This window comes from Symphalangus syndactylus, chromosome 14 (genome assembly GCF_028878055.3).
Source record: "Symphalangus syndactylus isolate Jambi chromosome 14, NHGRI_mSymSyn1-v2.1_pri, whole genome shotgun sequence".
NCBI classification, from domain to species: Eukaryota; Metazoa; Chordata; class Mammalia; order Primates; family Hylobatidae; genus Symphalangus; species Symphalangus syndactylus.
Genome location: NC_072436.2, coordinates 55,923,540 through 56,060,589, shown reverse-complemented (window position 1 = coordinate 56,060,589; position 137,050 = coordinate 55,923,540). Strand labels below are relative to the sequence as shown.

The 137,050-nt window shown below is 50.1% G+C and overlaps 4 protein-coding genes and 1 pseudogene across 15 annotated transcripts; 3 read left to right on the top strand and 2 right to left on the bottom strand.

Moving 5' to 3' along the window:
* Positions 1-16,298: 16,298 nt before the first annotated feature.
* LOC129461887 (fumarylacetoacetate hydrolase domain-containing protein 2A-like) lies at positions 16,299-27,090 on the top strand. Its single transcript, XM_055241350.2, has 8 exons — positions 16,299-16,467; positions 19,130-19,380; positions 20,516-20,732; positions 24,478-24,537; positions 24,809-24,971; positions 26,391-26,499; positions 26,634-26,721; positions 26,854-27,090. The coding sequence occupies exons 2-8, from the start codon at positions 19,136-19,138 to the stop codon at positions 26,914-26,916; spliced, it is 945 nt and encodes a 314-aa protein (XP_055097325.1). The 5' UTR covers positions 16,299-16,467; positions 19,130-19,135; the 3' UTR covers positions 26,917-27,090.
* LOC129461886 (fumarylacetoacetate hydrolase domain-containing protein 2B) lies at positions 16,362-100,300 on the top strand. Of its 3 annotated transcripts, none has more exons than XM_063617704.1 (8): positions 16,362-16,467; positions 91,804-92,054; positions 93,193-93,409; positions 97,669-97,728; positions 98,006-98,168; positions 99,601-99,709; positions 99,844-99,931; positions 100,064-100,300. In XM_063617704.1, exons 2-8 carry the CDS (start codon positions 91,810-91,812, stop codon positions 100,124-100,126), a joined length of 945 nt encoding a protein of 314 aa, XP_063473774.1. In that variant the 5' UTR covers positions 16,362-16,467; positions 91,804-91,809; the 3' UTR covers positions 100,127-100,300. The 3 variants fall into 3 exon arrangements, with proteins under 3 accessions (XP_063473774.1, XP_055097323.1, XP_055097324.1); XM_055241348.2 differs by lacking the exon at positions 16,362-16,467 and adding an exon at positions 88,234-88,419; XM_055241349.2 differs by lacking the exons at positions 16,362-16,467; positions 97,669-97,728 and adding an exon at positions 88,249-88,419.
* On the bottom strand, positions 27,791-40,123 carry LOC129461884 (glycerol-3-phosphate acyltransferase 2, mitochondrial-like). Its single transcript, XM_055241347.2, has 20 exons — positions 40,019-40,123; positions 38,008-38,071; positions 37,613-37,681; positions 37,350-37,463; positions 36,580-36,653; positions 36,061-36,162; positions 35,723-35,851; positions 33,264-33,363; positions 32,692-32,825; positions 32,280-32,379; positions 31,970-32,182; positions 31,456-31,578; positions 31,201-31,283; positions 30,757-30,875; positions 30,034-30,104; positions 29,689-29,929; positions 29,451-29,599; positions 29,183-29,260; positions 28,219-28,278; positions 27,791-27,980 (listed from the first exon to the last, which is right to left on the bottom strand). The coding sequence occupies exons 2-20, from the start codon at positions 38,026-38,028 to the stop codon at positions 27,966-27,968; spliced, it is 1,995 nt and encodes a 664-aa protein (XP_055097322.1). The 5' UTR covers positions 38,029-38,071; positions 40,019-40,123; the 3' UTR covers positions 27,791-27,965.
* On the top strand, positions 74,662-76,094 carry LOC129462975 (guanine nucleotide exchange factor subunit RIC1-like; annotated as a pseudogene).
* A 111-nt stretch (positions 100,301-100,411) lies between the features above and the next one.
* LOC129461883 (glycerol-3-phosphate acyltransferase 2, mitochondrial) lies at positions 100,412-113,361 on the bottom strand. 10 transcript variants are annotated; one of them, XM_055241339.2, is made up of 23 exons: positions 113,258-113,315; positions 111,193-111,256; positions 110,795-110,863; positions 110,532-110,645; positions 109,762-109,835; positions 109,240-109,377; positions 108,902-109,030; positions 106,461-106,560; positions 105,888-106,021; positions 105,476-105,575; positions 105,166-105,378; positions 104,652-104,774; positions 104,397-104,479; positions 103,953-104,071; positions 103,231-103,301; positions 102,886-103,144; positions 102,648-102,796; positions 102,381-102,458; positions 101,777-101,908; positions 101,574-101,694; positions 101,426-101,491; positions 101,134-101,189; positions 100,412-100,741 (listed from the first exon to the last, which is right to left on the bottom strand). In XM_055241339.2, exons 2-23 carry the CDS (start codon positions 111,211-111,213, stop codon positions 100,625-100,627), a joined length of 2,466 nt encoding a protein of 821 aa, XP_055097314.1. In that variant the 5' UTR covers positions 111,214-111,256; positions 113,258-113,315; the 3' UTR covers positions 100,412-100,624. The 10 variants fall into 10 exon arrangements, with proteins under 10 accessions (XP_055097314.1, XP_055097316.1, XP_063473750.1 ...); XM_055241341.2 differs by having other exon boundaries at positions 109,240-109,344; XM_063617680.1 differs by having other exon boundaries at positions 113,222-113,275.
* Positions 113,362-137,050: the final 23,689 nt, after the last annotated feature.

Here is a 137,050-nt window from a genome sequence, read left to right as displayed (position 1 = left end):
TGACAGTGATGCGGAATGACGGGAATGGCATGTCCAGTTTGCCGAGAGAAAACTACCAACCTGGAATTTTACACCAGGCAAATAAAACATTTTCAATGTGGCATGGTGGCTCACACCTGTAATCCCAGCACTTTGGGAGGCCGAGGTGGGTGGATCACCTGAGGATGGGAGTTCAAGACCAGCCTGGCCAACATGGTGAAACCCCATCTCTACTAAAAATACAAAAAACTAGCTGGGCATGGTGGCGAGTGCCTGTAATCCCAGCTACTAGGGAGGCTGAAGCAGGACAATTGCTTGAACCTGGGAGGCGGAGGTTGCAGTGAGCCAAGATGGTGCCACTGCACTCCAGCCTGGGGTGGAATAGACTCAAAAAATAAATAGTCCCAAAAAATAAATAAATAAATAACTTAAGAGACTTTGCCACCAATAGATAATAGAGAAAAGGGCTTTACTTCATGTGGAAGTAAGGCGATCTCCCAGCTAAAAGGTCCAAGGTGCAAGAAGCATGAAGGGTGTAGAGAGCAGTAAATATTGAGGGAATCTAAAGAAATGCAATGTTACTTACAAAAATAGTAAAAAAAAAAAAAAAAAAAAAAAAATCAGCATAATTTCCAAAAATAGCTAATGCAATATTTCTAGCCTGACTGCTCTCCCAGACCTTATTGCTTCCTCATCAAGAGATGGAGACTAGTTTTCCTGTCCTCAAAACTCAGTAGGACTTCATGTGACTGTCTTGATGAATAGAACATGGCAGAAGTGAGGCTCACTCACTCACATGCATGACAGCTGGTGCTGCTGGCAGTAAGCCTGAACATCAGTTGGGGCTGTTGGCAGGAAACATATATGGGCTCTCCATGTGGCCTGGGCTTCCCTACAATGTGGCAGCTAGGTTCCCAAGGGCAAGTGTCCTAAGAGAGAACCAGGCACGAGCCGTATTACCTTTGATGACCTACCCTCAAAAGTCAAGCTGCATCACTTCTTCCACGTTCTGGTCATCAAGAGTCACATGAAGTCCTACTGAGTTTTGAGCGTAGGAGAACTAGTCTCCATCTCTTGATGAGGAAGTGATAAAGTCTGGGAGAGCAATGGCGCTAGAAATATTGCATTAGCTATTTTAGGAAATTATACTTTTTTTTTTTTTTACTATTTTTGCAAGTAACATTGCATTTCTTTAGATTCCCTCAATATTTACTGCTCTCTATGCCCTTCATGCTTCTTGCATCAGCCTCAAGCACCCAGGACAGACAGAAGCTCCCCACACACCCTTGTGACATAGTCACCCATCTGCCACACCACAAACCCCAGTTCACCGTTCACCAGCTGTGTGACCTTGGGCAAGTCACACAATCTCTCTGTGCCTCGGTTTTCTCATCTGTAAAACAAGCACAAGGAGAGAGTCTGCATTACAGAATCAGGCTTAGATGAGCACAGGATGTTCAGATACCACATCCAGCTCCAGCAATGGGTTGGACCATCTCATGGCCTGGCTTTTGGGAGCAGATCATTCCCTGCCCCAGCACTGCTTCTGCGAAACGCGGCTGCCCTCTGCCTCGATTCTCTGTCATGTGCAGCGTCTTCTCTCTGTTAGGGCACACTCCCACCTCCCCCAGAGGAGTTGACTGGACTGAAGATGGCCCTTTCTGCTGGGCGTGGCTTTCCCCTGCCAAGCCTCTCAATGGCCCATGGATTGGCTGCCCCTGGGACAGGGTCGGGGCTGGTCCAATCCGCTCTGGGAGCCAGCACTGCGCAGCTCCCACCCAGACATCAGCGCAGAAGTCTGGGTGGGAAAGGGGCAAAGGCAGGGGAGTCCTCTTGCTCCCCTCACCCTGCCCTGAGGACAGAGAAGAGCTGTGTCCCCAGTCCACATCCCAGGTGACTGCTTGACACATGCCATGTCTCTGAAGCCTTGTAGCATCTAGGGCGCAGGGCAATGCTTCCATTCTGGAACTTTCTGTGTTGTCTTGAGCATGTCAGTTTACCTTGCTGAGCCTCGGTTTCCCTTATCTGTAAAATAAGCAACGACAACACAAAACTCCTCTGCTAGGGCTGGTGTGATGATTCCGCATGCACATCTACTCGTCTCTTAATAAACACGGGCGTCCCTCCTTCCTAGCCACTGACGTGTGCCTGCATCTGTCCCTTTTTACGAAATGGTGACTCACACCCATAAGCCATCAGAGAGCAGACAGGCATTTCAGGAGTTTCCAGGTCTTGGAAACAAATCCGTGCTGGTCGCCAGTTTTCCTGGTAACCCCAAGGCCCGTGTGAGGACCAGCAGGCTGAGGAGAGGTAGTCCAGGCCATCGGGCCACAACAGGCCACTCTCACTGCGCGGAAATAGGGAGGGAAGAGGGCCCAGAGCCGGCGCTGGCACCTGTGGGCCTGGCCTGTCTCTTTCACTCCAACAAGGGCCCTCTCGAGAGCGTAGGGTGGGAAAGGCGGGTCCAGAGACGGTGGCCAGCGTGCCCACACCCTCCCCGTTGTGCCCTGTAGCACAGCTTTCCAGAGAATTGGCCACTGGGGTTTAGAAGGTCCCAGGCTTCTCCGGCTGCAGGAGAGATTTCGCAGGAGACCGGAGTGAGGCGTTCGAGTGCTGTGTCCCCCACTGACCGCCAGGGGGCGACTGGGCCCCACCGCGGCCTCCAGCTCCTTCAGTCCTTCGGCCCGAGGAAGCTCCTTGGAAGGAGCTTGTCATTTCCTTCACAGCCCCAAAGACACGTTCCTATTTCTGCCTCACTCTCCACATGGTTTGCCCCCAAAACTGAATGTATCAAGTAACGACCGCACCGAGTGCACCAAGTTGGGTGCTGGGGACAGGCACGATGCGTGTCCCCGGCCTAATTCCCTGGGGCGCTCCTAAGAAGCCTGCACGTGACCCGCTAGGCTTTCCGGACCGGACCGAAGACAGCTTGGGAACCCTACTCACATCCTTCACAGGCCCCTGTCGGGTCCGGAAGGCGGGAGACAGTGGCCTTCCAGGAGCCCACGGAAGGAGACCCTTGCAGTTAACTGAGGCCCACAGACCTGGACTTTGACAGGACCACAGCCTGCCCCAGGGAGGTAGAGAAGTTTCTGCATTCTCTAGGGACTCTGCGGTCTCTAACCTGCGCCCCGTGGCCCCGAACCCTCAGGAACACCAACACTGTCCTTCAAGTTCACAGCTACCTCCCAGGCTCCCGAGGCTGCAAAGTGCTTCGCTCTCTCTGAGCCCTAATCATTGCGTCTCTGCTTCGGGCAGGGCTTTAACCTTCACTCCCCATGCTTTCCAAGCGCTGTGTTCCCAGGTCTAGGCAAGGTAAGTGCCATTCTCCATTTATTAAACACCTTCCACACACCGGGCACAGCTGCATCCTGAGTCCACAGGGAAGAGGCCGCAGTTCCTGCTGTCAGGAAATTCAAGTCTTGTGGGGACAGCAGAAGGCAGTGAGAAGAGGCCCTGATGATGATGGGGTGATGCGGGAAGTGACCTCGGGGCACAGGCTGGAGACTGCACTTGTGGGGATGCGATGGAGGGCTCATACATCCCCTAGAACTGTGAATAGAACAGGAGTGAGCAGAACCTTCCTTGGTGTGGGACATGTCTGCCATGTGTTCAGATCACTGTGGAGCCTTTGATCCCCATCACCTGCCCTGACTTCCCTGGCGGACACATTCCAGGCAGAGTTGTCTAGAGTGATTAAGGCTTTGACACCTACTGTGGAGGACCTCTCTGACCCAGTTCTGCCCTCCTCCAAAGGTGGTTCTTTGATCTGTTCATTGCCCTCATCAACCTTCTGTGTCCCAGACAAGCCCCCAAGTCCAGAGGCACTGCTGCCAGCCCAAAGCAGGTACTGGGCCCTCCCCCAGCCCTCTGGTCCTCTCACCTGGGCCCCAGCCCCTTGGGTTAGGGGCCTACCAAAGGCCGGCCATTCCTGGAGAGGAAATCACTGGTCATGTGTGGGCCAGCTGTGGCCCATGTGTGGGACTTTGTCCCAGCCACCTGATTGTCAAGGGAATGTGCAGAGCTCCCTGCAAGGTGAGCTTCACAGGCGTCAGAGATTGGGAAAGACAGTTGGGGGTGGGGGAGAGGTGGGGCCCTGCTTCACAGGGAAGCAGACCTGAGGGCTGGTGACAGAGCCAGCATGGCCAGGAGTAACCTCATGCCTGAGTGAGGCCAAGATGGTACCAGGAAGAAACTCTCCCCACCCCGCCCACACCCCCGCCACTCAAATATCTCACGGATCTAGAAGGGGAACATACGGGTCTTGTTCGCCTTTGGCCAGAGCTGAGAGGTCCTGGCGAAGGGGCTGTGTACTGGGCGGGGACCTGTCAGGAAGGCCCTGTGTGGCCCTGGAAGGGAGTCAGGCTCCTCCTGCACAGTGCCAGAGCGCAGCCATCTTTAAGTGGTGGTGGCAGCACTTGGTGGACCACCATCGCCTCCCCTGCCCGCCCCTACTCAACTGCTGCCTGGCCACCGAGGGCCATCAGTCTTAGCACTGGGCTCCCTGCCAGCCCTGCACACCTTTCTGTTCTCTCTGTTTTTCAAGCAGGAAACCCAGCTTCTCCGGAGCTCACCAGGCCCAGCCGTACCTGCCTTTGCTCCTGCTCTTTGACCCATGCACAGAGCTCCCTCTGTTCAGCTCTTGACCAGCTTTGAACATAATCAAACTCTCCGCGGATAAAGGATCTATGTCTACCCCATCCCTCTGCCTGAGATAAAAGGCCCCCAGGAACTTCTCTCTTGCTTGTGGCCTTGGGCACCATGAGGGCAAGGAGGAAGGTCTCCTGACCGAGCACCAGTCTTCTGCCTCCCCAGCCTCCTCCCTCTTCTACTGCCAGTAGCCCCCAGTCTCACTGGGGGACCCCTCCCCCACTCTCCATCCATGAAGCCTTGGAGTCAGCCCTCACCTCCAAGGGAAAAGAGCAAGGCCAGGCCTAAGCCACTGGGTGCATTGCCCCCCTCGGGTCATAGTGATTGGTGGAGGGGCGGGCGCATGACCTGATTATCGTCATTAAGGCCCAGGGAGACCTTTGCTGGGAAGGTTGGGAAAGATGCTCCCTCCTCCCCCATCTCTGAAGTTGCAAAGGTGTGAGTCCTGGAACTGTTGCTGCCATTTTGTCACTGTGAGGAGCCATGGAAGGAAGCCAGCAGGGGAAGTCCTGACCGAGAGGGGAAACAAAACCTGGGAGGGCATCAGCCCTGCAACTGCACCTGAAGCCACCTCCTTCCAATCGCTGGACTATTCACTTATGCCAGCCAGTGGGGAGGCAAGACTCAGCCAGTGCTGCTGAAGTGAAGGTCACAGGGAGGGAGGCCCTGGCACAGTGCTCAGGAGGCCCTGGCAGGGCTCCCAGGGAGGGGCCAGGCACAGGGCCCTGAGCCTTTGGGGTCGTGAGGCCAGCTGTGGGGTTACACCAGGGTTGAAGGCTCTTAGAGATATCTCTGCCGGCAGGTTGTCTGCACTGGAGGGCCTCAGCCTGGGCACCCACCCCAGCCCAGCCCCTCCTCCATGAACTTTCCTCTCCTGAGCTCTCCTGGCTGTGTCCCAACCCAGGAACACTGCACGTGAAGCCAGGTGGCATTTTTCCCAGTTTTGAAAAATCACCAAATACAGTAAAACATCCAGAAACTAAAAATAAGGCCCCAAGCAGCCAGGCATCCGTTATTTCCTGACAGCCAACCAGGATTTAGAAATCTGCAAGTTTCTTGCTTTGTTGACAAACTTTCCCAGCAGAAAACTTCTCAAGTAGGTAGAAGTGTGTTCTGGGCAGAGCAAATGGGCCCCAGAGGGGAGGAATCGCCGGTCTCCTCCTTTCTCCCCCACCGCGCCCCCACCCCGTTCCCTGCCCACTCCAGGGCCTCGTTCCCACTGCCCCTGCAGATGTGGAAAAATTGACGACACTAGTTGGCAGGGACAACCATCTCTCCCATCTATCCCACCCGATCCCCCGTCTGCCCATTGCTTCATTCACTGAAACAAAAACCAACAAAAAATAAGTTGTGCACCCAGCACTGTGCCAGGGAATGGGATAAAATAGCAGAATACCTGCAAAGCCTTCCCTGGTGGAGCATATACTTTTTCAGAGACAAGACATTAATAAATTAAATCCTATGAAAAGTATAAATTTACACCCGATGTCATGATCAGGAAGATGAGGCCCATGGTTTGATGAGAGCTTTCGGCCAGGCGCCATGACCTGGGGGCTCCACAAGGGAGCAGCCTTTGAGCCCAGCCTGCAGGATGAGGAAGGGGCTGGGGAAAGGGGTGAGGGGTGGAAGGGAGACAGCACTGCCAGGGGCTGTGGCCAGATCCCAGGTGCAAATGCTGGGGAAATGGGAGAGGCCCACAGGGCAGAGCCACCCCGAAGGTGTTGGCCTCAGCCCAAGAGCAGCATGGAGCTACTGAGGAGTATTAAATTGGTGTTTTAAAACCCCACTCTGACTGAAACATGGACACCAGATTGGAGAGGACCTGAGTGGATGCAGAGAAACCAGAGAGGAGGCTATTCTGTTTAGCTATTGCCACACAGCCACTGAGCTTTATCACATGTCACAAGGCCTGGGCTTGACTGGGCCCGCTAGGTGATTCTTGGCACGGTCTCTCATGCCGATTGCAATTAGACAGCGGCTGAGGCAGAAGTCAGTTGATAGTTGGAGTGTTCATGGCCAATAGGCATGAGCTGTGGAGCCTCTGGAAGGCACTAATAGAACCATCACAGCTGGACTGCTAGGATTGTGGAGCCAGTCTAAACCGTCTCCTGGAGACAACCACTCTCCTTTTGAAAAACAGCCTCTTGCTTTGCTGTTGGGTTTTGGTAAAGACTGAAAACCTAACCATGGGCTGTCAGGCGACCACATGGCCTGAGCTTCCTAAAACAATCTGTATTGTCTGACCCACCTAGTCATAAGCTGGACGTGCCATCAAGTGGTAGTGGCAGATAAGAGCTGGAGCTCAGGCAGTGGGGAGGGGATAGCTAAGCTGCAGGAGCAGGTGGCTCAGGTTCTATTTTTTTTTTTTTTTTTTTTTGAGAAGGAGTCTCGCTCTGTCGCCCAGGCTGGAGTGCAGTGGCGCAATCTCGGCTCACTACAAGCTCCGCCTCCCGGGTTCACACCATTCTCCTGCCTCAGCCTCTCCGAGTAGCTGGGACTACAGGCGCCCGCCACCACGCCCAGCTAATTTTTTTGTATTTTTTAGTAGAGACGGGGTTTCACCGTGGTCTCGATCTCCTGACCTCGTGATCCGCCCGCCTCGGCCTCCCAAAGTGCTGGGATTACAAGCGTGAGCCACCGCACCCGGCCGGCTCAGGTTCTTTTGACAGCAAGTCCAGCTGCATTGCTTCCTCTCCCTCCAGCCCTGCCTATGGCTTTCTGTATGTTCTTTAGGATCAGTTTACTGAGGAAGAAGAAACTCAAGCAAGACTTATGAATGGATCTGCACAATTGGCTTATGCCACCCAAAAGTGACAAGCTGCACATGGCAGCCCCACTCAGGGATGACTCTGAAGGGCAGTGGTGAAGGAAGTCCTCCCAGTAGATAGAACTTTGAGCCGTATATTTGGCTGTCTGGAGTAAGGGATGGCGGAAACTATGGTGGCAGGAATGGGGTCTATGCGTGGTCTCAACGACGTGGATTTCCCCTTCTCAAGGTGGAGCTGGCTGACGCCACTGCTCAGACTCAGTCAGCCAACAACAGAGACCAATGTCAAGTCCCTGCTATGGCACCATTCCCCATGGAAACTGGCCAGCCACCTGGTGTCAGGTTGATTACACTGGACCTCCTCCATCGTGGAAGAGGCAGAGGTTTTCCCCGACAGGACACATATTCTAGAGGGTTTCAACTTCCCTGCCCAGCATCGTCTATGGACTATAAGAAGCGGGAGTGCTTCTCTCACGAGTACATCTAATAACTCACTTACAGCAGTTTTGTTTCTTGTCCTGGCCACTTTGAGCTCTGCTGGCTTGGAGATATTAGTACTCAAAGGGAGAGTGCCTCCCGCAGGAGACAGAGAAGTTAAGACTGCTTCCTGGTCATGTTGGGTTCCTTATGCCACTGAATCAACAGGCAAAACAAGAGGGTTGATCCAGTGGCTGCAGCGATGGGTCCTGATGACCAAGGGGAAAATTTGGTTCCAAGGGGAATATGGTTGCTACAATAGACACAAGATTCCAGCGAGTTTCACCAGTGTAAAACTACAGCATCCTCTCTGCCGTCTCCAGCAAGATCTGGCTCTCATGGTCTGTGGGGTGGGAGCTTCTTCCTTGGGTGCTTCCTTGTATCTTTAGGAGTTTGGCTGCTTTTTTTTTTTTTTTTTTTTGAGACAGCGTCTCCCTCTGTCCCCCAGGCAGGAGTGCAATGGCGTGATCACGGCTCACTGCAGCTTCAACCTTCCTGCCTCAAGTAATCCTCCCAGCTCAGCCTTCTGAGTAGCTGGGACCACAGATGCACACCACCATGGCTGGCTAATTTTTTTATTTTTTATTGTAGAGACAGGGTCTCACTATGTCGCCCTGGCTGGTTTCAAACTCCTGGGCCCACGAGATCCTCCTGCCTTGGCCTGCAAAGGGCTGGTATTACAGGCATAAAACACCATGCCCAACTTGGCTGCTCCTTATATCTAGTCCTTCCTTAGTCCTTAGAGTTCTCTTTACTTCTTACCAGCCTATCTCTCATGGCTCCAATCACCTGTCATAGTTGCTACTTCCTTTTATTAAACTCAGTCTGTTCCAATCCCTGTGTGATTCCTCTCTTCTGATCAGACCTAGACTGATGCACTGTCCTGAGAGCCAGGAGGCAGCTGGGTCACTGATTAGAACCTAGTTGTGATGGACTGCATTGTGCCCCCTCCTCATCCACATGTTGAAGTCCTAATCCCAGTACCTCAGAATGTGACTGGATTTGGTGATAGGGCCTTTAAAGAGGTAATGCAACTAAAATGAGGGCTTTAGGGTGGGCACTAATCCAACCTGATTGGCATCCTTATAAGGAGAGGAAATTAGGACACATAAAGAGACACAAGTGCCATGTGTGCACAGAGGGACAACCATGTGCAGAGGCAGCCAGGAGACAGGCACCTGCAAGCCAAGGAGAGAGGCCTTGGAAGAACCCAGCCCACCGATACTATGATCTCAGACTCCTGGCCTCCAGAACTGAGGTGACAAATTGCTGCTGTTTAAGCCCCCTAGGCTATGGTACTTTTTGCAGCAGCCAAGCAGGCTGATAGGCTAGCTGTGGAAGGAATGCAGGGTCCTTCCCCCATACTCTACTTGTCAGAAGTGAATTGCTAAGTTCTGCCCACAATAAAGGCAATGGACATGGAAGACATGTCAAATAATTTGAGGACATGTTTTTAAATCATCACACAGGCCATAGTGGGAGTGCAGCCAGCAGGGTCAAATAGCATCTTGGCCTGGATGGTGGGAAGTCTATTGGTTCAGACGACGTGAGGAGGTAAAGCTGCCAGGATGTGAAGATGCAAATGGGAATGACGTGGGGAAAGGGCAAAGACTGAATTCTGGCTTGGGGGCTGCCCAGGTGGATGGTCAGAGGATGCCATGACATCCTCTGAGATACAGAAGAGGACCACGTTTGATGTGGAAAAATCATGAGTTCATGTTGAGCTTGTGGTGCCTTTGAGACATCGAAATGAAAGTGTCCAATAATCCGTTGAGTTTATGGAGATGTACACATGTGAGTCTTCTTTCTATAGGTGGCAACTAAACCATCAAGCCTGTCGTTGAGGTTGTGAAAATGTGGCCTGAGGGATCCTACTGAGTGAGAAGAGACATAAGTACCGTGCTTTGAGAGGCAGCAACATTTATAGCTTGGATGGAGGAGAGCGAGTCTGAAAAATAACAGAGATAGAGGAGGAAAATTCAAGACAATGTGATATGGCGGAAGACCTATCAATGGAGACTATGTTTGGCTACAAGTAACAGGGATCCAGAATAACGGTGGCTTTTAAAACCATAGACTTTCTTTCTCTCTTGCATAAAAGGCCAACAGAGCATTGTTTGGCATTGGTTTGGCAGCTCAACAATCCTCAGGGATCCAGCTCCTAGCTCCGGTAACCTGTCACCACAAGGCCAGAGATGGCCCTTCATGCTGCAGCCATCACATTCACATTTCAGCCAGCAGAAAGAAAGAAGGGTGGAGAGTAAGGGCCTGCTGATTCTTTTTAAAGAATTCCTTTAACTCCCAAACTTTTCTATTTAGATCTTGCTAACCAGACTAACTCTCATGGTCTCACGTGGCCTCAAAGCATGACTGAGAAATGAATCTCTCTATTCTAGGCAGCCATGTATCTAGCAAATAAATGGGGTTTTACTGCTGAGGAAGAGGGAAAGAAAGAATACTGGAGGCCAACCAGTCACCTTTGCTGGGAAGCCACGGGAAGGCAGTATTTAAAGCACAGGGAAATGGCCCAGAGAGGCCAAGAGTGCCTAGAGGTAATGATAAAAAGCGTCTTTTGAGCCGGGCATGGTGGCGGGTGCCCCTGTAGTCCCAGCTACTTAGGAGGCTGAGGCAGGAGAATCGCTTGAACCCGGAGGTGGAGGTTGCAGTGAGCTGAGATTGCGCCACTGCACTCCAGCCTGGGTGACAGAGCGAGACTCCATCCAACAACAACAACAACAAAAAAAGTGTCTTTTGGTCTTAGCACCATGGAAATCACTGGGGACTTAAGTAAGACTTGTTTCAGTGGAAGGATGGGGACAAAGGTCAGATCAGGATGAATGAGGAATGAATGGGAGACAAGGAAATCAAAGTGAAGATTCTTATGGGAATTAACCTCCTGTGGGAGACTTTCCAAGGAAGGTTGGTGAGCGATGTGGGAGGGGCAGCTGGAGGGAAGTGGGGCCAAAGAAGAGTTTTGCTTGGTTTTGTTTAAGATAGAGAGATCTGAGCATGGGGGAAGGATGTGCTGAAGAGGCAGAGCCCTGCTCAAGAGGAATACGGGGTAATTCTCAGTGTAAGGCAACCAAGGTGCAGGGGCACCTGCACAGGACTTGAAGCCTGGGAAAGGGGACGCTCCTCATCAGTGGGGCTAGCACATGGCAGGTGCAGGTGTGGAGGGTCTGAGGGCATGGGAGTAGGAAATGGAGGGCATTCCCCCCAAGTGAGGGCTTCTGTTTTCTCTGTTAAACTTGCGAGTTACCAATCAGAGTGAGAGAGAGGCAGAGAGAGGAGCAAACCGCCTGTGGGGTTGGGCGTGCATTGAGGCAGTGACAAAGAATTCATTGCAAAACCAACCCACATCATAAGGGTGGCCATGGAGAAAGCAGGGGTCAAAAGCTTTTATTTTCCCTCTGATTATTCAGCCACATTTTCAATGGAAAAAGTCACAAAATGTAGAAATTTAGCCAGGAGAGCTTTATCTCTTAGAAAGGGTTGCCACCTGCAGGCTGGACATCCCACAGGTGGGGAAACGTGGTCTTTAGCAGAAACCAAAAGCAGGCACTTCAGAGGAAAAAGCGGAGAGGCTGAGGTGTATGCCCAAAGACAGGAACTATACATACATATTCAGTAAGTTATATGAGAGCCTTATGAATATTTATGAGGGGATCCTAACACATGCAACTGAATAATCCTGTGTGTTGCATACAACCCATGTTCACTTTGGGGTGGAAACATAACATTAAATGCCTAAAATTAGGCTCTGTAAGTCAAAAGGTAAAAGAACATTAGCCAGGTGCAGTGGTGTGTGCCTGTGGTCCCAGCTACTTGGGAGGCTGAGGTGGGAGGATGGCTTGAGCCCAGGAGGCAGAGGTAGCAGTAAGCCAGCATCATGCCACTGTACGCCAGCCTGGGCAACAGAGCCAGACCTGCCTTAAAAAAAAAGAACACAAAGGTACTCAGTGCACAGCCTCTATAAACTGGCCAGAACCAGCCCACCATCAGTGGTGTCTTATCAGGAGAAAATTACTGAAGTCAGTCTCTTGTTCAATCAAACCTGTAGTTATGCTTTGTGGAATGGAGTCTGGAGTCTGAGGGCATCAGTTAGCATCTGGCAGTTGGTGAGTTAGAACATTTATTATTTTAGTGTAGGGGTATGTGACTTTTGCCTGGCATGGCCTTAGTCTTATTTATAATTTAATAATTTATAAGCCACAAAGACTCCATTCCATCAGTCTTATGATCTCTGTTTCACCACCCTGGATTTGTCCAGCTCTCCACCATCTCTTGTCCTAGGCACAAGCAGTTTCTCCAAGGAGGTGTCTACACCCAAACAACCACTGGCCTGTTTCCTGTCACTACACATTCGTTTGCATTTCTAGTGTACTGTAGTCTCTTTTTTTTTTTTTTTTTTTTGAGATGGAGTCTCGCTCTGTTGCCCAGGCTGGAGTGCAGTGGCGCAATCTCGGCTCACTGCAAGCTCCGCCTCCTGGGTTCATGCCATTCTCCTGCCTCAGCCTCCCGAGTAGCTGGGACCACAGGTGCCTGCCACCATGCTTGGCTACCTTTTGTATATTTAGTAGAGACGGGGTTTCACCATGTTAGCTAGGATGGTCTCCATCTCTTGACCTCGTGATCTGCCCACCTCAGCCTCCCAAAGTGCTGGGATTACAGGCGTGAGCCACCACGCCCGGCCTGTAGTCCCTTCTTATCCATGGTTTTGCTTTCTGAAATTTCAGTTACTCAAGGTCATCCATGGCCCAAAAATATTAACTGGAGAATTGCAGCAATAAGCAATTCATAAGTTTTAAATTATGTGCTGCTCTGTGTAGTGTGATGAAATCCTGCACTGTCCTGCTCCATCCTACCCGGGACAGGAATCATTCCTCTGTTCAGCTTTTCCATGACGTCTGCCCTCCTTGCCCCTTAGTCACCAACGGGCTGGCTCCATGATTAGATCCACTGTCGTGGTACCGCAGTGCTTCTGTGCAAGGCACCATCATCTGACTTCATAATGGCCCCAGAGCAAAAGGGGAGTGGTGCCGGCAGTTCCGATATGCCAAAGAGAAGCCTTCCTTTATGGGAACGCTCCTGACTTAAGGAAATAAAACAAAAATCACATAATGAGGTTGCTAAGATCTACAGAAAGAACGAATCTTCTATCCACGAAATTGTGAAGAAGGAAAAAGAAATTTGTGCCAGTTTTGCTGTCACACCTCAATCTGCAAAAGTTATGGCTACAGTATGTGAGAAATGCTTAGTTAGGATGGAAAAGGCATTAGATTTGTGGGTGGAAGACGTGAACAGAAACATATTCTGATTGACAGCAACGGTGTAGCACCAGATTAACTTCATCTGGATTAAATTTGATCACTGGCATGTATGTATAGTAAAAGACGTGGCAGATGTAGGGTTTGGTACTATCTGCAGTTTCAGGCATCCTCTAGGGGTCTTGGAAAGTACCCCCCTGGGATACTCTATACAAATGAAATAATTCCATATGTACTCATTTTTAATCTATCTTTTTCACTCTGAATAATTATATTGATACATATCCATGTTGCATCAACAATTTGTCCCTTTTCATTGCTGGGTAGTATTCCCTAGTGTGGCTAAACACAGAGTGTTTACACATTCACCTGTTAATGAAAAATTGAGTTGTTTCCAGTTTGGGGATTTTGTAAAAAGGCTGCTGTGAACATTTCTGTATAAGTCATTGCATAAGCATATTTTTTTTTATTTCTCAGGTAATTATTATAAAACAAAAAACAAATCTGGATTATATAAGGAGATAATTTATTCTAAAGGATTGTTGTGGGGGTGTGAGGGTGACCATTGCAATAGGGAAACGTTGCAGTGTGGCCACTCGCAGGCTTCCCATATGATCTGCAAGTGTCTCAGAGGTTAGGCAAAGGGCTGATCTTGTATAGGGAGGCGTAAACGTGGCTAGAAAGAACTGTCATGGGAAAGTGGGCTGAGCAAGAGTGTCACGACCGAGCAGGTCTTACCCTGCAGACAGCCTGTTCTCAGGCGGGACCCTCAGGAGGGCTGTGGGTTGGCACAAGCTGCGGGTGGGCCAAAGCTCAAGGGCCTGGAAAAGGAGAGAATCTGAACCAAGGTTTGGTTACAGGCTTTTGTTCTTATTGATCCGTGGGGACAAGCAGTCCAGCTAATCATTTATGAGGCCAAGAATGGGAATTTAGAGGGTCTGTGTCTGGCCCGGTCACAGATAAACAAGGGAGCATCTGGGAGTCTTATCCAGGTTATATGGAAAGTCACTGGTTCTTTCCAGTAGGGTGTTTTCTGGAACAAAAGAGTGGAGGGATTCCTTAACCTTCACTATTTCTAGAAGCAAAGGGCTAAGGTAAAATTCAATACTGTCAATAGTCAGGATTGAAATGGCTAGATCATATGGTAGGTGTATGTTTAATTCTCTTCATACACTGCCAAATGGTTTTCGATCGTGGTGGTACTATTTTATAATCCCATCAGCAGTGTACAAGAATCCCAGGTCCTCCACATTCTTGCCAATACTTGGTATAATCAGTCTTCTTTGTCCATTCTAGTAGGTGTTAGATGGTGTCACACTGTGCTTGTAATTTGCATATCCTTAATGAGTAATGATGTTGAACATCTTTTCATGTCCTAATTTCTTCTTTTCTTTTCTTTTTTTTTTTTTTTTTTTTTTTTTTTTGAGACAGAGTCTTGCTCTGTCGCCCAGGCTGGAGTGCAGTGGCACGATCTCGGCTCACTGCAAGCTCCACCTCCCGGGTTCCTGCCATCCTCCTGCCTCAGCCTCCTGAGTAGCTAGGACTACAGGTGCCCACCACCACGCTCGGCTAATTTTTTGTATTTTTAGTAGAGATAGGGTTTCACCGTGTTAGCCAGGATGGTCTCGATCTCCTGACCTTGTGATCCGCCTGCCTCGGCCTCCCAAAATGCTGGGATTGCAGGCGTGAGCTACTGCGCCTGGCCTTCATGTCCCAATTTTCTATTTGTATATCTTATTTGGTGAAGTGTCTGTTCAACTATTTTGTCCATTTAAAAAATTGAATTATTTGATTTTATCTATTGACTTTTAAGCATTCTTTCTATATTCTGGATACAAGTCTTTTTATCAAATATAGCCTTTACAGACAGTTTCTTCCAGGCTGTAACTTAGCTTTTCAGAAAGTCTTTGGGAGCTATGGCTTAGTGAAACGCTTGTGCCAGGTTCTCCTCAGCGCACCCCCCTGATCACAGCCACCCCCATAGGTTCCATTTCTGTATCTGTGGTAACCTTCTGCAAGCTAGGCTGAAGTCCCAAGCTCCGGACCCATGTCTCCAACTGCCCACCGTTCAATGCCCTTTGGATGTCCCATGCAAATCGGAGTTCACCATCCTCTCCCCAGACCTGCTGCTCCTCCAGAAGCCCTGTCTCCATGAACGGCCCTGCACCTACCGAGCTAGAGACCCAGGAGTTGGCCTGGTACCTCCCTCCTTCTCACTTCCACCTCCTGTCATCCAGAGCTGTCAGTTCTTCCTCCTGAACATCTATGGACACTCACCTTCTCCGCCACGCACCGCACCACCATTGTTCTCACCCGCACCACCCACCCAGACACCTTTCCTTAGACGGGTGGCCAGACAGAAACTTCTCAAATAGAAGTCTGGCCACAGCACGCCAGTGAGGACCTTCCAGCGGTCTCCTGTGCACGTAAACAAGGTCCAGATTCCTTCGTGGGACAAGTAAAGCTCTTGATGATCTGGTCCTTGGGTAATGTGGGGGCCTCTTGCCCAGAGACCCTCACACTCTTCAAAGCCGGCAGCTGAAGAGCTGAGCAGTAGCTGTCTGTGGAGTTCAGCCGCCGCTCCCTGCAAGCCTGCCCTCTGCAGGGGATGGAGCCCCGTTTCCCCACTTCCCCACCTGCGCCCAGCAGTGCAGGTGAAGGCCTGGCTGCTGAGAGTGGCTGGGAAACGCTGCGCTTTGGGGTCAGGAATGCCAGCTCCACTACTCACCGCCTGTGCCACCCTGGGAAAACAGCTCTGGCCCCAGGTTCTCCATAAGTAAAACAGGGGCAGTCATCCCTCCCCTCCTCAACGACATATGTCAGAATCAGAAGCCACAAATCATTCTCTGCCACCCAGCACGCTGCCTTGGTCTCCTCCACCACTTTCCCCAGCAGTGGGAACGGCGCCAGGCCCAGAACAGGGCCGAGACCGGATGAGGCCAGCGAAGCGCCCAGGGACAAACTTTCAGGCAGCGCCCACTCTCGGGCTCGGGCAATTGCAGGGTCCCTCCGAGAGCGAGCGTCTCCAGAGAACTCGGCCGGCGCCTGGCTGAGCCCTGAGCCTGAAGAGTCCCCGGAGATGCCCGCCCCGCGATGGGCCCGCCTCTCAGGGATTGGCGCCCTGCTAGTGGCCATTGCCCGTGACGTCACAGGGTCGCGCCCGCTTCTCTCTCGGGTGATCCGGCCGAGTGGCCCTGGGTTAGCCGCTGCTGCATTTCCCCGTCTGGCTGCGGTCACTGGCATCAGTGCTCAGGCGCCCGCCGCCCTTGACCTTCGGCCCCGCGAGCCCTAACCCTACAGCGCAGGAGGATCGGCCGCTGCGGCCAGGTAGGACGAGCCTGGCTGGGTCTAGGCCAGAAGAGTGTCCATGGCGCGGGTCTCTCGCGGAGCGCAGAACTAGTAGGGCATCTCCAGCCGCTTCTGACCACACAGACGGGGCGGACCTGTGTGAGCGCTCACTAACTGCCGGGGCCGGAGCTGGGCATATGGGGAAACTAGGGGACCGGCATGGGTTCCACGCGAGTGGACGGTGGGATGGGATCCGACGTGCACACCCACGTTTCAGGCTACTGTTTCCACCTCATGTCGCCGCCCCTTTGATTATGGACTCTTGCAGAGCTGGATTGAGCTCGGGCTGTGTGACATAGTAGTTGTTGCAGAAGCCCCAGGGCCACTTTCTGACTAGTACCTTGGGCACCTGACGTCATCCCTTTGAGTTTCAGTGTCCTCTTCTGTAAGGTGAGGGCGCTCTACCTGAGGGGATTGCTGTAAGGTTGGAATGAACCTGCATGTGTGTGTCATGTGAGAAGGGAACAGTCAGTGGGGCCTGGGTTCTCTTGGAGAGCTGGTAACCATCCTCCTCCCTGAGGCAACAGCCAGAGGGCGCCTGTAGTTTCCCCACGCATGGCTGTTAGCAGTTACGGCCTCTGGAGGATCTCCTGTGGGAGGTCCCTACTTCTCACTACAATCTTGAGGGCCTTTAGAGGATTTCCTATGGAAGGCCCCCACTTGTCACCAAGTGGGGTTAAAATGTCCTTGGTAGGGGGATGGGGGCTGAAGCTAGATTTTCTTGCTTGCATTACAATCTTCTGAACCAAGGACTTCATGTCGCCTGGACTTGGATTCACATCCCAGCTCCTTCCTCTCCTAGCTCTAGGACTGTGTAACCTTGGGCAAATCCCTTAACCTCTTTAAGCCTTAATTGTTTCATCTGTAAAATGAGGCTAACAGTACCTACCTTCCACAAGTATCAAGAATTAAATCAGACATTGTCGGTAGAGCACTTAATAGTTGGCATTCAGTGGCAGCAGTTACTGTTATGTTAGTGTGTGGAGTGTCTGAGTGTGTGCACTTTGGCTCGAACAGCCTTTTGACAGTGGCACAGTTGGTGCTTGTGTAAGATAGCAGGGCAGAGAAGTCAAAGCCCTCGGTTTTCTAGTCAAACTGGCGGGCCACAACAGTGGTGACCTAAGTCTAATGAGTCTTTAACTGAACAAGGCAGATTGAATCATCCAGGTGAGGACCAGGAGTCTGGGGATCAGCTGCCTCCACATTTTTAAGCATAGAAGGCTGTACAATACAAACAGCCTTTGCCGTAAGAGCAAAGAACCATTCAGGGAAGGCACCGTGTGGTAAGGAATAGAGGCCAGACTTGGATTAAGAACAAAACAAAAGAATAGTGTTTGTCTTTAAGTGGAGCCTTGGACTCAAAACAGGATCTGAGCCCTGAGGATTTTTTTTTTTTTTTTAATTGAGATGGAGTCTTGCTCTGTCACCCAGGCTGGAGTGCAGTGGTGTGATCTCAGCTCACTGCAACCTCTGTTCCTTGGGTTCAAGAGATTCTCGTGTGTCACCCTCCCTAGTAGCTGGGATTACAGGTGCCCGCCACCACACTTGACGAATTTTTTGTATTTTTAGTGGAGACGGGGTTTCACCACATTGGCCATGCTGGTCTTGAACTCCTGACCTCAAGTGATCCACCCACCTCGGCCTCCCAAATTGTTAGGGATAGCATGCGTGAGCCACTACAACTGGCCCTTGTGAAAAGGCACAGCTATGTCTCCTAAAGTTAAGAAGCACTAAGCTTTCCCAAGTAGTGAAATGTCAAGCCCCTGCTTCTGTCATTTATTTGTTCATTCAGCAGAAAGTCACTGAGAGCCTTCTGCGCACCAGGCACAGGGCTGGGCAGTGAAAGAGACAGACATGTGCCCTGGACCCAGGGAGGAGATGACCAAGTGATGGCTGTCAGGCCCAGACCTTCTGCAGCCTCTTCCCTCAGGCAACTTGTTCTCTATCAGGAGAAATGAAATAATTATTATCTGGAGAGGCAGGTGGGGGCCGCGCTCCTAGAAGACAGGGACAGCCTGGTAGAGGTTCTAGCTTGATCATGTGAGCAGTGGAAACCATTTTAAATAGGAGGTTAACAGGACCAAAATAGCATTTAAAAAATTGCTTATGGCCGCTGTGAAGCCAGTTTCACCAGCATCACTTGCCCATGCTGGGCTGCCACCCAGCTAATTCCTGGTCCTGCTCATTTAGCCCAGCTCAGCTCACATCACTTCCTCAAGAAACTAGACAAGGGTAGGGCCCCTAACCATCTTCACAGCACTAGTCCTGATAGCTGAATCTTACGTCACTTGTTAACATCTGTGACCTGTGCAGGGAGAATGGCAGGGCTGAGCTTGACCTACATTGTTTCCCCAATACCTACAGCAGAGCCAAGCACAGTGGGAACTTTCAGAAAGCACTGGTCGAAAGAACCCTGGAATCCCTGGGACTTACTGTGTAGCGTGTAGTAGTTGCTCCTCTAGAAAAGTTTCACCTTATGAAGTATAGCAGGGTAAAATACAAGCCTGGACCACTTCCCATGTGGTATGCAGGGAACGGTTGATGGGGCAAAGGGCCTTGGGCTATAGCCCTAGGAATTTCAGGGATCCTGATGATGGCTCTGGGATCCTCTGTCTCCTGGATCCTGCGTTTTTCTCTGCAGGCTCTGATGCTGGTGTCTTGTAGAAGAAGTTTGCTCACAGCTCTGCTGCAGGCTCAGAAGCGGCCCTTTCAACCCTCCAGAGACATGAGACTAGTGCAGTTCCAGGCACCTCACCTGCTGGGGCCTCACTTGGGCCTGGAGACAGGGAATGGTGGAGGGGTTATCAACCTCAATGCCTTTGACCCCACACTCCCGAAGATGATGACGCAGTTCCTAGAGCAGGGAGAGGCCACCCTCTCAGTGGCAAGAAGGTAAGTAAGTGGGCAGCATCGCCCTGACGCAGCTGCCCTGGTCCCCCTGCACCCTCCCCGCTCTGGGAAACAGCACCAGCAGGTAGCTCTTTTGCAAGGGAGCAGAGTAACCCCACCTTTCCTCTTCTCCCATTCTCTTAAAAGATCCTTAGAAATCTTATATAACATCATCTTCAGTTTTCAGAGGAGAAAACTGAGACCTAGGGGAGGTGATTAACAATTTCAAGGCCATACATTTGGTGCTGGAACCAGGACTCTATACTTCATCACACTGCCTCCTCTGGGAATGAAGTCCTGGACTGACTGACGGGTCTGGGCCCAGGGTTCCTAAAAGGCATCTTATGCAGCTGGGGGAGTGATATAGACTCCCAGCTCCTGCAGGGAGAGAGGACTGCAAGGAGGTTTTCTATAAGACTGTTGCTTCTGGGTTTGGACTAGATTAGGTGAGAGTGTCCCTGAAGCCTGGACCCCTATAGAATCTGGTCTATGGAGTTGATGAACAATAAATTAAAAACACGTTAAGATGTCATTTTCATCTGTTAAATTGGCAAAAATACAAATGTTTCACAGCTCACGGTATTAACAGTATGTTCCCATGTTGCCATATTCTGCAAAGATTGGAAACCTCCGTGCCCCTCATTAGGGACTTGGGTATATCTCTATAGAGCAGTAATATGCAGCCACAAGAAATAAAGAGGACACTCTATGTATTGTTACATATTGCTAAGGAGAGATCTCCGAAATCAATTGTCTTTTTAAAAGGTGTAACTAGTGTGCTATCATTTGCATACAAAAGGGTGGGAGAAGAATATCCATAGAGTAGCTGCGAAGAGCCAGGGGAACGGGGTAACCAGAAGGGGAAAGGGAGACCTTTCCATGTGTTCCAGTTTGTATCTTTTACATGGACATGCGTTACCTAAGGGGGAGAGGAAATCAACACTGGATAAATAAAAGCCCTCTCTGATAGCAAAGGACAATAGCTGGGCCTGATTTTCACACTGACTCTGATGGTTGATAGAGCTAGGAAATAGATTTCAAAAAGCAAAACCTGTAGCTGCTGCAGCATCTGGCCAGCCTGCCCGGGATTGCCGACCTGTTCCCAGCCAGACCCTCTCACCCGCGCTGGTCTCTACAGAGCCTTGGCTGCCCAGTTGCCAGTCCTACCACGGTCGGAGGTAACCTTCCTGGCTCCAGTCACACGGCCAGATAAGGTGGTGTGTGTGGGCATGAATTATGTGGACCACTGCAAAGAACAGAACGTGCCCGTGCCCAAGGAGCCCATCATCTTCAGCAAGTTTGCCAGCTCCATCGTGGGGCCCTATGATGAGGTGGTCCTCCCACCACAGAGCCAGGTCAGTGTCTCCCCACTGCCCTCCCTAGTCACTGGGCCCATCACAAGGGCATTCTGAGCTCAGTATTCAGCCTACTGGAGCCACCTCTCGCTCAATAGCGCATTCAACAGAAACTCTACAGGATTATACACACAGTAGTAACACTGGCCTTGGAAAAAAAAGTTAATGTACATGTTTTCCTGATGACAAAAGCAATACACCTTCACTGTAGATAAAATAGAGATAAACGTTTAAAAATGACGTCACCCATAATCCCACTGCCCAGGGCTTGCAATATTAATGTTTTGCTGTCTACCTTCCCAGTGTTTCTCCACTCCTGTATATGTTTATACTGTACATGTACCTTTTGCTTAAGATTCCATCAGGAGCAGTTTTTTTTTTTTTTTTTTTTTTTTTTGAGACAGAGTCTCGCACTGTCGCCCAGGCTGGAGTGCAGTCGCGCGATCTCGGCTCCAAGTTCCACCTCCCAGGTTCACGCCATTCTCCTGCCTCAGCCTCCCAAGTAGCTGGGACTACAGGCGCCTGCCACAACGCCCGGCTAACTTTTTGTGTTTTTAGTAGAGATGCGGTTTCACCGTGTTAGCCAGGATGGTCTCAATCTCCTGACCTCGTGATCCGCCCGCCTCGGCCTTCCAAAGTGCTAGGATTACAGGCGTGAGCCACCGCACCCGGCCAGGAGCATTTTTTCATGTCATTAAATATTCTCCCTGACATATTTTAGGTTACCACGGAGTTTGTTATGTAGATTAGTTTATTCCTGAGTACCTTACTGCTGGACACTGTTTCTAGTTTTTGGCTTCTATAAATAAATGTTGCAATAAACATCCTTATGTAGAAAAGGCTTTGCATGTCCATTAATACGTTATTATTTCCTTTGAATAAACCCTTAGAATTTAAATATGTGAGAGTATAGGCAGTATTTCAAAACTTTTGAAAAATTCTGTCAACTGGCCTTTTAAAAAATTGTAAAAGCAACTTACACATCCACCAGTAGTGTATATACCCTTACTAACACTAGTTACTTTTTCTCTCAGATTTTTATTTTAGAAATGTCTTGGAAATTATAGAAAAGCTGGGAAAATAATACAGTGAACACTCAGATAACTTTTCCACCTGGTTTCATTGTAAACATTTGGTCATATATCCTTTTTCTCCCTTGCCTTCTCCCTGCCCTCCACATGGCAAACATACACTTTTTTTTTTTTTTTTTTTTGCAGGGTATGGGGTGGAGGGGACCTTTTAAAACACATTGGAAATATTAAGACAATTTAGTCATAAAAACTTAAATAGGCACCTTCTAAGAATAAGGACAATGGCTTGCATGACCATCCCACCGTTATCACAGCCAAGAAAATTAACTTGAATAATATTTAATATGAAATCCAATTGCCCCAATTCCCAATCGGAAGTACTGCTGACTTCCCCAAAGATAACTTCTAATTTGGTTACTTTGTTTGTTGCTCCATGATCAACCAAGGCCACACACTGTATTCAGTTATATCTCTTTAGTAGTTTTAACCTAAAACAGGGTTCCATAGACTTTTTCTTAAAGGGCTGTATTAGTCTGTTTTCATGCTGCTGATAAAGACATACCTGAGACTGGGCAATTTACAAAAAAAAAGAGGTTTAATTGGATTTACAGTTCCACATGGCTAGGGAAGCCTCACAATCATGGCAGAAGGCAAGGAGGAGCAAGTCACATCTTATGTGGATAGCAGCAGGCAAAAAAGAGCTTGTGCAGAGAAACTCCCATTTTTAAAACCATCAGATCTCGTGAGACCCATTCACTATCATGAGAACAGCACGGGAAAGACCTGCCCCCATGATTCAGTCATCTCCCACCGGGTCCCTCCCATAGCATGTTAGAATTATGGGAGCTACAAGTTGAGATTTGGGTGGGGACACAGAGCTAAACCATACCAACGGCCAATTAGTAAATATTAGGCTTTGAGTGTCATATGGTGTGTTTTGCAACAATTCAACTCTGCTGTTATAGTGTGAAAACCACCAGGGATGATACAGAAATGAATGATGGGTTTCCAGTCAAACTTGATTATAGCAGACGGTGAGCTGGCCATAGTTTGCCAACTCCTGATCTCAAACAATCCCCCCTGCCCTTTCCTTGAAGAATCCAGTTGTCTCATAGCATATTTCACATCCTGGTTTGTCTGGTTGTTTCTTCATGATTAGTGTCAGGGTAAGCATTTTTATCAAGAGATCTACAAAGATGTTATACATTTTCCATTGCATCCGACTGGGAGGCTCATGTCAGTGGTCCCAAAATTTGACCACTTGGTTTAGCTGACGTTCACTAGGTCCCTCCATTGTGAAGATGCATTTCCATTTTTGTAATTAATAAGCAATCTGTGGGTGGTGGTTTGAGATCATGTAACTATCTTATTGCCCCACAGCATCTCATCCAGTGATCCTGTGGTCATCCTGACTGAATCCATTATTGCACTGGGGGTTAGAGAACAATGACCTTTTTTTTTTTTTTTTTTTTTTTTTTGAGACAGAGTCTCACTCTATTGTGCAGGTTGGAGTGCAGTGGCATCATTTCAGCACACTGCAACCTCTGCCTCCTGGGTTCAAGTGATTCTCCTGCCTCAGCCTCCCGAGTAGCTGGTATTATAGTCATGCACCACCACACCTGGCTAATTTTTGTATGTTTAGTAGAGACGGGGTTTCATCATGTTGGCCAGGCTGGTCTTGAACTCCTCACCTCAGGTGATCCACCTGCCTTGGCCTCCCACAGTGCTGGGATTACAGGCGTGACCCACCACTCCCAGACAAGATCAATGACTTCCCAATCATGCCTTCTGTTTTTATTGGCTGACATTCTTCTGTGAAGAAAAGCTCCCTCCCTCCTTTTTATTCCTGTGTCTTCAATATCACTGTGAATTCATGATTTTTGTTTTTACTCAATTGTTTGTATTTCATCATTTACATTCTTTAGGTGACCTCGGTTTGGCCAGTGAGGGGCCTTCAAGTTGTCTCCATTTCCATCACTTTTCGTATATCCTAGCTTTCTGGCCAAGATATTCTAGGCTTATCATGTACTGTCTGTCTTGGAATTGGAATTAGCCGTTTTCCCAAGGAACCTGGTGCTCCTTAGTGGGGAGTGGTATTAGAGACCAACATCTGGATGTCAGGTGTACTTATACCAACTCTGGTTATTATTAGAAAGAGCTGCCAATTTTAAAGGCCAAATTATATCTATTTTATAGTGTATTTTATGGATTATGGGAGAGGCTGAGCATTTTTTCATGTTTTGTGGCCATGTCTGTTACCTTTTTGTGAATTGCTTACTCAAGTCCTTTGTGGGATGTCAATCTTTATCTTACTAAAGTGAGTTAATAGATTAAAACACTTAGAATAGTGCCTGACACACAGTAAGGTTACATATTGCTAGGGGATATTACTTCATATTTATCCTGTTAAAAGTATCCAGAGTGACTTTTAAACTCAGTGTCCTGGACAGGTGTTGTTCTTCTGCAGTCACAGTGGCGTGAGGACCTGTGCCTGCATCCCATGATGCTGTCTGCCACTGCCCAAAATGTATGGGTCTACAAGTCACACCTTCCTCGTCATTCATTGGGCTCTGTTTCATGGTGATGGCAAACATGGGATGGCAGCCAAGCCATACTGACAAAGATTGAGGCCTTTCAGCACGGTGTACAGCCTCTCAGCGTGGACAATGGGCTCCGAAGCCACTGCAGCTCACTGTTCCTCTCCCACCCTACAGGAGGTAGATTGGGAAGTGGAACTGGCCGTGGTCATTGGAAAGAAAGGCAAGCACATCAAGGTGAGGTGGAAAGGGCGGGCTCCCAGGCTAGAGTGCAGCAGAGGCCCCAGCTCCTGCCTCTCCTAGTTCTGACCTCGCTCACCAACACACGGTACCAGCTGTCCCTAACCCTGGGGAGCAGTCAGCCTCCTTGCTCCCTGACACTGCCTTGCCTTTCACCCACCTTTGGCTGGCTCTGGCTAACATAGGATAACAGCTTAGAAATCCCTTGCCATGGGTGTTGGTGTCACCCGTGATCTAACCTGTATGGCCAAATCCCCTACCCCCATAGGCCACAGATGCCATGGCCCACGTGGCCGGCTTCACTGTGGCTCATGACGTGAGTGCTCGTGACTGGCAAATGAGACGTAATGGGAAACAATGGCTGCTGGGAAAAACCTTCGACACCTTCTGCCCTCTGGGCCCTGCCTTGGTGACCAAGGACAGTGTAGCAGGTAGGTCCCTGGTCCCTGACCCCTTGTACTTACCATTGCACAGATGAACAGCACTCCCGGGAGAAGCGTGGGTTCAGGTGCAGGCAGCACCTGCCCTCCCTGGCCGCCCTTTCACTGCTGACTCCATGCAGGGCAAGTCTTTTATCCTCAGCCACCAGTTCTCCCATGGGCTTCCTTCCCAAGCCCCCTAGAGGGAACGCAACTGCAGAGGATGTGAAACTGCATGCATGAAGTAAATTACAAAGAGCACTGAGCTAATGGGTGGATCAGGCTTCCTGTGGCTGCCACCATCTGAAACAATCTTTAAGTTGAGCATCATTGAGCATAGCTATCCCAAGGCCCAGGCATTTTCCACACTACAGGAGATGAAAGCCAGTGTGACTCACCCAGCCACTGTGGAAATAGAACAGCATTGACCACACACAGTGAGGAGACAGCGCCGGGATGGAGGCAGTGCGCCAAAGGGCAGAGCGCAGCCTCTTAACACACAGCTGGCTGCCCACAGCCGTGGTGGAGGTGGGGGGTGTCCATGTGGGCCAGCTATGCTTGGACGCCGAAAACACCAGTGCCTCACAGTACCCCGTGCAGAGTCCTCGGCAAAGTTAAATTGTGTTTCAGCTGCTCTACTTAAGGGAGGTAGAACACTAAGACCACCACCAACAGTTAAAAGTGCTGGTTATCTAGGATGTTCTTACAGTAATCCATCCCCTGCCAGCATCCGGTACACGAGGTGTCACTGTCCTGGCTGGAACCATTGCCTCACTGCTTTATAGATGCTGAGTATTTTTTTTTTTTTTTGGCATGGTCTTACTGTGTCACCCAGGCTGGAGTGCAGTGGCCCAATCCCAACTCACTGAAGCCTCAACCTCCTGGGTTCAAGCAGTCCTCCCGCCTCAGCCTCCTGAGTAACTGGGACTACAGGCATGCACCACCACGCCTGGCTAATGTTTTTATTATTTTTTGTAGAGACAAGCATTCACTACGTTCCCCAGGCTGGTTTTGAACGCCTAAGCTTAATCAGTTCTTGCCTGCCTTGGCCTCCCAAAGTGCTGTGATTACAGGCGTGAGCCACCACACTTGGCCCTGCCAAGTCGATCTGCAGGTGTCATCCTATGTTGTAGACAGATGCCCTTATTTTTTTCAAGGCAAAAACCCTAGCCATTTTTCTCTTCCCCTTCAGAGTCATCCTCTCAACTCATCCAAGCGACTACTGCCTGGTGCTCTTGGTGGTGATGCAGGGAGGCCTGAGAAGGCCAATTTCTATACAGAAAGTTCTAACACAGAGCACTGAGTCAATGTGGGCACAAAGCCCTTTCACCTGCCAAGTCATGAAGCCCCCGCTACAGTTGTGTTTGTAAAATATTGGGGGGTTGGAGGGGGAAAAAGGGATAACTCCAAGGTACCATCTTTGCATTTCAGATCCACACAACTTAAAGATCTGCTGCCGAGTGAACGGGGAAGTGGTCCAGAGCAGCAATACCAACCAGATGGTATTCAAGACAGAGGACCTGATAGCCTGGGTCTCCCAGTGAGTGACAGGGGCTGTGCTGCCAGCCCCGGTCCACCTGCCACATATGTGGAGGCCGACCTGAGCCCTCCACTTTTGGCTGTGGCCACCTCAGCCAGCCCCTGGTCTCACTGGGTCCTTTTGCTTTGCTCCAGGTTTGTCACCTTTTACCCAGGGGATGTCATCCTGACTGGGACCCCCCCAGGTGTTGGTGTATTCAGGAAACCTCCTGTCTTTCTCAAGGTAGGTTAGCAAAAAGCAAAGAGAGCAAGGGCCCCAAAGGCCTGGCAGGCTTGGCTCAGACTTGAGAAGTACAGGCTTGTGTACGTGTGTCTGATGGAAGGACTGACACACTCATGGCCTGCTCTGTTGCAGAAGGGGGATGAAGTCCAGTGTGAGATTGAAGAACTAGGTGTCATCATCAACAAGGTGGTGTGATGGCTCCTGCACAGGCCCTGCACGTAGGATGGGGGCATCTGCTCCCACTCAGCCTTGCCCAGGGAAAGGCCCAGTGACAGGTGTGGGCAGGCGCCAGCCCTGCAAGCCGCCTCTTCTCAGTAGAAGGGAGAAGGACAGAGCTATCTTCAATAAATTCATCGGGTCAAAGCAGCAGCTTGGCTTCTGCTGTTTGTTTTCTTTTGGGCTTTGTTTCATGGGACAAGTTGGGGCATTTTGTGGGACTCGGGAAGAAGAGAGTAAATACACACACATACGCCAAAAAGATGCTGCTGGGCTTGGGAAAAGACAACTCATCTAGTCCCCTTGTTTATCACATCAAAGGAGGGAGAAAGCAAGAGATGGCAAGGGACACTCAAGCCTCAATGATTATATTTATAGACCAGCTAAGGGTTTGCAGCCTCCTTTCTGTCTTCTGGCTCTAGGACACAGCTATGTTCTGGGGCTGAGAAGTCTCGGCACAGGCTCCTCCTCACAGTTCTAGCTACAAATGAACTGCCGGATGAACTGTTCTAGTTTTTCCTGATTGTCCCGGCTGGCGAAAGTAGGGAACAGGTGGAGCCTGGGGCCTGCAGGGCTCGGCGTCTGCTGCAGAACCTGGGCCATGGAAGATGGGCTGTGAGTGTGCTCACCACAGGGACTGTGTCCACATGGCCCAGGGGCCAGGCCTGTCCCCCAGAAACCTGCCTTGAGACCTCTGGCCCCTTAGACTTCAGTGTTTCAGTGCAAATGCTGCCTCAAAGCAGCCCCAATACCCCACCTAGAAGGATGAGCCAGTGATTTGGGAGACCAAGAGGCAGGAAACCATCCCACCTTCTCAAACCCGTCACCACATCTGTTGCTGGAAGACACCAAGTAAATCCCAGGGTTTTAATGAGGCACCATCAGGCCAGCCCTGTGGGGTGATGGGGACATAGCTGGGTTTCCCTGAGCCACTCTATTGGGGTGGGAGCAGGAAGACAGGAAGATGGTGACACTGGTTCCTCTCACCCCTAAGTCTCTGAAGGTCCAGATAGCACTGCTGGCGAGGTTTACGTCCGCCCACTCTGGAGAGAAGAGAGAAGTGAAGGCTGTAGGTGGTGAGGACAGGGAGCCACTGGGCACAGGCTTCTCTCCTCTTGTTTAAAGAAGCCCAGGGAGGGATAGAGCTCAGACTGGACAGAAGACCCTCTGTACTCTGCAGCCCGCCTTCCTAGAGTTGGGTTGTCACTGTCCAGCAGGGGGCAGCAGCCACCAGCAAACACCACTGCCTCCAGGAGCCTGGGCTGACTGGTTGGGACTCACGGAGGATCCCTTCTTCCTGGGCGGTGGCCTGCAGGAACTGGAACAGCTGCTCTGTGTAGCCTGACTTTCCGCAACAGAGAAGACCTAGACCTGTCACCCAGCACAGACAGAGCCTGCCTCAAGGACTGCAAGGGAACAAGGGCCTCACCAGTATCGGGCGGCTGGCCCTGGCGGAGGAAGGCGGCAGCCTGTGCAAAGGCCTTGAGCAGCGGGCTGAGCAGGCGGCAGAGGAAGAGAAAGAAATCTGGGCAGTGTGACTGCTGGCTGAACTGGAGGGGACAGGCCAGGGTGAGTGCAGCTCCCCACCGCCTCCCTACCACCTCCCTCCAGGGGCAGCTTTTTGAAACACACCCTGAAGTACCAGCCCTCGGCCTCTTCGAAGTCATCACTGTCATTATCAGTAAAGTCCCCACTAGGTTTCCACAGCAGCTTTCTGTTCACTGTCACCCTGTGTCACAAGCTGGCCAGGAGCCTGGGGTCTAGTGGCCATGGAGCCGTTGTTCTCTGACAGGCTGGCCTGGGATCAATCCTACATTCCCAGACCAGGTACATGCAGGTGAAACCAGTAAAAGCACACCTAGAGACCCAAGAGGATGGCCAGAGCCATGCCCCAGCACCTGCTGGGCCAACTTGCAGAGTGAGAGGAAGTGAATTCCCACCCTCAAGGGCAGTAGCCCTGTGGCCAAGAAATGTGGGGAGCAGGAGGTATGCAGAGAACCTCAGAGGCACACATGTCCAGTGCTATCCAGAGAGAACACACACAGAACCGGGGCATAGGTGGACATATCCCAAGGTACGGGGAGCAGAGGTGTGAGCTAGGCTTCCCCAATGCAAGGCCAGGGGCTGCCCACCCCCACAGCACACACAGGGCAGAGGAGGAGCCTTGGGCAGCTGGCACTCAGGGTGGGAGGCTGTAGAAGGCCAGGCTCCAGGCAAGGGTCTTGACTCCAACTGCCCTGCTTACCTCCGCAGCAACGAGGAGCCCGCACTGGATGAGCCGGTCCAGCACCTCCTGACAGTAGCAGTAGGAAGACTGGCAGGGCTGGGGAGAAAAAGGCACACCTATGGCCTCAGGAGAGCCAGGCACATGGGCAGGGGCCTAGCCAAAGGCAGGACAAGGCCAGACCTACCACCCAGGAGGTTTCAGAGGTAGGGCTTGGGCAGGGATGGGCCATTCCTACCACCAAGAAGGGAAGGCCTAGGAACCAAGTGGGCGGTAGGGGAGGCCTGACCTTTAGCAGCAGCAGATCTTGCGGCAGCAGGTGCATCAGCAGCAGGATCTGGCGGTACAGCTCATTCTGGCTCAGCAGCAATATACCCTGCAGCTCCCAGGGCCCCTGGGGTGGCATTCTGCCTGCCAGCAGCACCCGCACTGCACAGGCTGGGGGAGGAGGGTCCATTAAGAGGAAGGAGCTGCACCCTTCACCCCTGCACACACGTCCCACCTACCCCGTGCACCTCAAGACTCACCACCCACAGCCTCGTTCAGGAAGACGGGCAGCAGCTCAGCACTCAGCTGTGCCAGGTGTGTGAGGCCTGGGCCAGGCCGCGGCATCACCAGCAAGTCGCCCTGGTGGATGCGCAGCAGGGCCACATGCGCCCGCAGCAGGCTCAGTGAGTGCTGCAGCAGGCTCCGCAGCTGCCCAGAGAAGCCTACATCAAAGCCACGCAACAGTATCTCCTCTGTCAGCCAGGAGAACTCCCCCAGGAGCTGCGACAGGAACACGCCCTGGGTAGGCAGAGCAGGGCTGAGCAGCAGGGCCACACATCCCCACCCTCCCACCGCCCAGGTCCCCACCACATTGCACCCCCTACCTTCTGGTGCTTGAAGAGCAGCAGCGTCGCCATGATGGCCGTGCTCATCACCGCAGAGCTCCCCACACTGGCTGGAGTGGGGCAGGGCAGGGGATGGAGATGCTGGTTGAGTTGAGGCCCAGCAGCCTGGTCCCTCCATTATCTGGCAAGTCTTCCTAGCCACACATCCCAACTCCACCTCAGGGATGAGGAACATACACCTGGAGCATTGGTGTTTATCACACACAGGCTGAGAGCCAGGCCAGGAGCTGGGGGCCTTTCCTTGGATCTCATCCTGGGGCCCACACACCAACCCACAGCATCTACTAGAGGGGCACTGAAGAAGATACAGATGGATCTCCCTATAAGGGCCCTCTGCCGAGGCGCTGTGCTAAGCCCCTTACACAAATCATTCCACTCGGTTAACACCATCCCCATGCAAAGCTAAGGAGACTCTGCTCAGAAGGCAGGGCTGGGTGTGGCCTTGGGGAAGCAGCTGCAGCCTCCTGGCCTCAGGCCACCATCTTTGTGCATGCACTTAGCTGCTCCCTCATGACGGCCCTGGCTGCCTGCTCCTCCTGTAGGAGGAGGGTTCCATTCTTCTTCAGATGTCCCCGAGGTACCACAGAAGGCCTCAGGTGCAGACACTCACTTGGAATGGAGAACCCTGGTGACTGGCTGACCCCGAGAGAGGGGACGGTTCAGTGACCCACCCGCAAAGGCCCAGATCTGGTTTACCCTCACCACTCAGGACATGACAGCTCAGTCTCCTGACCAGGAGCTGGTCCTCTTCCTTGAGGGCCAGGAGAGGCCCAGTTATGGGGGTCCACTCCTGCTCCTTCTCAGTGTCTGGGACAGCAGTACTGAGATAGAGACACAGATGACAGGATAAAGGGTCCAAACACAAAAACAGCTTGTGGGAACGCCTAGAGCTTTCTAAAAGGTGAGGGTGTTTCCCCCTCCCAGCCCCAGGACAGAGATGGCTTCTATAACCCCCAGTCCCATCCAGGCCTCTGTGCCATATCCCACACTCAGAGTGTTGGCAAGGTAAGTGCCTGGAACTATTCTAGATGACCCCAGGATATTTGATGAGGGAGGGCTGTTAGTGTGTGTATATGGGGGATACATAAGCTGGTGCTGAAGGGCTGCTTGCCTTGCCCCTGAGACCGCACCCTCCCATGCCCCTACCATTGGCCCAGCACGATGGGCTGCAGTAGCTGCTCCAGGGTCTGCCTGCTGCCCCAGCAGCTTCTGGCACTGGCGATGTATTCCTGCCCAGGAGAAGGCTCTTAGGTGGCCTGCTCGGGCTGACCAGGAAACTTGGACACAGCCCACTGGAAGTAGGCAAAGCTATCCCTGCAGTGGCTTTGAGGGCCAGGCTCCCAAGAGGCCCAGGACACACCTCCCCTAGGTACTCCCAGCCTTCCCCAGCTGGCTCCATACCTGCAGGGAAAAGGGCTGAGCTAGGTGCACCCGGGAGCAGATCCGGCGGCTGCAGCCCCAGCGGCTCCACAGGCTTCGTATGACAGCCAGAGCTCCTGTCCACAGCCCCAGGGGGGCTGAGGCCTGCAAAGAGGGAGAGGATAACTATACTCGCCAAGGACACTGCTCTTGGGCGGACATCAGGGCTGCCCACCCATCCTGGTCTCCAGAAGTATCCTCTGGTCCTACCCTGCTCAGTTTTATCTCAGGCCCAAACTGGTGTGTGACTTTGTCCCAAACTCCTCTTTTCTTATCCATGACACAGGAAAAATCCCTCCCTATCAAGGTCTTCAGAGGATGAAATGAGATGACGGTAATGGCCTTGACAGGTGCTGCCAGATGATTGTGAGGACGATTCCTTTGTAGCCCCCGCAGCCCTAAGAGGGGCTCAGCCACAGGACACAATATTGTGCCTCATGTCTGGAGCTGGTGTCCACCTAGGGGCCCAAGGGGCTGGAGGGTCTCACATTCTCACATGGTCTATGTCACATGGTGCATCCGGAACCAGGTCATAGGTGAGGGCCACTGGTACCAGCAGAGCATCTGGGACGATGCCCATCTGGACTGTCTGCACCACAAACCCCACCCAAGCCTGGCCCAGGGCTGACAGCCGTGGCCCCAGAGCCCCAGGAGGTTCCTCCAGGAAGATGAGTAGGGGCTGCCCACTAAAGAGCAGCTGCTCTATGACCTGGAATAGGAGGGGTCAGAGGGGGTGTTAAGGTCAGAGCAGAAACAGACCCCTGTCCCCTTAGCCTGGCCCATATGTAACCACTGGGGGCACTCACCGCCTGGACCACAGCCCTTGCAAGGAGCCCCTCAGAGCTGTCCAGGGAGAGGTTGGCCTCTGGGGGCAGGAAAAGCCCCCCAAGCTTCCTCAGCAGAGCTCTGTGGGACATAGGGCAGAGCCTGATAAGGAAAGGGGCTCTGGAGATGTAAATGAATAAAGGGCTAGTGAGAGTCTCAGCTCCCCCACGGCCAGCCTGTGTCCTACTTGAATACCCTGAGGCGAAGCCATGGCCCTAGGCCCTGTGGCTGACACCTCCATCTAAGCCCCACAGGCTAGACTGCTGTATGGCTCGGAGCAGAGAGGCCAGGAAGAGGGCCTTTAGCAGGGAGCTGCTGCCAACACACCCCAATACACATCCCGCCCCAGCCTGAGACTACTCCCACGTATGTCTAGAGGAAAAAGGTTTTTACCTGAGGGCAGGGGAGCAGGCGCGGGAGTCCCAGGCCACATGGAGCACACCCAGGCCCTGGGAGAGCAGCACAAAGGGCAGCAGGATCCCGTCCAGGAGGGTTTTGTGAGTAGAGAGGAGGACAAGCGGCAAGCCCTGCTCCGGGGAGAGCCAGAGGGAAGTGCCAACCTGCCCTACCCTGAGGACACAGGCAGCCAAAGACCCAGGGCAGCCCCAGAGGGAGGGACAGTTCAGCTGCAGTGTTCTTCCTCTGAGCACATTTCCCAAAAGCAAAGGAGCCTTTGACAACTTTTAAGGTAACTGCGCTGATGCCCTGACGTAATGGTTGTTAAGACCATGATGGAAAGACGTTAGAGGAAATCCCGTGGGAACAGGGCCGTGAGACATAAAGGGAAGGTTGGCAAAGAGCAGGGGATTTTTCCCACCAGCTGACGGGGACTGGACTGCTGTATGGCTGGGAGCAGAGAGGCCAGGAAGCAGGACCAGATGGGGACTGCTCCTGACTTAAGGGCTTGGCCCAGCCTCTGCCCTTCTGCTCCTACCATCCCCATCCCAATGGAGGGCGGGCCTTACTGCCTGGGCGGCCTTCTGGACCATCTTCATCTGACCCTTGTGGAGCTGCACATTCAGGAAGAGGCAGTTAAGGAACCGCAGCAGCGCCCAGCTGAACAGCCTGGGGAGGGACACCAGGCCTGAGGTGCGGCAAGGAGTGACGCTCGGCCCGTGGCACTTGGAAGGCCGCCCAGTGCTCCTTAGGGCAGGCCCCACCACTATCCTCACTTTACAGAAGAGGAAAGTGAGACTCAGGGAAGCTACAGAACTGCTTCCTGGTAGTGAACGCTAAGAAGTAGCAGTGCTGGGACTGGAAGTTCTGACACCACAGTTCATGCCCACCAGACGCTGCTACTCTCCCACGACCTCATGGTACAGCTGCCTCACATCAGAATCAGAGCATCCGCCTCAATTTACCCTAAAGGAGACTAGAGGACCAAGCCTCTCTCCAGGCAGAACCCAGCCTGGTCTTTGCAAACTACCAGAAAAGGTGAAATAAAAAGGAAGGATTAGTGATAGAAGAAGGAAAGGGGATAACTGCAGGGGCAAAATCCGTGGTGGGCAGGTGGGTAGGGTTGTCCCCCCAGCCCAACAGGAGGACAAGCTCTATTTAATTTTTAAGACAGGGTCTTGCTCTGTTGCTCAGGCTGGAGTGCAATAACACAAACTAGGCTCACTACAACCTCTGCCTCCTGGGCTCAAGCGATCCTCCCACCTCAGTCTCTCAAGTAGGTGGGACCTCATAGGCATGCACCACTGTACCTAATTTTTTTGGGGAGACGAGATGGCCCAGGCTGGTCTGAGTTGTCCAGGCTGGTGACGAGCTCCCGAGCTCAAGCGATCCACCTGCTTCAGCCTCCCAAAATGCTGGGATTACAGGCATGACCCACCACACTGGCCTGGGACCAGCTTTAATTTAGGACAGACACATAGCTGTAGTAGCAGGGAAATGTGGAGGATAAGCAGCCAGTCCCCATGTGATGGCTTTTATCTTTCTGTAAAGCATGAGATGGGGAATCAGTTGACAGTGGATAAGTCTAAAAGGAGCAGGCTAGGTAGGAGCTCTGGAGAGTGCCATGTGTGCCTGTGACATTTGCACTTAGCAAAGAAACCTGTCCACTGGTGTGTGTTTCTCTGGCAACGCTGGGCTGCTCAGATGCAAAAAGAAGGTAGCGGGGGGTCATGCCCACGACTCCCTCACAAGAGCATTATTAGAACCCTGAGCCTGCAATCTCAGCTAGGCTCGGAGGGAAGGAAACACAGAAAGGGGGGCTGACGGCTGATCTCAAGGTAGGCAGATCAAGGGACTAGAAATCTTAACGAAGTCAAGGAATTGTCACAGCAGAGGGCTGGTCAAGGTCACCAACAACCTCTACTTTCTGTCTTTGCTCAGTTAGCCACTCAGCACTTTCAAGACAGCTGAGCTTGACGCATGCCGCCCCAAGCCCACCTGCACTCAGGGACTCATTCATCTCCTTGGCTTTAAACATCATCTGTATGCTAAAGCTTTGCAGTGTCTCTGGCTCCAACCTCTCTTCTGAGCTCCAGGCTCCTATATGCAACTGCCTCCTCAGTGTCTCCACAAGCATGTCAGGTACCAAAACTCTCTCTGTCCAAACTACCTTTTTGGGCCAACTCACTTCTCCCAAAGCCTGTTCTCTATCCATACCACCGGAAAGTAGGCTAGAAATAGGGCTGTTCTGTAACTTCTTCCCTTTCCCCTCACTGCCCCTGTTCCCACCATCCAATCCATCAGAGTCCTGTTAATATTACCTCAATCTCTCAATCCACTTTTCAACCTCTACTGTTCACCATCATCTCTCACCTGGATTAACAAAAAACAGCCTTCCAGATGCCCTTCTGGTCTCCACTCTTGACCCTAATTCACCATGTCGTCACTTCCCGCTTAAAACCTTGCAACTGGTTTTCACTGCACTTGGAGATCTGGTGCAAGTTTGCACAGCCTTACATGATTTGATCCCTTCTGCCTCTCGATTTCACCTCCCACAGCTCTCGACCCCCCACTTGCTGGCTTCCAACCATGTCAGCTTCTTGAGCAAACCTAGTTCTTTCCTGCTCAAGGCCAAAGCTCAGGCTATTCCCTCTAGCAAGACTGTTCCCCTCATTCTTGTACCCCCAAGGGTGGCTCGTTTTCCTCCTCTTGGCCCCAGCTTACAGTCTCTTCGTCCCCTTCCTGGTATTCTGTCTCAGCCCTGTTCCTTCCTTCTTGCAGCCACGCGTATCTCTGTTTACACCTCCATTTCCCTGGAACAGTGCGCTGCATCTAACATAAGCTCAGACCTGTGCTGGGAAAATGTGGGGATGGGAGGCGGTGGTGAAGGCAGGCTGCAGCCCACTCTGGAAAACACTATCCAGCAACCCAGGAGGAGAGTCCAGCACTTTCCCAAGCCCGGCCAACACCCACTCTCCAGAAGGACAGAGTCCCCAGCCCAAGGGTGAGTGCCCCTCAGCACAGTTACCTGACCAGGAAGGGATGGGGTAGGGCCTGGATGTGACCCAGGATGCGCTGTACCTCCTTCTTCACAAGATCAGGCACCTGGCCTTCCCCAGCACCTCCTGGGACCCTCCCTGAGAGGAGGTTCTGCACCCTGTGAGGGGGTTGGAAGGAGTGGTATGAGGCTGCAGCAGGGCACGGCCTCCAGTCTTCACTCTCCTCCTTAAGGAAGGGTCCCAGGCAAAGCTCATGCTCTAGAAGCCTTGCCCCAGCCAGGCCTCTCAACCACCCCTACCTAGTGTCATTGCCATCCCATTCAGGATCCCAGAAATGCCAGCCAGACCTCACTCCCTGCCTCCTCACCCGGTGCTTTCCATGATCTTCTGTGGGGCATCCTGGCAGGGGGGGATGTGCTGCTCCAGGGACCACAGGAAATACAGCCTTTGAACCAGCCAGCCCCGAAACCTGGGCACAGCTCCCAGAGCAGGAGGGAAGATCCTTCAGAGAGGGTCCACCTCCACTAGGACTCACAGAAGGCTATTCAGTCAGAAAGGGACCACACCCCCAGACCCATGTACTAGGAACACCTGAGCAGGAAGGGGAACTGCCTGTCCATCTGTGCCCCTTTCCAATCCCTCACCCTGCTGAGTCGGGTACAGGTTCACAGCCTGAAACACGGTGGGCAATCCATACATGCTCACAGAAGGAACTGCAGGAGAGCTCCAAGTCTGCCCCTCCCTGCAGGCTTGTGTATGGAACAGAGGACGGGGCCCTTCTTTCTCTATCAGAGGAAGAAAATGGCACCAAAAAAGCAGGGCCCCAGCAGCCCTGCACCCAAGGGGCCCTGTCCCCAAGCCTGCTCCAGTCCTTAGCTCTGACTACCTCGTGTTCTCCTCCTTCACCAGGATCACATTGCAGAAGCCTAGGTCCGTTATGCTTCTGTGGAAGAGGGACTCCTGCAAGAGAAGGGGAGAGACAGCATGTCCTGGGGGGCCTTTGCAAACTGGCAAAGAAACGCCCCTGTACTGCCCCTCTGGCTCTGCCTGGTGGCCTGCTAAGTCTTCCAGGAGAAAAGATTACAGCACAGTATTTCGCAAAAGGTGTTTGACCCCAGATCCTAGGCTGGCTCAGGAAAAAGGGGCCCATGCTCAAAACTGAAGTGCTGTACCCTGTACAGAATCACCCTCTTTCAGAATGGCATATGAAAGTCTCCAGGAAGTTATCTTAATAGCAGAGGACACACAGTCCGGGTCCCTATGAGAAATCTGTGCCCCCTCACCACCATCACATGACATGAACCAAAAAAGAGGTCTTCAAGCATGCGCTGAGTGCTGGGCAAGTCTGAGTGGGTGATGTCCGCAAAACTGAACAACAAAACTGACACAGGCCTGATGAGAACCCAGCCCTCTGGGCACACCCTACCACCACTTAGGCCCCTCTGTACTTCTCCCACCCAACTCTCCCAGGCCTGGGAACAAGCTACCGCCCAACCATACAACCAATACTAGTGCATCCATTCCCCTGAAAGATAGAAGCAGAGGCGTGGGGCAGGGAAGAGCCAAGCTTGCAGGGACATAAAGGAAGCAGCTTCCCAGAGCTTCAGCTCCCAGAACCAAGCTTCCTGGCTGGGGCCTGGCCCTACCATCACTCACCCAGCTCTTCGGGGTGCAGGTCTGGCAACAGCGACCCACAAAGGGGCGATATTTCCCCAGGAATGGGGTGACAGATGCCAGCTTCATCCCAAAGCTTGAGGACCACAGGCTAGTCTGGAAAAGGTGATGAGGAGGGATGAGAGGACTCAAAGTCCTTGGCAGGAGAGAGGGAAAGATGTAGCAACTGAGGCCCTAGGAGTGAGCGGCACAGCAGAAGGGTGGCAGAGCAGAGAGGATTTGAGTAATGGGAGGAGCCACACTACCTCTCGGTCACTGGGGCTGCTCCTTGGCTGAGTTTGGCATCTGCCTTCCAACATGGTGGCCATGAGAGCCTAGAAGAACCATGAACCAGTCACCTCTGGCACTCTCCTCCCCACAGAAACCTGAGCCAGGGAAAGGTGCAAGGATGGGGCCATAAGAATCTGAACTATAATCTAGGGCCTCCTGCGGTAACTGCAACCCCCTATCACAGGACAGACAGATATCACTTCGGCCATCAGGAGTGAGAACCTAGGCTGGAAACTAGGGGCTGACTCACATCAAGGCCCTGCCCCAAACCCAACTGGTCCCACAAAGGAGCCAGCTGTCCTCGAAAGGTCTCACAGTATCCAGGTCAGGGCCCTCCTCAGGCCAACATGAGGGGGATCCGTTGTCTTACCATCCACACCAACCCGGCCATCTCCTAGCACAGCTGGGGGCTGTACCGGAGATGCTGATCCTTTCTGTGCAGAGGGAAAGAATGAGGGCTGGATTGGAAGGAAGGAGGCACGAGACTGCCAAGGAGGAAGAAGACTATCGCCATGAGGCCACCAGGTCCTACTCAGGTGCCCTTCCCCTCCCCACCAGGAGACAGCTCTGTAACCACCCAAACATTACGGGAATGTGGGCTGGCTAATAGAAGAGGGACAACTCAGGGTCAGAACACAGTGGCCTACTCGCAAGGAATGAGCATCTAGTTGGGGACAAGATAGATTTTTCCACAATCACTCCCCTCGCACATTAACGTTCTCCACAGAAGACACCACTTGTATCTCCTCAGCCCCTCCTTCCCACCACAATATTTCCCTGAACTAATAAATATCTATGTTCCTTCAAACAGCACTGAACGCCTCCTGGCTCAAAAATTGGGACCTAAAAGCCCCTCTTCCCTATTTCTCAGCACGACCCTGATGAGTGGGCTGGTTTAATCATATTTCCCCATCCCCAACACACTGTGATCAGGCCCATCTAGGAGCCTCTCCCTTCCCAGCCACCCACCCAATTCTGCCCAGGGTTCTAAGTCCATGATGCTTCTGGAACACACTCTAGGCCCTACTTCTCTTCCTTGGGTTCCCCAGCCCAAGCCTGCCGGGCAAAGAGCCATTCGAAGCCCTCCTCCAGGGCTATGGTTTCATCTCCCTACGTGGTCAGAGTGTCCTGAGAGCACGGGCTCATCTCTGTATGTCCAGCCATCCGCCCTGCATGCAAGAGGGAACCAGGAAGAGCCAGCTGACCCACGGTAACTTCCTCCCAAGAATTCTCCAGGTGTGTTCCTCCTTTCCCCAGTCAGCTCAGTTTCCAGCCATGAAGCTAAGCAGTAATGGCATCAGGATCCCTGAAGTGCCCAGGGTCTGGGGTGCCATGGAGGGCTCATCCCAAAGGCACTCTGGTATCTTGAAAATGTTTGCATAGCCCTGTTCACAGACACATGGTACAGGAAGCCTACAAACCCAGGCCTGCTTTGCAAGGAGGGTGTCTGTCCCCTAACTGCAGACCATCCCCAATCCCAAAATCTACCCCACTAGATCTGTGCTAGCTGTACGGAAGCAGAGTCAAAGCCAGGGTGAGGGGTAACCTCCCTCTGCCAATTAATGACTCAGCTCAGGACTCCTACAGCAGAGGATGCAAACTGGCAACCAAAGGCAAATTCAACTCACAGATACATATATATACTTCTTTGGCTATACAATGTGCTAAAACCTTATGAAGTAAAACCAACATTGAACAGCAGCGGGCTTGTTATATATACGTTTTTTTTTTAAATCAAATTTTCTAGTCGCGGTTATAGTGGAAAAAGCTGAGCTCTGGCATCTCTGAGCACACACCCCACAGGGCCCAGCTGGCTGCCACTGTCCCTTTAGCCCGACAGCAGGAGCCCTCCCGTTTGCCTCCACCTTATCACTGACACCTGAGCCTGTGCACATCTGAGCGTTCAGCCCTTGATCAAGGGTAAATCTCTAAACCTGCCCCCGTTTGGAATGCTTGTGCCCTACAGAGAGCCGCAAGAGAACTTCACCTTCCGGCTCTGCTCAAACATGGCCTCAGCACCCCACAGCCCCCGCCCAGGGCCCCTCAGGCCTCAGCTCCCTCGTCAGACCCGTGGCAGGCGCTCCCCGAGCTACCCCAATATATGCGAAGGGCACCTGCCCCACGTCAGGTCCTGGATGCCCCCTCTGGATATAGGGGAACGGAATGCCGAGGAAGAGGCAAAGCGGGGCTCTCGCAACACCACGCCCCACAAGGACTCATTCCCGCCACAGGCTCCGCATGGCCGGTGCTCCCTCCCTTTGGACTTCCGCCCAGTCCCCAACAGGCCGCTCAGACCAGGCTCTTGAAGCAGGAAAGCCCCTGGATGATCCCGGTCCGCTTCTGACCTGGCCTCACCGGGGAGCGACCACCGCGCCTCTGACCTCACACCAGCCGCCAACTCCCGCCAAAGCAGCAGCTCCGCAAAGCCGCCAGAAGGCGTTGACTTCCCAACGGAAGGAGCGGATTGCCCACCTCAGCGCGTCCGGGCTCAAAGACAGCCACGAGAACCAACTGGGACGCTTGCTGGGCCCGAACCCCTGCCCCACGCTGCGTGCTACTGTATGTGGCCACGTGGTCTGTGCTTTGGGTGGGGTTTGCCCCACTTCCCAGTCAGCCTTGGCCCGCGGTGCGAGGTGAGTAGTCCAGGCGGCCGCGAGGCCCCAGGTGCTCGAGCTTCGAGCAGGGACTCAGGCCAGATTCTGATTAAAGAGGTTATCCCAGGGCTCACGCTCCTCCAAGCTGGGTCTTGGGGCTACTTCTTGTTCAAGGTCTAGCAAAATTCTGAATTGAGGACAATTAGGAAGGAGAGAAGATAATCCAGAGACAGTTGCAGTCATGAAAAACAAGTCAGGCCTCCCAGGGTCATTTCCTTTGTTAATGTGAAGCCTAGACCACAGTCGGGGACCTCCCGCAGCCGCGAGGTGCTGAGATATCCGCTGGGCCTGCGGCCAGTGTGTTCACTCGTGTGGTTGTTTGATTAAGACCTGTCTCAGCCCTAAGCTCCGCGTGCACAAAGACCTTATGGGTTCATTCATGTTGTAACTGTGTTCCCAGCACCCAGCAGGAGACCAGCCAGTGGGAGGCAAGCAGTATAGAACAGATGAACGTGCGAATGACTGTGCTCTCTGTTCCTGCCCCCATGGAATGAGCCAGCCTGACATGCTAGAGGATTCCACAGTTCCAGAGCATGTGACACACGTGTGCCGGAGCAGAGCCACACATGAGCCTGGCGGGGCCCAAGAGAGCACAGAACGTGTTCACATCCTCCCTCGTCTCTGACTCACCAGCCCTGATGTGACTCCCACACCCTGCCCCTCCGGGATGTAGCCTTTCTCTCCCTTTGTGCCGTTTCTTGTCTATCCAGGCTGTGTGTGCATCCACTCACCTTCACTGGGATTTGCAACGTCCTCCCGGTACCTGCAGAATCCATTTTGTACCCCATCTTACCTTTCTTTTGTATCAGGGTGCCTGTCCACATCGAGATCCTGAGACTCTGATGCTGAAAAATGAAAAATACAGACTTTCATTTCGAAGTTGTAAGTTACCTCCTAAGAGTGCAGACTTGAATTTACCGAGGGCTGACGCCCCTTAGTTCTGGGAACACCATCTGTACAGGCAGTTGAGTGTTGTGATTGTGAACAGGCCCCCACCTCTTAAGGAGTTCTCCTGCTGAGAAGTAGCCCCAAGGCAGAGAATTTAGACTAGAAGATTGCATGGACTGACTGTAGAGACGAGGCCTGGCATCTCAGAGTTCAGCTGTCAGATGTGCTGCTTCTTTGGAAGAAATGTATTTTGTTGTAGTGGTGGTGGTTGTTTGCTGCAATTTGGATATTTGAAAAGAATCATCCCTCTCAGACCCAGATTGGGCCACCGAGGACTCAGTGTGCTCTTACTCCTTCAAGCAGTTTGCAGGAGAGGCAGAGCTGCGATGCAGCAAGACCTGTAGGCCAGCTGCCATACACACTGATTGTGACTGACCCGACCCTGAGAGAAACAGAAACTGATTTGAGCTGGGCTCTGCCCAACCTGGAGTGGACTTGGTGAGCCCCATCCTGGACTCATGCCAGAACGCACTACCCAGAATATCCTGACGCACATAACTGACTGCCTGTGCCCAGAGGGACAAAGGTCCTCCCTGTGGCTGGGGGCAGGTGTTCCCTGAAGGCACTGACAGTCCTTTCTCCTGTATATCACCTGGAGAAAAGGACTTGGGCTGGCATTAGAATGGGTAGAGGGGCTCTCGCCCGTCTGTCCAGGGACCACTGGGGGGCTGAGAAGAGGAGATGTGATGTTTAATTTTAGGTGTCAGCTTGACTGGGATACCCAGATACCCAGAAAACTGGTAAGGCATTATTTCTGGGTATATCTGTGAGGGTGTTTCTGGAAGAGATTGGCATTTGAATCAGTGGACTGAGTAAGGAATATTCACCTTCACCCAGTGAGGGCAGACACCATTCAGTCGGTTGAGGGCCTTGATAGAAAAAAGGCAGAGGAAAATGAATTTGCGTGCAGGCGCTCTCTCTTTCTCTCTCTCACCTCTGCAGCTGGGACAGCCATCTTCTCCTATCCTTGGACATAAGATCCAGGCTTTGGGTTCTATAACTTGGACCAGCAGCACCCCCACCCACAGGTGCTCAGGCCTTCAAACTTGGGCTGAGCTACGCCACCAGCTTCTCTGGTTCTCTAGCTTGCAGAAGGCGTATGGTGGGGCTTTTCAACTTCCATAATCACGGGAGCCAATTCCCATCCCCCTACCTATGCTCTTGGTTCTGTTTCTCCATTCTATGCTGTGGTCTGCTGCAATGTTGAACAAGACATTATGGAAGATTCTGGAATAATAGGGATCTACAACATAGACACCACCAATGGTTACCCCTGAAGGTGGCTGTGCTCAGAACACCTGGGCCTGGGAGGGAAAGGGGTGCCTCAGAGGGAGGCATGTCTCCTCCATTAGTTAGGGTTATGAGGAAATTCACTTTTCCGTTGCCTTTTGTTCTATCAAGGCCCTCAGCCGATTGGATGGTGTCTACCCCCATGGGGTGAAGGTGAATATTCCTTACTCGATCCAGTGATTCAAATGCCAATCTCTGAGGAACCCTGATTAATGGAGGAGATATGTCTCTTTCTGAGACACCCCTTTCCCTCCCAGGCCCAGGTGCTCTGAGCACAGCCACCTCCAGAGGTAACCATTGGTGGTACTCTATGTTGTACATCCCTTCTGTTATACCAGAACCTTCCATAACGTCTTGCTAAGCATTGCAGCAAATGGCAGCCTAGAATGGAGAAGTCGAATATGGGTGCTAGTGGCAGGAGAATGGGAACATTGATGCTGGGAAGCTGCCAACAGACACTCACCACACAGGCCACTTTCCTCTGGCCAAGGTTGGCACCACCTCTGTAGATGAAAACTCGAGCCAAGAGGCTGGGATGGAGTGAGTGGGGAACCCAAGATCCTTTCTAATACTGGGGATCTGAGATTCTGTGAAGACCAGGGACAGCGTGAGAGATTCAAGGGCTGACAACCTGAGGGAGGAGGGTGCTGCATGCTACAGTGCTCTGTCCTCCAACTTGGGGGATGACACAGAAGGCAGGCTTGGCCTTCTAGCAGATGTCATAAACCAATAAGGAATAAAGGGTACTTACTGACAGAATCTGGATTCAAAGACAATTTGAGAAAAGGGGAATTATGATCAAAATAAGCCCCAACTTGAAAGAGTCTGGTGGAACCTGAGGGGAAAGTTCAGTAGAGGGGGCAGAGAGTTGGATTTCTTGGTAGAGGCTCTGTCCAGTGGGACTCTTTGTTTCCACTTATTCCAACTCAAATGCATGTAAGCTACAAGATCGTGGGTTGGCTCACATAACGAGAAAGTATGAATGTGTCAACTCTAGGCATGGCTGGACCTAAGTGCTAAAGCAACGTTGTAAGGCCTCTCGTTCTCATGTGTCCATACTGCTTGTCTCTGCTTGGTTTTGTTCTTCCTGTAGCCTCTTTTCTATAAAAACGTGACTGCCAGCCACCCAAGACTTATATCCACCCTCCTCATCAACCTTAGTAGAAAGAAACTTCTGTCCCCCAAAATACACATGAAACCCCAGGGAAGACTCTGTTCCTGCAAGGATTGTCCTCCTACCCTCTCGACCAATCCCTGTGGCTAGAGGGTGTGGCATGTCCTGATGTGGTGGCTGGACCCACACCATTGCCCCCTTTCCTGTCTTTGGTGAGGGGGCGCCATGATTGACCAGCTTAGGAGAAATGGAGTGCACGGGGTTGGTTTTCTCAGGGAATGGTGCTGGCTGACAAGAACAACATGTCCACCATGGTGTCTAATGCTGACTGGATCCATTTGACCATTTGTCTGGTCTCTGCCACATGCCAGGGCCAGGAAGCTGCTGCACTGTGAGCTCTGGATAAATGTTTTTCAGGTGGTGAGTGAATTTCCTTCTCCGTGGACCTTAGCAGGAGATGACTTCTCCCCTTCTCTTGAATGGGGATGATAATCTGTCTACTTACTTCACAATGTTGAGGTGTAGCTCAGTCAAGTCATGAGGTAGACAGGCTGAATGAAGCACATCAATCCTCCCAACCCCCAGGACGAGGGGAAGCAGCCAGTGCCGCATCGCGATGCTGGCCAGGAGGGTTGGCCCATGCTAGGGAAAGCCAGAAGTTCTGTTGCTCTGTGTCCCCTTGCCCCTTGCCCCAACTTCCCAGCATACCTGCTTCCTCCAGGACACCTGGTTTCGTCCACCCAGAAAACACAGGTTCTGTGACAGGATGTTTCCTCCCTCTTGCCAGGCGTGGCTGGGAATGGAAGCAGTTGTGCTGAAGAATATTCCAGGCCCACTCTGTCTTCCTCCCTGGAGATCTGCTCCCTAGCATCGATTGAGCAACTCCATCCATTGCCGACTAATTGGTGGGTGGGAGTAGAACGGGGGTGTAGACACTCCCCAAGTAAAGTCATCTCCTGCTCCTGGGATGGGTGGCCTGCTATATGGAGATGTCAGTTCTCCCTCAATTCATCCATCACTTCACTGTAGTCCCATTAAAGATTCCAGTTTTAGAAACTCACTCTGAATCATGTGAGGAGGAATAAAGGTCCACAGATGCCTAAGCCAAAGGAGGGTAGGCAGGAAGCTCTTCCAGATACTCAGGTACACTCTAAAGGTGCTGTTGTTGTCTTAAGCAGTATGGTGACAGTGAACCAATAGACAACTCAGCATGGAGAGGGAAGATCCCTGGTTAGAGGGAAATTTCATCTATGATAAAAGGTGCATCACAAGTCAGTGGGAAAGAGTTGCTGTTCTTGTTGGAAAAACTCTTACTATATGGAGAAAAACAACGTGATCCCTTGTAAGATGGATGCTCAGATGATGGATTAAATCATTAAAATCAATGATTCTTTAATTGATCATCTGAGCATCTACCTTTTATGGGATTTTTTTTTCACATTGACCACCGTGAATGACCAGATTATAACACGCTAGAAAACAAAACACATAGGGGAACATCTCTGAGACTCAAAGGATGTAAAAGTTTTCTTAGACAAAATTTCAAAGCAGAAACCATATGGCAGAAAAAGGGGAGGGGATTTCATGATGTTACAATCAAATAGATCTGTTCCAAGTGACACATGGCAAAATGAGAAAAGTTACATGCAGTCTAAAACTGACAAGAGATTAGTAGCCTCAATATACAAGGAACTCCTGAAAATTAACAAGAAAAATAAATGGACAAAGGACATGAGCAGGCAGTTTTGGGGAGAAAAGAAAGCCAGGATGCATATGAGGAAGTGGCCAAGATCATTAGTACAGAAATACACATTATAACAATAAGATATATGAGGAAATAGTTCTCCAAAAAAGATATACAGATGGTCAATGAGCACACAAAAAGGTGCTGAGCATCACCCAGAATAAGGGAAATGCAGATGAAAACTACAGTGAGATAGCACTTCATACCCACTAGAATAGCTACTGTCAAGAAAACCCGAAAATGCCAAGTGTTGGTGAGGAGTGAGACATTAGACCCTTTGTGCACTGCTGGTGGGTATGTAAAATGGTGCCACCACTGTGGACAACGACATGGCCACTCCTAAAAATAAATTCAAATAGAATTACCATATGACCAAGAATTTCCACTTCTGGATGTATTCCCAAAAGGATTGAAAGCACGACGTCAGAGAGATATTGTATATCCAAGTTCCTAGCAGCAGCATTCACAGGAACCAAAAGGTGGAAGCAAGTGTCCATTGGTGGACGAATGCATGAACAAAATGTGGTCTATATATGCAATAAAATATGATTCGGCCTTAGAAAGGGAGAGAATCCTGTGACAGGCTACACCGTGGATGAACCTTGAGGGCATTATGCTAAGTGGAATAAGCCAGTCACAAAAAGACAGGATTCCACTTACATGTGATACCTAGAATAATCAAATTCATAGAAACAGAAAATAGAATGATTGCCAAGGGCTGGGGCAAAAACGGAATGAGAAGTTAGTATCTAATTGGACACAGTGTTTCAGTTTCACAAAAGTAGAGTCTTGAGATGGATGGTGGTAATGGTTGCACAACAATGTGGATGTATTTGATACCACTAAAGTGTACAATTAACAATGGTTAAGATGGGAAACTTTACGTTATGTGTGTTTTACTACAATTTGAACCAGATACAACCTTATACATACATGGTAGGCAAAATTCTCAGCTGAACCCCAATAGGCAAGCCCTTCTGTAATCCTCTCCCGTTAAGTGTGGGCAGAACCTGTAACTTCCTTCTAATCAACAGATTCTAACAAAGATGATCATGTGCCATATGGAAAAGGGGAAAGGAATTTGCCAATGTAATTCAAGTCCCTGATCAGTTGACTTTATGTTAATCAAAAAGGATATCATCCAGGGTGCATCTAACCAGGTGAGCCCTTTAAAAAAGTATGTAAATGTATAAGATTCTCTCTCCTGCCGACCTTGAAGAAGCAAGTCTCCTTGAGTTCTACAACCACTGGGAGATGAATTCTGCCAGCGCCTGAGGCAGCCTGGAATCAGATCTTCCTCCAGTGGAGCCTCTGATGAGAATGCAGGTTGGCCAACACCTGATTACAGCCTGAGCAGAGGACCCAGCTAAGCTGAGCCCAGGATCCTCGCCCACAGAAAATGGGAGATGAAAAATATATGGTGTTTTAAGCCACACAATTTGTGTTAACTAGTTCTGCAGCTGTAGAAAACTAATGCAATATTTTAAGCAAAACTAATCTGGGAATAGACAAGTATTGGAGCTGGGCACAGTGGCACATGCCTGTCATCCCAGCTACTCAGGAGGCTGACGTGAGAGGATCCCGTGAGCCCAGGAGTTTGGGGCTGCAGTGAGCTATGATCGCACCTGTAAGTAGCCAGGGCAACAAGTGAGACCCTGCCTAAAACAAACAAACAAACAAACAAACAACAACATAAAAAGGGTTTGTGTTGGGTGGGGAAGTGGGGAAGTTGATGAGGGCACTGCTTGTGGAGTGTAGACCAGAGCCACCATTGTGGAGGGATTTGGGTCAATAGTATGCATCCCTTACACCCCTGCTATTCCATTTCCAGGTAGAGATGTAAAAGAAATTGACACAGATTTATCGAACACCAAGACATTCACTGCAGAGTTCTTTGTGGTCGTGTCGGGATGGGGGCTGTGGGAGGCACCCTAGGGGTCTACCCTGGGGAGAATGGAGAAGCAAAATGGGAATGGTCCACACCATGGAGAATTATGCACCCACCAGGAGAGATGAAAGGCACACATAGCCACATGGATGGGTCTGAACACAGGGCTGAGTTTAAAAGGAAGAAGCAACATGGGGACCCAAACATTACCATTTGCAGAAATTAAAAAACACATAAAGACAGTATCTCTTTTGAAAGAGGATTTTTAAAGCAGCGCAGGAGGTGGGGGAATCTACAGGGAGTGTGTTGCCCATGCAGGGGAAGGGAATGGGAGGGAGGGTGGAGAGAAAAGAATAAATAAAACGAGTGGTTTTATCGGACCACTGATGATAATTCACTGAGGAGTTTAGCTCAACTTGAAAGTAAAATTAATGGCACCTGAATCTGGGGTGGCTGTAGAGGCAGCGATGTCCAGGCCTTTGTGCAGCGGTGGGTGAGGTCACCCGTGCAGGTGGGGAAAGAAACAGTAAATGCCACTGAAGCGGGTGTGTGTGTTATAGAGACAGCAAGAAAGGAGAGATTAATTTGGCCTAAGAGGGATATCTGCATTTATATTACTAATGAGTTTCCACTGTAAGCCACAGAAAGCCCAGCTCAAATCGATTTTTTTTTTAACGAAGAGAATTTATTGACTCAAGGGACTAAAAAGCTTGGGCTGACTCCCTTGGGTGAAAAACAGGGTACCCAGCAGGGCCAGGCATATTCTCTCCAGCTAGGAAACCAGAATTGTGGACCTCCCTTTCTCAGAGGTTTCCACAAAAGCCCCAAGGCTGGTACCTTTTGGCCAGAAAGAGTGACATGCCTGAACTAATCCCCAGGGCCAGGCCCAGGTCACATCACCACCTGCAGACAGCAAGGGCTTCCAGCATAGGCATGGCACGAGCACAAGCTCGTGGAGAGATGTCTTTGCGAACAAATCTGGAAAAGCAGGAGGTGAGGTTCCATGGCTGCCCAGCTCAGGCGTCACCTTCGCTGCCACTCACTCAGCTTGAAGGCTATCAGTGGATGGAGGAGAGCCCTGGAGCATTTCCTCCTTCTAGGAAATGCCTCCAGAAGTGCCTCCCTCTAGGCCCTTAGGCATCTCTCTGGAAAGTCCCTTTCCCAGAGACAAAGGAGGCTCAAGGGCTCAGAGCATTCTCAACACAAATGACTGTGGGGAGAGCCCTCGTGGGGGCCTGGATCATTGCAAGAGGGAGCTCATGTGGACACAAATCTATATAATCAGTTGCCAAGAAAGTACTGAGCCGGCCTGTTTTCATCCTGTACCAGGCGGCCTGCAGAGGACAGAATGTCCACGCTGTCTCTAGCCCCAGGACCTGCGGGGTTCTCCAGCACTTAACTGCCAACCTTCCTGCCCTGCCCGGCACAGGAGCAGCCAGTGGGTGGCTGCCATCACTGTCTCAAAGGGCACTGGGGGCGATGCTGGGCTGGGTAGGGCTGTGTGGGGCTGAGGGCACTGTGGGTTCTGAGGGTCAGGAAATGACCTTCCTTTATGCACACAACACCTCCCCCAAACTACTCCTCCCACTGCCTGGGGTTTTGAACACAGTCCTGGCCTCTTTTCTTTCTTTTTTTTAAAATTTTATTATTATTATACCTTAAGTTTTAGGGTACAAGTGCACAACGTGCAGGTTTGTTACATATGTATCCATGTGCCATGTTGGTGTGCTGCACCCATTAACTCGTCATTTAGCATTAGGTATATCTCCTAATGCTATCCCTCCCTCCTCCACCCACCCCACAACAGTCCCCGGTATGTGATGTTTCCCTTCCTGTGTCCATGTGTTCTCATTGTTCAATTCCCACCTATGAGTGAGAACATGTGGTGTTTGGTTTTTTGTCCTTGCGATAGTTTGCTCAGAATGATGGTTTCTAGTTTCATCCATGTCCCTATAAAGGACAAGAACTCATCATTTTTTATGGCTGCATAGTATTCCATGGTGTATATGTGCCACATTTTCTTAATCCAGTCTATCATCATTGGACATTTAGGTTGGTTCCAAGTCTTTGCTATTGTGAATAGTGCCACTATAAACATACGTGTGCATGTGTCTTTATAGCAGCATGATTTATAATCCTTTGGGTATATACCCAGTAATGGGATGTCTGGGTCAAATGGTATTTCTAGTTCTAGATCCCTGAGGAATCACCACACTGACTTCCACAATGGTTGAACTAGTTTACAGTCCCACCAACAGTGTAAAAATGTTCCTATTTCTCCATATCCTCTCCAGCACCTGTTGTTCCCTGACTTTTTATTGATTGCCATTCTAACTGGTGTGAGATGGTATCTCATTGTGGTTTTGATTTGCATTTCTCTGATGGCCAGTGATGATAAGCATTTTTTTCATGTGTTTTTTGGCTGCATAAATGTCTTCTTTTGAGAAGTGTCTGTTCATATCCTTTGCCCACTTGTTGATGGAGTTGTTTGGTTTTTTCTTGTAAATTTGTTTGAGTTCATTGTAGATTCTGGATATTAGCCCTTTGTCAGATGAGTAGGTTGCAAAAATTTTCTCCCATTCTGTAGGTTGCCTGTTCACTCTGATGGTAGTTTCTTTTGCTGTGCAGAAGCTCTTTAGTTTAATTAGATCCGATTTGTCAATTTTGGCTTTTGTTGCCATTGCTTTTGGTGTTTTAGACATGAAGTCCTTGCCCATGCCTATGTCCTGAATGGTATTGCCTAGGTTGGCCTCTTTATGGCGGTGGCAGGCAGTGTGGTTTTGGAATGACCAGCCTGCCACGGGAGGCAGAGCTCCCACTGTGCCGGCCAACAATAAGCACTGTTGATTTTCCCCCAGAGTGGGGCTGCCCGGTACTGGTCTGTGCCTGTCGCTCTGGAGCAGGAAATCGAGCAGAGGGAAATGTGTGGATTGGTTAGAGTGCTATCAGCTGCAAGGAATAGAAAACCCAACTCAAAAGGGCTTAAACAATTAAGATGTGTCTCCTGTGCCAAGCAGTGCAGAGGTAGGACAGCTCAGGGCTGGTTAGATCAGTGCTGCAGGGAGCCAACAGGGACCCAGGTTTATTCCACCTTTCCATGCTGCCCTCTTGAATGGGACAGTCTGTTTTCAGGCCAGCTTCCCTCATAATCACAAGACAGCTGCCACAGTTCCAGGCATCACCTCCAGATATGACAACACCCAGCAAAGGAGACTCTCTTCTCCTGGATCCATCTTTTAAAGAGTAAGGGAACTTTTCCCAGAATTTCACCCAGCAGCTCTTCCATCATGTCTCACTGGCCAGAATTGCATCACAAACCTATCCTTAGCCAGTATTTGACAGAGGAAACAGGAAAGTCATGACTGGCTTGAAGGGCGTGGACTACCCCAATAGCACAGGGTTTGGATACTCCTGCAGATGCTCCAACAGCCTTCACCACACCAGGAGACAGAGGTTCTTCCCAGTTGGCGATCAGCTTTATTCACCATTGAGGATGTGATGTTTGGAGCTGTAGGAGCCATCTTGCAGCAATGGGGGAAAATCAAGAACATCTCGGACTTGTCAACCCCATGCTTTGCCTTTACTGGGCTGTGAGACAATCCTGGGACCATATAGGTTTGTTACGTGAGTAAAATGAGCTCCTGTTCAATGAGGCCTCCATTAGTTGAGTTTTCTTTACTTGCAGCCCAACTGACACAGAGCTCAGTTGTTGTGAGCAGTGGAGGGAGAGGAAAGGCACCTATGGCGGCCATTCTCCTTTGGGTTCCCATCCTCTGTGATAAGAAATCCTTGTAAACATCACCCACCAGGACACTGAGATGGCCAAGTTTCTGCTGACCTTCCATGTGTCCTTGCAAACTTGAGAGGAAACTGGACCCTAGGCAAAATGATGAAATTAGAGAGTCCCTGAGCCCTTCTCCTTCTCACCAGAAAACTCCACCCATGACCCAAATTCCCAGAGGACATAGGAAATGATCAGTTATAATTGCAAATAATAAAGACTCAGAAACCTGACAAGAGGGTCTTAAGCAAACATGGTTTGGGGTTTTTCTTTTCCTTGAGTAATGAGAAGCCCAAAGGTCAGGATCCATGATGGTCCCACTGCTGGGGCTGTGGTGAGGCTATAGGGGACCAGGGTCCTTCCAGCTCCCTATGTTGACATCCTCATCAGGTGCCTTCATACTCAGGGTCACAAATACCTGCTGCTACGCCTACAGGCAGAACTTCGTGCCCCAGGGAGGAATATAGGGAAGGGGAAAGGTACAGTGAAGAGCCACCAGGCCCAACAGGAAGGCAGCAGCTGTGCTGGAAGCCCCACTCTGAAGATGCCTGTCATGGGCTGTACTGTGTTGTGTAACCACTTTTGGCTTTGAGGGAGAGGAAGGGGAGAATGGCTGCGGACTAGGTAGCTAGCTGCATGGGCCACCAGGTATGGAGCCAGGAGACCTGTCTCTTTGCCAGTCACTCCAGCCATAGAGTTAGAACAGTTCCCAGAAAAGAGGGGCTGGATGAGGCTGACCAGCACACCACAAAATTGACTCCAGGGGAGGAAGAGAAGCAGAGGCAGGAGGGTCCTCTTGGAGATCTGGGGGAAGGAGAGACAGGGCATTCCTTTAGGACCTGTGCCTCAAAGACCGGTGGGAAGAGACAGCTAGGTGAGGACAGGCTTTAGGTACTCTCATGTGTCCAGATCAAGGATGGATTTAACCCCTCTCTAAGTCATCACAAATCTTTATTTTGCTAATAGCAGAAAATCCAATTCAAATGGCTTGGCCAAAAAAGAGAATATGTGGATTAACCTCACTGAAAAGTCAGAGCCAGAAGGGACTTAGGCGTGGTTCGATCAGAGGTTCAACATTTACTTGCAATATTTTCTCTGCAAGTTTCATATTGTTTCTGTTTCCAGTTCTCTACAAGTCATTCATCTCTGTTTCTTTGTGAGACAGTTTCGTTTGAGGCTGGCTTTCCCCCTGTGGCACAAATGGCAGCTTTATGTCAGCATTTCAGTGAAGTCCTTAGATGGGCTCTGAGTGGCCCAGTTTTTGTCACATGCCCCCTCCTGAACAAATCAACTCCTGTTGGGAGGGAAGGTTGTTTGCTGATTGACTTGGTCAAGTCACATTCTCCCTTCTTCTCACCCCCTTCAAGAAGGAAATCGGCTTCTTTGGGGTCACACCATCCCCCAGCAGATCTCTGGACTATAATCAAGAAAAGGGAGAAAATGAAGCAAGTGTCCCCACACCAGTCATTTCTAGGACCTGGCCAGTTTGCACAGAACAAGAAAACACATGCACAGGGCACTGGCATGTGGGCAGCTGAAGAGGGGCCCTGAAGATGTACAAGTCCTGATTTCTGGAGCCCATGAATATGTTAGGTTACATGGCAAGGAGAAGTTAAGGGCTCAAATGGGGTTAAGGTTACTAATCGGCTGACCTCAATGTCAGGAGATTATCCTGAATTATTCAGGTGGGATGTGCTAGAGGGAGGTAGGCGAATCCGCGTGAGGGTGCGCAGTGTGAGAAAACCTCACAATAATTGCTGGCTTTGGAAATGGAAGGGGGCTGTGAGCCAGGGCATGTGGGCAGCTCAGAGAAGCATAGAAAGAGATTCCTCTCCACAGTCTCCAGAAAGGAACGCAGCCCTGATGACACCTTGGCTGTAGCCCAGTGACACCCAGGTCAGAGTCTGACCTCCAGAACTGCAAAATAATAAATGTGTGTTGTTCTGAGCCACTGAGCTGAGGACAATTTGTTACAGCAGCAGTAAGAAAAAAATACAGCATTCCAAGGGCAGGACTCCACATGGCAGGAGTGACAGAGCGGTGCCCAGTGCAACGGTGTATGACAGAAATACAACGTGCCCTGCAATGGGGATCTTAAGTTTTCTAGTGGCCACATTAAGAAAGAAACAGAACCAGTAAAATTAATTTCAATAATATATTTTAACCCGATATATTCAAAATACTATCATTTCAATGTGTCATTAATATACAAAATAATATACAATATTGATGTGGTATTTCACATTCTTTTTTATCCCCAGTCTTTAGAATTCAGTGTGTATTTTACACTCACAGCACATCTCAACTTTTCAGAGCTCCTTTCCAGTGCTCATCAGCCACACGTGGCCAGTGGCTGTTGCCCTGGACAGCACAGGCCAAGTGACTGTACCCTTGGTTGTAAAGGTGTCAGTGGTTGGCATGAGCCAAAACAGGGGTTGGTTTGTGGCAGCAACAAGGAAACAGCTAACTCCTGATCTGTGTGTCCAGTTTTCTTTCTCTCTTTTTTCAAATTTTTTATTTCCATACATACCCTGCTTATGTATCAAGTTATTTTCTAATCAGAGATCATCAAACAACTGGTGACCTCTGACTGTATTTGTGCATTTCAAAGTCCAGAGCTATGACCTCAGCCACAGTGGGCAGGATGGGCACTGGAGAAGGGAATTAAGGCTGCCAGGTTTGTGGGGAAAATGGCATTTTCTTTGGTTACTTGGGGAAGATTCCAAATGAAATATGCACAAGAAAGAAAGGACATTTTTAAAGCCTGTGCTTGGAACATTCTTCCTCCCAAGAATCAGGTGAGTGGCTCACAGCAGGGAGCCAACTGCTGAGCCAGGGTGAGATGGCTTCGTATTTGGAGAGTGAAAAGAATACGCTCGACCCAGAGCATTAGAAACTCCAGGAGAAATGAGATCAGCTGAAAAAGAAATGGGTTTGATGTTGTAGACCAAACATGAACAGTGGGGAACAGGCTGAAAAAGGAGGGGAGAAGAATAGTCAGCAGCTTCCACTGCTTCTCCCAAATGGAGGGAAGTAGGGCCACCTCAGGGGACAAGCTGGAGGCTTATGATGGAAAGGTGGTGGAGTACACGTGTAGCAAGACAGGAGACAAAGCTGGGTGCTGCTACGGGAGAGGGGGGCAGAGGGAAAGTTGTGCTGCTGATGGGGTCACAAGACTCACTTATGGCCTGGGGCCTTCAAGAACCAAGGGAAGCCCTCCCAGAGCGCAGCAACACCACAAGCAATGCTCAAAACTCCAGCCAGCAAGAGTTAGGGTAGCAGCCCCTTGCCTCTCTCCCCATACTGGGGACAAAAGAGAACTGGAGAAGCCAGAGAGAGGGAGCTGGTCAAGCCTTTCCAGAGGGCACAGCCCAGGCCTCCACCACCCCGTAGATCAGGCCCCTCCCCATATGTGTTCAACCCTTAAACACTTTGATAAGCACTACAGGAGTTCCTTCTGCTAAAAGTGGCCAATCAATTGTCCCTGGCCTTGGCTCTTGGTCCATGACAACATTTCTTGCTTTTGGAGACGGTGTGGGGTCCAGGAGATAAGTGTACCCTTCAGCCAAGTCATATATGCCTCACTCAACCTCACAATAATCATTCCAGGTGGTATCATTCTTACCCATTTTACAAAGGTGAAGTTGACCCTGTGTAATCATCAGGGTAGGCTTGGTTATGCTGCTATAACACACAGCTCTAAACATCTCATAACTTAACACAGTACTTTACCTCTCACTCCTGCTCAGGGGGACTGGTGAAGGAATCTGCTCCATGCAGGTCACTCAGGGATTCAGGCTGACTGAGGCTCTGCTGTCTGGAACAGTGGCCTCTGCCAACTCCCTGGCAGGGGAAGACACAGATGGAGGTACTGGCTTCTTCAGAATTTGACGTGATCCTCCCAACTAGAAAGGTGCTGAGAAGTCTGAGGACCATCTGGGCTGTCTGATGACCCCACAGCCCCCTAGATTGGGAAGTGGGAGTGAGGCTTAACTGAAGCATGTCTAATGTCAAAGTCCTTGCTGTCAGCCCCGCCTTATGCAGCTTCCCCCCAAACCACTGTGAAAACGTGTGAGCTGTGTGGTAATGTGCCAATTCCAGGGGTGTCAACACCATGACCCACAGATATTCTCATACACTGCCTCCTTAGCCCATCCCAGGCAAAGAGGGCTCTGCAAACCAGGGGCCCTGTGAGGCCAGGGGACAGTGGGATTATACTGCCCCATCCCCTCTGGCCTGCCTCCCGCCCTTCCAGCCTGCTCACTGTGTCCCTGCTGAGTCCCATGACTCTCAGCTGCCCTCAGGATCCTGCCTCCAAAGAATCCTTTGCTTCCTGTGGAATCTGGAGCCTGATCCTCCTTCTCCAAGGCAGCACCTGGTGACTGGCAGGAAGCAGCCTTGCTAATGGCCTTGCTAACAGCCTTGCTAATCCATTTATTACGTGCTTCTAGCAGAAGAGCTGTTAATTGAAAACTCCACCCCCTCCTTTAATTGCCTGCCTGCCTCTGTCTGTCTAGGCTTCCCTGGGTTCTCTCCAGGCCCACAGCCCTTGCTTCTCTGCCTTTGGGCTCCTGACTTCTTCCTTGTCTATGAGGATGTCTGCAGCTGCCTCTGCAGTGTTCATTACTGGGGTTGCCAGGTGAGAATCTGGGGCTACACTCCCTACCCTGCAGCTAACAGGCTCTCTCCTGCCTGGCCCACTGTGGGAGGAAGGAAGGCATTTAAGGCAATTTTGAGAGGTGAAGCCAGCTGGACTTCCTGGGTCGACTGGGGACTTCGAGAACTTTTCTGTCTATCTAGAGGATTGTAAACTCACCAATCAGTGCTCTGTCTCTAGATAAAGGATTGTAAACGCACCAATCAGCACTCCGTAAAAACGTGCCAATCAGCGCTCTGTGTCTAGCTAAAGGATTGTAAATGCACCAATCAGCACTCTGTAAAACTGCAACAATCAGCGATCTGTGTCTAGCTAAAGGATTGTAAATGCACCAATCAGCACTCTGTAAAAACGCACCAAATCAGCGCTCTGTGTCTAGCTAAAGGATTCTAAACGCACCAATCAGTGCTCTGTAAAATGGACCAATTCAGCAGGATGTGGGTGAGTCCAAATAAGAGAATAAAAGCTGGTCACCCGAGCCAGCAGTGGCAACCTGCTCCGGTCCTCTTCCATGCTGTGGAAGCTTTGTTCTTTTGCTCTTCACAGTAAATCTTGCTGCTGCTCACTCTCTGGGTCCCCACTAACTTTATGAGCTGTAACACTCACCACGAGGGTCTGCGGCTTCACTCCTGAAGTCAGCGAGACCACGAACCCACCAGAAGGAAGAAACTCCGGGCACACCATCTTTAAGAGTTATAACACTCACCACAAGGGTCCGCAGCTTCATTCTTGAAGTCAACGAGACCAAGAACCCACCGGAAGGAATAAATTCCACACACAATTTGTCCCAGGAATTAAAGGGGAGGTAACCGGGCCAGTGGGAGGATTCCACAGGGGAGCAGATTTCACTGAAACCAAAGGCTGAACTCCTCCAGATCAGAGCTAGCCAGAGGGGCCGGCCACCTGGAGGGACTGCACCATTTCCTGGAAGGTTCCACCCTGACTCTAAGTCTCAGCCCTGCCCGGAGGATTGTCTGACCTCAGTCTTTTGAATCTGCACACACAAGGGCCCAAGGTGGCCCCGACCTTAATCACCACTTCCCTCCCAGACACATCACCAGATTCGCCAGGCACAGATAGAATCTGGCAACACCAACAGTCTGGAGTGAAAAAAGTGAATTTCAGAAAAATGAGGTCAATATCCCATTTTCCAGTAAAAATTCATGAGTGTTGTATGCATATATGTTTATAAATACCTTTTTTAAAAGGTCTGATACGCTACCCACCAAAATGTTAAGAGTGGCTACTTCTAGAGAGTGGGATAGGAGAGGGAGAGGGAGGACTCACAATGGATCTTTACTGTTTGGATTATTTTACTAGAAAGGGAGCAGGTGAGCCTTAGTCCTCAATAGCCCTACGATCCTGGACAAGGCGCTTGGTCACTCTGAGCCAGTGCCTCATCTCTAAGATGGAGGCTTCTCACACGTCCCCTTTTACTCTGTATTAGGATGCGAGGTTGAATGCAACCTAAACCAACCCAAGCTTGTATAAGAAAAGGGGAAGAGTTTCCTGGGACATGGTGATTTTTATGTATCCAGATCTTAGGCAGCAGAGAGAATCCTGGGGAGGGCTCTGCACCTGTCCTTACTGTGTGCCTGCTTCCTTCTCTGTCGTTGAAAAATGATCTCTCTGCTTCCACAATCCCACAGTACAAAACATAGCAGCCAGGTTTACACCTTATGGGCCCAGCCCTCTAGAGAGTTGTAGGTCCTGTTTCTAAAGTCCTGGGCAGGGATCTTACTGGCTAGCTTGGTGACTGCATTGAGGCTGATAGGCTGGGTTATATAGGTAACAAGTAGCCCACTGTTTCAATGGATGAAAATAGCAAAGTTTATTTCTGACATATGCAGTATGTCCACTGAGTCAGCAGGAGGGCTCTGGGCATCACAGTCACTGGGTGACCCAGTCTGACAGAGGTTTCATCTCAACAGGTGTGTCCAGGATCTCAGAGACAGGGAAAGAGAACATGCTGGCCCACACACGGGCTCCTAAGGCTTCTGCCTGAAAGTGACATTCCACCCGCTTCCACCCACATTTTGTTGGTAAGAGCAACTCACATGGCCATGCTTGAATTGAAGTGGATGGAGAAGTCACCTACCACGGGCCTGGCGTAAAGGAGACTTGAACATCTGTGAACAGCCCGGATGACTACCGTACTGACAACTCACCAAGAGCCCCTGCCCACTCCATTTCACCTGGGCCATCGCTGCAGGACTTCCCACTGTGCAGGTGAATGCTGCCAGGGAAGGAGGGAGAGAGTCCATGGAGGGTTCAGTTTCTAGCTGTCGCTATCTGGCTCCTTTTCAGAGGCAATAAATAGATAAAAATTATCATGGCAGAGACGTAGAAGTCCCTCAGGAGGCTCCCTGTGAATCCCAGAGAGTTGCCGAGCCCAGCCACTGGGCCTCAGAGTCACAGGCGGGAAGATGTCTTCCCAGCTCAACCCCTCCCCTCCTCTAGCAGGAAAGATGCACTTTTGAGGGTGAAGGCTGGGTGGGGGTGAGGTGGGAGTGTGGCACCTTTGGCATTTTCTGCCTGAACAAAACTGCGGCCCCTGTCTGCCTTGGTGGCTCTCCCTGGCTTTGCTTTCAGAGACATCACCTCCCTGTGGTCATTTCGGAGGAAGATGTGCACTCGGGATCCGGGGACCTGGGTTCGAGCTCTGGCTCTATCGCTAACGGGCTGGCTCTGTGACCTAGACAGGTCAATGAACCCCTCCAGAGCCTCCATTTCCTCATCTGTAAACTGGGTTATCATAATGTCTGCCTCCCTAGCAAGCTCTCTGGATTCTTGTGAGGACCGGCTGTTATGGGGAGCATCACGGCTCTTTGTCCAGGTGACACGTGGGAAACATGAGGGATTATCTTTGTGCTGCTGTGGCCTTCTTGGGATTCTCCCTGAGGACTGGCCCTGCCCTGTGTTGCTCTTGCCCCTGGGAACAGCCCACCCTGTCTCCTGCCTCCCCACCCAGATGGGAAGCAGTCACTCTGCCAGCTCTCAAGGACTCATCTCTGAGATCTTAGACAGAATAATTTCCTCTCCCTCGCAGGCCTGCCTGTCCGGGAAAATCACACAACCCACGCAGGCCCCCCCTACATGCACCCACACGCCCCACAGCCATTGTCTCCTGCACCAGCCAGCAGAAAAGCAGAATGGGGCATGGGAGGAGGATGCGGAGGCTGCAGGAAGTGGGGTGACACCCCCAACCCTGAGGGTCTCCTAGTGTCAGGCCAAGGGCTGACATGGACATGGGGAGACAGGAGCCAGATTCCTTCCAGATCCTCCCACAACCTGGGTTTCAGCCACCCTGCCAAGGCCGCAGGCGCTGCACAAGGCCACAGGTGAGTGTCCAGCTGGGGACTGAGGTAAGGGCTGGATCCCACAGCCCATTGGTAACAGAGACTGGATGAGAACGCCCAAGTCCAGTGCTCTTTCTGCACTGCTTCCCAGAACTTCCTGCCACTAGAGGCCTCCAAGCCAGGAGGTACAGAGAAAGCCTGCTCCAAGTGAGGGCCTAGGGACACATGGAGCCCCATTCCTGTCTCCCAGCATGGACCCTGCCCATGCTGCCCCTGCCCAAGCCACAGGGCACTGCCTAGCCCTGCTTGGGCCGGGGCTCACCAGCCCTAAGGGACAGCAGGCCCCGCCTCCAAGACACTACCCCATGGCAGGGGAAAGCCTTGGGGTCCCCATGAAATGCAGGCATCCCCAGACAGAGAATAAGTCTCCCCAGGATGGGAAGATTTGCCTAGTGAGTGGCCACCCTGGACACCCTGCCCTCCCATAGAAGCCAGGTTCTGGAAGATCCCCCGAGAGCCTATGTGGACCCCTCTGCTTAGACCATCCAAGCCCACAGGTCTGGGGCTAATGGTGGGGAAAGGGGGCTCCAGGAGCTGAGGAGGGGCAGAGACAGGGGATGGAGGCAGAAGTCGGGCAGATCTCAGGCGCATTTTCTGCAGTGATAAAGACCTTTTGCTCAGCAGCTAGCTTCCACAGGCACTTCTCCCCCACATGACACCACATCGGGGCCCACAGGAGAAAGTCCGGAGTAGGCTGAGGCACTGGGTCCCCTCGCTTCTCCTAAACACACCTGCCTACAGGGGGCACTGCCCCCTCTCAGAGACTGGGGGGTGGAGACTTAGCTGCAGGGGACGGGATGGCTCCAGGACAGGAGAGCCATCCAGGAGAAGGCCAGGGCTCTGGGAGAAGAAGGGTTCCTACTGCCCTCCCAGAACAGGGCTCCTGGCTCAGTGAAGCCATCTCCACAACTCCCACAGCTGCCTCCTCCTGCCCCTCCTCAAACTCCCACAGCCACCTCCAGCTCCCGCGCCATGAGGTCTGCTCCACGACCGCAGGAGCCAGACAGAGGCCGGGGTAGCCTCAGGCAGACAGACACTTTTGTGGGTGTTCACCCAGAGCTAGACCTCAGGGAAAACAGGGGTGGCCTGGGGGCTGAGAATTCGGGAGTCCCAGCACATCCAGGACCATAAATACGCCATGCCCTTTGACCCGCTAACCCCACTGTTTGGAATTCCTCCCAAAAACATAATTGCAATGGGAAAAATAGCAAAATGTGCACAGCTGTTTATAGCAACATTATTTACCATAGTAAACAAGTCAAGTCAGCCAAAATACTTTGCAAGTTGTGGGAGGGGGAACTGTGGGTCAATAAGGCAGGCTATTCATTATACTGTAATACCTAACCTTGTTTTTACTAACCTTGTTTTTAGACTCTCCCTTTCTCCCTTAATCGCCTAGCCTTGTTTCCACATGAATAAGCTCTCCCCTAGCTGAGAAAGCCAGATGAACTCCATTTGGCTCCTTCATTTACAAGACATCAAGGACTCCTTACCCACCCCCTTTCCTCAAGGAGTTGACTTGTGTAAGCTGACTCTCAACGTATCAGAGTCCAATTAACTGATAAGGTACTAAAGCAAGCAATGTACGAAGTTCCCAGGATTTTGCTCAAGAGATAACACCATAAAGCCTTGAGTTTGTGTCCAGCAGAGCCCCCATACCTGACATCTTATGATAGATTTAGAGCCCCTGCACCTGGAACTGTTTGTTTCTCTGAAACCATTTGTCTTTTTCACTTTTTGCATGTTTTTACTTCTGTAGAATTGTTGCAGTCGAGCTCCCCTCCCCTTCCTAAACCAAAGTATAAAGGAAAATCAAGCCCCTTCCTCGGGGCCGAGAGAATTCTGAGGGTTAGCCGCCTCTCAGCCGCCGGCTAAATAAAGGACTCTTAAATTCGTCTCAAAGTGTGGCGTTCCTCTAACTCGCTTGGGTACAACATTTGGAGGCCCCAGAGAGATTATATTCGCCACTAGGCGAGAGCCAGGCTTACTCCGGGCTCCCCCGGATGGATGGCCAGCTTATAGGGGAGGTGCCACCTGAAAAAAAATTTTCCAGGTCCCCGAAAGGTGACCGTCTTCCGGAGGAGAGTGGGTTGACTACCATGTGTGTACCCACAAAATTCAACCTCTGAGTCCTCAACTTCTGACCCTGGGGTCAGATAAGTCAGATTTGACTTTGGTTTGGTGAGAGGGAGGCAGCCCTGATGAGGGCGTCCCTCTCTTTGACTCTGTCCATACTCCAAGATGCTGGAGGATAGAGTCCTGGTTTCTGGCAGGCTGGCCTCTCCATTAAGACTAGTCTCTCACTCCCTTCTCTTCTCTTTCTTTCTTTCTCTCTCTCTCCCTTTCCCTATCCCTCCTGCTCCTCTCGTTCAGGTCTCCCAGGACCTCTTGTTTAAAACAGAAAATAAGAAAAATGGTTATAAACTCTGAGTGAATGTGTGCATGATTGAGGAGCCAGGGGCCTGCTTCTGGATCTCCAGTTTGTAGCTCCATGGTGAAAGCTACGGAATTCGAGTGGGCCCTCACCTGCGGTTCCATGGTGAACTCACAAGGCTTAAGGCAGCATCAGGCATAGCTCGATCTGAGCTGGGGGTTTATACCAGTCTGCCAATGCTAAGAGGAGCCCAAGTCCCCGCAGGGGGAGCAGCCAGGCGGGCATCTGACTGATCCCATCACGGGACCCCCTCCTCTTGTCTGTCTAATAAAAACTGTCATAATTGTTTCTATACCCTAGGGACTATTGTTTGTTTTATGTTTATTGTCCTGCTCCGTGCCTCTTGTCCTGTTTGGTGGTTGTCAAAGTTTCGTATGTCAGATCATCGATATAGCCCAAGACGTCTGGGTAAGAACTTCTTCAAGGTCCTTAGTGCTGATTTTTCATCACAGGAGGTTAAATTTCTCATCAATCATTTAGGCTGGCCATCCCAGTCCTGCCTTTTCTGTCAGAAACAAATCAGGTGTTGTTACAGGAAGGAGTGCGGAGTATATTCACCTGATTGGGATTTCTGGCACCACGAAGGTTGCTGGCATTTAGATTGTCATACCCCACGTCCAAGTGACTGGGCTGCCTCTAGACTAAACCGGTGGTGGGTTCAAAATAGCCACCCTGCAGACCTCCTTGCTCACCTCTTTTGTCATCCTGTAACTTTTCCTGTGCCCTTAAATAGGGCACTGTGCAGAGAAACCTATGCCCGTACCGCTTTACTTCATTTAGACTCTTATTCTATTGCTCTGTAGCTACTCTCCTACCTTAGAAAGATCCAAGTGGCCCTTTTTCCTCTTCATCCCTACCCCTTACCCTGTACATCTTGTTTTCCCGTGTCACAGCAAGTTCAGCGTCTCCAGGACTTGGCTGTGCTCTCACTCTTCAAACCTTTAAAAGAAAAGGCCAAGTTTGAGCTATTTGCCTTTGAGTCATGGAGACACCAAAAGTATTTAGGCTACAGATCCAGAGAAAGATGGAGGACGCCCAGGTCCATCCGGCCAAGGAGACTTCGGGTCGGCCTCTCGTCTTCCTCCCGCAATCTTAAAGCTAAAGTTAACCATCACGTGGCAAGTAGTGTGAGCTTTTGTTGTCTTTCTGCTCCTTTTGGTTATGTTCATTCTGTTATTCTGATACTCCAGCCCCCTAGGGAGTGAGTTTTTCTGTCCATGCTGGGTTTGATATCCCTGCTCAAACCTTGTCAAACTGCCTCCAAAAATGGGAAACTCCTCTTCCCAGCCCTGTAAGGATTGGAGCCCCCTCCAATGTATGTTGCAGAATTTTTCTCCAGGCTTCTCAGAGAATTATGGGGTCCGCCTTTAAAAAGGCAAACTCTGGACACTCTGCGAAGTAGAATGGTCAAAGTTTGGAGTTGGGTGGCCCCCAGTAGGGTCACTGAACCTCGCAATTGTTCAGGCTGTGTGGCGGGTTGTTGCTGGAACTCCTGGCCACCCCGATCAGTTTCCCTACATTGATCAATGGCTGAGTTTGGTCAGAAGCCCCCCTCCATGGCTCCGCTCATAATTCTGCCTCCAAGGTCCTTTGGAGCCAGACCGCACTTTCGCCTCAACCCTCAGCCGGTCCGGCTCCCCCTGTACTGCCTCCCTCTGAAGAAGAGGAGTCTCCCCACCCAGTTCCACTGCCTTCTAACCGTCTTGCTCCCTTAGAATCCTTGACTACGTCCCCTGTAGGCTCACCGCCTATTGCCTCTCGATTGCAGCCACGGCAGGAGGAAGTAGCCCCCCTTCTACCACTGAAAGAAGCACAAGTCCCTCTGGGTGAGGAGCACTCAGCCCCATTCTTGGTTTATGTCCTTTTTTCTACTTCTGACCTGTATAACTGGAAGGCTCATAATCCTCCCTTCTCTGAAAAGCCCCAGGTCTTGACCTCACTGATGGAGTCCGTGCTCCAGACCCATCGGGCCACCTGGGATGACTGTCAAGCAGCTCCTTTTGACCCTTCTTACCTCTGAAGAGAGGGAATATATCCGAAGAGAGGCCAGAAAGTATTTCCTCACATCAGCCAATAGGCCGGAGGAGGAAGACAGAGACCTTCTTGAGGAGGTCTTTCCCTCTACCCGGCCTAACTGGAACCCGAATTCCTCAGGTAGGAAAAGAGCTTTGGACGATTTACACCAGTATCTCCTTGCAGGTTTCAAAGGAGCCGCTCAGAAACCCATAAACTTGTCTAAGACGACTGAAGTCGTACAGGAGCCTGATGAGTCACCGGGAGCATTTTTAGAATGCCTCCAGGAGGCCTATCGGACTTACACCGCTTTTGATCCGGCAGCTCCCGAAAATAGCCATGCTCTTAATTTGGCATTTGTGGCTCAGGCAGCCCTTAATATTAAAAGAAAACTCCAAAAACTGGAGGGATTTGCTGGGATGAATATCAGTCAGCTTTTAGAGATAGCCCAAAAAGTTTTTGACAATTGAGAGTTTGAAAAACAAAAACAAGCAGCACAGGCAGCCGAAAAAGCCACTGATAAAGCATCCAAAAGACAAGCAAAAATCTTAGCGGCAGCTATCCAAGAGGTCAAGAAGGGAAGGCCCCCATCACAGAGGAATAGCCAGGGAACCTCAGGTCCCCACCAGACGGGCAAAAGAGGTAATCAGGCTCCCCTAGAAATGGACCAATGTGCTTATTGCAAGCAGACTGGGCACTGGAAAAAGAAATGGCCACTACAGCCAGAGGAAAAATCAGAAAAGAAAAAGGTCCTCACCTACCCCACGATGGAAGAGTCTGATGACTGACAGGGCCAGGGCTCCCTTGCTCTTGGCCCCCAGGAGCCCACGGTGACTGCTACAGTTGGGGGGCCAGCCTGTACACTTCCTAGTAGATACCGGGGTGGAGCACTCAGTACTGCAGACCCCCTTGGGCAATGTCTCTAATAAAAGAGTGACTGTACAAGGGGCTACTGGAGCTATTCAAGAATATCCTGTCACACACTCACGAGAAGTGAGCTTGGGACAGAAAAGAGTGACACACTCATTTCTTGTGGTTCCAGAGTGTCCTTTTCCTCTCCTCAGATGAGACCTGCTCCATAAGTTACAGGCGTCTATTTCCTTCTCAGCTCAGCAGGCTCACCTCACACTAGGAAATACAGCATCCCTACTGCCCAACTCCTGCTAACTACCCCTCTGTCAGAGGAATACCTTTTAGTTTCACCATCACAACCACTGGAAGAGAATACTAATCCTCTCCTGTTGGACTTACAGACGCTCTTTCCCCGAGTTTGGGCCGAGTCAAACACCCCAGGACTGGCTAAACACCATCCACCAGTGGTTGTAGAACTCCTGGGCACTGCTGTGCCAGTGGGCTAGACAGGGGATTAATCCCCATATTCAACGACTGTTACAAGCTGGCATACTTACACCATGTCAGTCTGCCTAGAATACTCCATTTTTGCCAGTCCAGAAACCCAGAACAAATGATTACCGGCTGGTACAAGACTTAAGGGAAGTTAACAAATGGACTGTTACTGTCCATCCAGCCATCCCTAATCCTTATACTCTACTTAGCCTGCTTCCACCAGAACATACAGTATACACTGTCTTAGACCTAAAGGATGCTTTTTTGCTATTCCTCTGGCCCCCAAGAGCCAGACGATCTTTGCATTCGAATGGACAGATCCTAGCTCGGAAGACACTACCCAACTGACTTGGACTCAGTTATCTCAGGGTTTCAAAAACTCCCCCACCCTTTTGGAGGCTCTCCAGCAAGATCTTATACTATTCTGAGCTAGTCACCCTAACTGTACTCTTCTTCAGTATGTAGACGATCTTTTATTAGCTACTGAAACTATGGACAGTTGCCTGCAACATACTAGAGACCTGCTTTACCTCCTTCAGGAGCTCGGGTATCAACTCTCCACCAAAAAGGCCCAGCTTTGTCTTCCCAGAGTGTCCTACCTGGGATACGAGATAAACCAAGGAAAACAGGCACTCACCAGTGCCTGGAAAGAAGCCATCCTATGAATCCCCACTCCTACCACCAAGAGACAGGTATGTGAATTCCTGGGGGCCGTGGGGTACTGTCACCTCTGGATATTGGGGTTTGTGGAAATTGCCAAGCCCCTGTACACTGCTACAGGAGGAAATGGCCTGCTAGTTTGGACAGACACAGAAGAACAGGCTTTTCAAAATCTGAAAAAGGCATTAACTGAAGCCCCTGCTCTAGCCCTCCCAAATATCTCAAAGCCGTTTCACCTGTTTGTCCACGAAAGCCAGGGAGTTGCTAAGGGGGTGCTTACTCAGACTTTAGGACCCTGGAGATGCCCAGTGGCCTATTTGTCTAAGAGGCTGGAGCCTGTGGCCTCTGGATGGCCAAGTTGTCTGCGAGCTATAGCGGCTACAGCAAGCCTAGTCCAAGAGGCTGATAAGTTACCTCTGGGCTAAAATTTAACCCTTATGGCTCCTCATGCCATAGAGTCTTTACCACGAAGTGCTTCTGGCAAATGGATTCAAATGCTCACATCCTGCAGTATCGGAGTTTACTGTTAGATCAGCCTCGTTTGACTTTCTCTCCCACACGGTGTTTAAATCCAGCTACTCTACTCCCTGATCCAGACTTCACTACTCCTGTCCAGGACTGTCAGGAACTGTTAGAAACCACCGAAACTGGCCGACCTGATCTCCAAGATGTCCCCCTAAAGAAGGCAGATGCCACTGTGTTTACAGACAGTAGCAGCTTCCTCGAGCAGGGAGTATGAAAGGCTGGTGCAGCAGTTACCATGGAGACAGATGTGCTATGGTCCCAGGCTTTACCAGCGAACACCTCAGCACAAAAAGCTGAATTGATTGCCCTCACTTAGGCTCTTCGATGGGGTAAGAATAAATGTATTAACATTTACACTGACAGCAGGTACGCTTTCGCTACTGTACGTGTACATGCAGTCATCTATCAGGAGCACGGGCTACTCACCTCAGTAGGAAAGACTATCAAAAACAAAGAAAAAATTCTAGCTCTGCTTGAAGCAGTATGGCTCCCTCAGCAGATGGCTGTAATCCACTGCAAAGGATATCAAAGAGAAAACACAGCCATTGCCTGTGGTAACCAGAAAGCTGACTCAGTGGCCCTGGGACACAGCGCGACTTCCAGTCACGCCTCTAAATTTACTACCCACAGTCTCCTTTCCACAGCCAGATCTGCCTGACAATCCCACGTACTCAACAGAAGAAGAAAAACTGGCTTCAGATCTCAGAGCCAATAAAAATCAGGAAGGTTGGTGGATTCTTCCTGACTCTAGAATCTTTATACCCCGAGCTCTTGGGGAAAATTTAATCAGTCATCTATATTCTAACACCCACTTAGTAGGGGCAAAACTAGCCCAGCTCCTCTGGAGCTGTTTTAAGATCCCCCGTCTTCAAAGCTTAACAGATCAAGCAGCTCTCCAGTGCACAACTTGTGCCCAGGTAAATGCCAAGCAAGGTCCTAAACCCAGCCCAGGCCACTGTCTCTGAGGAAACTCGCCAGGAGTAAAGTGGGAAATTGACTTTACAGAAGTAAAACCACACCAGGCTGGGTACAAATACCTTCTAGTACTGGTAGACACCTTCTCCGGATGGACTGAGGCATTTGCTACCAAAAATGAGACTGCCACCTCGGTCGTTAGGTTTTTACTCAATGAAATCATCCCTTGACATGGGGTGCCTGCTGCCATAGGATCTGATGATGGACCACCCTTCACCTCGTCCATAGCTCAGTCAGTCAGTAAGGCATTAAACATCCAATGAAAGCTCCATGACGCCTATCGACCCCAGAGCTCTGGGCAGGTAAAACGCATGAATCACAACCTGAAAAGCACTCTTACAAAATTAATCTTATAGACCGGTGAAAATTGGGTAAGTCTCCTTCCTTTAGCTCTTCTTAGAATAAGGTGCACCCCTGACTGGGCTGGGTTCTCACCTCTTGAAATCATTCATGGGAGAGCGCTGCCTATCTTGCCTAAGCTAAGGGATGCCCATCTGGCAAAAATATCACAAGCTAATTTATTACAGTACCTACAGTCTCTCCAACAGGTACAAGATACCATCCAGCCACTTGCTCGAGGAGCCCATACCAATCTGGTTCCTGACCAGACGGGGCCCTGCCATTCATTCCAGCCAGGTGACCTGGTGTTTGTTAAAAAGTTCCAGAGAGAAGGACTCACTCCTGCTTGGAAGGGACCTCACACTGTCATCCTCACCACACCAACGGCTCTGAAGGTGGACGGCATTCCTGCTTGGATTCATCACTCCCACATCAAAAAGCCCAGCTAGAAACATGGGTCGCTAAGCCTGAGTCAGGCCCCTTAAAACTGCACTTAAGTCGGGTGAAGCCATTAGATTAATTCTTCTTATTTACCTGTCTTGTTTGTTTTTGCCTGCCCTGTCCTCTGCGCCTTCCTATTCCTTTCTCCTCACCTCTTTCACGACAGGACGTGTATTTGCAAACACTACTTGGAGGGCAGGTACCTCCAACGCAGTCTCCCTTACAGTTGATTTATGTGTGCTGTTCCCAGAACCAGCCCATACCCACAAAGAGCAACACAATCTGCCGGTCATGGGGGCAGGAAGTGTAGACCTTGTGGCAGGATTTGGACACTCTGGGAGCCAGACTGGATGTAAAAGCTCCGAAGGCGCAGAAAAAAGACTTCAAAGTGTTGACTTTTACTTCTGTCCTGGAAATCACCCTGACTCTAGCTGTCAAGATACTTACCAGTTTTTCTACCTGGACTGAACATGTGTAACTTTAGCCACTTACTCTGGGGGATCAACCCGAACTTCAACTCTTTCCATAAGTCATGCTTCTCGTCCTAGATTGTGTACGAGAAAAAATTGTAATCTTCTTACTATAACTGTCCGTGACCCTAATTCAGCTCAATGGTATTATGGCATGTCATGGGATTAAGACTTTATATCCCAGGATTTGATGTTGGGACTATGTTCACCATCCAAAAAAAAACCCTGGTCTCACGGAGCCCCCCAAGCCAATGGGGCCTTTGACTGGTCTAGGTGACCCTATGTTCCAGAAACTCCCTGACAAAGTCGATTTAACTGTTCCAGCGCCATTCTTAGTCCCTAAACCCCAGCTACAATGGCAACATCTTCAACCCAGCCTGATGTCTATACTAGGTGGAGTACATCACCTCCTTAACCTCACCCAGCCTAAACTAGCCCAAGATTGTTGGCTATGTTTAAAAGCAAAACCCCCTTATTATGTAGGATTAGGAATAAAAGCCACACTTAGACGTGGCCCTCTATCTTGTCGTGCATGACCCCGTGCCCTCACACTAGAAGATGTGTCTGGAAATGCTTTCTGTCTAATTAGTACTGGGTATAACTTATCTGCTTCTCCTTTTCAGGCTACTTGTAATCAGTCCCTGCTTACTTCCATAAGCACCTCAGTCTCATACCAAGTGCCTAACAATACCTGGTTGTCTTGCACCTCAGGTCTCACTCGCTGAATTAACGGGACTGAACCAGGACCTCTCCTGTGCGTGTTAGTTCACGTACTTCCCCAGGTATACGTGTACAGTGGACCAGAAGGACAACTTCTCATTGCTCCCCCTGAGTTACATCCCAGGTTTTGCCAAGCCACCCCACTCCTAGTTCCCCTCTTGACTGGCCTTAGCATAGCCGGATCAGCAGCCATTGGTACGGCTGCCCTGGTTCAAGGAGAAACTGGACTAATGTCCCTGTCTCAACAAGTAGATGCTGATTTAAGTAACCTCCAGTCTGCCATAGATGTGCTGCGTTCCCAGGTAGAGTCTCTGGCTGAAGTAGTTCTTCAAAATCGCTGAGGTTTAGATCTACTCTTCCTCTCTCGAGAAGGTTTATGCGCAGCTCTAGGAGAAAGTTATTGCTACTATGACAATCAGTCTGGAGTCATAAAAGATACTCTCCAAAAGGTTCGAGAAAATCTAGATAGACGTCAACAAGAATGAGAAAATAACATCCCCCGGTATCGAAGCATGTTCAACTAGAACCCCTGGCTAACGACTTTAATCACTGGATTAGCTGGACCCCTCCTCATCCTACTATTAAGCTTAATTTTTCGGCCTCGTATATTAAATTGGTTTCTTAACTTTGTAAAGCAACACATAGCTTCTGTCAAACTTATGTACCTTAAAACTCAATATGACCTCCTTGTTATAACTGAGGACTCAATGATTTGATTCCCCAAAAACACAAGTGGGGAATGTAATTCCTAACCTTGTTTTTAGACTCTCCCTTTCTCCCTTAATCGCCTAGCCTTGTTTCCACATGAGTAAGCTCTCCCCTAGCTGAGAAAGCCAGACGAACTCCATTTGGCTCCTTCATTTACAAGACAGCAAGGACTCCTTACCCACCCCCTTTCCTCAAGGAGTTGACTTGTGTAAGCTGACTCTCAACATATCAAAGAGTCCAATTAACTGATAAGGTACTGAACAAGCAATGTATGAAGTTCCCAGGATTTTGCTCAAGAGATAACACCATAAAGCCTTGAGTTTGTGTCCAGCAGAGCCCCCATACCTGACATCTTATAATAGATTTAGAGCCCCTGCACCTGAAACTGTTTGTTTCTCTGTAACCATTTGTCTTTTTAATTTTTTGCATGTTTTTACTTCTGTAGAATTGTTGCAACCGAGCTCCCCTCCCCTTCCTAAACCAAAGTATAAAGGAAAATCAAGCCCCTTCCTCGGGGCCGAGAGAATTCCAAGCGTTAGCTGCCTCTCAGCCGCTGGCTAAATAAAGGACTCTTAAATTCATCTCAAAGTGTGGCGTTCCTCTAACTTGCTCAGGTACAACAATACATCCACGAAAAATGGTAAACTTGGAAATTCCTCATAAAATAATGTTAAGGGAAGTGATAAGACAAACTTGCACATATTTGTTCAGGCAGCAGACGATGACTGAGCACCCTGTCTGGGCTACGCAGCTGCTCCAGGTGCTAGAGAGATCCCCGTCAACAGGACCAAGTCCCCGCCCTTGTGGAAGGAACGTTCCAGAAGTGCGCCATAGGGTCAAAGGTGAATTAAAACCACAGGCAAGTACTTCGCCAAGGCAGGGAGATGGACAGAACCGAGTGTTGTCCTCTGCAGGGTCCATCCTGCCTGGGCTGGGTGGGTCACCAGGGTGTGGCCCCACAGAGGTCTGCAGGCTCCTAAGGAAGGGGACAGACCCAGGATCAAAGTGAGGTGTGCCTAGCCAAGGGCAGTGGGTCCTGCCAGACCACAGGGGCTTCTCCCCACAGGAGGGAAATTTGTCAGGCTGCTTTTAGGAATCCCATGAACCTTTGGGGTTTGTGGATGAACCAGGTGAGGAGCAGTACCCGAGAGTGTGAGCTGAGTTTTCTACTAACCTAACAAGTTAGGAAGTGAAAGGGTGACTCTGTAGGCTCAGACTAAGACCACGCCACACCGGTTGCAGTCAAGATATCTTTATTGGAGGAGTCTGAAGGAGAGCTGAAGTGGAAGGAAAGAGAGCGAGAGCTTTGCAGCCTCCGTCTTTTATATCTAGGGACGTTACGTGGGGGTTGCTGGTTGGCTGAGGGGCTGGGTCTAGGCTGAGGCGGGAAGGCGTGACCTCTGATTGGCTCCTTTTGGCGGGCCTGTGTTGGGAAGGAAGAAGAACCCGGAACCAGCGCCATTAGGGTGCTCTTGTTACCTAACAGGAAGGGTCACAACTGAGGGGCTGGGGGTCCATCCTGCCCCAAGCATGGCCAGATCTGCAAGCAGGAGACATCATATGGTGGCCTGGGAGGCAAAGGGGTCTGAGTCAGAGGTAAAGGTGTAATCTGAAGGTGGACTGGCCCCCATCCTGCTGGCTCCCTGTGGCCCAGAGAGTTGGAGAAAGCCCCTTGGACCAGAGCCTTCCCACACTTGGTCCTGTGTCGGGTAGGAGATTTGCCGTTTCTGCTGTTCCAGAGCCCAGACAGACTTCACTGGGGTGGTGGGAGCCAAGGCATGGAATTTCAGTCACCTCACAGGTGCAGGGCCCTGGGTGGAGCTGCCGGCTGCAGCCAGGGCCAGGGAGCAGAGATGCCCCTCTGCCACCCTGCCCCACCCCAGGCAATGAAGAAACTCCAAGCTCTGGGTCTGTGGGAGGCACCAGGCAAACAGAGGAGTCGGCAAGCTAAACATGCTATTAGCAGCGATGGAGAAGTGACGATTATCTGCACAGCTGTCAGAAGCAGCTCCCTGCTGCCTGGCACCAGCACCTGGGGAGGGGCCGCCACTCGTCGGCCTTCACAGAGATGCCCCAAGCTGGGAAAGAAAGACCAGCAGGCTGGACATTCTGTGCCACCACTCCTTCATCCTTAGCCATGTGGATCTTGCCCTTCATCCAGAGGCTGAGACCTGGATGCCGAGACCAGCTCAGTCAGGGAGACCCTAACCCAGCAGCGCTAGAGGAACTAAAGACACACACACAGAAATATAGAGGTGTGAAGTGGGAAATCAGGGGTCTCACAGCCTTCAGAGCTGAGACCCCCGAACAGAGATTTACCCATGTATTTATTAACAGCAAGCCAGTCATCCGCATTGTTTCTATAGATATTAAATTAAGTATCCCTTATGGGAAACAAAGGGATGGGCCAAATTAAAGGAATAGGTTGGGCTAGTTAACTGCAGCAGGAGTATGTCCTTAAGGCACAGATGGCTCATGCTATTCTTTGTGGCTTAAGAATGCCTTTAAGCGGTTTTCCGCCCTGGGCGGGCCAGGTGTTCCTTGCCCTTATTCCCGTAAATCTACAATCTTCCAGCATGGGTGTTAGGGCCATTATGAAAATGTTACAATGCTGCAGTTATTTTGTTTATGGCCAGTTTTGGGGCCAGTTTATGGCCAGATTTTGGGTGGCCTGCTCCCAACACCTGGAAGCCAGGCCCACCTCTGCACCTGCCCCCATTGCTGGGCTTCATTCCTCAAACTGTAAGCTGGAGATGAAAGTAACACCACCTTTGGTGGTGGAATTGTTGGGAGGGACTAGTGGGATATTTTGTCTGAAAGCACCTTGCAAATGGTAAAGGGCTATGGGGTCACTGCTGTTACAATTCTTCTATCAAAAACCTAATCTTCAGGGCTTTCACTATCTGTTTCATTCACACAGAATGAAATTGAGGCTCAAGAGGTTACACAATTTGACCAAGTCACACAACTGCAAACAGAAGTAGGTGTCGGTTTCCAGGATCGAAGCCAGGAGGAGGCTCAAAGAGCATCCAGCCCCCCATGCTGTAAAAGGGATTTAAGGCCCAGAAACAGAAGGTGATTAGCCTCACAGCAGGACAGAGGGCAGACAGCACCGAAGCCCAGCTCTGTTCGCAATGCTGGGAGCACTTCCCAGGCCACTGTGGATCTGGGCGTTGTTCTCGGCTGGGGGTGGCTGCAGGAGCAGCCTGAGGAATAAATCCATGCCAGAGCACTGAAGATGCCCCCACCCCGCATGCTCCCCACCCAGATCTCTTAATCTCAAAGGGGCTCTAACAGAGACCCAGAGTGCCTGGAGGAATGCACTCTAATGGTGGAAAGGTGGGTTCCAGAGTCTGCTCAAGATGGGGTCCTAGAGTAGGGAAGGAGCCTGCCCAGGCACAAGGCACGGGCACCTCTCAAAGCTTTATGTGCTGCCTGGGGCCCTTGACAACCCAAGGCCTTCCAAGATGCTTTGAACTCAGTCTTCTCAGCCCTACCGCTGCCCCACTTGACAGAAGAGAGATGAACTGGGAGGTGAGAGGCACTGCCTTTTGACAGCACTTATGTGGGCAGAGAGGTGGGAATGCTGATTGCACCATGTGGGAGGGACGTGGAGCGTGGGGTGGTGACTCACAGGACAGTGGGGGATAGGAAGCAGCTCCAGAGCCTCGCTGACAGTGAAAGGGAAGGGTGCTTATGACTCAGGGACAGCTGGGGAGGGGCGCATGGGAAGGGAGCTCATTCCTCGAACCACGGTTGTCTGTACCCAGCAATGTACCCTGGGTGCTTGGGCCCCACTCTTGCCCCCATGGGGCAGTCTTTGCCCTCAGCTTGCTTCCCAGCAGTAGCCAGGCACCGAGTAGCTGCATGGTGAGTGAATTCCAATCTTGCCCGCTGCCACCCAGCTGTGCAGACCTTCGGCAGGCTGAGTGCTCCTCTGCCCTCACATCTAGGCCTATAGATGAAAGCAGAGCTGATTGCCCATCCTGCAGCTGTGAATGTTGCAGCTCCCAGCAGGTTCTTGCTGCAGACTTGCTGAGAGGACTGAATGCTGTAGCAGGCCACCCCAGCCCCTGGGCACCCGCTCTGAGATAGCCCCAACAAATAGCGAATAAATGCCCTATTCCCAGGCCCGTTTGATTCCGGTGCTCCTTTCACCCTTGCCCTGCACTGAGCCCCCTGACTATGGCTCCCTGATTCATTCTCACCAACACCCGATGTCCCCAGAATGCTACACACTGGGCCCTGTCGGGGCACAGGGGAAACAGCACATCTCAGACTGGGGGTTTTCAAACCCAAAGAGAGTCTCCCACCTGGATGGAGGCAGAAGAGAGGCAGGATCACATGGTTGAACTGTGTCCCCTGTGCCCATAACACTCAGCCCATCCCCTACGACCTTCTCCCAGGCCACCTTCTCTGACATGCAGCCCATCACCAAAGTCTCCCCAGAGCCCAACTACAGTCATCCCCAGCCCTGCCTCAGCCAAGCCACTGCATTTCTATCTAGGAGACCCATCACTTTCTATCTGGGAGACCAAACCAGTCAGCTCTGTCCTGAGATGGAAATGCAGCCACAGGGAGGAGAGTAGGGGCTCAGGCTTCTTCCCCTCCTCACCTACCCATCCATCCATTGGTTCATCTGTCTGTCCATCTATCCACCTATCTATCTATCCATCCATCCATCCATCCATTCATTCATCTGTCCATCCATCTATCCATCTCCTTCCATCCTTTCATCCATTCACTCGTCTGTCTATCCATCTATCCATCCATCCATTTATCCACCAATCCATCCATTCATCTGTCCATCTATCTGTTCATCTACCATCCATCTATTCATTCATCCATTCACTCATCTGTCTTTCCATCTATCCATCAATCCATCTATCCACCCATCCATCTATCCACCCATCAATCCATTCATCTGTCTATCCATCTATGCATCCATCCACCATCTATCCATTCCTCCATCCATTCATTCATCTGTCCATCCATCTGTCTATCCATCCATCCATTGATCCATTCATTCACTCATTTGTCTGTCCATCTATCCATCCATTCATCCATCTATCCATCTACCATCCATCCATTCATTTATATATCTATTCATCTATGCCTCCATCCACCTAGCTATCTATCCATTCCTTCAACCATTTATTCATCGGTCCATCCATCTATCTGTCTATCATCCATCCATCCATCCATCCATTCATCTGTCTATCCATCTAGGCATCCACCCACCTATCTATCCATTCCTTCATCCATCCATTCATTCATCTGTCCATCCATCTATCCATCTACCATCCACCCATTCATCCATCCATTCATTCATCTGACTGTCCCTCTATCCATCCATCCACCCATCTATCCATGCATCCATCCACCCATTTATCCATCCATCCATTGATCCATGCATCTGTCTGTCCATCTAGCCATCCATCCACCCATCTATCCATCCATCCATCCACTCTTCTATCCATCCATCCATCCACCCATCTATCCATCCATCCGTCCACCCATCTATCCATCCATTCATCCATCCATCCATCCATCCATCCATCTATCCATTCATCTGTTCATCCATCCACACATCCATCCATCTAATCTCAGAATGCTTAATGATGTCACCCTGTGCACATGGGTCTTCTGGAACATCAGCTCTAAAGCAGGAAGGATTACTGCTAGGTTTGTTCCCTGTGGTATCCTAGTGCCTAGAAGTTGTCACAAAGTCAGTGTTGAATACATATTTGTTGAATGCCAAATGGCTGAATGAATGAATAAATTCTTCACCTGGAGAAGGGGAGTAGAGCCCACCAGCCCTCATCTTCAACTCTGGATGATCCAGGCCAAATCCCAGGCCATCCAGAGGTACAGCCCCAAGTCCAGGGAGGGACATGACTTGTCCAAGTCCACGTGGCAAGGTAAGAGCAGGGCCAGGTGTCCGACCCAGGAATTCTTCGCCCAGATTAGTGTTTTCCCCACTAACTACTAAGAGCCTTCTGTGCTGGCAGTCCCTGGGAGCAGCAGCAGAAGCCTAGAGCCCAGGGGCAGAGCCAGTGGACAGAGTAGGAGCCAAGACTGGGAGGCACAGAGGAGCAGGAAACTTCCTGAGTGGGGTTTGGATATTCCCAGTAGCAGGAAGAGTGTTTGCTGGGTGGCAAAGCTGTCCCAGCTGCCCAAAGGAGCAGCAAGTGCTCTGCTGGCCTTGCAATCCCTGCCCCAGGGCAGGATGAACAGGCTCTGGCCTGTAACACACCAATTAAGCAGCCCTCCAAGCTCAGCCACCGCCCCTAGGCCTTTATGCCCCATCCACCTCTAGGTCTGGGGGCCCCAGGAGCCAATGCCCGCTTCAACCCCAGCCAACATGGCCTGGGATCCAGTCTGATCTAGGCTCTGACCTCAACTCTTCCCCTGGCTGGCTGCATGGCCTTGGAAAGCTCACTTCTCCTCTCTGCCTCAGGCAAGCTCTGCTCTTCAGCCTCACTCAGGACTGTGGAAAAATGCATGTACTTGGGCCTGTCACTAGAGTCACTAGAGATTCTGCTTCAACAGGTCTGCAGAGAACTCAGAAATAAGCAGTCACTCAAGCAAGTATCTGGGGAAGCAGGCTGAAGGGAGGCAGAGAGCCCCATGGCTGAACCACCCCATGGCATCTGGCTCTGGGAAGGCCACCTGAACACTGCCCCGCTTCGGTCCTCTTACTTGCTCAATGAGGATGCCCAGGGAATCCTGTGGGTGTTGGCAGGTCCTGTGGGAGATGGTGTGGTGACAGTACTTCGCCATACCTTACAGGACTCCAAAGGGTAAGGGGCTCAGGTCTGTTGGGATCCATTTCTGCTGTGAGTAATGGAACCTGAATACCATGGAAGTTGATTTCTGTCTCCTATCTGTCTGTGGGAAGCCCAGAGCACTTACTGGCTATGCCCTGCAAGGGAAGGGGTCTTGGAGGTGGAGGGAGCCCCCACCCCACAGCCCCAGCCTCCCAGGCAGCATAGGGTGGGGGCAGGCACGTACAGAAGTCCTGCCTTTCATCCCTCTGCTTGCAATTTCAGCCGTGTGTGGAGCCTCGCTGGGCCTCAGTTGCCTCGTCTGTGAAGTGGGTGTAGTGATAGCGTCCACTCTAGGAGGTGGTCACTTTGAGGATTTGATGAGGTCATCTGTGCAGCACACCTGCTCAGGGCCTGCATGTGGCACTCCACAGAGCACAAGGCCAGCTCTACTCCTCCAGGCTGCTGCAAAGTGCTGACAGTGCAGGGGCCTCTTCCTGGGGACTCGGGAAAGGCCAGAATCCATGAGGCTGTTGCTCTGGCACTGCTGCCTGCATCGCTGATCCATCCTCAGCCTGAACCTCAGGGGCTGCAGCTCAGACACAGCTCTGCTGCTGCTTCCTAGGAGCAGAGTGAGGACTCAAAGGGAGGTGCTGGGAGCAACCAAGGACACCAGTGCCTCCTTCTCAACCAGACACCTGGACTCTGAGTCCTAATGGTTCTCCCTCCCACTGTGGCCTAAGTATCTTGGCATTCAAGGCTCTGGCAGTCATGAGGATTACATCTCAACATGAGATTTGGAGGGACCATCCAAACTATATCACATGGTAAGACATGATGCGTGTTTATACACTTTATTGGACAATTTGTTTACTGACAGCCAAAAGCACCCTCACAAATACAAAGGCTCAACACTATCTGGGGAGTCTTTCCAGCCTCATTTTCTACCACTGCCCTTTGATGCCTCTCTGGGTGAAACATGTGTTGCTTTCTCTTTGCTTTGGCTGCTAACTGCCAGGCCCCTCTAGTCTCCTCGAATTGGTGAACTCCTAGTCATCCTTCAAAGCCCAACTCAAATGCCCCCACATTTGCAAAGGCGTCTGAGCTCCCCTAGGCAGAACCCAAAGCCCTGTCTTGCTGCCTTCAAATGTCTTCACTGTGGAATTTCTCACATCATTCTCCAGCCACTTTTCTGCTGGCCACTCCACTGCACTGTGAGCTCTTGAGTGCTGCAGCCCTTTCTCTGTGATCTGTTATCCCCTAGCATTGCACCTGGTGTGCTGCAGGTGCTGGTCAATGCTGCATATTGCATTACTGAAAACACTGCTTCCTCCAGGCCTCCTGTAACCCTTGGCTCTCCTGATGTTCTTGCCCAGCTGGGCAGGAAGGTGGTGCATCTCTCATGTCCCAGGGGAAACAAGCTCTCAGCGAGCGCACAGTATGGGAATAGGCTCCTGCTGCACCACACTGTCCCTGCTTTCTTCAACCCAGGTGGGATCCCTGGCCCAGACAGGATAAAGGACACCCAAGGTCACCAGGCTGCTTGGAGCAGAGTGGGGCCTCCAGAATTGGGTAGGGAACACTGGGTGTGTTTCAGAGCTGGCATGACAGCTGTGCAAATTGACACAACAGTTCAGGAGGCAGGAGCTGTGGGAGTGGAGAGAGCTGTCAGGTGCTGAACAATGCCACCTGCCAGCCACTGAGGAGCAGAGGGGATGAGGGAATTGGCGGAGAGGGAACGGAGCTTGGCAACGGGAACGGGCCTGGGATGCCTCCCCCAAGAACACTACCCCAACAAGCCCATGTCCCTCAGCCTCAGGAACCAGAAGGGCCATGGGTGAGGGGGAAGGAGCAAGAAAGCTGAGTCAGAGCTCACCCTGGGCAAAGATGTGGACTGCTGGCACAGGGTCCAGCAGGGCTCCTTTGGGAAGCAAACAACAACCTGGGCTTAAAGGACTTTGGAGACTAGGATGGTGCTTTGTCTGTCTGGGAGGCTGGGACCAGTGCCAGGAGTGTCATGCATTGCTGGGGAGCTGGGCCATGCTCCTGGGCTCCCACTGTGCTCCTCTGACAGCCCACAGCAGGATTGAGTAAGCGCTGTGCCCTCTGAGCCTTCCTGGAGCCCCATGGGGCTGGGATCCAGGAGCTGATCTGCCCTGGCCGCAGCACACAGCATCTCTCAGACATCTGCGAGGCCTTTTAGGAAGGCAAGCTGCAGGCAGGGGCTTGCCTTCCTAAGACCTGAGCTCCCAGGCAGAGTAAGCAGGGGAAAAAAGGCCACAGGCTGCAGCCAGGAATTGCTTTGTTTTTGTTTATTTATTAGAGTTTAAAGATGTTTTTAATTGTCCAAGAATTATATCATTTTGTTAGAAAAAAAACTTGAAGTATTACAGGCAGTGCTAACATGTCTCTTAACCGTCTAACCCTCCCACAAAACAAATTTCTGTTTCTAGAGGTAACCACTTCAGCTAGTACTGTTTAATAAAAATAATACATGTCACCCTCCAAAAAAAAAAATACACTTCAAGCCATACCAAATGTCTAAGATAAAATTATTCCCCCAGTAATCATGAACAATTTCTCAGGTACTCCTCCAGATCTTTTAAAATTCATAATCATATTCAGACACCAGATATTTGTTGTTTTCTCACAAAGAAGAATCAATACTTAATGATAGGAATAATAGGTCCTGCTCTGCATCCCCCCCACCTCCTGGGTTCCTGTGACGCTCTGGCTTCTCCTTGCACACCCAGAGAGACCCTGCCAGGGTCCCGCACTTTCTTCACCCCTTTCCCTGGGGGTGGACCCCCGTGGTCTTTCCTGTTATTTCCCAGGCAGCACAGGAGAAGCGCGCATACCCTCAGTCCTGGGTGCATGTAGGGTGTCTGCCCCCGAGGTCGTTGCTCAGCGGGTCCTGGGCAGCTTCCGCAGGGACTTGGCCTCTGCTTCCTCCACTGCAGCTGGGGGGTTGGACTGGATCTAGTCCATTCGAACCTCCCCAAGGATGGGCAGGGGGCACACCCCTCCCACTGTGCCTGTCCTAGCAGATGACCCGGACCCGGAATGTGGGAGCACCAGCTGGGTTTGCTCTGGGCCAAACACCCCTGGACACCCCTGCTCCTCTGCCCCCACCCCCTCTTTACTTCTTCTTTCCCTCCCAATACCACAAGTCCCCACGCCATGGCAGAGACAGGAGCCTGCGTGGCCAGCAAGCCCAGCGAAGGGGGCTCAGGTGTCATCTCCACCCCCAGCAGAGGACGGAGAACACCCCCAGCCAGCTTTGCGGCTCCCCCATTTCTCCCTCTCCCGCTGCTGCTACTGATTCAAAAGATAAAATAAAAACCCTCTACAACAACAAATAAAATAAAATCACAATAAAAAATTTAATATTCCCGGGATGTAGGTCTTTCCAAACAGGAGCAGCTGCTGCCAGAGCTGAGTTTGGCAGAAGCAGGGCCGGGCTTTTTTTCTTACTAGGAGTTTCTTTTTTTTCTTCTGTTTCTAAGGAGGCACGTCTAGTTAAAACACATTCCTGATGGGAGCTCCATGTGCTTTCCTGGTCATCAAAGCCACCGTTTGTTAGTGTGTCCTTTGCCTGTTGTCTTGTTTGTTTGTGAGGATTGTTGGAGTTTCTTATTTATTTATTTATATATTTTTTTCACACTGTTGCCCAGGCCGGAGTGCAGTGGCGTGATCTGGCCTCACTGCAACCTCCACCTTCAAGGTTCAGACAATTCTGCAGACTCAGCCTCCCAAGTAGCTGGGATTATAGGTGCCTGCCACCACACCCAGTTAATTTTTTGTTTTCAGTAGAGATGGGGTTGGATCGCTGGAGTTCCTGAGTGACAGGATGTTGCAGCAGAGATGGTGGGTCAGGGTGAGGGGAGTATCCACAAAGTCAGGGGAGCTGCCTAGCAACTGGAAGCCAAAGGGGTCAACCCGCCAGCCCTGCTGGAGACAGCTATCTGCAGCTCAGACCTCATTGAATATGGCAGCCACTCATTTGGCTAAACGTGGGGATGCATTAAAGACATTTGCAGACATCTTTTCTTCTATTGCACATTTTCTCAGGAAACTTTTAGAAGCATTCCGTCAAAACTACAGACTAGAACATGAGTCACCCCCTGCACGATGCCTAGTCCTGTCACTGGGCAGTTTCCTGAAAGCTGCTACCATCCCCCACCTGAGTTCCAGATGCAGTGCCAAGGCTGGGCTGGGGGCACAGGGAGGAGCTGGCCCAGTGAACGGAGCACAAACCAAGACAACCCAGTGAGGGGTCCCCAGCGAGAGACAGAGAAAGGGGTGCATTCAACACTCAGATTCCCAAGACCCCTACAACACAGGCTGTACCCAGTGTTGGCATGTGGTAAGGGGCCTGTTGTGCAGGTTGGCCACTGCTCAACTAAAAAAAAAGTGGCAGCTGCCAGAGGCTGGCCTTGAACCAGGAAGCTACTCACTCTTCAGCCAGCACTCTGCACTCTATTATGTGGCCATTATGGAATGAAAGCGTAGCCCGGATATTGCCCCAGATCTCAACCCTGAGAGCTCAGTGCCACTGGCTGCCCAGAGCCCCTCTCTGTCTGTCTCTCCTTGGCCTGTAGGAAAGTGTGGCCACAGGTAGTTTCCAAAGCCTTTCCTTAGGGCCTTCTCCTGACCGATCCTGCTTCCAGGGCTCAGGGGACATCTCCCGGAGTTCCAACCACACGACTGAAGATCCACAGAGCCTCATGGAAGGGGCTGTGTGTTGTGTTTCCCACATGCCTTTCTTCTCTCTGTCCCTCTGCCCCTCCCCGTGCCTGTGAGAGCTCCAGTCACCTTCCTCCATCACAGAGCAATTGGCCTCCAGGCCAACAACCCTAAGGTGGGCAAACCCAGCCCATCTTTGGCTCAGCCAAGTCCTCCAGCTCCCAGACACCCACCCACTTGCAAACACACTTACGTCTTCACCCCACAGGTGACCTGTGCCATACTCCTAGGGGTGTTCAAATTCCTGCTCCTGTGCAACTCTAGGCAGAGGGGCCGGCTTCCATCCATGGGACTAAAATGGATGAATCCTTATGCTTTCGAGGCACAGATCAACCAGGAGAGACACAGCTGGGACAGGAATTAAGTGGCGTACGGTGCTCTGGCTTTCTTGCATCATGAGCCGGGAGCTCCAGCTGGCAGTGGCATGGGCTTACATGGACTTTTGGGGGAATGACGAAGCAATTCAAACTCCTCTCCTGAGCGAGAGGAAACAGGGCTCAGGAGGAAGATCCTGAGTGTCTGTCCAAGTCCCTCAGCCAGGCCTGAATCACTGCTTTCTCCCCATGGACAAGTGAGCTGTGGAAACAGACCCAACCACTCCAGGGTGCGAGGGCACCGGGATCTGGCAGTGGCTGCTCCTCAGGTCACACCCCTTTCTGGGTCCCAGGGTGCCATCCATCCAGGGATGAGGTGAAATGGACTCTATGGGGAATGTAGAGCCAGTCACCACTCCCTGGCCACCCTAGTCTGGCCGTCTGGAGGGCTATTTGAAGAATTCTGATATGGCCCTGGCTCAGTAGGAACAAACGCAGCATGACAGGCACAGACATGGTCAGACGTGGCCAAGGATTTGTCAGACCAGCCCACATGCCTGTGAGATCTCGGCCTGGCATATGTTCATTGCTTCTCTGATCAGACAGCAAGTGCCACAAATGCGGCCACACACCATCCGAGGCCACTCTGAGAGACCAGACTGGCTCTGGTGGCTCCAGAGGTCTGCTCTTGGGCCTTTTTTCCTGTGAGCCCCATTCCCGGAGGAGCAGCTGCAGCTCCGGGGAAGGGGTGATGCTCCCTCAGGGAACAGCACCATGACTCTACGACAGTCAGTACTGGCAGCTGTCAGAGCTGTCATTCCCTGAGCGCACCTCTTAATGAGGGCCTATTAAGCCTCCTCTTATGACTGCATAATTGTTACCACAAGGAGGCTTTGTTCTCTTTATTTTGGAAATGAAACAGTTTTATATCCCTAAAGCAAGAGAGATGCACACCAGCTGGGGGCTCGCACTGGAGAACACAGAACAGCAGGGCAGGGGCTCCACTGGGTTGGGGCTCTGGTGTCCCCAGGCTACTGCAGACACAGCCCAGAGCCCAGGGAGCAGCAGCTGTTGTTTCTGCAGCACAGTGGAGCAGCCGAGTCAGCTCCAGCCCTCCTGTGAGCCGTGGGAAGTTGCCACAGGGCCCACTGGCCCTCCTCACTCTTTCTGTAGCTCCCAGCAACTGTCTTCATGAACCACCTGCACCCTCACCACCCCTTAGGGGCTGGGCAGTGCTGGGGCTCTTATTCACCTTGAACTTGAGAAAACAGAGGACACTGGGTGGCCTGGCCAGGGTGTCAGAGGAGGATTAACAGGGAGAAGAGGTTGAGCGTGTCCTATGTCCCAGGCACATCTGCTCTAAGTCTTCACATAGACGACCTCACCTGTTCACTACCACAGGCTGCAGAGGAGGAGCTGAGCTCCCATGTTTAGGTGAGGCTGGGAGGCATTAGGTGAAGTGTCCAGTTCACCAGCTTCTATGTGACCAGCTGGGCGTTCAGCCCAGATATTTCTATCTCTCCAGCTTCCCATCCTCAAGAATGTGGCTGGGCCAGACCTGGACTCCGAGGGCATTCAGGGACACTGTGCCTCGCCAGCCCTCTGAAGTGCTCAGAACGCGTGTCCTGACCCCACTGTGTGCCAGGAACTGTGCACTGGGAAGTGGGTGGACAGGAGAGACAAGACATGCTCCTTCCCCCAGAGGAGGCTGCAGGCAGCAAGGGAAACTCTTAGGCAAGCTCAGAACAGCTGTCCATCACTGGGAGCATGAGCTGCATCCTGCCTTGGGGAGCTGCTTTGGTGGGAGTGTGCTGGGCAGAGAAGAAGGGAAGGACGTCCAGGCAGAGGGGGCGCCTGGGCAAAGGCTCGAAGATGCAGAGTTGAGAGGCATTTGGAAGCTGGTGAAGGCATTCGGGGTGGCCTCCTGTTGGGGAGGAATGAGAGGGAAGGGCCCCTCTGGCAGGGGCCCTGTACTTTCCCCTGGGGACTTGAGTGGGGCTGGCTCTGCACCCCCACCCCTGCTCAGGGAGGGCTCCACTGTCCTGGGCTGACCAGAGAAGCAGTGGGTTCTGTCAGGAAGCGGAGGCTCCTTTAGCCCCGTTCATGAGGCAGCCGGGGATGGGGGAGGTATGCAGCAGCATCCCACAGAGTGGCCCCAGGCCACTGACCTGCCCTCTCTGCCCCATTTCCTCACCTGTGACATGGAGACCCACACACCCAAGCCTCTAATCTGCTTCTAAGAATGTGGTGAGAGCCAGTGATGATCAGAAGACTGCTTATTGTAAAGCAAAGGCTTCAGAAGACTGTAAGTGAATGGGCCTGGGACACCAGAGCTGAAGGGCCCTGGGCTATCTGAGTATCCAGCCTTCATTTAACAGCAGAAGAAACAGACCCAAGGAGGTCAGAGAATGAGGCCAAGATGAGCCGATGAGTTCGAGCAAAGACAGAGCCCTGCCTTCTCTCCTGCACCATGCTAGCTCCAGACTAGCAACCCTTTTCTCAACTCTGCCCGCTTCATGCCCATTTCTCCTCAGCCTGGGTGCTGAATGGGATCACACCATTAGAATGGTTTCTTGGGGGTGGTTATTACGCATGCCCTTCTTGGGGAGACTTTAACGGGGAAGCAGTCACTCACACTTCAGTATGAATTAGTTTTATCAGCAGTTATTTAGCATTGGTGGCATGAGGATTTTAAAGAAAAGAGTAGAGAGAGGAATACTTGTGGACCTAGGAAGGACAAGCTTGAATGGGCCCAAGACAGCTGCTACAGTATAAAGAGGAGATCTGGTTTCCAGTCCAGTTTCTGGAATGTATTCACTCTGAGCCCCAGAGCCCTTCTCTATAAAATGGCAGCCATCAAGTACTTGAATCAGAAGTCCCTTCCAGGCTGACATTCTGGTTTTCTCCACCATAGGAGAGGGTCCCCAGAAGTGGGACCAGGCTCAGGACAGGAAGGCCAGGCCTCTGGGCTCTTCATCTCATGGGCCAAGCCCTGTGGCAGATCTCCGCAAAGCCAAGAGATCCAGCAGGGGTCAGTCACAGAGGAAAACGCTGCCTCCTTGGCAATGCAGGAGGTGGGCTAAGCCCCAGCCAACCCCATCTTCAGCTCCCAGCAGCCTCTGCCAAGCAGGAGGCACTGACTCTCCCGTGACAAACATAAATATCTGGTCCATCTGTCCTGCAGAGCTCCGTCGTATCCATTCTCTTCTCTTTGGTAACAGTACTTTACTAAAGTGCAGGCTAATTAACATATAGTGGAGTACACAAATCCTAAGCTATGGCTTGATACATCTCTACAAATGCATACACCTGTAACCATCACTCGCATCCAGATAATAAAAGGAACTTGCAACGGTGTAATTGTATTGATCCCTCTCTGCCTGTTTCACTACTGTTATTATATATTTTACTTCCACATGCTTATTATTTTGCTTTATATGACCAAAAGTGTTTTTTAAAGTACAACACAAGAGATAATCTCATATTTTCCATGTATTTACAATTCCTGGCCCTTTCTATTTCTTTTGTGTAGTCTGGGCTTCCATCTGAGATTCTCTCCCTTTGGCCTCAGAAATTCCTTTAGTATTACTTATGGCATGGCAATGAATTCCTTAAGCTTTCATTTGTCTGAAAATGCCTTAATTTGGCCTTTATTTTTGAAGGACATTTTTATTGGATATAGGCTTCTAAACTCACAGAATTTTTTCCTTGAGACCCTTTAAAGTGGTTCTTCAATTGTCTTCTAGCTGCCTTTGTTTCTAGTGAGAAATCAGCTACAATTCTTATTGTGTTTCCCCTAAATATAACCTGATTGTATTTTCTGGATGATTTTAGGGTCTTCTTTTTACTTTTGTCTTCTAGCTTGACAATGATATCTCTAGGTATAGCCTTTCTTGTACTTACACAGCTTAGGGTTATTTTTATTCTTGAATCTGTGCGTTGACATCTTTCATGAGTTTTGTGAAGATGTGTTCAGTCATTCTCTCTTCAAATATTTAGTCAAGCCCCATTCTCATTCTCCTCTCCTTCTGGGACTCCAGTTATACATATAACATGCCATTTAATATATTGTTTCATAGATGGTGATTCTCTATTACAAGGGTTGGCAAACTTTTCTAAAGGGCAAGACTTAATATTTTAGGCTTTGCAGGCCATATGGTCTCTGTCACAACTACTCAGCTATTCTATAAACAATGTCTGGTATGTCTGGGTTCCCATAAAACTTTATTTACAGTAGCAGGCAGCAGGTCAGATTTGGTCCATGGTCCCACAGTTTGCTGACCCTTCCTCTGCTCTGTTGTTGGTTTCTGTCTGTGCTTCCACTTGGAGAACTTAGTTTGACCTGCCTTTGAGTTACTGATCCTTTCTTCTGCTTGTATCCAATCTGTTGTTAAGCCTATTAAGTGAATACTTCATTTTAGATTCTGTATTTTTCAGATCTAGAGCTTACATTTGCTCATTTGTTAATAAATGTTATTTATTTTTTAGTGTATTTCTTTGTTAATAGATTTTATTTTTTTAGAGCTGTCTTAGGTTCACAACAAAATTGAGCAGGAAGTGTGGAGAGTTCCCATTCACCCCTTGTCCTGCACATACACAACGTCCCCTGCTATCAACATGGCCCACCTGAGTGGTACTTTTCTTACAATTAAGTCCCATTCATATCATTATGAACCAAAGTCAATATTTAACATTAAGGTTCACTCTTGGGGTTGTGCTTTCTATGGGTTTTGACAGAGGTATAATAACATGTAGCCACCGTTAGAGTGTCACACAGAGTAGTTTCACTGCTCTAAAAATCTGGGATGCTGCATCTGTTCATCTCTCCCTCATTCCTAACCTCTGTCAACCCCTGAACTCTTTACTGTCTCCACAGTTTTGTCTTTTCCAGAAGATTGTATGGTTGGAATCATACAGTATGTAGCGTTTTCAGATTGAGTGCTTTCATTGAATAATATGCATTTAAGGTTCCTTCTTTTCTTTTCATGACTTAAAAGCTCATTTGTTTTTAGTGCTGAATAATATTCCATTGTCTGGATGTACCACAGTTTGTTCACTCACTTACTGAAAGACACCTTAATAGCTTACAAGTTTTGGAAATTCAGAATAAAGCTGCTAAAAACATCCATGTGCAGTATTTTGTGTGTATGTACATTTTCAACCCATTTAGATAAATAGAATGGACTTGCAGTTGCTGGATTATATGGTAAGAGCATACTTAGTTTTCCAGTTTCTTCTAAAGTGTCTGCATCATTTTGCATTCCCACCAACAATGAATGAGAGTTCCTGTTGCTCCACATCATCACCAGCATTTGGGGTTGTAAGGGTTTGGATCTGGGCCATTTTAATAGGTGTGTAGTGCTATTTCATTGTTTTAACTTGCAGTTCCCTAATAGCATATGATGTTGAGCATCTTTTCATATGCTTCTTTGCCATCTGTATGGCAAAAGACCACAATAGTGGTCTTTTGCCCATTTTTAAATTGGGTTATTCATTTTCTTATTGTTGAGTTTAAAGAGTTCTTTATACATTTTAGATAACAGTCCTTTTTCCAATAGTTCTTCTGCAAATATTTTTTCCAGTCTGTGGCTTGTCTTCTTTTCTCTTTTTAAGAATTCATTGTTGGCCAGGCGTGGTGGCTCAAGCCTGTAATTTCAACACTTTGGGAGGCTGAGGCGGGTAGATCACCTGAGATCAGGAGTTCGAGAACAGCCTGGCCAACATGGCAAAACCCTGTCTCTACTAAAAATACAAAGAAAAAAAAATTAGCCAGGTGTGCTGGTGCGGGCCTGTAGTCCCAACTACTTGGGAGGCTGAGGCAGGAGAATCGCTTAAACTTGGGAGGCAGAGGTTGCAGTGAGCTGAGATTGTGCCACTGTACTCCAGCCTGGGTGACAGAGCAAGACTCCATCTCAATTTAAAAAAACAAATTATTATTTAGTGCATGTATTTATTTCTTTTTAAAAAGGTTTATTGACACTTAATGTCTTCTTATTCTCTTGGCAGTGTGTTTCATAGAGCAGAAGTCTTCAATTTTAGTGAAGTCCAGCTTATCAAATATTTTCATTCATGAATTGCACCATTCACTCTTCAAAGTCGGCAGCTGAAGAGCTGAGCAGTAGCTGTCTGTGGAGTTCAGCCGCCGCTCCCTGCAAGCCTGCCCTCTGCAGGGGATGGAGCCCCGTTTCCCCACTTCCCCACCTGCGACCAGCAGTGCAGGTGAAGGCCTGGCTGCTGAGAGTGGCTGGGAAACGCTGCGCTTTGGGGTCAGGAATGCCAGCTCCACTACTCACCGCCTGTGCCACCCTGGGAAAACAGCTCTGGCCCCAGGTTCTCCATAAGTAAAACAGGGGCAGTCATCCCTCCCCTCCTCAACTATATAAGTCAGAATCAGAAGCCACAAATCATTCTCTGCCACCCAGCACGCTGCCTTGGTCTCCTCCACCACTTTCCCCAGCAGTGGGAACGGCGCCAGGCCCAGAACAGGGCCGAGACCGGATGAGGCCAGCGAAGTGCCCAGGGACAAACTTTCAGGCAGCGCCCACTCTCGGGCTCGGGCAATTGCAGGGTCCCTCCGAGAACGAGCGTCTCCAGAGAACGCGGCCGGCGCCTGGCTATGCCCTGAGCCTGAAGAGTCCCCGGAGCCGCCCGCCCCGCAATGGGCCCGCCCCTCTGGGATTGGTGGCCTGCTAGGGGCGGTTGCCTGTGACGTCACCGGACGCGCCCGCTTCTCGCTGGAGTGCTCACCGAGCGGCCGTGGGTTCGCCGCTGCTGCATTTCCCCGGTTGGCTGCGGTCACTGGTGCCAGTGCTCAGGTGCCCGCTGCCCTTGACCTCCCGCCCCGCGAGCCCTAACTCAGCGCAGGAGGACCGGCTGCCGCCGCCGCAGGTAGACCAAGCCTGGCTGGGTTAGGCGAGAAGGGTGTCCCTGGCGCAGGTCTCCCGCGGAGGGCAGAACTAGAACAAGGTCCCCGGCCGTTTCTGACCACACGGATGGGGCAGACCCATCTAAGCCCTCACTGATTGCAGGGAACGAAGCTGGGCATATGGGGAAACTGGGGGTTTCCAGGCGAGTGGACGGTGGGATGGGATCCGACGTGCACACCCACGTTTCAGGCTGTTTCCACCTCATGTCGCCGCCCCTTTGATTATGGACTCTTGCAGAGCTGGATTGAGCTCGGGCTGTGTGACAGTGGTTGTTGCAGACGCCCCAGGGCCACTTTCTGACTAGTACCTTGGGCACCTGACGTCATCCCTTTGAGTCTCAGTGTCCTCTTCTGTAAGGTGAGGGCGCTCTACCTGAGGGGATTGCTGTAAGGTTGGAATGAACCTGCATGTGTGTCATGTGGGAAGGGAACAGTCAGTGGTGCCTGGGGTTCTCTTGGAGAGCTGGTAACCAGCCTCCTCCCTGAGGCAACAGCCAGAGGGCGCCTGTAGTTTCCCCACGCATGGCTGTTAGCAGTTACGGCCTCTGGAGGATCTCCTGTGGGAGGTCCCTACTTCTCACTACAATCTTGAGGGCCTTTAGAGGATTTCCTATGGAAGGCCCCCACTTCTTGGGGGGTTAAAATGTCCTTGGTGCCTCCCCATTCAGGGAAGGCACCATGTGGTAAGGAATAGAGGCCAGAGTTGGATTAAGAACAAAACAAAAGAATAGTGTTTGTTTTTAAGTGGAGGCTTGGACTCAAAACAGGACCTGAGCTCTGTAGATAATTTTTTTTTTTTTTTTTTTTTCTGTTGCCTGGGCTGGAGTGCCGTGGCATGTTCTTGGCTCACTGCAACCTCCACCTCCTGTGTTCAAGTGATTCTCGTGTCTCAGCTTCCCTAGTAACTGGGATTACAGGCACCCGCCACCAGTCCTGGCTAATTTTTTTTGCATTTTTAGGGGAGACAGGGTTTCACCATGTTGGCCAGGCTGGTCTTGAACTCCTGACCTCAAGTGATCCACCCACCTCGACCTCCCAAGGACATTCTGGGTTAAAATGTCCTTGGTAGGAAGATGGGGCTGAAGCTAGATTTTCTTGCTTGCATTACAAGCTTCTGAACCAAGGACTTCAATGTTACCTGGACTTGGATTCACATCCCAGCTCCTTCCCCTCCTAGCTCTAGGACTGTGTAACCTTGGGCAAATCCCTTAACCGCTTTAAGCCTTAACTGTTTCATCTGTAAAATGGGACTAACAAACCTACCTTCCACAAGTGTCAAGAATTAAATCAGGCCGGGCGCGGTGGCTCACGCTTATAATACCAACACTTTGGGAGGCCGAGGCGGGTGGATAACAAGGTCAGGAGATTGAGACCATCCTGGCTAACACAGTGAAACACCGTCTCTACTAAAATACAAAAATTAGCCGGGCATGGCGGCGTGCGCCTGTGGTCTCAGCTGCTGGGGAGGCTGAGGCAGGAGAATGGCGTGAACCCGAGAGGCAGAGCTTGCAGTGAGCCAAGATCGCGCCACTGCCCTCCAGCCTGGGTAACAGAGCGAGACTCCATCTCAAAAAAAAAAAAAAAAAAAGAATTAAATCAGACATTGTCGGTAGAGCACTTAATAGTTGGCATTCAGTGGCAGCAGTTACTGTTATGTTAGCATGTGGAGTGTCTGAGTGTGTGCACTTTGGCTCAAACAGCCTTTTGACAGTGGCACAGTTGGTGCTTGTGTAAGATAGCAGGGCAGAGAAGTCAAAGCCCTCGGTTTTCTAGTCAAACTGGCGGGCCACAACAGTGGTGACCTAAGTCTAATGAGTCTTTAACTGAACAAGGCAGATTGAATCTCCAGGTGAGGACCAAGAGTCTGGGGATCAGCTGCCTCCACATTTTTAAGCATAGAAGGCTGTACAATACAAACAGCCTTTGCCGTAAGAGCAAGGAACCATTCAGGGAAGGCACCATGTGGTAAGGAATAGAGGCCAGAGTTGGATTAAGAACAAAACAAAAGAATAGTGTTTGTCTTTAAGTGGAGGCTTGGACTCAAAACAGGACCTGAGCTCTGTAGATAATTTTTTTTTTTTTTTTTTTTTCTGTTGCCTGGGCTGGAGTGCCGTGGCATGTTCTTGGCTCACTGCAACCTCCACCTCCTGTGTTCAAGTGATTCTCCTGTCTCAGCTTCCCTAGTAACTGGGATTACAGGCACCCGCCACCAGTCCTGGCTAATTTTTTTTGCATTTTTAGGGGAGACAGGGTTTCACCATGTTGGCCAGGCTGGTCTTGAACTCCTGACCTCAAGTGATCCACCCACCTCGACCTCCCAAAGTGCTAGGGATTTCAGGTGTGAGCCACTGCGCCTGGCCCTTGTGGATACTTTCTAGGTGATTTGAGGAGGAAACGCACAGCCATGTCTTCTGAAGTTAACAAGCACTAAGCTTTCCCAAGTAGTGAAATGTCAAGCCCCTGCTTCTGTCACTTATTTGTTCATTCAGCAGAAAATCACTGAGAGCCTTCTGTGCACCAGGCACAGTGCTGGGCAGTGAAAGAGACAGACATGTGCCCTGGATCCAGGGAGGAGATGACCAAGTGGTGGCTGTCAGGCCCAGACCTTGCTGTTTGTCTGCAGCCTCTTCCCTCAGGCAACTTGTTCTCTATCAGGAGAAATGAAATAATTATTATCTGGAGAGGCAGGTGGGGGCGCTGCTCCTAGAAGACAGGGACAGCCTGGTAGAGGTTCTAGCTTGATCATGTGAGCAGTGGAAACCATTTTAAATAGGAGGTTAACAGGACCAAAATAGCATTTAAAAAATTGCTTATGGCCGCTGTGAAGCCAGTTTCACCAGCATCACTTGCCCATGCTGGGCTGCCACCCAGCTAATTCCTGGTCCTGCTCATTTAGCCCAGCTCAGCTCACATCACTTCCTCAAGAAACTAGACAAGGGTAGGGCCCCTAACCATCTTCACAGCACTAGTCCTGATAGCTGAATCTTACGTCACTTGTTAACATCTGTGACCTGTGCAGGGAGAATGGCAGGGCTGAGCTTGACCTACATTGTTTCCCCAATACCTACAGCAGAGCCAAGCACAGTGGGAACTTTCAGAAAGCACTGGTTGAAGGAACCCTGGAATCCCTGGGACTTACTGCGTAGCATGTAGTAGTTGCTCCTCTAGAAAAGTTTCACCTTATGAAGTATAGCAGGGTAAAATACAAGCCTGGACCACTTCCCATGTGGTACGCAGGGAACGGTTGATGGGGCAAAGGGCCTTGGGCTGTAGCCCTAGGAATTTCAGGGATCCTGATGATGGCTCTGGGATCCTCTGTCTCCTGGATCCTGGGTTTTTCTCTGCAGGCTCTGATGCTGGTGTCTTGTAGAAGAAGGTTGCTCACAGCTCTGCTGCAGGCTCAGAAGTGGCCCTTTCAACCCTCCAGAGACATGAGACTAGTGCAGTTCCAGGCACCTCACCTGCTGGGGCCTCACTTGGGCCTGGAGACAGGGAATGGTGGAGGGGTTATCAACCTCAATGCCTTTGACCCCACACTCCCGAAGACGATGACGCAGTTCCTAGAGCAGGGAGAGGCCACCCTCTCAGTGGCAAGAAGGTAAGTAAGTGGGCAGCATCGCCCTGACGCAGCTGCCCTGGTCCCCCTGCACCCTCCCCGCTTTGGGAAACGGCACCAGCAGGTAGCTCTTTTGCAAGGGAGCAGAGTAACCCCACCTTTCCTCTTCTCCCATTCTCTTAAAAGATCCTTAGAAATCTTATATAATAACATCTTCAGTTTTCAGAGGAGAAAACTGAGACCTAGGGGAGGTGATTAACAATTTCAAGGCCATACATTTGGTGCTGGAACCAGGGCTCTATACTTCATCACACTGCCTCCTCTGTGAATGAAATTCTGGACTGACTGATGGGTCTGGGCCCGGTGGTCCTAAAAGGCATCTTATGCAGCTGGGGGAGTGATATAGACTCCCAGCTCCTGCAGGGAGAGAGGACTGCAAGGAGGTTTTCTATAAGACTGTTGCTTCCTGGGTTTGGACTAAATTAGGTGAGAGTGTCCCTGAAGCCTGGACCCCTATAGAATCTGGTCTAAGGAGCTGATGAACAATAAATTAAAAATACTTTAAGATGTCATTTTCATCTATTAAAATGGGAAAAAAATACAAATGTTTCACAGCTCACAGTATTAACAGTATGTTCCCATGTTGCCATATTCTGCAAAGATTGGAAACCTCCGTGCCCCTCATTAGGGACTTGGGTATATCTCTATAGAGCAGTAATATGCAGCCACAAGAAATAAAGAGGACACTCTATGTATTGTTACATATTGCTAAGGAGAGATCTCCGAAATCAATTGTCTTTTTAAAAGGTGTAACTAGTGTGCTATCATTTGCATACAAAAGGGTGGGAGAAGAATATCCATAGAGTAGCTGCGAAGAGCCAGGGGAACGGGGTAACCAGAAGGGGAAAGGGAGACCTTTCCATGTGTTCCAGTTTGTATCTTTTACATGGACATGCGTTACCTAAGGGGGAGAGGAAATCAACACTGGATAAATAAAAGCCCTCTCTGATAGCAAAGGACAATAGCTGGGCCTGATTTTCACACTGACTCTGATGGTTGATAGAGCTAGGAAATAGATTTCAAAAAGCAAAACCTGTAGCTGCTGCAGCATCTGGCCAGCCTGCCCGGGATTGCCGACCTGTTCCCAGCCAGACCCTCTCACCCGCGCTGGTCTCTACAGAGCCTTGGCTGCCCAGTTGCCAGTCCTACCACGGTCGGAGGTAACCTTCCTGGCTCCAGTCACACGGCCAGATAAGGTGGTGTGTGTGGGCATGAATTATGTGGACCACTGCAAAGAACAGAACGTGCCCGTGCCCAAGGAGCCCATCATCTTCAGCAAGTTTGCCAGCTCCATCGTGGGGCCCTATGATGAGGTGGTCCTCCCACCACAGAGCCAGGTCAGTGTCTCCCCACTGCCCTCCCTAGTCACTGGGCCCATCACAAGGGCATTCTGAGCTCAGTATTCAGCCTACTGGAGCCACCTCTCGCTCAATAGCGCATTCAACAGAAACTCTACAGGATTATACACACAGTAGTAACACTGGCCTTGGAAAAAAAAGTTAATGTACATGTTTTCCTGATGACAAAAGCAATACACCTTCACTGTAGATAAAATAGAGATAAACGTTTAAAAATGACGTCACCCATAATCCCACTGCCCAGGGCTTGCAATATTAATGTTTTGCTGTCTACCTTCCCAGTGTTTCTCCACTCCTGTATACGTTTATACTGTACATATACTTACCTTTTACTTAAGACTCCATCAGGAGCATTTTTTCATGCCATTAAATATTCTCCGTGACATATTTAGGTTACCATGGAGTTTTGTGTTGTACAGGGTAGTTTATATTCCTGAGTTCCTTACTGCTGGATAGTTGTTTCCAGTTTCTGGTTTCTATAAATAAATGTCACAATGAACATCCTTATGTAGAACAGACTTTGCAGGTCCATTAATATATTATTATTTCCTTCTTTTTTTTTTTTTTTTTTTTTTTTTTTTTTTTTTTTTTTTTTTTTTTTTTAGACAGAGTCTTTCTCTGTTGCCAGGCTAGAGTGCAGTGGTACAATCTTGGTTCACTGCAACCTCCGCCTCCTGGGTTCAAGTGATTCTCCTGCCTCAGCCTCCCAAGTAGCTGGGACTACAGGTGCATGCCACCACGCCCAGCTAATTTTTGTATTTTTAGTGGAGATGGGGTTTTACCATGTTGGCCAGGATAGTCTCGATCTCTTGGCCTTGTGATCTGCCCGCCTCAGCCTCCCAAAGTGCTGGGATTACAGGTGTGAGTCACCACATCCGGCCTTATTATTTCCTTTGAATAAACTCTTAGGATTTGAATATTATCAGACTGTAGGCAGTATTTCAAAACTCTTGAGAAAATCTGCCAATTGTCCTTTAAGCAAATTGTAAAAGCAACTTACACATCCATTGTTAACGTATATACCCTTACTAACACTGGTTACTTCTCTCAAATTTTTATTTTAGAAATGTCTTGGGAATTATAGAAAAGCTGAAAACATAATACAGTGAATACTCATATACTTTTCACCTGGTTTCACTGTAGACATTTTGCTGTATTTGCTTTCTCTCCCTTGCCCTCTCCCTGCCCTTCACATGGCAAACACACATTTTTTTTTTTTTTTTGGCAAGGGGTGGGGTGGAGACATTTTAAAACACATTGCAAATATTGTCATAAAAACTTAAATAGACATCTTATAAGGACAGCGGCTTGCATGACCATACCATTATCACAACCAAGAAAATTAACTTGAATGATATTTAATATGAAATCTAATTGCCCCAAAGATGACTTTTAATATGGTTACTTTGTTGCTCTGTGATCAACCAAGGCCACACACTGTATTCAGTTATATCTCTTTAGTAGTTTTAACCTAAAACAGGGTTCCATAGACTTTTTCTTAAAGGGCTGTATTAGTCTGTTTTCATGCTGCTGATAAAGACATATCCGAGACTGGGCAATTTACAAAAGAAAGAGGTTTAATTGGACTTACAGTTCCACATGGCTAGGGAAGCCTCACAATCATGGCAGAAGGCAAGGAGGAGCAAGTCACATCTTATGTGGATAGCAGCAGGCAAAAAAGAGCTTGTGCAGAGAAACTCCCGTTTTTAAAACTATCAGATCTCGTGAGACCCATTCACTATCATGAGAACAGCACGGGAAAGACCTGCCCCCATGATTCAGTCATCTCCCACCAGGTCCCTCCCACAACACGTTCGAATGAGAGGAGCTACAAGTTTGAGATTTGGGTAGGGAAACAGCTAAACCATATTGAGGGCCAATTAGTAAATATTATGCTTTGAGTGTCATATGGTGTGTTTTGCAACAATTCAACTCTGCTGTTATAGTGTGAAAACCACCAGGGATGAAATGAATGATGGGTTTCCAATCAAACTTGATTATAGCAGACGGTGAGCTGGCCATAGTTTGCCAACTCCTGATCTCAAACAATCCCCCCTGCCCTTTCCTTGAAGAATCCAGTTGTCTCACAGCATATTTCACATCCTGGGTTTGTCTGGTTGTTTCTTCATGATTGGTGTCAGGGTAAGCACTTTTATCAAGAGCTCTACAAAGATGTTATACATTTCCCATTGCATCTGACTGGGAGGCTCATGTCAGTGGTCCCAGAATTTGACCACTTGGTTTAGCTGGCGTTCACTAGGTCCCTCCATTGTGAAGATGCATTTCCATTTTTGTAATTAATAAGCAATCTGTGGGTGGTAGTTTGAGATCACGTAACTATCTTATTGCCCCATAGATTCTCATCCAGGGATCCTGCAGTCATCCTTACTGAATCCATTATTGCACTGGGGGATGAAGAACAATGACTTTTCTATTCTTTTCTTTTTTGTGTGTGTGATGGAGTCTTACTCTATCACCCAGGCTGGAATGTAGTGGCACCATCTTAGCTCACTGCAACCACTGCCTCCCAGGTTCAAGCAATTCTCCTGCCTCAGCCTCCCTAGTAGCTGGGATTACAGTAGCACCACCACACCCGGCTAATTTTTTGTATTTCTAGTAGAGATGGGGTTTCACCATGTTGGCCAGGCTGGTCTTGAACTCCTCACCTCAGGTGATCCACCTGCCTCAGCCTCCCAAAGTGCTGGGATTACGGGCATGAGCCACCGTGCCCGGCCAAGAACAATGATTTTTCTAAATCATGCCGTTTTTATTAGCTGGCATTCTTCTACGAAAAAGTCTGGCCGGGCACGTTGGCTCATGCCTGAAATCCCAGCACTTTGGGAGGCTGAGGCGGGTGGATCATGAGGTCAGGAGATCGAGACCATCCTGGCTAACATGGTGAAACCCCGTCTCTACTAAAAATACAAAAAATTAGGGCCGGGCGCGGTGGCTCACGCTTGTAATCCCAGCACTTTGGGAGGCCGAGGCGGGCGGATCACGAGGTCAGGAGATCGAGACCACGGTGAAACCCCGTCTCTACTAAAAATACAAAAAATTAGCCGGGCGTGGTGGCGGGCGCCTGTAGTCCCAGCTACTCGGAGAGGCTGAGGCAGGAGAATGGCGTGAACCCGGGAGGCGGAGCTTGCAGTGAGCCGAGATCGCGCCACTGCACTCCAGCCTGGGCGACAGAGCGAGACTCCGTCTCAAAAAAAAAAAAAAAAAAAAAATACAAAAAATTAGCCAGGCATGGTGGCAGGTGCCTGTAGTCCCAGCTACTCGGGAGGCTGAGGCAAGAGAATGGCGTGAACCTGGGAGGCGGAGCTTGCAGTGAGCCGAGATCGCACCACTGCACTCCAGCCTGGGCAACAGAGCGAGACTCCGTCTCAAAAGAAAAAAAGCTGCCTCCCTCTTTATTCCTGTGTCTTCAATATCACTGTGAATTCCTTTTTGTTTTTATTCAATTCGTTGTAATCCATCATTTACATTCTTTAGGTGACCTCAGTTTGGCCAATGAGGGACCTTCGAGTTTGCTCCATCCCCAAGCTTTCTGGCCAAGACATTCCAGGCTCATCGTGTACTGTCTGTCTTGGACCAAGGAACCCGGTGCTCCTTAGTGGGGAGTGGTATTAGAGACCAACATCTGGATGTCAGGTGTACTTATACCAACTCTGGTTATTATTAGAAAGAGCCACCAATTTTAAAGGCCAAATTAGATCTATTTATTTTATAGTGTATTTTATGGATTATGGGAGAGGCTGAGCATTTTTTCATGTTTTGTGGCCATGTCTGTTACCTTTTTGTGAATTGCTTACTCAAGTCCTTTGTGGGATGTCAATCTTTCTCTTACTAAAGTGAGTTAATAGATTAAAACACTTAGAATAGTGCCTGACACACAGTAAGGTTACATATTGCTAGGGGATATTACTTCGTATTTATCCTTTGTTAAAAGTATCCAGAGTGACTTTTAAACTCAGTGCCCTGGACACGTGTTGCTCTTCTGCAGTCACAGTGGTGTGAGGACCTGTGCCTGCATCCCATGATGCTGTCTGCCACTGCCCAAAATGTATGGGTCTACAAGTCACACATCCCTTGTCATTCACTTGGCTCTGGTTCGTGGTGATGGCAAACATGGGATGGCAGCCAAGCCATACTGACAGAGATCCACGGCGTACAGCCTCTGAGCATAGATAATAGGCCCCGAAGCCACTGCGGCTCACTGTTCCTCTCCCACCCTACAGGAGGTAGATTGGGAAGTGGAGCTGGCCGTGGTCATTGGAAAGAAAAGCAAGCACATCAAGGTGAGGTGGAAAGGGTGGGCTCCCAGACCAGAGCGCAGCAGAGGCCCCAGCTCCTGCCTCTCCTAGTTCTGACCTCGCTCACCAACACACGTTGCCAGGTGTCCCTGACACTAGGAAGCAGTCAGCCTCCTTGCTCCCTGACACTGCCTTGCCTTTCACCCACCTTTGGCTGGCTCTGGCTACTAACATAGGATAACAGCTTTGAGATCCCTTGCCAAAGGTGTTGGTGTCACCCGTGATCTAACCTCCTGTATGGCCAAATCCTCTACCCCCATAGGCCACAGATGCCATGGCCCACGTGGCCGGCTTCACTGTGGCTCATGACGTGAGTGCTCGTGACTGGCTAACGAGACGCAATGGGAAACAGTGGCTGCTGGGAAAAACCTTCGACACCTTCTGCCCTCTGGGCCCTGCCTTGGTGACCAAGGACAGTGTAGCAGGTATGTCCCTGGTCCCTGCCCCCTTGTACCTACCATTGCACAGATGAACAGCCCTCCAGGGAGGAGCATAGGTTCAGGTACATGTGGCACCTGCCCTCCCTGGCTGCCCTTTCACTGCTGACTCCATGCAGGGCAAGTCTCTTATCCTCAGCCACCAGTTCTCCCAGGGGCTTCCTTCCCAAGCCCCCTAGAGGGAACACAACTGCAGAGGATGTGAAACTGCATGCATGAAGTAAATTACAAAGAGCACTGAGCTCATGGGTGGATCAGGCTTCCTGTGGCTGCCACCATTTGAAACAATCTAAGTTGAGTGTCATGGAGCATAGCTATCCCAAGGCCCAGGCATTTTCCACACTATAAGAGATGAAAGCCAGTGTGACTCACCCAGCCACTGTGGAAACACAACAGCATTGACCACACACAGTGAGGAGACAGCGCCAGGATGGAGGCAGTGTGCCAGAGGGCAGAGCGCACCCTCTTAACACACAGCCACCCACAACTGTGGTGGAGGTGGGGGGTGTCCACGTGGGCCAGCCATGCCAAGATACCAAAGACCCCAGTGCCTCACAGCACCCCGTGCAGAGTCCTCGGCAAAGTTAAATTGTGTTTCAGCTGCTCTACTTAAGGGGGGTAGAACACTAAGACCACCACTAACAGTTAAAAGTGCTGGTTAGCTAGGATGTTCTTACAGTAATCCATCCCCTGCCAGCATCCGGTACACAAGGCTTCTCTGTCCCGGCTGGAACCATTGCCTCACTGCTTTATAGATGCTGAGTCTTTTTTTTTTTTTTTTTGGTATGGTCTTACTGTGTCACCTAGGCTGGAGTACAGTGGCCCAATCCCAGCTCACTGAACCCTCAACCTCCTGGGTTCAAGCAGTCCTCCCGCCTCAGCTTCCTGAGTAGCTGGGACTATAAGCACGAACCACCACACCTGACTAATGTTTTTATTATTTTTCATAGAGACAAGCACTCACTATGTTACCCAGGCTGGTTTTGAACTCCTAAGCTTAATCAGTTCTCACCTGCTTTGCCCTCCCAAAGTGCTATGATTACAGGTGTGAGCCACCACACTTGGTGCTGCCCAGGAGTCATTTTTGTATCTACAGGTGTCATCCTATGCTGTACACAGATGCCCCTTTCTTTTTTCCAAGGCAAAAACCCTAGCCATTTTTCTCTTCCCCTTCAGAGTCGGGAACATCCTCTCAACTCATCCAAGTGACTACTGCTTGGTACTCTTCATGGGGATGCGGGGAGGCCTGAGAAGGCCAATGTCCATACAGAAAGTTCTAACACAGAGCACTGAGTCAATGTCGGCACAAAGCCCTTTCACCTGCCAAGTCATGAAGCCCCCACTACAGTTGTGTTTGTAAAATATTGGGGAGTTTGAGGGGGAAAAGGGATAACTCCAAGGTACCATCTTTGCATTTCAGATCCACACAACTTAAAGATCTGCTGCCGAGTGAACGGGGAAGTGGTCCAGAGCAGCAACACCAACCAGATGGTATTCAAGACAGAGGACCTGATAGCCTGGGTCTCCCAGTGAGTGACAGGGGCTGTCCTGCCAGTCCCACTCCACCTGCCACATATGTGGAGGCCGACCTGAGCCCTCCACCTTTGGCTGTGGCCACCTCAGCCAGCCCCTGGTCTCACTGGGTCCTTTTGCTTTACTCCAGGTTTGTCACCTTTTACCCAGGGGATGTCATCCTGACTGGGACCCCCCCAGGTGTTGGTGTATTCAGGAAACCTCCTGTCTTTCTCAAGGTAGGTTAGCAAAAAGCAAAGAGAGCAAGGGCTCCAAAGGCCTGGCAGGCTTGGCTCAGACTTGAGAAGTACAGGCTTGTGTACGTGTGTCTGACGGAAGGACTGACACACTCATGGCCTGCTCTGTTGCAGAAGGGGGATGAAGTCCAGTGTGAGATTGAAGAACTAGGTGTCATCATCAACAAGGTGGTGTGATGGCTCCTGCACAGGCCCTGCACGTAGGATGGGGGCATCTGCTCCCACTCAGCCTAGTCCAGGGAAAGGCCCAGTGACAGGTGTGGGCAGGCACCAGCCCTGCAAGCCGCCTCTTCTCAGTAGAAGGGAGAAGGACAGAGCTATCTTCAATAAATTCGTCAGGTCAAAGCAGCAGCTTGGCTTCTGCTGTTTGTTTTCTTTTGGGCTTTGTTTCATGGGACAAGTTGGGGCATTTTGTGGGACTCGGGAAGAAGAGAGTAAATACACACACATACGCCAAAAAGATGCTGCTGGGCTTGGGAAAAGACAACTCGTCTGGTCCCCTTGTTTATCACATCAAAGGAGGGAGAAAGCAAGAGATGGCAAGGGACACTCAAGCCTCAATGATTATATTTATAGACCAGCTAAGGGTTTGCAGCCTCCTTTCTGTCTTCTGGCTCTAGGACACAGCTGTGTTCTGGGGCTGAGAAGTCTCGGCACAGGCTCCTCCTCACAGTTCTAGCTACAAATGAACTGCCGGATGAACTGTTCTAGTTTTTCCTGATTGTCCCAGCTGGCGAAAGTAGGGGACAGGTGGAGCCTGGGGCCTGCAGGGCTCGGCGTCTGCTGCAGAACCTGGGCCATGGAAGATGGGCTGTGAGTGTGCTCACCACAGGGACTGTGTCCACATGGCCCAGGGGCCAGGCCTGTCCCCCAGAAACCTGCCTTGAGACCTCTGGCCCCTTAGACTTCAGTGTTTCAGTGAAAATGCTGCCTCAAAGCAGCCCCAATACCCCACCTAGAAGGATGAGCCAGTGATTTGGGAGACCAAGAGGCAGGAAACCATCCCACCTTCTCCAACCCGTCACCACATCTGTTGCTGGAAGACACCAAGTAAATCCCAGGGTTTTAATGAGGCACCATCAGGCCAGCCCTGTGGGGTGATGGGGACATAGCTGGGTTTCCCTGAGCCACTCTATTGGGGTGGGAGCAGGGGGACAGAAGATGGTGACACTGACTCCTCTCACCCCTAGGTCTCTGAAGGTCCAGATAGCACTGATGGCGAGCTTTGGGTCCGCACACTCTGGAGAGGAGAGAAGTGAAGGCTCTAGGTAGGGAGGACAGGGAGCCACTGGGCACAGGCTTCTCTCCTCTTGTTTAAAGAAGCCCAGGGAGGGATAGAGCTCAGACTGGACAGAAGACCCTCTGTACTCTGCAGCCCGCCTTCTTAGAGTTGGGTTGTTACTGTCCAGCAGGGGGCAGCAGCCACCAGCAAACACCCCTGCCTCTAGGAGCCTGGGCTGACTGATTGGGACTCACCGAAGCTCCCTTCTTCCTGGGCGGTGGCCTGCAGGAACTGGAACAGCTGCTCTGTGTAGCCTGACTCTGCAGAAGAGAGAAGACCTAGACCTGGCGCCCAGCACAGACAGAGCCTGCCTCAAGGACTGCAAGGGAACAAGGGCCTCACCAGTATCAGGCAGCTGGCCCTGGCGGAGGAAGGTGGCAGCCTGTGCAAAGGCCTTGAGCAGCGGGCTGAGTAGGCGGCAGAGGAAGAGAAAGAAATCTGGGCAGTGTGACTGCTGGCTGAGCTGGAGGGGAAAGGCCGGGGTGAGTGCAGCTCCCCACCGCCTCCCTACCACCTCCCTCCAGGGGCAGCTTTTTGAAACACACCCTGAAGTACCGGCCCTCGGCCTCTTCGAAGTCATCACTGTCACTATCAGTAAAGTCCCCACTCAGTTTCCACAGCAGCTTTCTGCTCAATCGCTGTCGCCCTGTGTCACAAGCTGGCCAGGAGCCTGGGGTCTAGGGGCCATGGAGACACTGTTCTCTGACAAGCTGGCCAGGGATCAACCCTACACCCCCGGACCAGGTACATGCAGGTGAAACCAGTAAAAGCACACCTAGAGACCCAAGAGGATGGCCAGAGCCATGCCCCAGCACCTGCTGGGCCAACTTGCAGAGTGAGAGGAAGTGAATTCCCACCCTCAAGGGCAGTAGCCCTGTGGCCAAGAAATGTGGGGAGCAGGAGGTATGCAGAGAACCTCAGAGGCACACATGTCCAGTGCTATCCAGAGAGAACACACAGAACCGGGGCATAGGTGGCCATATCCCAAGGTACAGGGGGCAGAGGTGCGAACTAGGCTTCCCCACTGCAAAGCCAGGGGCTGCCCACCCCCACAGCACACACAGGGCAGAGGAGGAGCCTGGGGCAGCTGGCACTCAGGGTGGGAAGCCGTCTCCAGGCAGGGATCTTGTCTCCAACTGCCCTGCCTACCTCCTCAGCAACCAGGAGCCCGCACTGGATGAGCCGGTCCAGCACCTCCTGACAGTAGCAGTAGGAAGACTGGCAGGGCTGGGGAGAAAAAGGCACCCATATAGCCTCAGGAGAGCCAGGCACATGGGCAGGGGCCTAGCCAAAGGCAGGACAAGGTCAGACCTACCACCCAAGAGGTTTCAGAGGTAGGGCTTGGGCAGGGATGGGCCATTCCTACCACCAAGAAGGGAAGGCCTAGGACTAAGTGGGCGGTAGGGGAGGCCTGACCTTTAGCAGCAGCAGGTCTTGCGGCAGCAGGTGCATCAGCAGCAGGATCTGGCGGTACAGCTCATTCTGGCTCAGCAGCAATATACCCTGCAGCTCCCAGGGCCCCTGGGGTGGCATTCTGCCTGCCAGCAGCGCCCGCACTGCACAAGCTGGGGGAGGAGGGTCCATTAAGAGGAAGGAGCTGCACCCTTCACCCCTGCACACACGTCCCACCTACCCCGTGCACCTCAAGACTCACCGCCCACAGCCTCGCTCAGGAAGACGGGCAGCAGCTCAGCACTCAGCTGTGCCAGGTGCGTGAGGCCTGGGCCAGGCCGCGGCATCACCAGCAAGTCGCCCTGGCGGATGCGCAGCAGGGCCACATGCGCCCGCAGCAGGCTCAGTGAGTGCTGCAGCAGGCTCCGCAGCTGCCCAGAGAAGCCTACATCAAAGCCACGCAACAGTATCTCCTCTGTCAGCCAGGAGAACTCCCCCAGGAGCTGCGACAGGAACACGCCCTGGGTAGGCAGAGCAGGGCTGAGCAGCAGGGCCACACATCCCCACCCTCCCACCGCCCAGGTCCCCACCACATTGCACCCCCTACCTTCTGGTGCTTGAAGAGCAGCAGCGTCGCCATGATGGCCGTGCTCATCACCGCAGAGCTCCCCACACTGGCTGGAGTGGGGCAGGGCAGGGGATGGAGATGCTGGTCGGGTTGAGGCCCAGCAGCCTGGTCCCTCCATTATCTGGCAAGTCTTCCTAGCCACACATCCCAACTCCACCCCAGGGATGAGGAATGTACACCTGGGGCAGTGGTGTTTATCAGACACAGGCTGAGAGCCAGGCCAGGAGCTCGGGGCTTTCCCTGGATCTCATCGTGGGGCCCACATACCAACCCACAGCGTCTACTAGAGGGGCACTGAAGAAGATACAGATGGATCTCCCTATAAGGGCCCTCTGCCGAGGCGCTGTGCTAAGCCCCTTACACATATCATTCCACTCAGTTAACACCATCCCCATGCAAAGCTAAGGAGACTCTGCTCAGAAGGCAGGGCTGGGTGTGGCCTTGGGGAAGCAGCTGCAGCCTCCTGGCCTCAGGCCACCATCTTTGTGCATGCACTTGGCTGCTCCCTCATGACGGCCCTGGCTGCCTTCTCCTCCTGTAGGAGGAGGGTTCCATTCTTCTTCAGATGTCCCCGAGGTACCACAGAAGGCTTCAGGTGCAGACACTCACTTGGAATGGAGAACCCTGGTGACTGGCTGACCCCGAGAGAGGGGACGGTTCAGTGACCCACCCGCAAAGGCCCAGATCTGATTTACCCTCACCACTCAGGACATGACAGCTCAGTCTCCTGACCAGGAGCTGGTCCTCTTCCTTGAGGGCCAGGAGAGGCCCAGTTATGGGGGTCCACTCCTGCTCCTTCTCAGTGTCTGGGACAGCAGTACTGAGATAGAGACAGAGATGACAGGATGAAGGGTCCAAACACAAAAACAGCTTGTGAGAACGCCTAGAGCTTTCTAAAAGGTCAGGGTGTTTCCCCCTCCCAGCCCCAGGACAGAGATGGCTTCTATAACCCCCAGTCCCATCCAGGCCTCTGTGCCATATCCCACACTCAGAGTGTTGGCAAGGTAAGTGCCTGGAACTATTCTAGATGACCCCAGGATATTTGATGAGGGAGGGCTGTTAGTGTGTGTATATGGGGGATACATAAGCTGGTGCTGAAGGGCTGCTTGCCTTGCCCCTGAGACCGCACCCTCCCATGCCCCTACCATTGGCCCAGCACGATGGGCTGCAGTAGCTGCTCCAGGGTCTGCCTGCTGCCCCAGCAGCTTCTGGCACTGGCGATGTATTCCTGCCCAGGAGAAGGCTCTTAGGTGGCCTGCTCAGGCCCACCAGGAAACCTGCACACAGCCCATTGGAAGTAGGCAAAGCTATCCCTGCAGTGGCTTTGAGGGCCAGGCTCCCAAGAGGCCCAGGACACACCTCCCCTAGGTACTCCCAGCCTTTCCCACCTGGCTCCCTACCTGCAGGGAAAAGGGCTGAGCTAGGTGCACCCGGGAGCAGATCCGGCGGCTGCAGCCCCAGCGGCTCCACAGGCTACGTAGGACAGCCAGAGCTCCTGTCCACAGCCCCAGGGGTGCTGAGGCCTGCATGGAGGGAGAGGATAACTATACTCACCAAGGACACTGCTCTCGGGCGGACATCAGGGCTGCCCACCCATCCTGGTCTCCAGAGGTATCCTCTGGTCCCACTCTGCTCAGTTTTATCTCAGGCCCAAACTGGTGTGTGACCTTGTCCCAAGCTCCTCTTTTCTTATCCATGACACAGGAAAAATCCCTCCCTATCAAGGTCTTCAGAGGATGAAATGAGATGATGGTAATGGCCTTGACAGGTGCTGCCAGATGATTGTAAGGACGATTACTTTGTGCCCCCCGCAGCCCTAAGAGGGGCTCAGCCACAGGACACAATATTGTGCCTCATGTCTGGAGCTGGTGTCCACCTAGGGGCCCAAGGGGCTGGAGGGTCTCACATTCTCACATGGTCTATGTCACATGGTGCATCCAGAACCAGGTCATAGGTGACGGCCACTGGTACCAGCAGAGCATCTGGGACGATGCCCATCTGGACTGTCTGCACCACAAACCCCACCCAAGCCTGGCCCAGGGCTGACAGCCGTGGCCCCAGAGCCCCAGGAGGTTCCTCCAGGAAGATGAGTAGGGGCTGCCCACTAACCAGCAGCTGCTCTATGACCTGGAATAGGAGGGGTCAGAGCGGGTGTTAAGGTCAGAGCAGAAACAGACCCCTGTCCCCTTAGCCTGGCCCATATGTAACCACTGGGGGCACTCACCGCCTGGACCACAGCCCTTGCAAGGAGCCCCTCAGAGCTGTCCAGGGAGAGGTTGGCCTCTGGGGGCAGGAAAAGCCCCCCAAGCTTCCTCAGCAGAGCTCTGTGGGACATAGGGCAGAGCCTGATAAGGAAAGGGGCTCTGGAGATGTAAATGAATAAGGGGCTAGTGAGAGTCTCAGCTCCCCCACGGCCAGCCTGTGTCCTACTTGAATACCCTGAGGCGAAGCCATGGCCCTAGGCCCTGTGGCTGACACCTCCATCTAAGCCCCACAGGCTAGACTGCTGTATGGCTCGGAGCAGAGAGGCCAGGAAGAGGGCCTTTAGCAGGGAGCTGCTGCCAACACACCCCAATACACATCCCGCCCCAGCCTGAGACTACTCCCACGTATGTCTAGAGGAAAAAGGTTTTTACCTGAGGGCAGGGGAGCAGGCGCGGGAGTCCCAGGCCACATGGAGCACACCCAGGCCCTGGGAGAGCAGCACAAAGGGCAGCAGGATCCCGTCCAGGAGGGTTTTGTGAGTAGAGAGGAGGACAAGCGGCAAGCCCTGCTCCGGGGAGAGCCAGAGGGAAGTGCCAACCTGCCCTACCCTGAGGACACAGGCAGCCAAAGACCCAGGGCAGCCCCAGAGGGAGGGACAGTTCAGCTGCAGTGTTCTTCCTCTGAGCACATTTCCCAAAAGCAAAGGAGCCTTTAGACAACTTTTAAGGTAACTGCGCTGATGCCCTGACGTAATGGTTGTTAAGACCATGATGGAAAGACGTTAGAGGAAATCCCGTGGGAACAGGGCCGTGAGACATAAAGGGAAGGTCGGCAAAGAGCAGGGGATTTTTCCCACCAGCTGACGGGGACTGGACTGCTGTATGGCTGGGAGCAGAGAGGCCAGGAAGCAGGACCAGATGGGGACTGCTCCTGACTTAAGGGCTTGGCCCAGCCTCTGCCCTTCTGCTCCCACCATCCCCATCCCAATGAAGGGCGGGCCTTACTGCCTGGGCGGCCTTCTGGACCATCTTCATCTGACCCTTGTGGAGCTGCACATTCAGGAAGAGGCAGTTCAGGAACCGCAGCAGCGCCCAGCTGAACAGCCTGGGGAGGGACACCAGGCCTGAGGTGCGGCAAGGAGTGACGCTCGGCCCGTGGCACTTGGAGGGCCGCCCAGTGCTCCTTAGGGCAGGCCCCACCACTATCCTCACTACAGAAGAGGAAAGTGAGACTCAGGGAAGCTACAGAACTGCTTCCTGGTAGTGAACGCTAAGAAGTAGCAGTGCTGGGACTGGAAGTTCTGACACCACAGTTCATGCCCACCAGACGCTGCTACTCTCCCACGACCTCATGGTGCAGCTGCCTCACATCAGAATCAGAGCATCTGCCTCAATTTACCCTAAAGGAGACTAGAGGACCAAGCCTCTCTCCAGGCAGAACCCAGCCTGGTCTTCACAATCTACCAGAAAAGGTGAAATAAAAAGGAAGGATTAGTGATAGAAGAAGGAAAGGGGATAACTGCAGGGGCAAAATCCCTGGTGGGCAGGTGGGTGGGGTTGTCCCCCCAGCCCAACAGGAGGACCAGCTCTATTTATTTTTTAGGACAGGGTCTTGCTCTGTTGCCCAGGCTGAAGTGCAATGGGCTCACTACAACCTCTGCCTCCTGGGCTCAAGCGATCCTCCCACCTCAGCCTCTCAAGTATCTAGGACCACAGGCATGCAACACTGTACTCGGCTAATTTTTTGGAGAGACAAGTTTGCCCAGGCTGGTCTATGTCGCCCAGGCTGGTCTTGAGCTCTTGGGTGATCCACCCCGCTCAGCCTCCCACAGTGCTGGTATTACAGGTGTGAGCCGCTGCACCGGCATAGGACCAGCTTTAATTTAGGACAGACACATAGCTGTAGTAGCAGGGAAATGTGGAGGATAAGCAGCCAGTCCCCATGTGATGGCTTTTATCTTTCTGTAAAGCCTGAGATGGGGAATCAGTTGACAGTGGATAAGTCTAAAAAGGAGCAGGCTAGGTGGGAGCTCTGGAGGGTGCCATGTGTGCCTGTGACATTTGCACTTAGCAAAGAAACCAGTCCACTGGTGTGTGTTTCTCTGGCAACACTGGGCTGTTCAGGTGCAAAGAGAAGGTAGCAGGGGGTCATGCTCGTGACTCCCTCACAAGAGCATTATTAGAACCCTGAGCCTGCAATCTCAGCTAGGCTCAGAGGGAAGGAAACACAGAAAGGGAGGCTGATGGCTGATCTCAAGGTAGGCAGATCAAGGGACTAGAAATCTTAACAAAGTCAAGGAATTGTCACAGCAGAGGGCTGGTCAAGGTCACCAACAACCTCTACTTTCTGTCTTTGCTCAGTTAGCCACTCAGCACATTCAAGACAGCTGAGCTTGACGCATGCTGCCACAAAGCCCACCTGCACTCAGGGACTCATTCATCTCCTTGGCTTTAAACACCATCTGTATGCTAAAGCTTTGCAGTGTCTCTGGCTCCAACCTCTCTTCTGAGCTCCAGGCTCCTATATGCAACTGCCTCCTCAGTGTCTCCACAAGCATGTCAGGTACCAAAACTCTCTCTGTCCAAACTACCTTTTTGGGCCAACTCACTTGTCCCAAAGCCTGTTCTCTGTCCATACCACCGGAAAGTAGGCTAGAAATGGGGCTGTCCTGTAACTTCTCCTACTTCCCTCGCTGCCCGTTCCCACCGTCCAATCCCTCAGTGAGTCCTGTTAATATCACCTCGACCTCTCAACCCACTTTTCAACCTCTACTGTCCACCATCATCTCTCACCTGGATTAACAAAAGAGCCTTCCAGGTGCCCTTCTGGTCTCCACTCTTGACCCCAATTCATGATGTCGTCACTTCCCACTTAAAACCTTGCAACTGGTTTTCACTGCACTTGGAGATCTGGTGCAAGTTTGCACAGCCTTACATGATTTGATCCCTTCTGCCTCTCGACTTCACCTCCCAAAGCTCTCGACCCCCCACTTGCTGGCTTCCAACCATGTCAGCTTCTTGAGCAAACCTAGTCCTTTCCTGCCCAGGGCCAAAGCTCAGGCTATTCCCTCTAGCAAGACTATTCCCCTCATTCTTGTACCCACAAGCCTGGCTCCTTTTATTCCTCTTGGCTCTGGCTTACAGCCTCTTCGTCCCCTTCCTGGTATTCTGTCTCAGACCTGTTCCTTCCTTCTTGCAGCCACGCGTATCTCTGTTTACCCCTCCATTTCCCTGGAACAGTGCGCTGCATCTAACATAAGCTCAGACCCGTGCTGGGAAAATGTGGGGATGGGAGGCGGTGGTGAAGGCAGGCTGCAGCCCACTCTGGTAAACACTATCCAGCAACCCAGGAGGAGAGTCCAGCACTTCCCCAAGCCCGGCCAACACCCACTCTCCAGAAGGACAGAGTCCCCAGCCCAAGGGTGAGTGCCCCTCAGCACAGTTACCTGACCAGGAAGGGACAGGGTGGGGCCTGGATGTGACCCAGGATGCGCTGTACCTCCTTCTTCACAAGATCGGGCACCTGGCCTTCCCCAGCACCTCCTGGGACCCTCCCTGAGAGGAGGTTCTGCACCCTGTGAGGGGGTTGGAAGGAGTGGTATGAGGCTGCAGCAGGGCACGGCCCCCAGTCTTCACTCTCCTCCTTAAGGAAGGGTCCCAGGCAAAGCTCATGCTCTAGAAGCCTTGCCCCAGCCAGGCCTCTCAACCACCCCTACCTAGTGTCATTGCCATCCCATTCAGGATCCCAGAAATGCCAGCCAGACCTCACTCTCTGCCTCCTCACCCGGTGCTTTCCATGATCTTCTGTGGGGCATCCCGGCAGGGGGGGATGTGCTGCTCCAGGGACCACAGGAAAGAGCAGAGCCTCCGAACCAGCCAGCCCCGAAACCTGGGCACAGCTCCCAGAGCAGGAGGGAAGATCCTTCAGAGAGGGTCCACCTCCACTAGGACTCACAGAAGGCTATTCAGTCAGAAAGGGACCACACCCCCAGACCCATGTACTAGGAACACCTGAGCAGGAAGGGGAACTGCCTGTCCATCTGTGCCCCTTTCCAACCCCTCACCCTGCTGAGTTGGGTACAGGTTCACAGCCTGAAACACGGTTGGCAATCCATACATGCTCACAGAAGGAACTGCAGGAGAGCTCCAAGTCTGCCCCTCCCTGCAGGCTTGTGTATGGAACAGAGGACGGGGCCCTTCTTTCTCTATCAGAGGAAGAAAATGGCACCAAAAAAGCAGGGCCCCAGCAGCCCTGCACCCAAGGGGCCCTGTCCCCAAGCCTGCTCCAGTCCTTAGCTCTGACTACCTCGTGTTCTCCTCCTTCACCAGGATCACATTGCAGAAGCCTAGGTCCGTTATGCTTCTGTGGAAGAGGGACTCCTGCAAGAGAAGGGGAGAGACAGCATGTCCTGGGGGGCCTTTGCAAACTGGCAAAGAAACGCCCCTGTACTGCCCCTCTGGCTCTGCCTGGTGGCCTGCTAAGTCTTCCAGGAGAAAAGATTACAGCACAGTATTTCGCAAAAGGTGTTTGACCCCAGATCCTAGGCTGGCTCAGGAAAAAGGGGCCCATGCTCAAAACTGAAGTGCTGTACCCTGTACAGAATCACCCTCTTTCAGAATGGCATATGAAAGTCTCCAGGAAGTTATCTTAATAGCAGAGGACACACAGTCCGGGTCCCTATGAGAAATCTGTGCCCCCTCACCACCATCACATGACATGAACCAAAAAAGAGGTCTTCAAGCATGCGCTGAGTGCTGGGCAAGTCTGAGTGGGTGATGTCCGCAAAACTGAACAACAAAACTGACACAGGCCTGATGAGAACCCAGCCCTCTGGGCACACCCTACCACCACTTAGGCCCCTCTGTACTTCTCCCACCCAACTCTCCCAGGCCTGGGAACAAGCTACCGCCCAACCATACAACCAATACTAGTGCATCCATTCCCCTGAAAGATAGAAGCAGAGGCGTGGGGCAGGGAAGAGCCAAGCTTGCAGGGACATAAAGGAAGCAGCTTCCCAGAGCTTCAGCTCCCAGAACCAAGCTTCCTGGTTGGGGCCTGGCCCTACCATCACTCACCCAGCTCTTCGGGGTGCAGGTCTGGCAACAGCGACCCACAAAGGGGCGATATTTCCCCAGGAATGGGGTGACAGATGCCAGCTTCATCCCAAAGCTTGAGGACCACAGGCTAGTCTGGAAAGGGTGATGAGGAGAGATGAGAGGACTCAAAGTCCTTGGCAGGAGAGAGGGAAAGATGTAGCAACTGAGGCCCTAGGAGTGAGCGGCACAGCAGAAGGGTGGCAGAGCAGAGGGGATTTGAGGAACGGGAGGAGCCACACTACCTCTCGGTCACTGGGGCTGCTCCTTGGCTGAGTTTGGCATCTGCCTTCCAACATGGTGGCCATGAGAGCCTAGAAGAACCATGAACCAGTCACCTCTGGCACTCACCTCCCCACAGAAACCTGAGCCAGGGAAAGGTGCACGGATGGGGCCATAAGAATCTGAACCATAATCCATCGCCTCCTGCGGTAACTGCAACCCCCTATCACAGGACAGACAGATATCACTTCGGCCATTAGTGATGAGGAGAACCTAGGCTGGAAACTAGGGGCTGGCTCAGATTAAGGCCCTGCCCCAAACCCAACTGGTCCCACAAAGGAGCCAGCTGTCCTCGAAAGGTCTCACAGTATCCAGGTCAGGGCCCTCCTCAGGCCAACATGAGGGGGATCCGTTGTCTTACCATCCACACCCACCCGGCCATCTCCTAGCACAGATGGGGGCTGTACCGGAGATGCTGATCCTTCCTGTGCAGAGGGAAAGAATGAGGGCTGGATTGGAAGGAAAGAGGCACGAGACTGCCAAGGAGGAAGAAGACTATCGCCATGAGGCCACCAGGTCCTACTCAGCTGCCCTTCCCCTCCCCACCAGGAGACAGCTCTGTAACCACCCAAACGTTACGGGAATGTGGGCTGGCTAATAGAAGAGGGACAACTCAGGGTCAGAACACAGTGGCCTACTCGCAAGGAATGAGCATCTAGTTGGGGACAAGATAGGTTTTTCCACAATCACTCCCCTTGCACATTAACGTTCTCCACAGAAGGCACCACTTGTATCTCCTCAGCCCCTCCTTCCCACCACAATATTTCCCTGAACTAATAAATATCTATGTTCCTTCAAACAGCACTGAATGCCTCCTGGCTCAAAAATTGGGGCCTAAAAGCCCCTCTTCCCTATTTCTCAGCATGACCCTGATGAGTGGGCTGGTCTAATCATGTTTCCTCATCCCCACCACACTCTGATCAGGCCCATCTAGGAGCCTCTCCCTTCCCAGCCACCCACCCAATTCTGCCCAGGGTTCTAAGTCCATGATGCTTCTGGAACACACTCTAAGCCCTTCCTCTCCTCTTTGGGTTCCCCAGCCCAAGCCTGCCGGGCAAAGAGCCATTCGAAGCCCTCCTCCAGGGCTATGGTTTCATCTCCCTACGTGGTCAGAGTGTCCTGAGGGCACGGGCTCATCTCTGTATGTCCAGCTGTCTGCCCTGCATGCAAGAGGGAACCAGGAAGAGCCAGCTGACCCACGGTAACTTCCTCCCAAGAATTCTCCAGGCGTGTTCCTCCTTTCCCCCAGTCAGCTCAGTTTCCAGCCATGAAGCCAAGCAGTATGGCATCAGGATCCCTGCAGTGCCCAGGGTCTGGGGGGCCACGGGAGGCTCATCCCAAAGGCACTCCGGTATCTTGAAAATGTTCACATAGCCCTGTTCACAGACACATGGTACAGGAAGCCTACAAACCCAGGCCCGCTTTGCAAGGAGGGTGTCTGTCCCCTAACTGCAGACCATCCCCAACCCCCAAATCCAACCCCATTATATCTGTGCTAGCTCTACGGAAGCAGAGTCAAAGCCATGGCAAGGGGTTATTCCCATCTGCCAATTAACGACACAGCTCAGGACTCCTACAGCAGAGGATGCAAACTGGCACTCCGAGGGCAAATTCAACTCATAGATACATATATATACACACACACACACACACACACATACATATATGTATATACACACATATACTTCTTTGACTATACAACGTGCTAAAACCTTATGATGTAAAACCAACGTTCAACAGCAGAGGGCTTGTTATATATACGTTTTTTTTTTTTAAAAATCAAGGTTTCTAGTCGCGGTTGTAATGAAAAAGCTGAGCTCTGGCATCTCTGAGCACACACCTCACAGGGCCCAGCTGGCCGCCACTGTCCCTTTAGCCCGACAGCAGGAGCCCTCCCGTTTGCCTCCACCTTACCACTGACACCTGAGCCTGTGCACATCTGAGCGTTCAGCCCTTGATCAAGGGTAAATCTCTAAACCTGCCCCCGTTTGGAATGCTTGTGCCCTACAGAGAGCCGCAAGAGAACTTCACCTTCCGGCTCTGCTCAAACATGGCCTCAGCACCCCACAGCCCCCGCCCAGGGCCCCTCAGGCCTCAGCTCCCTCGTCAGACCCGTGGCAGGCGCTCCCCGAGCTACCCCAATATATGCGAAGGGCACCTGCCCCACGTCAGGTCCTGGATGCCCCCTCTGGATGTAGGGGAACGGAATGCCGAGGAAGAGGCAAAGCGGGGCTCTCCGCAACACCACGCCCCACAAGGACTCATTCCCGCCACAGGCTCCGCATGGCCGGTGCTCCCTCCCTTTGGACTTCCGCCCAGTCCCCAACAGGCCGCTCAGACCAGGCTCTTGAAGCAGGAAAGCCCCTGGATGATCCCGGTCCGCTTCTGACCTGGCCTCACCGGGGAGCGACCACCGCGCCTCTCACCTCACACCAGCCGCCAACTCCCGCCAAAGCAGCAGCTCCGAAAAGCCGCCGGAAGGCGTTGACTTCCCAACGGAAGGAGCGGATTGCCCGCCTCAGCGCGTCCGGCTAAAAGGCAGCCCCGAGAGCCAATTGGGATGTGCGCTGGTCCAGAAGCCCCGCCCTGCGCCCCGTGCTCTGCGGCACTCGACGGGGCCACATGATCCGTGCTCTGGGGATGGCCTGCTCCGTTTTCCAGTCGGCCCTGGCCCGCGTAGGAGGGGAGTACTGCAGGCGGACACAAGGCCTCGGGTGCCCGAGCTTCGAGCAGGGACTCAGGCCGGATTCTGATTAAAGAGGTTATCCCAGGGCTCACGCTCCTCCAAGCTGGGGTTCAGGCTTTAGCAAAATTCCGAGCTGGGGACGATTAGAAAGGAGAGAAGATCATCAAGAGACAGTTGCAGTCATGAAAAACAAGTCAGGCCTCCCAGGGTCATTTCCTTTGTTAATGTGAAGCCTAGACCACAGTCGGGGACCTCCCGCAGCCGCGAGGTGCCGAGGTTTCCGCTTGGCCTGTGGCCAGTGTGTTCACTTGTGTGGTTATTTGATTAAGACCTGACTCCTATCTCGGCCCTAAGCTCCGCGTGCACAAAGACCTTATGGGTTCATTCACGTTGTAACTGTGTTCCCAGCACCCAGCAGGAGACCAGCCAGTGGGAGGCAAGCAGTATAGAACAGATGAACTGCGAATGACTGTGCTCTCTGTTCCTGCCCCCATGGAATGAGCCAGCCTGACATGCCAGAGGATTCCACAGTTCCAGAGCATGTGACACACGTGTGCCGGAGCAGAGCCACACATGAGCCTGGCGGGGCCCAAGAGAGCACAGAACTTGTTCACATCCTCCCTCGTCTCTGACTCACCAGCCCTGATGTGACTCCCACACCCTGCCCCTCCGGGATGTAGCCTTTCTCTCCCTTTGTGCCGTTTTGGGTCTATCCAGGCTGTGTGTGCATCCACTCACCTTCACTGGGATTTGCAACGTCCTCCCGGTACCTGCAGAATCCATTTTGTACCCCATCTTACCTTTCTTTTGTATCAGGGTGCCTGTCCACATCGAGATCCTGAGACTCTGATGCTGAAAAACGAAAAATACAGACTTTGATTTCGAAGTTGTAAGTTACCTCCTAAGAGTGCAGACTTGAATTTACCGAGGGCTGACGCCCCTTAGTTCTGGGAACACCATCTGTACAGGCAGCTGAGTTTTGCCGTTGTGAACACGTCCCCACCTCTTAAGGAGTTCTCATACTGAGAAGTAGCCCCAAGGCAGAGACTTTAGACTAGAAAGTTGCATGGATTGACTGTAGAGACGAGGCGCGGCATCTCAGAGTTCAGCTGTCAGATGTGCTGCTTCTTTGGAAGAAACATATTTTGTTATGATGGTGGTGGTTGTTTGCTGCAACTTGGACATTTGAAAAGAATCATCCCTCTCAGACCCAGATTGGGTCTGGGACCGAGGACTCAGTGTGCTCTTTCTCCCTCAAGCAGTTTGCAGGAGAGGCAGAGCTGCAATGCAGCAAGACCTGTAGTCCAGCTGCCATACACACTGATTGTGACTGACCCGACCCTGAGAGAAACAGAAACTGATTTGAGCTGGGCTCTGCCCAACCTGGACTGGACTTGGTGAGCCCCATCCTGGACTCATGCCAGAACGCATTACCCAGAATATCCTGACGCACATAACTGACTGCCTGCGCCCAGAGGGACAAAGGCCCTCCCTGTGGCTGGGGGCAGGTGTTCCCTGAAGGCACTGACAGGCTTTTCTCCTGTATATCACCTGGAGAAAAGGACTTGGGCTGGCATTAGAATGGGTAGAGGGGCTCTTGCCCGTCTGTCTGGGGACCACCAGCGGGGCAGAGAAAAGGAGATGTGATGTTTAATTTTAGGTGTCAGCTTGACTGGGATACCCAGATACCCAGAGAGCTGGTAAGGCATTATTTCTGGGTATATCGGTGAGGGTGTTTCTGGAAGAGATTGGCATTTGAATCACTGGACTGAGTAAGGAATATTCACCTTCACCCAGTGGGGGCAGACACCATCCAGTCGGTTGAGAGCCTTGATAGAAAAAAGGCAGAGGAAAATGAATTTGCGTGCAGGTGCTCTCTCTTTCTCTCTCTCTCTCTCTCTCTCTGTCTCTCTCTGTCTCTCTCTCTGTCTCTCTCTCTGTCTCTCTCTCTCTCTCTCTCTCTCCTGTAGCTGGAACAGCCATCTTCTCCTACCCTTGGACATTAGATCCAGGCTTTGGGTTCTATAACTTGGACAGCAGCACCCCCACCCACAGGTTCTCAGGCCTTCAAACTTGGACTGAGCAACGCCACCAGCTTCCCTGGTTCTCTAGCTCGCAGAAGGCATATGGTGGGGCTTTTCAACTTCCATAATCACGGGAGCCAATTCCCATAATAAAACTCATCTGTCCATCCCCCTACCTATATTCTTGGTTCTGTTTCTCCATTCTATGCTGTGGTTTGCTGCAATGTTGAACAAGACATTATGGAAGATTCTGGAATAATAGGGATCTACAACATAGACACCACCAATGGTTACCCCTGAAGGTGGCTGTGCTCAGAACACCTGGGCCTGGGAGGGAAAGGGGTGCCTCAGAGGGAGGCATGTCTCCTCCATTAGTTAGGGTTATGAGGAAATTCACTTTTCCATTGCCTTTTGTTCTATCAAGGCCCTCAGCCGATTGGATGGTGTCTACCCCCATGGGGTGAAGGTGAACATTCTTTACTCAGTCAGGTGATTCAAATGCCAATCTCTGAGGAACCCTGATTAATGGAGGAGACATGCCTCTTTCTGAGACACCCCTTTCCCTCCCAGGCCCAGGTGCTCTGAGCACAGCCACCTCCAGAGGTAATCATTGGTGGTACTCTATGTTGTAGATCCCTTCCGTTATACCAGAACCTTCCATAACGTCTTGCTAAGCATTGCAGCAAATGGCAGCCTAGAATGGAGAAGTCGAATATGGGTGCTAGTGGCAGGAGAATGGGAACATTGATGCTGGGAAGCTGCCAACAGAGACTCACCACACAGGCCACTTTCCTCTGCCCAAGGCTGGCACCACCTCTATAGATGAAAACTTGAGCCAAGAGTGAGTGGGGAACCCGAGATCCTTTCTAATACTGGGGATCTGAGATTCTGTGAAGACCAGGGACAGCGTGAGAGATTCAAGGGCTGACAACCTGAGAGAGGAGGGTGCTGCATGCTACAGTGCTCTGTCCTCCAACTTGGGGGATGACACAGAAGGCAGGCTTGGCCTTCTAGCAGATGTCATAAACCAATAAGGAATAAAGGGTACTTACTGACAGAATCTGGATTCAAAGACAATTTGAGAAAAGGGGAATTATGATCAAAATAAGCCCCAACCTGAAAGAGTCTGGTGGAACCTGAGGGGAAAGTTCAGTAGAGGGGGCAGAGAGTTGGATTTCTTGGTAGGGGCTCTGTCCAGTGGGACTCTTTGTTTCCACTTATTCCAACTCAAATGCACGTAAGCTAGAAGATCATGGGTTGGCTCACATAACGAGAAAGTATGAATGTGTCAACTCTAGGCATGGCTGGACCTAAGTGCTAAAGCAACGTTGTCAGGCCTCTGGTTCTCATGTGTCCATACTGCTTGTCTCTGCTTGGTTTTGTTCTTCCTGTAGCCTCTTTTCTCTAAAAACGTGACTGTCAGCCGCCCAAGACTTATATCCACCCTCCTCATCAACCTTAGTAGAAAGAAACTTCTGTCACCCAACATACACATGAAACCCCAGGGAAGACTCTGTTCCTGCAAGGATCGGCCTCCTACCCTCTCGACCAATCCCTGTGGCTAGAGGGTGTGGCATGTCCTGATGTGGTGGCTGGACCCACACCATTGCCCCCTTTCCTGTCTTTGGTGAGGGGGCGCCATGATTGACCAGCTTAAGAGAAATGGAGCGCACGGGGTTGGTTTTCTCAGGGAATGGTGCTGGCTGACAAGAACAACATGTCCACTATGGTGTCTAATGCTGACTGGATCCATTTGACCATTTGTCTGGTCTCTGCCACATCCCAGGGCCAGGAAGCTGCTGCACTGTGAGCTCTGGATAAATGTTTTTCAGGTGGTGAGTGAACTTCCTTCTCCGTAGACCTTAGCAGGAGATGACTTCTCCCCTTCTCTTGAATGGGGATGATAATCTGTCTACTTACTTCACAATGTTGAGGTGTAGCTCAGTCAAGTCATGAGGTAGACAGGCTGAATGAAGCACATCAATCCTCCCAACCCCCAAGACGAGGGGAAGCAGCCAGTGCCGCATCGCGATGCTGGCCAGGAGGGTTGGCCCATGCTAGGGAAAGCCAGAAGTTCTGTTGCTCTGTGTCCCCTTGCCCCTTGCCCCAACTTCCCAGCATACCTGCTTCCTCCAGGACACCTGGTTTCGTCCACCCAGAAAACACAGGTTCTGTGACAGGATGTTTCCTCCCTCTTGCCAGGCATGGCTGGGAATGGAAGCAGTGGTGCTGAAGAATATTCCAGGCCCACTCTGTCTTCCTCCCTGGAGATCTGCTCCCTAGCATCGATTGAGCAACTCCATCCATTGCTGACTAATTGGTGGGTGGGAGTAGAACGGGAGTGTAGACACTCCCTAAGTAAAGTCATCTCCTGCTCCTGGGATGGGTGGCCTGCTATATGGAGATGTCAGTTCTCCCTCAATTCATCCATCACTTCACTGTAGTCCCAGTAAAGATTCCAGTTTTAGAAACTCACTCTGAATCATGTGAGGAGAGATAAAGGTCCACAGATGCCTAAGCCAAAGGAGGGTAGGCAGGAAGCTCTTCCAGATACTCAGGTACACTCTAAAGGTGCTGTTGTTGTCTTAAGCAGTATGGTGACAGTGAACCAATAGACAACTCAGCATGGAGAGGGAAGATCCCTGGTTAAAGGGAAATTTCATCTATGATAAAAGGTGCATCACAAGTCAGTGGGAAAGAGTTGCTGTTCTTGTTGGAAAAACTCTTACTATATGGAGAAAAACAATGTGATCCCTTGTAAGATGGATGCTCAGATGATGGATTAAAGAATCATACATTGATTCTTTTTTTATCCTTATACTTTAAGTTCTAGGGTACATGTGCACAACGTGCAGGCTTGTTAGATACGTATACATGTGCCATGTTGGTTTGATGCACCCATCAACTCGTCATTTACATTAGATATTTCTCCTAATGCTATCCCTCCCCAAGCCCTCCACCCCCTGACAGGCCCTAGTGTGTGGTGTTCCCTGCCCTGGGTCCATGTGTTCTCATTGTTCAATTCCCACCTATGGGTGAGAACATGGGGTGTTTGGTTTTCTGTCTTTGTGATAGTTTGCTGAGAATCATGGTTTCCAGCTTCATCCACGTCCCTGAAAAGGACATGAACTCATTCTTTTTAATGGCTGCATAGTATTCCATGGTGTATATGTGCCACATTTTCTTAATCTAGTCTATCATTGATGGACGTTCGGGTTGGTTCCAAGTCTTTGCTATTGTGAATAGTGCTGCAGTAAACATATGTGTGCATGTGTCTTTATAGTAGCATGATTTATAATCCTCTAGTTATATACCCAGTAATGGGATTGCTGCGTCAATGGTATTTCTAGTTCTAGATCCTGAGACATCACCACACTGTCTTCCATAATGGGTGAACTAATTTACACTCCTACCAACAGTGTAAAAGCGTTCCTATTTCTCCACATCCTCTCCGGCATCTGTTGTTTCCTGACTTTTGAATGATCGCCATTCTAACTGGCGTGAGATGCTCTTGCTCTCTCATTGCAGATTTGATTCGCATTTCTCTGATGACCAGTGATGATGAGCATTTTTTCATGTGTCTTTTGGCTGCATAAATGTCTTCTTTTGAGAAGTGTCTCTTCATATCCTTTGCCCACTTTTTGGTGGGGTTGTTTGTTTCTTTCTTGTAAATTTGTTTAAGTTCTTTGTAGATTCTGGATATCAACCCTTTGTCAGATGGGTAGATTGCAAAAATTTTTTCTCATTTTGTAGGTTGCCTGTTCACTCTGATGATAGTTTCTTTTGCTGTGCAGAAGCTCTTTAGTTTAATTAGATCCCATTTGTCAATTTTGGCTTTTGTTGCCATTGCTTTTGGTGTTTTAGTAATGAAGTCCTTGCCCATGCCTATGTCCTGAATGATATTGCCTAGGTTTTCTTCTAGGGTTTTTATGGTTTTAGGTCTTACATTTAAGTCTTTAATCCATCTCGAGTTAATTTTTGTATAAGGTGTAAGGAAGGGATCCAGTTTCAGCTTTCTACATATGGCTAGCCAGTTTTCCCAGCACCATTTATTAAATAGGGAATCCTTTCCTCATTTCTTGTTTTTGTCAGGTTTGTCAAAGATCAGATGGTTGTAGATGTGTGGTATTATTTCTGAGGCCTCTGTTCTGTTCCATTGGTCTATATCTCTGTTTTGGTACCAGTACCATGTTGTTTTGGTTACTGGAAGTCAGGTATCGTGATGCCTCCAGCTTTGTTCTTTTTGCTTAAGATTGTCTTGGCTGTGCGGGCTCTTTTTTGGTTCCATATGAACTTTTTGTTTTTTTTTTCTTTTTTTTTTTTTATACTTTAGGGTTTTAGGGTACATGTGCACAATGTGCAGTTTTGTTACATATGTATCCATGTGCCATGTTGATTTCCTGCACCCATTAACTCGTCATTTAGCATTAGGTGTATCTCCTAATGCTGTCCCTCCCCCCTCCCCCAACCCCACAACAGTCCCCGGAGTGTGATGTTCCCCTTCCTGTGTCCATGAGTTCTCATTGTTCAATTCCCACCTATGAGTGAGAACATGCGGTGTTTGGTTTTTTGTCCTTGCGATAGTTTACTGAGAATGATGTTTTCCAGTTTCATCCATGTCCCTACAAAGGACACGAACTCATCATTTTTTATGGCTGCATAGTATTCCATGGTGTATATGTGCCACATTTTCTTAATCCAGTCTATCGTTGTTGGACATTTGGGTTGGTTCCAACTCTTTGCTATTGTGAATAGTGCCGCAATAAACATACGTGTGCATGTGTCTTTATAGCAGCATGATTTATAGTCCTTTGGGTATATACCCAGTAATGGGATGGCTGGGTCAAATGGTATTTCTAGTTCTAGATCCCTGAGGAATCGCCACACTGACTTCCACAATGGTTGAACTAGTTTACAGTCCCACCAACAGTGTAAAAGTGTTCCTATTTCTCCACATCCTCTCCAGCACCTGTTGTTTCCTGATTTTTTAATGATGGCCATTCTAACTGGTGTGAGATGGTATCTCACTGTGGTTTTGATTTGCATTTCTCTGATGGCCAGTGATGAGGAGCATTTCTTCATGTGTTTTTTGGCTGCATAAATGTCTTCTTTTGAGAAGTGTCTGTTCATGTCCTCTGCCCACTTTTTGATGGGGTTGTTTGTTTTTTTCTTGTAAATTTGTTTGAGTTCATTGTAGATTCTGGATATTAGCCCTTTGTCAGATGAGTAGGTTGCAAAAATTTTCTCCCATTGTGTAGGTTGCCTGTTCACTCTGATGATAGTTTCTTTTGCTGTGCAGAAGCTCTTTAGTTTAATGAGATCCCATTTGTCGATTTTGGCTTTTGTTGCCATTGCTTTTGGTGTTTTAGACATGAAGTCCTTGCCCATGCCTATGACCTGAATGGTATTGCCTAGGTTTTCTTGTAGGATTTTAATGGTTTTAGGTCTAACATATAAGTCTTTAATCCATCTTGAATTAATTTTTGTATAAGGTGTAAGGAAGGGATCCAGTTGCAGCTTTCTACATATGGCTAGCCAGTTTTCCCAGCACCATTTATTAAATAGGGAATCCTTTCCCCATTTCTTGTTTTTGTCAGGTTTGTCAAAGATCAGATGGTTGTAGCTATGCGGCATCATTTCTGAGGGCTCTGTTCTGTTCCATTGATCTAGGTCTCTGTTGTGGTACCAGTACCATGCTGTTTTGGTTACTGTAGCCTTGTAGTATAGTTTAAAGTCAGGTAGCGTGATGCCTCCAGCTTTGTTCTTTTGGCTTAGGATTGACTTGGCGATGCGGGCTCTTTTTTGGTTCCATATGAACTTTAAAGTAGTTTTTTCCAATTCTGTGAAGAAAGTCATTGGTAGCTTGATGGGGATGGCATTGAATCTATAAATTACCTTGGGCAGTATGGCCATTTTCACGATATTGATTCTTCCAACCCATGAGCATGGAATGTTCTTCCATTTGTTTGTATCCTCTTTTATTTCATTGAGCAGTGGTTTGTAGTTCTCCTTGAAGAGGTCCTTCACATCCCTTGTAAGTTGGATTCCTAGGTATTTTATTCTCTTTGAAGCAATTGTGAATGGGAGTTCACTCATGATTTGGCTCTCTGTTTGTCTGTTATTGGTGTACAAGAATGCTTGTGATTTTTGTACATTAATTTTGTATCCTGAGACTTTGCTGAAGTTGCTAATCAGCTTAAGGAGATTTTGGGCTGAGACAATGGGGTTTTCTAGATATACAATCATGTCATCTGCAAACAGGGACAATTTGACTTCCTCTTTTCCTAATTGAATACCCTTTATTTCCTTCTCCTGCCTGATTGCTCTGGCCAGAACTTCCAGCACTATGTTGAATAGGAGCGGTGAGAGAGGGCATCCCTGTCTTGTGCCAGTTTTCAGAGGGAATGCTTCCAGTTTTTGCCCATTCAGTATGATATTGGCTGTGGGTTTGTTGTAGATAGCTCTTATTATTTTGAGATACGTCCCATCAATACCTAATTTATTGAGAGTTTTTGGCATGAAGGGTTGTTGAATTTTGTCAAAGGCCTTTTCTGCATCTATTGAGATAATCATGTGGTTTTTGTCTTTGGTTCTGTTTATATGCTGGATTACATTTATTGATTTGCGTATGTTGAACCAGCCTTGCATCCCAGGGATGAAGCCCACTTGATCATGGTGGATAAGCTTTTTGATGTGCTGCTGGATTCGGTTTGCCAGTATTTTATTGAGGATTTTTGCATCAATGTTCATCAAGGATATTGGTCTGAAATTCTCTTTTTTGGTTAAGTCTCTGCCAGGTTTTGGTATCAGGACGATGCTGGCTTCGTAAAATGTGTTAGGGAGGATTCCCTCTTTTTCTATCGATTGGAATAGTTTCAGAAGGAATGGTACCAGTTCCTCCTTGTACCTCTGGTAGAATTCAGCTGTGAATCCATCAGGTCCTGGACTCTTTTTGGTTGGTAAGCTATTGATTATTGCCACAATTTCAGAACCTGTTATTGGTCTATTCAGAGATTCAACTTCTTCCTGGTTTAGTCTTGGGAGGGTGTATTTGTCGAGGAATTTATCCATTTCTTCTAGATTTTCTAGTTTATTTGCATAGAGGTGTTTGTAGTATTCTCTGATGGTAGATTGTATTTCTGTGGGATCGGTGGTGATATCCCCTTTTTCGTTTTTTATTGCATCTATTTGATTCTTCTCTCTTTTCTTCTTTATTAGTCTTGCTAGCGGTCCATCAATTTTGTTGATCTTTTCAAAAAACCAGCTCCTGGATTCATTAATTTTTTGAAGGTTTTTTTGTGTCTCTATTTCCTTCAGTTCTGCTCTGATTTTAGTTATTTCTAGCCTTCTGCTAGCTTTTGAATGTGTTTGCTCTTGCTTTTCTAGTTCTTTTAATTGTGATGTTAGGCTGTCAATTTTGGATCTTTCCTGCTTTCTCTTGTGGGCATTTAGTGCCACAAACTTCCCTCCACACACTGCTTTGAATGTGTCCCAGAGATTCTGGTATGTTGTGTCTTTGTTCTCGTTGGTTTCAAAGAACATCTTTATTTCTTCCTTCATTTCATTATGTACCCAATATTCAATCAGGAGCAGGTTGTTCAGTTTCCATGTAGCTGAGCGGTTTTGACTGAGTTTCTTAATCCTGAGTTCTAGTTTGATTGCACTGTGGTCTGAGAGACAGTTTGTTATAATCTCTGTTCTTTTACATTTGCTGAGAAGAGCTTTACTTCCAACCATGTGGTCAATCTTGGAATAGGTGCAGTGTGGTGCTGAAAAAAATGTATATTCTGTTGATTTGGGGTGGAGAGTTCTGTAGATGTCCATCAGGTCCACTTTATGTAGAGCTGAGTTCAATTCCTGGATATCCCTGTTAACTTTCTGTCTCGTTGATCTGTCCAATGCTGACAGTGGGGTGTTAAAATCTCCCATTATTATTGTGTGGGAGTTTAAGTCCCTTTGTAGGTCACTGAGGACTTGCTTTATGAATCTGGGTGCTCCTGTGTTGGGTGCATATATATTTAGGATAGTCAGCTCTTCTTGTTGAATTGATCCCTTTACCATTATGCAATGGCCTTCTTTGTCTCTTTTGATCTTCGTTGGCTTAAAGTCTATTCTATCAGAGACTAGGATTGCAACCCCTGCCTTTTTTTGTTTTCCAGTTGCTTGATAGATCTTCCTCCATCCCTTTATTTTGAGTCTATGTGTGTCTCTGCACGTGAGATGGGTTTCCTGAATACAGCACACTGATGGGTCCTGACTCCTCATCCAGTTTGCCAGTCTGTGTCTTTTGATTGGAGCATTTAGCCCATTTACATTTAACGTGAATATTGTTATGTGTGAATCTGATCCTGTCACCATGATGTTAGTTGGTTATTTTGCTCGTTAGTTGCTATAGTTTCTTCCTAGCCTCGATGGTCTTTACAATTTGGCATGTTTTTGCAGGGGCTGGTACCGGTTGTTCCCTTCCATGCCTAGTGCTTCCTTCAGGAGCTCTTTTAGGGCAGGCCTGGTGGTGACAAAATCACCCAGCGCCCGCTTGTCTGTAAAGTATTTTATTTCTCCTTCACTTATGAAGCTTAGTTTGGCGGGATAGGAAATTCTGGGCTGAAAATTCTTTTCTTTAAGAATGTTGAATATCGGCCCCCACTCTCTTCTGGCTTGCAGAGTTTCTGCTGAGAGATCAGCTGCTAGTCTGATGGGCTTCCCTTTGTGGGTAACCCGACCTTTCTCTCTGACTGCCCTTAACATTTTTTCCTTCATTTCAACTTTGGTGAATCTGACAATTATGTGTCTTGGAGTTGCCCTTCTCGAGGAGTATCTTTGTGGCGTTCTCTGTATTTCCCGAACCTGAATGCTGGCCTGCCTTGCTAGATTGGGGAAGCTCTCCTGGATAATATCCTGCAGAGTGTTTTCCAACTTGGTTCCATTCTCCCCATCATTCCCAGGTACACCAATCAGACGCAGGCTCGGTCTTTTCACATAGTCCCAAATTTCTTGGAGGCTTTGTTCATTTCTTTTTATTCTTTTTTCTCTAAACTTCCCTTCTCTCTTCATTTCATTCATTTCATCTTCCATCAGCGATACCCTTTCTTCCAGTTGATCGCATCTGCCACTGAGGCTTCTGCATTCTTCGCGTAGTTCTCGAAACTTGGCCTTCAGCTCCATCATCTCCTTGAAGCCCTTCTCTCCATTGGTTATTCTAGTTATCCATTCTTCTAATTTTTTTTCAAAGTTTTTAACTTCTTTGCTATTGTTTTGAATTTCCTCTCGTAGCTCAGAGCAGTTTGATCGTCTGAAGCCTTCCTCTCTCAACTCATCAAAGTCATCCTCCATCCAGCCCTGTTCTGTTGCTGGTGAGGAACTGCGTTCCCTTGGAGGAGGAGAGGCGCTCTGCCCTTTAGAGTTTCCAGTTTTTTTGGTCTGTTTTTTCCCCATCTTTGTGGTTTTGTCTACTTTTTGTCTTCGATGATGGTGATGTACAGATGGGTTTTTGGTGTGGATGTCCTTTCTCTTTGTTAATTTTCCTTCTACCAAACAAGACCCTCAGCTGCAGGTCTGCTGGAGTTTACTAGAGGTCCACTCCAGACCCTGTTTGGCTGGGTGTCGCAGCGGTGGCTGCAGAACAGTGGATCTTCGTGAGACCACAAATTCAGCTGTCCGATAGTTCCCCTGAAAGTTTTGTCTCAGAGGAGTACCAGGTTGAATGAGGTGTCAGTCTGTCCCCACTGGGGGTTGCCCCCCAGTTAGGCTGCTCAGGGGTGAGGGACCCACTTTAGGAGGCAGTCTGTCCGCTCTCAGATCTCCAGCTGCGTGCTGGGAGAACCACTACTCTCCTCAAAGCTGCCAGTCAGACAGGGACATTCAAGGCTGTGGAGGTTCTCGCTGAGTTTTTGGTTGTCTGTGCCCTGCCCCCAGAGGTGGAGCCCACAGAGGCAGGCAGGCCTCCTTGAGCTGTGGTGGGCTCCACCCAGTTCGAGCCTCCTGGCTGCTTTGTTTACCTAAGCAAGCCTGGGCAATGGCGGGCGCCCCTCCCCCAGCCTCGCCGCCGCCCCGCAGCGTGATCTCAGACTGCTGTGCTAGCAATCAGCAAGACTCCGTGGGCATAGGACCCTCCGAGCCAGGTGCGGGACACAATCTCCCAGTGTGCCGCTCTCCAGGCCCGTTGGAAAAGCGCAGTATTAGGACTGGACTGACCCGATACTCCAGGTGCCGTCTGTTTCCCCTTTCCTTGACTAGGAAAGGGAACTCCCTGACCCCTTGCGCTTCCCGAGTGAGGCAATGCCTCGCCCTGCTTCGGCTCGCGCACAGTGCGCTTCACCGACTGTCCCGAACCCACTGCCAGGCACTCCCCAGTGAGATGAAACCGGCACCCCAAGCAGAAATGCAGAAATCACCCGTCCTCCGTGCCGCTGGGGCTGGGAGCTGGAGACCGGAGCTGCTCCCATTCGGCCATCCTGGCTCCACCCCTCCATATGAACTTTAAAGTAGTTTTTTCCAATCCTATGAAGAAAGTCTTTGGTAGCTTGATGGGGAGGGCATTGAATCTATAAATTACCTTGGGCATTATGGCCATTTTCACCATACTGATTCTTCCTACCCATGAGCGTGGAATGTTCTTCCATGTGTTTGTGTCCTCTTTTATTTCGTTGAGCAGAGGTTTGTAGTTCTCCTTGAAGAGGTCCTTCACATCCCTTGTAAGTTGGATTCCTAGGTATTTTATTCTGTTTGTAGCAATTGTGAAGGGGAGTTCACGCATGATTTGGCACTCTGTTTGTCTGTTATTGGTGTATAGGAATGCTTGTGATTTTTGCACATTGATTTTGTATCCTGAGATTTTGCTGAAGTTGCTTATCAGCTTAAGGAGATTTTGGGCTGAGATGATGGGGTTTTCTAGATATACAATCATGTCATCTGCAAACAGGGAGAATTTGACTTCCTCTTTTCCTAATTGAATACTCTTTATTTCTTTCTGTTGTCTGATTGCCTTGGCCAGAACTTCCAACACTATGTTGAATAGGAGTGGTGAGAGAGGGCATCCTTCTCTTGTGCCGGTTTTCAAAGGGAATGCTTCCAGTTTTTGCCCATTTAGTATGATATTGCCTGTGGGTTTGTCATAAATAGCTCTTATTATTTTGAGATATGTTCCATCAATACCTAGTTTATTGAGAGTTTTTAGCATGAAGGGCTGTTGAATTTTGTCAAAGGCCTCTTCTGCATCTATTGAGATAATCATGTGGTTTTTGTTGTTGGTTCTGTTTATGTGATGGATTACGTTTATTGATTTGTGTATGTTGGACCAGCCTGGCATCCCAGGAATAAAGCCAACTTGATCGTGGTGGATAAGCTTTTTGATTCAGTTTGCCTGGATTCAGTTTGCCAGTATTTTATTGAGGATTTTTGCATCGATGTTCATCAGGGATATTGGTCTAAAATTCTCTTTTTTTTTGTTGTGTCTCTGCCAGGCTTTGTTATCAGGATGATGCTGGCCTCATAAAATGAGTTAGGGAGGATTCCCTCTTTTTCTATTGATTTGGAATAGTTTCAGAAGGAATGGTACCAGCTCCTCTTTGTACCTCTGGTGGAATTCGGCTGTGAATCTGTCTGCTCCTGGACTTTTTTTGGTTTGTAGGCTATCAATTATTGCCTCAATTTCACAACCTGTTATTGGTCTATTCAGAGATTCAACTTCTTCCTGGTTTAGTCTTGGGAGGGTGTATGTGTCCAGGAATTTGTCCATTTCTTCTAGATCTTCTGGTTTATTTGCATAGAGGTGTTTATAGTATTCTCTGACGGTAGTTTGTATTTCTGTGGGATTGGTGGTGATATCCCCTTTATCATTTTTTATTGTGTCTATTTGATTCTTCTCTCTTTTTTTCTTTATTAGTCTTGCTAGTGGTATATTTTGTTGATCTTCTCAAAAAACCAGCTCCTGGATTCATTGATTTTTTGAAGGGGTTTTTGTGTCTGTATTTCCTTCAGTTCTGCTCTGATCTTAGTTATTTCTTGTCTTCTGCTAGCTTTTGAATGTGTTTGCTCTTGCTTCTCTAGTTATTTTAATTGTGATGTTAGGGTGTCAATTTTAGATCTTTCCTGCTTTCTTTTGTGGGCATTTAGTGCTATAAATTTCCCTCTACACAGTGCTTTAAATGTGTCCCATGGATTCTGGTACATCGTGTCTTTGTTTTCATTGGTTTCAAAGAATATCTTTATTTCTGCCTTCATTTTATTATTTACCCAGTAGTCATTCAGGAGCAGGTTGTTCAGTTTCCATGCAGTTGTGTGGCTTTGGGTGAGTTTCTTAATCCTGAGTTCTAATTTGATTGCACTGTGGTCTGAGAGACAGTTTGTTGTGATTTCTGTTCTTTTACATTTGCTGAGGTGTGTTTTACTTCCAATTATGTGGTCAATTTTAGAATAAGTGTGATGTGGTGCTGAGAAGAATGTATATTCTGTTGATTTGGGGTGGAGAGTTCTGTAGTTGGCTATTAGTTCCGCTTGGTGTAGAGCCGAGTTCAAGTCTTGGATATCCTTGTTAACCTTCTGTCTCATTGATCTGCCTAATGTTGACAGTGGGGTGTTAAAATCTCCAATTATTATTGCGTGGGAGTCTAAGTCTCTTTGTACGTCTCTAAGGACTTGCTTTATGAATCTGGGTGCTCCTGTATTGGGTGCCTATATATTTAGGATAGTTAGCTCTTCTTGTTGAATTGATCCCTTTACCACTATGTAATGGCCTTCTTTGTCTCTTTTGATTTTTGTTGGTTTAAAGTCTGTTTTATCAGAGATTAGGATTGCAACCCCTGCTTTTTTTCCCTTTCCATTTTCTTGGTAGATCTTCCTCCATCCCTTTATTTTGAGCCTATGTTTGTCTCCGCACATGCGATGGGTCTCCTGAATACAGCACAATGATGGGTCTTGACTCTTTATCCAATTTGCCAGTCTGTGTCTTTTAATTGGAGAATTTAGCCTGTTTAAGGTTAATATTGTTATGTGTGAATTTGATCTTGTCATTATGATGTTAGCTGGTTATTTTGCCCATTAATTAATGCAGTTTCTTCATACCATCAATGGTCTTTACAATTTGGCATGTTTTTGCAGTGGCTGGTACCAGTTGTTCCTTTCCATGTTTAGTGCTTCTTTCAGGAGCTCTTGTAAGGCAGGCCTGGTGGTGACAAAATCTCTCAGCATTTGCTTGTCTGCAAAGGATTTTATTTCTCCTTCACTTATGAAGCTTAGTTTGGCTGGATATGAAATTCTGGGTTGAAAATTCTTTTCTTTAAGAATGTTGAACATTGGCCCCCACTCTCTTCTGGCTTGTGGAGTTTCTGCCGAGAGATCAGTTCTTAGTCTGATGGGCTTCCCTTTGTGGGTAACCTGACCTTTCTCTCTGGCTGCCCTTAACATTTTTTCCTTCATTTCAACTTTGGTGAATCTGACAATTATGTGTCTTGGAGTTGCTCTTCTTGAGGAGTATCTTTGTGGTGTTCTCTGTATTTCCTGAATTTGAATGTTGGCCTGCCTTGCTAGGTTGGGGAAGTTCTCCTGGATAATATCCTGGAGTGTGTTTTCCAACTTGGTTCCATTCTCCCCGTCACTTTCAGGTACACCAATCAAATGTAGATTTGGTCTTTTCACATAGTCCCATATTTCTTGGAGGCTTTGTTCACTTCTTTTTACTCTTTTTTCTCTAAACTCTTCTGGCTTCATTTCATTCAATTGATCTTCAATCACTGATACCCTTTCTTCCACTTGATCAAATCGGCTACTGAAGCTTGTGCATGCGTCATGAAGTTCTTGTGCCTTGGTTTTCAGCTCCATCAGGTCATTTAAGGTCTTCTCTACACTGTTTATTCTAGTTAGCCATTGGTCTAATCTTTTTTCAAGGTTTTTAGCTTCCTTGCGATGGGTTAGAATATTCTTTAGCTCGGAGAAGTTTGTTACTACCGACCTTCTGAAGCCTACTTCTGTCAACTCGTTAAAGTCATTCTCTGTCCAATTTTGTTCCGTTGCTGGTGAGCAGCTGTGATCCTTTGGAGAAGAGGCGCTCTGATTTTTGGAATTTTCAGTTTTTCTGCTCTGGTTTCTCCCCATGTTTGCTGTTTTATCTACCTTTGGTCTTTGATGTTGGTGACCTACAGATGGGGTTTTGGTGTGGATGTCCTTTTTGTTGATGTTGATGCTATTCCTTTCTGTTTGCTAGTTTTCCTTCTAACAGTCAGGACCCTCAGCTTCAGGTCTTTTGGAGTTTGCTGGAGGTCCACTCCAGACCCTGTTTGCCTGGGTATCACAAGGGGAGGCTGCAGAACAGCAAATATTGCTGCCTGATCCTTCCTCTGGAGGCATCATCCCAGAGCGGCACCTGCCTGTGTGAGGTGTCTGTTGGCTCCTACTGGGAGGTGTCTCCCAGTCAGGCTACACAGGGGTCAGGGACCCACTTGAGGAGGTAGTCTGTCTGTTCTCAGAGCTCGAACGCCATGCTGGGAGAACCACTGCTCTCTTCAGAGCTGTCAGACAGGGACGTTTAAGTCTGCAGAAGTTGTCTGATGCCTTTTGTTCAGCTATGCCCTGCCCACAGAGGTTGAGTCTATAAAGGCAGTAAGCCTTGCTGAGCTGCAGTGGGCTCCACCCAGTTCAAGCTTCCCGGCCACTTTGTTTACCTACTCAAGCCTCAGCAATGGCAGACGCCCCTCCACCACCTCCCACCAGGTTGCCGCCACGCAGGTCAATCTCAGACTGCCACGCTAGCAGAGAGCAAAGCACCACGGGCATGGGACCCACTGAGCCAGGCACGGGAGGGAATTTTCTGGTCTGCTGGTTGCTAAGACCATGGGAAAAGTGCAGTATTTGGGCGGAAGTGTACTATTTTTCCAGGTACAATCTGTCATGGCTTCCCTTGGCTAGGAAAGGGAAATCCCCTGATCCCTTGCACTTCCCAGGTGAGACAATGCCCTGCCCTGCTTCAGCTCACCCTCCATGGGCTGCACCCACTGTCCAACCAGTCCCAGTGAGATGAACCAGGTACCTCAGTTGAAAAGGCAGAAATCACCCGTCTTCTTTTTTTTTTTTAATTATTATTATACTTCAAGTTTTAGGGTACATGTGCACAATGTGCAGGTTTGTTACATATGTATCCATATGCCATGTTGGTGTGCTGCACCCATTAACTCATCATTTAGCATTAGGTATATCTCCTAATGCTGTCCCTCTCCCCTCCCCCGACCCCACAACAGTCCCCAGAGTGTGATGTTCCCCTTCACCCGTCTTGTGTGTCAATCTCACTGGAAGCTGCAGAACGGAGCTGTTCCTACTTGGCCATCTTGGAAGTGACTCATTGATTCTTTAATCCATAATCTGAGCATCCACCTTATATGGGATTGCTTTTCACATTGACCACCATGAATGGCCAGATTATAACATGTTAGAAAACAAAACACACAGGGGAACGTCCCAAAGGGAGTAAAAGTTTTCTTAGACAAAATTTCAAAGCAGAAACCATAAGGCAGAAAAAGGGGAGGGGATTTCATGTTGTTAAAATCAAATAGATCTGTTCCAAGCGACACATGGCAAAATGAGAAAAGTTACATGCAGTCTAAAATTGACAAGAGATTAGTAGCCTCAATATACAAGGAACTCCTGAAAATTAACAAGAAAAATAAATGGACAAAGAACACGAGCAGGCAGTTTTTGGGAGAGGAAACCCCAAAAGCCAGGAAGCATACGAGGAAGTGGCCAAGATCATTAGTACAGAAATACACATTATAACAATAAGATATATGAGGAAATAGTTCTCCAAAAAAAGATATACAGATGGTCAATGAGCACACAAAAAGGTGCTGAGCATCACCCAGAATAAGGGAAATGCAGATGAAAACTACAGTGAGATAGCACTTCATACCCACTAGAATAGCTACTGTCAAGAAAACCCGAAAATACCGAGTGTTGGTGAGGAGTGAGACATTAGACCCTTTGTGCACTGCTGGTGGGTTATGTAAAATGGTGCCACCACTGTGGACAATGACATGGCCACTCCTAAAAATAAATTCAGATGGAATTACCATATGACCAAGAATTTCCACTTCTGGATGTATTCCCAAAAGGATTGAAAGCAGGTTGTCAAAGAGATATTGTATATCCAAGTTCACAGCAGCAGCATTCACAGGAACCAAAAGGTGGAAGCAAGTGTCCATTGATGGACGAATGCATGAACAAAATGTGGTCTATATATGCAATAAAATATGATTCGGCCTTAAAAAGGGAGAGAATCCTGTGACAGGCTACATCGTGGATGAACCTTGAAGGCATTATGCTAAGTGGAATAAGCCAGTCACAAAAAGACAGGATTCCACTTACATGTGATACCTAGAATAATCAAATTCATAGAAACAGAAAATAGAATGATTGCCAAGGGCTGGGGCAAAAACGGAATGAGAAGTTAGTATCTAATTGGACACAGTGTTTCAGTTTCACAAAAGTAGAGTCTTGAGATGGATGGTGGTAATGGTTGCACAACAATGTGGATGTATTTGATACCACTAAAGTGTACAATTAACAATGGTTAAGATGGGAAACTTTACATTATGTGTGTTTTACTACAATTTGAACCAGATACAACCTTATACATACATGGTAGGCAAAATTCTCAGCTGAACCCCAATAGGCAAGCCCTTCTGTAATCCTCTCCTGGTAAATATGCTTCTAATTAATAGATTCTAACAAAGATGATCATGTGCCATATGGAAAAGGGGAAAGGAATTTGCCAGTGTAATTCAAGTCCCTGATCAGTTGACTTTAAGTTAATCAAAAAGGACATCATCCAGGGTGCATCTAATCAGGTGAGCCCTTTAAAAAAGGATGTAAATGTATGAGACTCTCTCTCCTGCTGACCTTGAAGAAGCAAGTCTCCTTGAGTTCTACAACCACTCAGAGATGAATACTGCCAGCGACCTGAGGCAGCCTGGAATCAGATCTTTCTCCAGTGGAGCCTATGATGAGAATGCAGGCTGGCCAACACCTGATTACAGTCTGAGCAGAGGATCCAGCTAAGCCGAACCCAGAATCCTGACCCACAGAAAATGGGAGATGAAAAATATATGGTGTTTTAAGCCACACAATTTGTGTTAACTAGTTCTGCAGCTGTAGAAAACTAATGCAATATTTTAAGCAAAACTAATCTGGGAATAGACAAGTATTGGAGCTGGGCACAGTGGCACATGCCTTGTCATCCCAGCTACTCAGGAGGCTGAGGTGAGAGGATCCCATGAGCCCAGGAGTTTGGGGCTGCAGTGAGCTATGATCACACCTGTAAGTGGCCAGGGCAACAAGTGAGACCCTGCCTAAAAAAAAAAAAAAAAAAAAAAAAAGTCTTTGTGTTGGGTGGGGAAGTGGGGAAGTTGATGAGGGCACTGCTTTTGGAGTATAGACCACAGCCACCATTGTGGAGGGATTTTGGTCAATAGTATGCATCCCTTACACCCCTGCTATTCCATTTCCAGGTAGAGATGTAAAAGAAATTGACACAGATTCAGCGAACATGCACACCAAGATGTTCACTGCAGAGTTCTTTGTGGTAGTGTGGGGATGGGGGCTGTGGGAGGCACCCTAGGGGTCTACCCTGAGGAGAATGGAGAGGCAAAATGGGAATGGTCCACACCATGGAGAATTATGCACCCACAAGCAGAGATGAAAGGCACACATAGCCACATGGATGGGCCTGAACACAGGGCTGAGTTTAAAAGGAAGAAGCAACATGGGAACCTAAACATTACCATTTGCAGAAATTAAAAAACACATAAAGACAGTATCTCTTTTGAAAGAGAATTTTTAAAGCAGTGCGGGAGGTGGGGGAATCTATGAGGAGCATGTTGCCCATGCAGGGAAGGGAATGGGAGTGAGTGTGGGGACAAAAGAATAAATAAAACAAAAGCGGTTTTATTGGACCAATGATAATTCACTGAGGAGTTTAGCTCAACTTGAGGGTAAAATTAATGGCACCTGGATCCAGGGCGGCTGCACAGGCGGTGATGTCCAGGCCTTTGTGCAGGGGGGCTGAGGTCACCCCTGCAGGTGGAGAAACAGTAAATGCCAATGAAGCAGGTGTGTGTGGTATAGAGAGAACAATAAAGGAGAGATTAATTTGGCCTAAGAGGGATATCTGCATTTATATTACTAATGAGTTTCCACTGTAAGCCACAGAAAGCCCGGCTCAAATCGATTTTTTTTTTCTTTACAAACAATTTATTGACTCAAGTGACTAAAATGTCCAGGCTGACTCCCTTGGGTGGGAAAGATGGTTGCCAGCAGGACCAGGCATATTCTCTCCAGCTAGGAAACCAGAATTGTGGACCTCCCTTTCTCAGAGGTTTCCACAAAAGCCCCAAGGCTGGTCCCCTTTGGCCAGAAAGAGTGACATGCCTGAACTAATCCCCAGGGCCAGGCCCGGGTCACATCACCACCTGAAGACTGCAAAGGCTTCCAGCATAGGCATGGCACGAGCACAAGCTCATGGAGGGACATCTTTGGGAACGAAGCTAGAAAAGCAGGAGGTGAGGTTCCATGGCTGCCCAGCTCAGGCGTGACCTTCGCTGCAACTCCCTCAACTTGGTGGCTAGCAGTGGATGGAGGAGAGCCCTGGAGCATTTCCTCCTAGAAAGGAAATGCCTCCAGAAGTGCCTCCCTCTAGGCCCTTAGGCATCTCTCTGGAAAGTCCCTTTCCCAGAGACAAAGGAGGCTCAAAGGCTCAGAGTGTTCTCAACACAAATGACTGTGGGGAGAGCCCTCCTGGGGGCCTGGGTCATTCCAAGAGGGAGCTCATGTGGATGCAAATCTATATAATCGGTTGCCAAGAAAGTACTGAGCCGGCCTGTTTTCATCCTGTACCAGGCGGCCTGCAGAGGACAGAATGTCCACGCTGTCTCTACAGAAATCCTTTCTGGCCAAGCCCCAGGGCCTGGGGGTTCTCCAGCACTTAACTGCCAACCTTCCTGCCCTGCCCGGCACAGGAGCAGCCAGTGGGTGGCTGCCGTCATTGTCTCCAGGGGCACTGGGGGCGATGCTGGGCTGGGTAGGGCTGTGTGGGGCTGAGGGCAGTGTGGGTTCTGAGGGTCAGGAAATGACCTTCCTTTATGCACACAACACCTCCCCCAAACTACTCCTCCCGCTGCCTGGGGTTTTGAACACAGTCCTGGCCTCTTTTCTTTCTTTTTTTTTAAATTTTATTATTATTATACCTTAAGTTTTAGGGTACAAGTGCACAACGTGCAGGTTTGTCACATATGTATCCATGTGCCATGTTGGTGTGCTGCACCCATTAACTCGTCATTTAGCATTAGGTATATGTCCTAATGCTATCCCTCCCCCCTCCCCCCACCCCACAACAGTCCCCAGTGTGTGATGTTTCCCTTCCTGTGTCCAAGTGTTCTCATTGTTCAATTCCCACCTATGAGTGAGAACATGTGGTGTTTGGTTTTTTGTCCTTGCGATAGTTTGCTCAGAATGATGGTTTCCAGTTTCATCCATGTCCCTACAAAGGACAAGAACTCATCATTTTTTATGGCTGCATAGTATTCCATGGTATATATGTGCCACATTTTCTTAATCCAGTCTATCATCATTGGACATTTAGGTTGGTTCCAAGACTTTGCTATTGTGAATAGTGCCACTATAAACATACGTGTGCATGTGTCTTTATAGCAGCATGATTTATAATCCTTTGGGTATATACCCAGTAATGGGATGGCTGGGTCAAATGGTATTTCCAGTTCTAGATCCCTGAGGAATCACCACACTGACTTCCACAATGGTTGAACTAGTTTACAGTCCCACCAACAGTGTAAAAATGTTCCTATTTCTCCATATCCTCTCCAGCACCTGTTGTTCCCTGACTTTTTATTGATTGCCATTCTAACTGGTGTGAGATGGTATCTCATTGTGGTTTTGATTTGCATTTCTCTGATGGCCAGTGATGATGAGCATTTTTTTCATGTGTTTTTTGGCTGCATAAATGTCTTCTTTTGAGAAGTGTCTGTTCATGTCCTCTGCCCACTTTTTGATGGGGTTGTTTGGTTTTTTCTTGTAAATTTGTTTGAGTTCATTGTAGATTCTGGATATTAGCCCTTTGTCAGATGAGTAGGTTGCAAAAATTTTCTCCCATTCTGTAGGTTGTCTGTTCACTCTGATGGTAGTTTCTTTTGCTGTGCAGAAGCTCTTTAGTTTAATTAGATCCGATTTGTCAATTTTGGCTTTTGTTGCCATTGCTTTTGGTGTTTTAGACATGAAGTCCTTGCCCATGCCTATGTCCTGAATGGTATTGCCTAGGTTGGCTTCTTTATGGCGGTGGCAGGCAGTGTGGTTTTGGAATGACCAGCCTGCCGCGGGAGGCAGAGCTCCCACTGTGCCGGCCAACAATAAGCACTGTTGTTTTTCCCCAGAGTGGGGCTGCCCGGTACTGGTCTGTGCCTGTCTCTCTGGAGCAGGAAATCGAGCAGAGGGAAATGTGTGGATTGGTTAGAGTGCTATCAGCTGCGAGGAATAGAAAACCCAACTCAAACGGGCTTAAACAATCAAGATGTGTCTCCTGTGCCAAGCAGTGCAGAGGTAGGACAGCTCAGGGCTGGTTAGATCAGTGCTGCAGGGAGCCAACAGGGACCCAGGTTTATTCCACCTTTCCATGCTGCCCTCTTGAATGGGACAGTCTGTTTTCAGGCCAGCTTCCCTCATAATCACAAGACAGCTGCCACAGTTCCAGGCATCACCTCCAGATATGACAACACCCAGCAAAGGAGACTCTCTTCTCCTGGATCCATCTTTTAAAGAGTAAGGGAACTTTTCCCAGAATTTCACCCAGCAGCTCTTCCATCATGTCTCACTGGCCAGAATTGCATCACAAACCTATCCTTAGCCAGTATTTGACAGAGGAAACAGGAAAGTCATGACTGGCTTGAAGGGCGTGGACTACCCCAATAACACAGGGTTTGGATACTCCTGCAGATGCTCCAACAGCCTTCACCACACCAGGAGACAGAGGTTCTTCCCAGTTGGCGATCAGCTTTATTCACCATTGAGGATGTGATGTTTGGAGCTGTAGGGGCCATCTTGCAGCAATGGGGGAAAATCAAGAACATCTCGGACTTGCCAACCCCATGCTTTGCCTTTACTGGGCTGTGAGACAATCCTGGGACCATACAGGTTTGTTACGTGAGTAAAATGAACTCCTGTTCAATGAGGCCTCCATTAGTTGAGTTTTCTTTACTTGCAGCCCAACTGACACAGAGCTCAGTTGTTGTGAGCAGTGGAGGGAGAGGAAAGGCGCCTATGGCGGCCATTCTCCTTTGGGTTCCCATCCTCTGTGATAAGAAATCCTTGTAAACATCACCCACCAGGACACTGAGATGGCCAAGTTTCTGCTGACCTTCCACGTGTCCTTGCAAACTTGAGAGGAAACTGGACCCTAGGCAAAATGATGAAATTAAAGAGTCCCTGAGCCTTTCTCCTTCTCACCAGAAAACTCCACC

Bases quoted from the DNA above. Each gene is read 5' to 3' on its own strand.
- LOC129461887 (XM_055241350.2), top strand. From the start codon at position 19,136: ATGCTGGTGTCTTGTAGAAGAAGTTTGCTCACAGCTCTGCTGCAGGCT. The intron at 24,972-26,390 runs GTAGGTCCCTGG...TTTGCATTTCAG, and splicing joins GACCAAGGACAGTGTAGCAG to ATCCACACAACTTAAAGATC. The intron at 26,500-26,633 runs GTGAGTGACAGG...GCTTTGCTCCAG, and splicing joins CTGATAGCCTGGGTCTCCCA to GTTTGTCACCTTTTACCCAG.
- LOC129461884 (XM_055241347.2), bottom strand. From the start codon at position 38,028: ATGGCCGGGTTGGTGTGGATG. The intron at 32,826-33,263 runs GTAAGGCCCGCC...TCCCCGGAGCAG, and splicing joins TCCAGAAGGCCGCCCAGGCA to GGCTTGCCGCTTGTCCTCCT. The intron at 32,183-32,279 runs GTGAGTGCCCCC...CTCCTATTCCAG, and splicing joins CAAGGGCTGTGGTCCAGGCG to GTCATAGAGCAGCTGCTCTT.
- LOC129461886 (XM_063617704.1), top strand. From the start codon at position 91,810: ATGCTGGTGTCTTGTAGAAGAAGGTTGCTCACAGCTCTGCTGCAGGCT. The intron at 98,169-99,600 runs GTATGTCCCTGG...TTTGCATTTCAG, and splicing joins GACCAAGGACAGTGTAGCAG to ATCCACACAACTTAAAGATC. The intron at 99,710-99,843 runs GTGAGTGACAGG...GCTTTACTCCAG, and splicing joins CTGATAGCCTGGGTCTCCCA to GTTTGTCACCTTTTACCCAG.
- LOC129461883 (XM_055241339.2), bottom strand. From the start codon at position 111,213: ATGGCCGGGTGGGTGTGGATG. The intron at 105,379-105,475 runs GTGAGTGCCCCC...CTCCTATTCCAG, and splicing joins CAAGGGCTGTGGTCCAGGCG to GTCATAGAGCAGCTGCTGGT. The intron at 103,145-103,230 runs GTAGGGGGTGCA...CTGCCTACCCAG, and splicing joins TGCTCTTCAAGCACCAGAAG to GGCGTGTTCCTGTCGCAGCT.